Source organism: Mytilus edulis, chromosome 6 (assembly GCF_963676685.1).
Source record: "Mytilus edulis chromosome 6, xbMytEdul2.2, whole genome shotgun sequence".
Taxonomy (NCBI): Eukaryota; Metazoa; Mollusca; class Bivalvia; order Mytilida; family Mytilidae; genus Mytilus; species Mytilus edulis.
Genome location: NC_092349.1, coordinates 5,110,037 through 5,254,215, shown reverse-complemented (window position 1 = coordinate 5,254,215; position 144,179 = coordinate 5,110,037). Strand labels below are relative to the sequence as shown.

The window sequence follows — 144,179 nt, the reverse complement described above, 5'->3', positions numbered from 1 at the left end:
GTTCCTCTTCACGGTAATCTACTCTCAATTCACTAAACCATGTCCAAAAGTTCAACTACCATCTTTCCAATGTATCTACTTCCGGTTGACATCGCAGTAAATTTATTTTGTTTTCATTGACTCAGTTTCTTTCCCCTAATTCTGATACGTTTTTTACCTCCAAAATAAAAGATCGATGAAATTCTTTAGAGTTACCATATACATTCGGAATTCTCTAGTATTATCGAATTCATTCAAATTAGTTTCTGACTTTCTGATTTTTTTAATAACAACAATAAATGTACTTATTTCGGTGAAATTTCATCTTTAAAAATATATTGATAATGAAAATAATAAACTGGTAATTTTACAGAATCATTTCGTTTTTAAAAAGATAGCATTCTGCCCACAACCGGAAGTAGATACATTGGAAAGATGGTAGTTGAACTTTTGGACATGGTTTAGTGAATTGAGAGCAGATTACCGTGAAGAGGAACACTGTGGGGATTATGAAATTAGTTTAGTGTTAAAGGAAAATATTCACTGAATCGATTCATATAAGGTAGGGATTTTTAGCATTAAGTTGAAGGGTAGAAAAAGCGTCCCAAGCGGAGACTGTCGTGACCAAAAAAAATTCGTTAGCCACCTTCTTCTATTTATATGGATAGTCGACCTTCGTATGGATAGAAACAAGTGCCTGTGCTATATAATGAGGGGGGAAAGGACCTTTATCGGGACTCCGGGATCGGGTGTTTTTAAGCTCGGGATTTCGGGATTGACCCTTTCGGGATCCGGGAATCCTTTTTTTCGGATTTCGGGATGTCGGGATTTGCTTTATTTAAATTCGGGACCTCGGGATTTCGTTTTTTTAAATCCGGGATTTCGGGATCAAGACCCCTCCTATACCCCCTCTATAATGTAAAATAGGGGAAATCTGGAATCAGAATATATTTTTTTTTGTTATCTAGTTGACCACAATATTTTTTTCCTCAACAAATTGGGGAGCACAATATTTTTATTTTTAGGAATGAACCATACCCCCTTTTGAAGTTGATGGACGTGGTCCTAATGTGTGCAAAATGATATTGGTAACATATCCAGAAATCAACGCCACTTTGCTTATTTGAATATTATACTAAAGAAATCGGATACGGGTCACGGAAATTACATTAAAATGATAGGGAATTTTGAAAAAATGTCTGTTTTAATTTTAATTTAAGTGATAGACAGGTTGCCGGGGCAGAAAATGAATATACACAACAATATACACCATTTAAACGAAACATAATGACTGTTGTTGTAAAAATACAGGTTCCTGAGCTATTTTAAAAATCGAAGCGAGAGGCTTTTAACATTGCAGTGTAAAATACAGGCTAAAATGGCTGAAACGTCAAATTTGCAAACTTCGTGTTGAAAATTGGCTTACAAGGTCATTACAAAAACAGGTTGCCGGGGTGAAATATGAAACTTGAATTCCCAAAGAATAAGCAAGTCCAAACCTTGTATTTGTAGTCGTTGAACTCTAGGTTCCCACGTAAAATTAAAATGTCACTATTTCAAGAAGAATAAACTCACGAAAGCACGAAAAATTCACAAAATTCGCGTTCATTGTTTTGATTTTGACCGCCTGACAACTTTACGGAAATATCAAAGTGATTGTAAATAAGGACTCTGTGACGGACAACTTATAATATCCGTGTTTTAAAGATTTTAATGATATCAAGCCTATCAAGCCAGTCCAGTTCAAAGTACTATCACGTGGTACAATTCTCATTTACATATTATGAATATTAATTAGCAAAACCACTACTAATTTCGGGCTATGAAGTTGCTTCAACCGTGCTTTAATGAATGAATATCAAAAGGGGAATTCATGATATATAGGGGTTGAGTAAAAGAATGATCTCGAAAAGAGAACAGAAAGAGAGCAGTGATAAGAATAAAAAAAAATCCCAGTGGTTAGGGAAATGAACACCGCTAATTTACACCCCGCGAAAATAACCCGCTATACGGGATCATACGGTATAAGTCTTAGTTTAGAGAAGAAGAAAAAAGCAAGTTATACAGCAAAATTTAGATAATGGTTATAAGGATTTGGCATTAGAAATTGTACTGACGTCGCGTACGGTGTTGGTGTTAGTTTTGGTAACGTTATTTTGACGTTATTTTTCATGCATTGTATAAATAACGTCGTACTTTTTTTTATTTCGTGCAGCTTAATCATACAGCATAATTCATATGAGCGGTTTGCTTGACTTGCTTACGTATAGAACCGAAATGCAAAAGCGGCACATATTTTTTAAGTACAGTTAAATTAAAACGGAAAAATAATATTCATTTACATTAGTATCCCCTTGGACAGATATTTTCTCTTTCTTTTGATTGAAACAGGATAGTTAAAAAAAGTTTAAACCACTGTCTATTCTGCTGTTTTTCTTTTAGTTTAAACGTATTTATTTATAGTGGATTGGGAAACAAGTTATTACAACTTAAATTAATCCGTTTCCACTTTGATGGTGCGAGTGCTTCCTTGTAGCCTTAGCCTGCTCTTTTCGAAATCTAAAAGGGTGACTTTTATGTGCAAGAGATATTGCTCTCTCTTAATAAAACACGGGTCAGTCATTTATCGCCCCCTTCCGACGGACTATCATTGTTTTACAAGACCATCATACTCGCAAATAGTGTCAAGGGCTTATTTTTTTTTATCCGCTTTTGATAATTTCCGAATAAAATTTTTATTAGTTGAATGGTTTGTTTCATCGCCTGTATTAAATGTTAAAAGAATCAACAGTTGAAAGCAGCAGACATTAGAGCCCATTTCAGCGCAGGATTAATCCGTTCAGCTGTATTTTCGATAGCCCAGTTTAGCGAAAACTTTCCTAGTTGAATAATACTAAAACCACGAGCATCAATTTATGCTGGTTTTAATATTAAAGTTGTATGTATATATATGTTCACTTGGGTTCATCATGGAAATAAAAGAAATTCAATAGTTGTCACTCAGCTATTTACGTTTTTCATGATACTATCATCAAATTGCAAACAATAACATATATAAAAATACAATGTATAGGCGAATGTGCACCACAATCTAGACAAGATAAAAAGAAAAATCAATTTCTACTGCAACTTTATCAACAGTGTTGTACTGATTGTGCATGGGTTTTCTCTTTTAGATCTCGCGCATGGGTCTTTGTTTTTTTTTAAGAAAAAGTGTGCAAACAAAATAAATATTGAAACAAATATATAAAGAAAAATGCAAGGATTAAATTAAGGATGTTTCATTAATCCATGTATGTGCCAATCGAAATTGATAAAGAAACATGCCAGCATTTTTTATCCTTGCATGTTCGTATGTCCCTAGAAACACACTATCCATTCTTTCTGATTTGAAAATGTGCAATATAAATTGATCCTTTTTCTATTATAATCGTTCGTACTTAGACACCAGGTCCCATGTACTGAATATAGAACATTCAAACTAGTCCCCCAAACTGCCTCAAATAATAGATAAAAGGGGATGGAGAGGGTTTCAGAAACATTAAACATGTTAAGAAAGTTTTGAATAAGCATTCAATGACATATTTGTCGCTGGACGTCAGATAAACAATGAATCAATACACAAAAATATGCGCCAATTTGGGTTACGCAATGTTTCAACCAATCTAATTATTATAATTAAATCATACTATTGGTAGAGAAATTCACAATTACTTATATCAAATTGACAATTTGGTATTTCTAATTGATAATTTGTTGTATCAAATTGATAATCTGTTATATCAAATTGATAATTTGTTATACCAAATTGATAATCTGTTATATGAAATTGATAATTTGTTATATCAAATTGATAATTTGTTATATCAAATTGATAATTTGTTATATCAAATTCATAATTTGTTATATCAAATTCATAATTTGTTATATCAAATTCATAATTTGTTATATCAAATTCATAATTTGTTATATCAAATTCATAATTTGTTATATCAAATTCATAATTTGTTATATCAAATTCATAATCTGTTATATCAAATTCATAATTCGTTATATCAAATTTGAAAAAGTTAATTAGCATGGCAGGTAAAGGCTTCCGCAATTTTCGACGTTAGGCACTACATGTCAAGTTTTACAGAACGTAACGTCAAAACAAGTAAAAAAGCATGGTGTGACATTATGACTAGACAAAAGTAGTCGCTGACTGTGTCGTTAATACTTCCGACATGTGATCGAAAATGGATTTAAAAAAATCCCTGAACAGTAGATTTTAATGTTATATAGTATTTTTTGTGCTATTATAATTTCAAATTTTTCATCCTCCAAAACTGTATAATATGACTTATCATACTTGTATCAAAAATGTAAAAAACGGCGTTTTGTGACATTTTGACTAGAAAAAAACAAAAAGATCGCGTTTACTTTTTTTCAATATTTTCTCTTAAAACTTCGACACAATTTTTTTTTCATACACTTAAAAAAAAAGTTTTCACGTTTGAATAAAATTTCATATCGTAGAAAAGACTGCAACTGCCTATCACTTTTCATAAGACACTAAACAAATACGCCAAAACGTCAGAAAACGGCGAGTGTGACATTTCAACGGATTTAATAAAATGAACAATTTAGGACATAATTTTAACAATACTTACTAATTGAAGACATAGAAAGTTGTATATTTATTGTATAATTTTGACATAGGAAGGGTGGATATGTAAATTGTGGTTTGGATCTGCAGCATTCGTTCGAATTTTGAAGACCTCCGAAAAATATGCGAGATTTGGGTTTTGTGACAGAAATACAAATTTCAAAAAATTATTAATTCTGCCACGATCTTTTGAAATGTTGTAACACAACTTTTTATTCTTTTTTCCTTATTATATACGGAATAAAAAGATATATCATTTTCGGAATAATCTATTTGAATTACCTTTAAAAATCACTCTTAACTTCACCCCTATCCATATTTTTTTCAATTTTCGGCTTGACCACAAAACAAAGTGAACTTTTCGTCCTGGTCAGACGCGTCCAGTTAACGATGACGTCATAAATAAAACAAACACCATTAACACCAAAGACTACTCTTGCTAGGAGTACAACTTTTTTTTAATAAGTTTAAAAAATGACAAGAATAACTTCAAAGCAACGCTGATCATATGTCGCGGTGTTACTTGTTTACACGCTCAAAATCAGTGTTATTAGGGATCATTCGAGTAACAAAATGAATACAAGTATTGATTTTAAGGCATATTCCATTTCTACTTTTAATTACGCACATTTTGATATATACATTTATATAGTTATCAATTCCGAAACTTCTAACAAATGCAATAAAGGCGAACTGGAAAGAAAAACCCGTATTATCACCAACACCGTACGCGACGTCACTACAGTTACTATAAATATACAAATAGGACAATGACCATTCTGTCAAGTTATTTTCGTCTTACCTTTCTCAGAGAATGCAAAAGGTTAAACATGGGAAACCTATGAACTCATAAAATTATAAAATTATAAAATTATACAACTTTGCCTTTGATAAATTGTCATCACGCTATGTGAGTTTTTCTCGTTGTTGAAGGCCTTACAGTTAATCATCCGGCTATAATATCTTACATCCACTCTGTTTGAAGTTTGGTGATATTTGTCTCATTGGCAATCCTACCACATCTCCTTATTCTAATGTTCGAAAATGTTGTAAAATTATTAACCATGAAAGAGTATGTATGGTTGTCGTTTGTTGCTGTTTAATTATTATATTTTATTGTTGTTTGTCAATTGTTGTTGTTTTCTTTCCAATTAATCAATCTTTTTCTTTTCAATTGTTTTACATTTGTCATATCGGTACCTATTACAGTTAACTATATAGTTTACGAAGCGGTATGTCTTTTGCTCATGGTGATGCGTTAAGCTTCTATAGCTTCTACGTCATTTGGTTTATAGCTGCATAAGAGTTGTCTCATTGGCAAGCATATACATTGTACCACAGTGACATCTTATATGTTTTGCAGGTTGTGTTGAAAAGTTTGGCTACACAACGAATGTACAAAATGAATATTAGTCTAACAAATAAAGTAAAAAAGATCTGCAGTGATATGACTAACGATTTAGAAATTTGAAATCTGTCGGCATTTTTTTCATAGCTTCATCAGGAACACTCAAGGCAAATATTATAAAGTCAAGAATATATGAAACCCGAAACTTGAGAAGTTAGCGTTATATGACAAAATATAACCTATAATAAATAAGGGCCAAATCCACCAAAGAAAAGGTTCTCCTGAGAACCAGGTGAAGAGGGATAACAAACTTAAACAATGCCAATTTGAAAAAAAAACCAACCACAATCTTCAGCTTTTAACCACAGAGCATGCATTTCATTACAAAATTGCTTTGTCTCCACCAGGGCTCGAACCAGGGAACTCTGTGTTAGAAGTCATCGCATTAACTGACTGAGCTAAAGAAGTACTTCCTTAAGCATTACCGCTTACGGCTGACTAAATATCTACCACATTTTCTAAGGGAAGCAATCCCGTCACAAGGTAATACGTATACACAATAACAACAATGTACTACAGTCTCAGTAAGGTATAAATATTGAAGGCGGCAGCGAAGATACCTACAATAAAAAATCAAAGAAAAAGACCTTTAAAAAAAAAAGCATTTCAATCAAAGCTGGTTCTAGATTGACTACTACACTTTGTTCATAGATTCCAGTTTAACAACACTGTAACAGATATAAAACTCGGGGTGAGAATTTATAGAACGGACAATGACTAGTGGCAAATATTTTATGAATATAATGAACACGGAGAAGATTACCCCGGCACCCTTTGCCAAAACAATCCATTTTTTTCTTTCATGTGTCTTCATGTGGCTTCGGACTTAATGTTATGAAATCCACTAATCTCCACGTTGAAAAAATCACGTGATGCAGGAATATTGTATCTTGGAGTTAGGCTATGATTTCTTTCTTTTTGGGCGGGCACTCAAAGCAGACACAATACATGTTTTATAACGCAACTGTGTATTTTCTTATTAAATGACGAAAATGGCTAGTCCGGTACAGGCATAAACTGGATAGATAGCAACCAAGGTTTAAATTTTGATTAGATTCGAAAGCTTAATTTAAAGGTTGAAATCGGAGAGCACGAAAAAAAAAGGCGCAGGAAATATTTATATCTAATGGACTTTAGTTTCGAAAGGTTTTGTTTTTTATTTGATTTTTTTTAAATACAAATGTAGGGCATATTGTTAATTGTCTTTCTTTCTAAAGTTTCTCCCCTGATGGAATCTCGCATATCTGGTTTACCGTCAAACCGAGCACATGTCTTTTTGGCGTTTCTGTCACTAGGTGGTTGTATCATTGACGTTTACCTCGTATTTTTATATTGAAGCACAATACACACGTAAATATTGTTTTAGAACATGAAGTTAAAGTTTTATGTCTTCATATAAATAAAGTAAAGAAAAGCAAAGAAGTCAACTTCAAGAGACTCAAAGAGCTAAATAAGAAAGACGAAATGATCTGATTTTCTGTACCTCATTTTTTTTAGCTGAAAAAAATGTCTTTACTGGGAACTCTCGAGCTGATACCTACACTCCTCCGATTAGCAGGGGAAATACTCTGTTTTTAATTTTGTCATTTTTTAGCATGGGACCGTTAAAGACCCTGTCAGTGGTTCAAAGTATTGCTTGTCAAAGACATGTCTACTAAGTTACCGAATGCTGCATTCGAATAGTGACTACTATATTCATTCTAAGAAATTTTGAAATCTTTTGAAATACTGAGATATTCTACATCATATAAGATGTCGCTTTTAAGTTAGTAATGGAACTTAAATAACTTTGAAAAGATTAATTTGTTATAAGACTTAAACAAAAGGTTAATTGGCACAAATGTATGATGATAGACACACCAATCTTTAAAAACAGTGCCCTTGTACAATGTATATTGCCTTATCTTTGAAAATCTTAAATATCTTCTCACTAATAAATGATGTCCTCTAAAATATATGTCAAAATTTTAGATAGTTATGCCTAAAAATTCATCTTTCCCTCTAGTTATTCAAAATTATTAAAGGTTAAGTTTTGTTTTTTTTATGTCTAGCGACACATGGTACAAATGTACAGTGCTATACGGATTCATCGTTATCTATATACGATGTGGGGAAAACTGCTATTTTCACAAAACTATGATCTGTGTGTGAAACATAAGATGTACAATGACTGATTTATTCTTTGTTGGTATTTAATGCCACTTTGATCATTAATTACTATTTCATGCCGTCCAGCTTTTTTTTTGTGTAGAAAACTGGAACGCTCGGAGAGAACCACTGACCTTCGGCAAGGAAACTGACAATCCTAGTCAATTAAGATTGGAGTCGAATCAAGTTACCACTTGCAGGGTTCGAACTCTGAAATTAGCAATGAAGCAATATGTTTTAACTTATGAAAGAAACTTGTTTCTAACTTTATCCAGTTTTCGTTTGATATATATAGTTTTGTTTTTTATTATTCAAATTGAAGAAACCAAGACGAACGTTTTAAAAACGAATTGAAAAAAAATGTAACCGAGTGCATAGTTCTTTCAAACATATTCTCTTATAGAGAGGATTCCTTGGAATGTTTACCAGCTATAAAATAACATATGATAAGGATATTCTAAAATTGAGAATGGAAATAGGGAATGTGTCAAAGAGACAACAAGCCGACCAAGTAGCAGACAACAGCCGAAGGCCACCAATGGGTCGTCAATGCAGCGAGAAACTCCCACACCCGACGGGTGCTTAAGCTGCACGGCCCCTTAACAAAAATGTATGTAAGGCGAGTGTTGTGTATTGGCTTTGTTAAGAGAAGCAGTCGTGACTAATTATATTTATAAGTACATGTACATTGTGTTGATATATCAAAACATTCGATTTCACAGCCGTATACTTTAAATGACTGAACATGATATGTCATTAGAATGTATATGTTAGCGGCAATAAGTGAAATTAGGCATTAAGCTTAAATCCTAGGCAATAAGCTAACGCCTAGGCAGTAAGTCTATTGCCTAAATGGTGTTAGGCATTAGTCTTAAATCCTAGGATTTAAGCTTAAATCCTGAAAAATACGTGCAGGCATTAATGCCTAAAATGTAAATGCAAGTAAATAAAAGAAATTTCTTCATTTAAATTAAAATACATTTGTTACATTATAACATTATGATAACTGTGGCCTGTTTATCGACACTGTCCTTAGATTTGTCCTATAAGATATTCTTAGGACAGAAAATATGATATAGTTAGGATCGACTTACGACATTTCTCAGCATGCTGCACATCGAAGCTATCTGAGGATTATATTAGCTGGGATGTCCTAAGTATTGACGTAAAAGAAAATAGCAAATGAAAAAAATGAAATATTGTATCAAATTCAACCAAAAACTTTAATTCATAAATCGATTAATTATTAGAAAATAATTAGTTTTAAATGAAAGGTTAAAAATAATTTTTATATATTATAATTGTAGATCTAAACTCTTTGAAACAAAATATAAGTCAAATAATATAACGTTACGTTTTATATTAGAATTGAACAAAATAATTGTAAATAGTAAAACTTAAATATTTAATCGGTAAATTATGTTCGGCAATAGGATGAATAATCATCATCAGATTTCAGGCAATAAGCTTAATGCCTGAAAATTTCAGGCACTAACTTAATGCCTAGGCGTTAGCTTATTGTCTAGGATTTAAGCTTAATGCCTAATTTTACTTATTGCCGCTAACATATACACTAAAATTTCAAATGCTATATTGAAAATTCAATACTTTCCATTACTGATCATTATATTAAGTTCCCCAAGAGAAAACGTGATTTATTTATTTATTAATGATCATAAGGGTATTGAACTTGATTCCTTGCTGTAAATATATTCAAAATAATTACATTACATGTATGGTTAAAAACAAATCCATACCTTTAATTGGATGACAACAATCGAGAGGCATTATAGAATTAAAATTCATCATTCTAGTCATTTATGCCGTGAAAGCAGCCGTTGTGGAGAATCTGTCAACTGTAAAGAAACATCAGAATAGTAAAAAAACAAAACAACTCAACATAACATAACCAAGATGGCGGCCTACCAAAAATGGCGTCTTCTACGTGTTCTTGACCCACTGCAGAAAATATTTTTAAATGCTCATCAAACGCCTCCAGGCACAGTGAGAACCGACAGTGCGAGGGCTGTACAGCCAGTTAAGGTTAAACACTTCTATCAGCATAGTCATTTATGAGAGCACGTGCTTCCTGTGACAAGGTTACAACATTGTATAGGAAAACAATGAAAAAAATGATAATTTATTTCATGGTTATAAATGTAGAATAGAAATGTACGTTATTACACAAATTGAATGCTTCTTTTTGTAATGTTATAGGGTTGTTAAAGCATTGATCGATTTTAACCCAACTAAAGTAAAATGACGAAAAGAAATGTTCGAGTCTTAAATGAATTATTATAGTTCATTTTTATGCTACCGGCTATAAGTTTTCAATTTAAAAATTTTGTGGCAGAATGAAGTTCTAGAAACATCACCAATGATTTAAGAACTGCAACCCTGTCTGTACAGAGTAAGTAGAGCAAGGCATGTGTACTGCGCAGGACCTGAGAGCCGACAGGATTTTTACTTGGTAAGTGCACTGCTCATTTATTTGGGGGAAAAACCTGATTAATTATAATTAAGGTGATTACGCACTTACAATTTACAAGAGTTTAAACACACCAAAAACAATTTAAACTCGTTTTTTTCTTATATTTTTTTTAATATGTGCAGAGATTTTATAACAGGTACAGTACTTTGAGATAGGACAATAATATGCCCTGCCCTTTTTTTTTCCAAAAATTCGTAATTTTGTTTTATTTTTTCATGTTTTGCTGTATATGAGTATACTAGTTAGTTATAACATGTGCTCCATACAAATTATAATGTTTTGTTCCTATGCCAACAATTTCAAGAGAGGTGAAACGAAAACCAAAGGTATATTTAAATCAACACGTATTTCTGCAGTCATTACCATGCCATGGGAAAAAAGAAAAACGCCGAAAAGCCAATTGAAACAGCAGTACTAAAACAATAAGCATACAAAATATAGACTAGCTAACAAGAACCCCACAGAAAACTTGGGATGAAAAAGGTTCGGTTATTGGACCGAGTCTATAGGACAAGAGACACCCGTATGATTCCACCTGGGGAACAAGCAACCCTAAATGATTAATCATGTTATGGTTCATTTATGATGAGCTTTGTAAGTAACGAACGGTATAATTCTATAGTCAAACGTGATATAATATTAAGATTTTTACTTATTTGATTGCATATTGATTGGTCAGTTTTATAAAGGAGTATCTGGATTGGGCCCTTTATTTCTGTATTCTTCTGTTTTTGTTGATTGTTTTTCTGTTCTTATTGTTTTTGGTCCATTTTTCTCTATTTTTAATTTTTCGGTACATCTGTTGTAGTGGTCCATTATTCTCTATATATTATGTATAAAAACCCTGCACGACTTTCATGTTCTCACTTTCTAGGTCACTTGCATTACATTACATTGACAAAACAAGCTTACAAGTAAGAAAGAAAGAAAAGGACCCAATAATTATGGATAGGTTTGAATATTCATAACTTTGTATTGCCGTTAGATGATATTTGTCTTACTAATATAAAAGCACGACTAAAATTTTATACAGAAGGCAATTAATTACAATTAAAAGATTGTTTGAACACGATAAACATGATAAACGTGATGAACGATGAATTTTGTAGTTAAACAGCTGATATTTGTAGTTGAAAAGTTAATTCAAAGCCCCATCAATGTAATAGTTTCATCGTTTTTCGTTAGAAGTAACTTAAAAGTCAATAAATAACTGACAGTCATTGTTTACATATTTCTACTAAATTGCTTCGGCTTAGATTTATGAACACGTGCAATTTATTTTTTGCTGTTTATCTTTCAGAAGTAATATAAATACCCATTTCGCACCTGAGATTTTCCCCTCTCTTATCGCTTGCCAGATCGTGAAAAATATTGAAATTACGATACACTGTGATCAGTATACGATATATTCTTAGAAGATTGAACTTAATAGCTGCGTCATGAGTTCATGATAAGCCAAAACGATTTCATTTCCAACATATAAGCCTTACAAATCCAAGTAATAATCTCCTGAAAAAATTCAATAGCAAGTCTTAGATTAAATTGCATTATCAATGCATATAGCAGTGCAAATATTGGACGTAACAGTTAATGTTGATGAACTTAGATTACCTAGTTTTGAATACTACTATTTATTTCAGGGTCCCTCGCGTTTCTGTGCTGTGTAGCATTATTTCGTTTTATTATAGTTAATACTACTATAGTGTACGAATTGCTGGACATGAAAACTTTATGTCTAAGTTTGTTCTGATACTTTCAAAAAAAGCGTTGTGATAAAGAGACTTTCTTCAAGAACCATCTTTAAAGCCCCGGTCGAATCCGTTAATATATTGCTCCAGGGACTTGCACAAACTTCAATAACTATTTATCATTCCTCGATCCGAAGAACGGGGTGCACTGCTTACTTACATCTGTCTGTTCGTCTGTATTCATCCGTGCGTCTGATATGATCGTGTCGCTAAACTTTCAGTAACTGCAAAACAGAACTTCACGAGATTTGGTTGCAAGATTTATGTGACAATGCCATATCGTGTAACCGGTTATCGTGTACTACGATTTCGATTTCAAATTCATTTTAAGTGGGTACTTACATTCTTATAGTTATATATTTGTATATGCTTCATGTAATCGCGTGCGTCAACATTTGTAGTGTTCTAAAAAGATTTTGCTGAAGAGTCCGTAAATTGTTGTATCATTACTGACATTATGTGTGAATATTTAGCGAATTTTATGAAGAAACCACCAGCATCTACAAACTTTTCGTAACTGTTAATTTTACTTTAAAAAAAAGAATAATTGAAGATTGATTGACTTCTTGATTGACAGTTTCCAAATGGAGTGGATAAAATCAGTAGTTAGTTCTACTATATACGCATCGGAAATGAACTGAATGTGAAGGGCATTTTTTTTAAGTAGATATAGAAAGATGTGGTATGAGTGCCAATGAGACAACTCTCCATTCAAGTCACAATTTATAAAAGACACCATGATAGATCAAGGTACGGTATTCAACACAGAGCCTTGGCTCACACCGAACAGCAAGCTATAAAGCCCCCCCTTTCCCCCCAAAAAAAATAAAAAAAATACTAGGGTAAACTCCCATTCAAACGGGAAACCTAAACCAACGGTCACAGGTAAATGCAAATAATTTTGTTGTTAAGTATACTTCTTCTTCTGTTTGTATAATCTTCTGTTTAGGAAAACCAAGAAATTTCTTGTATGTCAATAAAATTATTCTAAAACTACAAGGAAAAGCTGACCGTTGTTCGTCCTGTACGTGTTTGTTTGTTTGTTCGTTCATTTATGGTTTAGTTGTTTTTTCCTCATTAATTTGTCATTGCAAATGCAACACATTTAATACATGTTGCACATCGTGTTAAATGGAATAGAAATAAACTTTTAGTATAAGCGTGAAAATGTTAAAAGCCAATTCCCGTTAGATTTCTTTATAAACTCGACCAAGCCAAAATTTCAATGAACCAATCGAACATTTGTATACATTTTTGCAGCTGAGTATGTTCTCGTGGTAATTTGCTACAAGGAAATATAAATCATTACAACGGTAGTTTATGCGTGTAATACAACCTTCTGAAATTGATGTCTGAAATTGATTTAATAATTACAGAAGATTTGTTTATCTTCTATAGCTATTTGCCGTTCCCTATCCGGATCGATGTAGTCGTGGATGGAAGCTGTATTAATATAGAGAATATATTCCCTAAAGTAAGTAACAGAAATTAGTTTGCATTCAGTTTTCGTATAGTACCGTTGATGTTTTTATTTAATCAAGTAAAAGTCTTCGGACTTGTTTACAAATTTTCATTCCATTTCAAAATTAAAAGCTATGCATGAAATATAATTGTAGGTGTACAAAGAAAACAAAATATAAAGTCGTTAACGTGATTTTTTCATTATACATTCTTGAGAATAAAATGTGATGTGGAGTCTTTGAAGAGACGAGTCAGCATCTCATTAACGCAGAAATGATAACTATATTTCACACTGGTTTTGTGTAAAACATATATTCATGATATTTTACATATAGTTGTAAAAATACTTTAACTACATTCTAAGCAATTCTTCACAGAATGTCAAATTTATATATTCCTCTCAGCTAACTATATATATATATATATGTGTCAGAGCTATGTGTTTGACTTATCTGAGTTATATAGTGCAAGTAGATACACTTCCGACTGGTATAGTAGGACCAGTGGATTTTTAAGAGGGGTCTGATGGCGGAGGGGGGGGGGTCTCATCACGATTCACGAGTTAATTTTTTTGTCAATCACGATTCACAGAAAATTATTTTCCATGATCACGGATCACGAAAATATATATATAAAAAAAATCTGTAAAAAAACGGACCAGTCACGATAGCGAAAATGCGCCGATCACGAAGAACGAAAATAACCCATCGGGCCCCTCTTTAAACAATGATAAAATTTGTATAACAAACACAAATATTCAATAACTTCATCTTTATTTTTATCGTTATGCTTGTTGTGTACCGACAATTGTATCATTTCACATTAAACTTTAAATTTAGAAACCGACGTGAAGGCCAGTATATTATAACCACTTTGCGAAAAATTTCAATTGCAATTTTAGCCCATTATATTTATCAAATGTAATGTAGATTAGATAGAGACGAGACAGCATCCCATCAACACAAATAAAACCAGATATGATTACTATATTTCACGCCGGTTTTGTATACTACATATTGTACTGTATAAAGTCGTTGACTACATTCTGTTGCGGATCAAGGGGGAAAGGGTTGGAACCCCCCTTTTTTGGACGATCAATTCATTTGAATTGGTACATATGGTTGGACCTCCCCTGTTTTTAAAACGGCTGGATTCACCCCTGACTACATTGTAAGCTGCAATTATCCAACTTTATTTAAATAACTATAACGTTAGAGTAGACATACAATCAATTGTTTACTAATATAACTTCACAGTCTATATACATATAAAAAAAGAAGATGTGGCATGATTGTAAATGAGACAACTCTCCACAAGAGAACAAAAAGACACAGAAATTAACAACTGTAGGTCACCGTACGGCCTTCAACAATGAGCGATGCCCGTACCGCATAGTCAGCTATAAAAGGCCTTGAAATGAGTTTACTTAACTATATGTGTTTGACTTAATATCTGAATTATATAAAAACAAGTTGAACCCTTTCCAAACCCTCATTTATGTAATATCTATTTTAGGAGATAATTTTGCAGTTGCATCACGACGTTAAATTTACCTAAGCTGCATCATAGGCTAAATACCATAAATATCTGTTTATGATTAACAATTATAAGTAATTGGGTAATGAAGATTTCTATGAGTCACTGATTTGTAAACTGACAGTGTAATATATTAAATAACATGTATAATGACAAACAAAACAATTTTATGTTATTTACAATATTATTAAGAATAACAAAGAGTTATCACATATCCTGGATTAGATAAAGTTTACTTAACATGGGCGGATTCTTGTTTTCATGTAAATTTGTAAATAAAAATCAGTAAAAATCGCCAGAATGGCATTGCGTGTGTTGGGGGGGGGGGGGGGGGGGGGGGGTCATGGTTATTGTTAATCATTGCCAATGAGACCTGAGAATGAGACAGCCCGTGAAAATTTATGACGTAGAAGCTAGCAACTTTCTGTCAATGTGTGGCCTTCGACAATGAACAAAACACGTACCGCATAGAAAGGGCCACAAACTGTCCACCATGCAGTTAAATACTCAAAAATGAAATTCAAGTTTGGCTATATATTATTTATCTTCTCAAAATGATTTGAACCTACGAATAAACAATAGAGAAACCAACTATAACTTACACATGCATCATAAAGGTTAATCTGTTATTTCCGTGACTTTGACCTCAATACACTGACGTAGCGGTTGTACATTCGATTAGATTAGTTGCTGTATGTGTGATTTTTTTTTCTATTCATATAGAATATTCTTTGTCTAAAAGTGTCGAAAACTTTCTCTTTCTGATCAATTTAACAAAATATTCTAAATATGACAATCAGTTTAAAATAATACAATAACATCTACTGAAACACATCAAAAATATTGATTCCAATCGCAAAGATATCCACATATGCTTGCTATATGGATTTAAGCATCCTGACCTCAGATATCATAGATATAGGAAGATGTGGTATGAGTGCCAATGAGACAACTCTCCATCCAAGTAACAATTTATAAAAGTAAACCATCATGTCTTTTTTTGGAAAAAAAAGATTAATGGCATCAGCTTTCAACCTAATTATTCTGCTTCAAGGAGATTAATTCTTTTCTGACAAGTGTTATATCATACAGAAAATTGCAATAAAAACGTTTTGACTATTGAATAATGAACATGCACATAACAAAAGCATTGCTGTTCACAAAATAAACCACGTGGAAAACAAAATTGATAGCTTTGCAGTTGCACTTTCATATGACATTTTGAAATCTATCTTTTTCACGTATAATTGACTCGTTGTATTAAATGCGTTACATCAAATTCAGGTGATTAGGTTTCTGAGAAAAGTTGAGGGTCTGAATGGCGGTTCTTCATTTCTGTATTCTTGAATTTTTAGGCAATATCTCTCCATTATTTTTACTTTTCGTCCATTATTCTCTTTTTATTATATTCTAGCACATCATAATTCTTTTTAAGCTTCATTTATATGCATTATGTTTTCTGGTCTGTGCGTCCATTTGTCCGTCTGCCTGTTCGTCCGTTCGTCTGTCCCGCTTCAGGTTAAACTTTTTGGACGAGGTAGTTTTTGATGAAGTTGAAGTCCTATCAACTTGAAACTTAGTACATATGTTACTTATGATATGATCTTCATAATTTCAATGCCAAATTAGATATCCCCCCTCATTTTCACGGTCCATTGAACATAGAAAATGATAATGCGGATGGGGCATCCGTGTACAGGGACACATTCTTGTTTCTGTATCTTTTGGGTCCATGTTTGCTTAAATACCCTTTACTATGTTTTGCCTATTGAAAAAGACGTGAATAATATATGTCCATAGTTCTTGAAATCGTCTGAAGCAGATAAATTACAATCACTTCTATCTTCATTTGTTATTATAAGCAGCTTAATTACTGTTCCTTCATTATAAAGTCATTTGCACTGAGGGAAGTGGACACAACACCTGGCAGTGCATAACTATTGTTGTACTGTTTTACAACTCTATATAATTTATGATATTTAATACTTAATAATGTTTTTGCATTGTGTCTATACTCGTACTGTATTGTTTATATGTGCCTTCAACCCCCAGGGGTATAAAAGTGCATGTCATTAATAAATAAATGCTTCTTTTTGTAAATTCATTGGGGTGTAAAAGCGTTGATCGAAGTACATTTTGTATGAAGCGCGGAAGCGCTTCGTTCTAAAAATGTGCGCACGGTCAACGCTTTTACAACCCTATGAAGTTACAAAAAGAAGCATTCAATACTTATAATTACATTTTCAGCTATGATCATGAAAACACGAATTTTATATTTTTTTTATTTTATTCACCTGTGCACTTTATTGTGGGACCACGTGTTAACATGAATGAAAAGTTTTATTGAGTGATGCAATTGCTTACGGAATAACACGTGATGTGCAGTTAGCCAATCAGAATAAAGCATTATAATGAAACATACATCTAATGTTATTATTAGTAAATAATTTATTCTCTATTCTAACCCCCACCCACACCCTCATGCAGGTGATTTGGTTTCTGAGAATACGTCATTGTATAGGCTTCAAATACCGTATGGATACTGTGTCAACTATTACTATGTCCTCTTTTCAATCAAGACCATATAAAGTAGGAAATTAAAATATTGTTGTGAAAGGAGGGTACATGTACTAATATATTATGTTGGGAATTTAAAGTTTATATATATACAAATGCAATCGGTTTAGATGAGAAAAATGATTTAATACATAAGAGCAATTGCGAAAAGTAATATCTATGCCTGCATGATAATAGAGGGTAATGGGTTCTTATGATCTTTTATTACTTATTTCTGTAATATTTTTTCTGAATCTTCGTCATCATACGAAATATACAGCAACAAGTTGCATACTCGTCGAGTACCTATTATATTTTGGAATACCGGAAATATAATATATAGATATAATGAAAAAAATAATGATGACACTAATGATAAACGAAAAGAAAAATAATGAACTTAATATTCTATTTTCCTTTTTTTTTTTTAAATACTAGGAGAAGATTTTTAAGATATTGATCATTGCAGATATGTTAAACATATATTTCCAACATGTACTGTCATAAAACAACGTTACTTTTTTAATCACAAAAATGTCACTATCATTACATAATCTTTACGCACAAAATAAGTCTGTCAAATCTATGATTAAGATGCGTTATCTGAATAAAGATATGTGATGTATGCAGAGTTATAATGAAGTACTGTCATTCAACCAGAATTACGTCACAGGTTTTGTCAATGAAACCGTAAAGTTAGAGGTTGACAAAAGGCGATTCTTCAACGCCAAATCTGATTAAACACAGATCTTTCAGTTTATAATTAAAGGCAACAGTAGTATACCGCTGTTCAAAACTCATAAATCCATGGACAAAAAACAAAATCGGGGTAACAAACTAAAACCGAGGGAAACGCATTAAATATAAGAGGAGAACAACGACACAACACCGAAAAGCAACACACAAAACACCACGAGAATAACAAATATAACATCAAAACCAAATACAAGAATTTGGGATAGATAATTACCGTGCCACGTCTTATCTAAAAAATAAGAGAAAACACAAACGACTCAACGTTAAAATGCAACACACACAGAAACGAACAATATTATAACAATGGCCATCATCCCTTTATGCTTTGATTTACAAGGTTAAACGAGGACTCAGTATCTGTATTTGAATCAGATTGTTCCGCGCCAATTATATTGTTATTCCTATATATATGCGGGCTCAAAACGTTCGAAAACGTCAGCTATTAATATTAAAACAAGGATTATTTTCATTGAAATGTCATCATTGTTTGAAACTGAAAACCCTATTATTTGAGACTGAATGTCTTCGTTGAATTTCTATTCCATAGCATTGAACTATTTTTAAGTGTGGATCATTAAATCTTAGCTTCGTCTGAAATTAAACTTTAATTGAAGAAATCCTCCTCGCAGATGAAAATAAAATAAAATTACTTTACTTACAAATCGTGGTATTTAATTTACTAAGATCCATTAAAACATAAAATTTGATTTCAGTAAGAGCAATTTCTCTATAGAAAGCAATTATTACAATTAGTTATAACGTCAGTTTTCATTTACAGTTATCTGCTAATCTCTGCATCTGTGTATTGCAATAAACGCACGATAGATATTGATTAATTTCAGTTTGTGATAAGATAAGTAATAATGGCAATGTACGAGGAAACATAATTGTAATACGCTTAGATCATTGGTTAAACGCTGGTGTGTATATGCATGGCTCTACAGCTTTACGTTAAAGCTTTAGCAATGATTAGCTTTTTGAAAACCGTACTAAATGAACTTCGACCTATCTTTCAGTAACTACAAGTACTGTTTTAGATTGGTTGATCTTGTCTCTTGCTATTTCTGTATCTTCTCAACATGATTTGTACCTACGAAAAAAACAGTAGATAAACCAAATATAACTTACATATGTATCATAAAGGTTAATCTGTTATTTCTGTGACTTTGAGCTCAATACACTGACGTAGCGGTTAGATGAGTTGCTGTATGTAAACCCCCACCCAATTCATAAAGTATCTGTTATGGTTTTTTAATATAATAATAAAGGAATTAAGTCATTTTACAAAGATAGCACCTTTAGTGATGTCACATTTATGCGTCAAATTAAATTTTTATTATAAGTTTATACAAAATATCAATACAAACGAATATTTGTTCTATTGATATTATCTAAAGTATTGTCATAAATCTTCTAAATGTTTTAAAAATATTGCAACTTATCTACCGAAATACATTTTAAGTATTGCATACAATTTACAAAAATTTAGTCTAAAATCTTACAGCCAATCTACCGAAATATATAAATAAGATAAACCGATTTAAAATAACAGACATCTATATGTCGAAAATATTGCCATGAATCGACCAATATATATGAATACAACGTTTACAATAAGGACTTAAAGCTACCGACGTACTTCTGCAATAATGCACTCAATTTACCTTTGTAATTCACTATAAACGGATAAAATCTGACAACCAATCTACCGATTCGGAAATACATCTAAAATATGACAAACAATCTACAGAAATGCGTCTAAAATAATACAATGAATCTACAGAAATGCGTCTAAAATAATACAATGAATCTACAGAAATGCGTCTAAAATAATACAATGAATCTACTTTTACATCACTAACAAATGACGTCTAAAATGCTGCCCAAAATCTACAAAGGAAGCGTCTACAGTTTACCTATTTGGAAATATATCAGAAATAAAACAAACACTTCAGAAAAACGCATAAAATGATGCACCAAATTTACCAATATTTTTCTGATCAATTTAACAAAAAATTCTAAATATGACAATCAGTTTAAAATAATGCAATAACATCTACTGAAACTCATCAAAAATATTGATTTCAATCGTAAAGATATCCACATATGCATGCTTTATGGATATAAGCATCCTGACCTCAGATATCATACATTTTTAGATATAAGAAGCTGTGGTATAAGCTCAAAGTGCCAATGAGACAACTCTCCATCCAAGTAACAATTTATAAAAGTAAACCATCATGTCATTTTTTTGGAAAAAAAAAGATTAATGGCATCAGCTTTCAACCTAATTATTCTGCTTCAAGGAGATTAATTCTTTTCTGACAAGTGTTATATCATACAGAAAATTGCAATAAAAACGTTTTGACTATTGAATAATGAACATGCACATAACAAAAGCATTGCTGTTCACAAAATGAAACCACGTGGAAAACAAAATTGATAGCTTTGCAGTTGCACTTTCATATGACATTTTGAAATCTATCTTTTTCACGTATAATTGACTCGTTGTATTAAATGCGTTACATCAAATTCAGGTGATTAGGTTTCTGAGAAAAGTTGAGGGTCTGAATGGCGGTCCTTCATTTCTGTATTCTTGAACTTTTAGGCAATTGGTCTCTATTATTTACACTTTTTGTCCATTCAGAGGCGGATTTAGGGGGGGGGGAGCAGGGGGCCCGCCCCCCCCCCCTTTTGGGAAAAAAATTGGTTGCTCATATAGGGAATCACTGAAGCGTGACTGGAGCGGGCCCCCTCTTAGGTCAGTCAGTGGGCCCCCACTTATGAAAATTTCTGGATTCGCCACTGCCATTATTCTTTATTCATTATATGCTCGCACCATAGTATTCTCTTTTCTTTATCTTTTGGGTCCATTTTTCCTTAAATACCGTTTAATATGTTTTGCCTATTGAAAAAGACGTGAATAATATATGTCCATAGTTCTTGAAATCGTCTGAAGCAGATAAATTATAATCACTTCTATCTTCATTTGATATTATATGCAGCTTAATTACCGTTCCTTCATTATAAAGTCATTTGCACTGAGGGAAGTGGACAAAACACCTGCATAAATATTGTTTTACTGTTTTACAACTCTATATAATATTTATGATATTTAATACTTAATAATGTTTTTGCATTGTTTCTATACTCGTATTGTATTGTTTATATATGCCTTCAACCCCCAGGGGTATAAAAGTGCATTTCATTAATAAATAAATTATTCTATATTGTGTAAACCCCCACCCACACCCTCATGCAGGTGATTAGGTTTCTGAGAATACGTCATTGTGTAGGCTTCAAATACCGTATGGACACTGTGTCAACTATTACTATTTCCTCTTTTCAATCAAGACCATATAAAGTAGGAAACTAAAATATTTTTGTGAAATGAATATTTAATAGTACATGTACCAATATATTATGTTGGGAATTTAAAGTTTATATACAAATGTGCAATCGGTTTAGATTAGAAAAATGATTTAATACATAAGAACAATTGCGAAAAGTAATATCTATGCCTGCATGTTTCAAAGAGGGTTATGGGTTCTTATGATCTTTTATTACTTATTTCTGTAATATTTTTCCTGAATCTTCGTCATCATACGAAATATACAGCAAAACATTGTATACTCGTCGAATACCTATATATTTTGGAATACCGGAAATATAATATATAAATATAATGAAAAAAATAATGATGACACTAATGATAAACGAAAAGAAAAATAATGAACTTAATATTTTATTTTCCTTTTTTTTTAAATACCGGGAGAAGATTTTTAAGATATTGATCATTTCAGATATGTTTAACATATATTTCAAATATGTACTGTCATAAAACAACGTTACTTTTTTAATCACAAAATGTCACTATCATAACATAATCTTTACGCACAAAATAATTCTGTCAAATCTATGATTAAGATGCGTTATCTGAATAAAGATATGTGATGTATGCACAGTTATAATGAAGTACTGTCATTCAACCAGAATTACGTCATAGGTTTTGTCAATGAAGCCGTAAAGTTAGAGGTTGACAAAAGGCGATTCTTCAACGCCAAATCTGATTAAATACAGATCTTTCATTTTATGCTTTGATTTACAAGGTTAAGCGAGGACTCAGTATCTGTATTTGAATCAGATTGTTCCGCGCCAGTTATATTGTTATTCCTATATATATGCGGGCTCAAAACGTTCGAAAACGTCAGCTATTAATATTAAAACAAGGATTATTTTCATTGAAATGTCATCATTGTTTGAAACTGAAAACTCTATTAATTGAGACTGAATACCTTCGTTGAATTTCTATTCCATAGCATTGAACTATTTTTAAGTGTGGATCATTTAATCGTAGTTTCGTCTGAAATTAAATTTTAATTGAAGAAATCCTCCTCGCAGATGAAAATAAAATCAGATTACTTTATTTAGAAATCGTGGTTTCTGATTTACTAAGATCCATTAAAACATAAAATTTAATTTCAGTAAGAGCAATTTCTATATAGAAAGCACTTATTACAATTAGTTATAACGTCAGTTTTCATTTATAGTTATCTGCTAATCGCTGCATCTGTGTATTGCAATAAACGCACGATAGATATTGATTAATTTCAGCTTGTGATAAGATAAGTAATAATGGCAATGTACGAGGAAACATATCCCGCTAACATGGTTAACCCCGCCACATTATTTATGTATGTGCCTGTCCCAAGTCAGGAGCCTGTAATTCAGTGGTTGTCGTTTGTTTAAATGTGTTGCATATTTGTTTTTCGTTCATTTTTTAAAATAAATAAGGCCGTTAGTTTTCTCGTTTGAATTGTTTTACATTGTCTTATCGGAGCCTATTATAGCTGACTATGCGGTATGGGCTTTGCTCATTGTTGAAGGCCGTACATTGACCTATAGTTGTTAATGTCTGTGTCATTTTGGTCTTTTGTGGATAGTTGTCTCATTGGCAATCATACCACATCTTTTTTATATTGTAATACGCCCAGATCATTGGTTAAACGCTGATATGTATATGCATAGCTCTACAGCTTCACTTTTAAGCTTTAGCAATAGTTAGCTTTTTGAAAACCGTACTAAATGAACTTCGACCTATCTTTCAGTAACTACAAGTACTGTTTTTGATTGGTTGATCTTGTCTCTTGCTATTTCTGTAGATGCGGTCTTTAATTTCGATACCACGAATCTCTTTTGATTAATTAGTTTAATTATCTTCTTACAGCGTAGCATAGGTAAGTTTATATGACATTTCTCATATAAATACTCATTTACGAAACCAACATTTTATGGTATTTTGCAATTTTATGTAAAGCAATGAATAGTATACATGTTATATAAATATGAATAGTTTAATTCAAAACAACCAAAGACACTTAGAAACCTCTGCAATTTTATACGATGTATTAATACTAAGCTTACTCCTTCTTTAAAACCCATAATTTATTTATCATACTTATACACAAAAGGTATTTCTTTATACAATTTTAGCTTTCACATTTGACTGTATAAGTATATACAGTGTATATAATTATTCTTATATATGTTATCTCATCCGAAATTTTATGCATTTTTAATGCATTTTTATTTTTGTTGTTATGTATAGTATTTTTTTAACTTCTCTGTAACCTTTGTACTTGCATGGTTTTATGAGAATAAACTATCTATAATAGTGCATTCTACTAACGGTCAATCCATTTGTCTTTGTTTGAAGAAGTTTAATATTTTATGAACGTCTTAAAAACTTTTATATTGTATTTGTTAAGATGACTTAAAATAGATGCGGTAGGGGTTTAAAGGAAAGAGAATAATGGATAACAACTGTAGACTAAAGACCATAAGATATAAGAACAGAGAAATATTGGCCGAAAAATAAAAAAATAGAGATTAATGGAGTGCTTAAATATGAACTATAGAGAACAATGACCCAAAAAAATATAGAGAATAAGGAAAAATTATTTGAATAACAAATGAATACGTGACAAAATTAAAGGACCCCCATTCAGTCCCTCGATCATACACCATGAACACACACTTTAACTGTGTTGTTGTCAGTTGCACTAGTACTATAGATGTATGCTTATTGTGTTGTCTCATTGGCGTGTATCACAACTCTCCTTTTATTCCGATACCACAAAGGCACTGTAAAATGAATAAAACACGAACAACAACGCACTGCTCTTCGTTGCTAATATAATTAAAACAAACGTAAATTTACAAAACAAAACAACCCTAAACCATTGGAAATCTTTAATTCAACGACAGCTATTGAGCTTATCTAAATCGAACCGGGCGAAACAATTGATCAATATTTATTTTTCATGCCGGTCGTTCATTATTCCAACATGTAATTTTCTACGGTCTGGCATTAGATTCACTAGACTCATAAAATGATGAAAATGTACGTACAGACTTCTTTGACAAGGTTAGACGGCTTTACAGTCAAATATATATTTTATAGAGTTTTTAGCCATTTGCTGTTAAAAGATAAAAGAATACAAAATTTGATAGATGACCCACATTCAGTCCCTCAAACACAAGACAAATTGTCACTGTGTTGTTTAAGAATGTCAGTTGCACAGTCTAGAACTAAACATAGCTTTTTATTGCTTGTCACATGTGACGTGTATCATAACTCTCCTTTTATTCCTATACCACAATAGAATGTATAAAATTTGAACAGTAACGCACTGCTCTCCTGTGATGATATAATTAAGATATCTTTAATTTACAAAACAAAAAAATCCTTATACAATTGGCAATCTGTACTTTTCAATAAAAGTGACAGCTAATCCATATCGAGCGAAACGTTGTTCGATATTCATTTTTAATGCTGGACGTTTATTATTCCAACATATAATTTTCTGTCTGACATTTGACTCATTAAACTAATGTACATGCACAATAAGACTTCTTTGACAAGGTAACACGGCCTTTCAGTCAAATATATTTTCTGGAGATTTTACCAACTCGCTGTTACAACAAAACTTAATGAAGAACGTGTTTTTTTACTTTGAAACCAGCCGAAGTCTCTACATTAAAGGAAAACGGTACTATAACATTTTCCCAGCATTATGTTAGCCTTAATTTTGTGTACCCAAGGCAGGTGAAGGAAGGCAAAGTAGGAGCGCTGTAATTGGATGTTATGGTACAATATATTTTATTATTTATCTATGAATAACTGCAGAGTGTATATTTACAATATAAATTTAGAAAATATTTTCGAGAGACATATTCTAAAAGACTTCCAAAATTTCATAAATTTGATGTAAAATGACGATGGGCATGGATAACATAAACAATCTCCGTTAAAAGTTGGTCATGATACCATTTGGCTTCAATTTTTAAAACAGAATAATAAAGTACTAACACAACACATAACTGTTTTATGCAGGTTTTATTATAAAAAGTGGTAAAGGAGTAGGTCTGGTATAAGGGCGGATTTTGGCCTCAAATTTCAGGTTCATCTAACGAAGGATTTTGGACACTTTTCAAACACTTTTTAAAAGTGTCTATTTCAATTGATTCAATTGGTTTATTTGAAAGATGTTAACTGATTAAGTCATCAAAAACGCTCCGATTCAAGCTTAAATATGAAAAATCTGCCAAATATGCCAAAAAAACGTCACTTTTCAGATGGTTTTGGTCAAAAATGAAAGTGGCCGCATCCGTGTTCATCTTCAACCTTTATATATGTTATGTATTATCATGCAATCCAACTTACCTTTCAATATTATTAATGAACACTTTCATATAAGATGGAAACCGTCTAAAATTTAACTAAAATGCAAAAAGTTTGAAGATTTCAGTAATTTAGCATGACTTAATGATGCTAAGGCCCGATACATCTGCATTGTATTGTTAAAAAAAAAAAGCCCATATCTATGTAGCAGAAGCATACTTCTTCCCAGTAAATAGCTAAAAGATTACATTTTCACAATTTTGAAAAACTGCTATACTTTGAGGCCAAAAAGGGGTCTTACTGAACCTACTCCTTTAGAAAATGTATTGTCGCCTATGGCATAATAAATAGTACCGTTTTTCCTATTATAGTCAGCAGCGTATCACGCAGAAATTTCCGAAACAAGATCATATGCTTTTCGAACAACAACAAAAAGGGATGCATTGCGTAAAAAAAGACAACCGTTTCCACTGTTTCTGAGTTTGTAGATAAAAATAGAGCTAGCAGGTCTCATTTAGAAGTGACAGCAAAATGTTAAGACCGGTCGGCCTGGAGTGCTGATAGTGTGTACTGTTACTTGTAAACTTACATCCAGATCAGCGTGTCCGTCTTGTACCATACACTTTTAATAATCACACCATGTCGTCCAGATATGCATATTATAAGTTTTACGGACGCCATATCGAGTTGGTTGACCGTTATGAAATAACTGTTACACAAATGATCTCGAATAGATTCCCCTAGTCGTAACTGCAATCCCCTTCCTTTTCATGAATGTCATCTACCGAATTAGACTTGTACCGGATATGTTATAACATGAGCAACACGATGAGTGCCACATGTGGACCAGGATCTGCCTACCCTTCCGGAGCACCTGAGATCATCCCTAGTTTTTGGTGGGGTTCGTGTTGCTTATTCTTTAGTTTTCTATGTTGCGTCATGTGTACTATTGTTTGTCTGTTTGTCTTTTTCATTTTCAGCCATGGCGTTTTCAGTTTATTTTCGAGTTATGAGTTTGACTGTCCCTCTTTTATATTTGTCACTGGACGTTAAAAACTATCTTCAACTTCTATATTTATTGCACGTAACTTTTTGACACACTGCCTTTCTTGCTAGATTTTAACGTGGTTTAAAAAACATTACGGCCAAACGACATATTTGAGATCTACAATGACTCGTGTGAACAAATGATCACATCGTGTACGAGAACAAGTTTGTGTTATAATCCCTAATCGGATACAGACATTTCAATGGTATTCATATAATATTTCATTGCGAGAAAATTGTTGCCAATATTTATGTTGAGTTCAATTCTTTGTCTATAGTTTTAAAATTTAATGCATTCTGCGTAAAATTTTCAAAAGAGTTCACCAAACGTTGTGACTTGCCAACAATGTCATTATCAAATTTATTACTTGTTACATGTATATCAAATTGTAAAAAGTAGACTAGCATGGCCCTAAAAGGCTTCCGTAGTACGTACTTACTCCAAGGAATTTAACCAATGAGTAAACTTGGTGTTATTTACAATGCAGATACGACCAATGGATTTACCATGATAGTATTTCAAGATCCATAAACGGCGAATTAGATGATAGAATGTAATGTTGATTTATTGTATTTGAATTGCACCGTCAATTTGTTGTTTTAATATTTTTATATGAATTTATTGCACTTTTCTTATCCGACACAAGTTGATCAATTTATTATAAAAAAATTTTTTTTTTTTTTTTTTATCTTTGCAGGATAATTTTTTTTATTCTTCAATGGATTGATAGGCAGCTGGTGTGACATGATCTGAATAAATATTTCAAATAACCTAATTAAAGGATGAAAGATGTATAATGTCGGAATGATTTAGATACAATGTAATAGAACCAACAGTTGATTTTTATGAACAACACACGTTTTATTTGATCATCTGCCGTTTTTAACATGAAATATGTATGATTGGACAGAAAATCAATGGCGCCGGAAATGTTATCGTTAAAACAGCATAGGAATTTACTGAGGATTACACAAGACACTAGTTTAAGTCATGACGAATTTGAAAGATTGAAAGATGATAGGATTTAATCATTTTAGCAGAAGACACGTGCTGAATTTTAAGTACCGTCTATTCCCGTGTGGACACGAGAATCCCGTCTACTTCGGTTTGAAAGATTGAATAAAAAACGTATAAATTGATCTTCTTGATGGAAATATGGAAATTATAAAGAAAGGATATTTTAAAATGTAAAAAATAAAAATTGAGAATAGTAATCAATGGTTTTTTTTTAGATTTATCTTCTTGATGGAAATATGGAAACTATAAAGAAAGGATATTTAAAAAAAAATTGAGAATAGTAATCAATTTTTCTTTAACTTTCAAGCAATTAGTTTGAAACAGAAACCGTTATAAAGCGGAAAATCCCGTTCTGTGTACTTAATTGCGATCACATCGAGCCAAGTTGGATATAATCAATGTTTGAAATAGTTGAGAAGCTCTTATCGTCAAAAATGTAATTAATATACAGAGTACAATATTTAATGAAAACAGATATTGTTTGTTTTAATACTGAGCAAGATGTACGAACAAAGAATAATAAAACAGAACGACTTATTTACAGAAACTATGATCTTGTTTGTAGTTTTACAAATTATTGATTAGCGTTATACATGTTATAAGCACTTAATTTTGCACGAGGAAGAATACACGCGCTTGCTTGTGCCAGAGAAGTACGTTATATCTACAAAATTAGTTCCACATGCTAACGTACTTCATGTGCCGTAATAAGCAATAATTATCAATAAAGGTGACATATTAATCGTAGTGCTTTAATCTTCGATTGACCAGCATGGATGATATACATAAAACATCGAACGAAAAGGTACATGTTCTAAGCGTATCGTCTGCGCCCAGTCATCACGTGCATCATGCGGTTATGACCCACGTGGGAGGGATTGAATACGACAAGACTAGGAGACGAAGTACGATCCATTCGTATACTCTATCTAACTATCACGCTCTTTCGCATGATCCGCAGACCATGAGAGCCGTTCACGAAATGACTCGGGCGAAAGCTTACAAAAATGTAATAGCCCTTGGATTGGCATTCATGTTTGTTTTCACAGCATTTGTATCAATTCAGGGATTACAAAGTACGATGAACTGGGAAGGTGGTGTAGGAGTTACGTCCCTTAGCAGCATATATGTGACTACTATTATATCATGTTTATTGGCGCCATGGATAATTCAGAAACTTACGACCAAATGGACAATGATTATTGCCTTTGTGCTTTGTACGGGATATTTCGCAGGAAACTTCCATCCGGAACACTATATGCTTGTACCGTTGGGTGCATTACTCGGACTTTTAGGAGGTCCGTTGTGGAGTGCGCAAGCAACATCTATCACTTCGATATCTTTAGCATATTCCGAACATATTCATGCCGAGGAACAAGAAATTGTCGTGAACAAAATGATGGGAATATTCTGTGGTTTATATAGAACCAGCAATATATGGGGGAACTTAATAACAACGCTAGTTTTAGGCAAAAACGAAACCCTTCACGTACCCCAATATCATAACTTCTCAACAAACTCCACGTGCGGTGCTGGATACTGTCTAACAGTAGAAGATGAACTAAATCATGGAATTTACTTTTCCCAGAATGCAATGCGAACCATCAGTTCGAAAACGAAAATTATGTTATTAAGTATATACCTCGGATGTGGCATGATGGGGATCGTAATCCTCATATCTTTATTTGACCAACATAAAAACTCTAAATTGAAGTGTAGAGATGATGTATTGTCATCAAAAGAAACATTCCTAGCAACAATAAAAATGTTTAAAGACACGAAATGTTTACTCTTGCTGGTGATTGTTGTGTTCATCGGCCTAGAACAAGGGTTCATGTTCAGCGACTTTACAAAGGTAACTATGATTGGTTTTTATGTTTCTGTATTTATAATTCCTTTTGATTTTAACCACTTAAAATAATACGCTTGAAAAGGGGTGTGGATTAGTGTTTACAATATACAGAATAATTGGCAAAAAATATAAAAAATACATATAAATGGACCAAAAAAATAATAAAGAGGATATCATACATTGTATATGAAGAATAGACAATTTTCAGCCTAAAGTATAAAGAATAGAGAAAAATGGCATACCAATCTTAAAAAGAATACAGAAATGACGGACCCTATCCTGACCTTCTTGTAAATTAGCAAACACAATACAACGGTTGAATTGAAGACTAAGAATAAAAAAAAAAGTAATCGAATTGTCAAAAACTTTGGCACCTGAAAGTTAGCAGTTTACATGTATAAATATATTATTAATGCAATTGTTAATTTTTGCCTGTTGTCTAAATTAGCTTACCAGAGTTAAACCTTTTCGCACTATCCGAAATTTTAAATTTTGTATCATTGATTGTACCTATATGGGTCCAATAACTTTTATTCGCAATCACATATTTTGATATATCATTGATAAGGTAACTAAAACACTGTGAAAGTATGGGCAGTATTTCACTTTCTTGAGTCATATTGAACTTGCGAAAATTGGCCTATTCCAACTTAAAATTGTCATTCTACCCATCTATTTGAGCAAAGGTCTTACCCCTAAAAGACACGCAATTTAGCCTAAACACGGATTACTTTCTGATTTCTAAGCTAATATCGTTAATTGGTTTTCCTGTTTGAATGGTTTTATATTAGTCATTTTAGGGGCCATTTGAAGCTTGCTGTTCGTTGTGAGCCAACTCATTGAAAGCCCCGTGTTGGAGACCGTACTCTGACCTATAATGGTTTACTTTCACAAATTGAGATATTGATGGGGAGTTGTCTCATTGGCACTCATACCAAATCTTCTTGTATTTAAATTCTTAACTTTCTTTCAATGCACATGCATTTATTTACTAACTGTATATAATTATGTGCGTTAATCCAAAGAATTCGAAGAAGTTAATATAATACATGTATACCATGGTAACAAGTACAAATGTTTATATTTCACTAATTATTAAAATGGTTTAGGTATACAAATGTAGATGTACAAGTATACAATATCACACCAACAATTTCCGATGCAAATATTTATGAGGATATGGAAGGAGGTCTTTCATTTCTGTAGTCTTCAATTTTCTATGCCATTTTTCATTATTCTTTGATTTTTAGCACTTCATTATACTCTCTCTAAAGATATATTCCTTCGTTTTAGAAACATAAAATACTATGTTGGATTCTCTTTTCCATGTTCTCAAATTTTCAGTGTTATGCCGTATTCAGCTTTGAAAAAAAAGGTTCTTAGATTATTAAATAAATTATTTATAAAAATGAAATGGGGACTGAACTTTTGAAGAAAACAAGAAATAGGTATTTCAGTGAAACTGATGTCGATCGATATTCTGTACAGCTAGAACAAGTTGAACAATCTTATAGACATTGTTTACTCTTCGAATATCACAAAGTTAGACAATTATATCATTAGTGTGAACATAATTTATTAATTGAATTTAAGTTAAATAATACACACAATCTGGCATAAAACATATATATATATATATATATATATATATTAACTCGTCTAAACATCAACCCAACAATGTTAGATCTGTAAATTTGCTTTCGCAAATTTTTTTAGTTCTTCCCTCGCCGGGATTCGAACCCATGCTACTGTGATATCGTGACACCAAATCGCCTGCACTGCAGCCGTCCCGCTAGACCACACGACCACCTGGGCTCTCATAAAAGAGATTTCGCTGGCCGTGTGTTACCTTTCCTCGTCAGTTTTAATCTAGCGGCGTACTACAGTACATGATATATAAGGCATGAAGATGTTATTGTTACATACAATTGAATAACTAATAGGGTGGATCATGCGGAAACAAGCTGTTAAATTATTACATATTTATCTGTTTCCTAACGTTTCCTAATTAGACATTTTTTTTAATGTAGATTGTCTTAAATGTACGAAAAGTACGTTTTAAATTAATCATTTAAAACACGTTAGAAAATTATAATATAATTGTTCTGGAATAGTGTCATCTGCATAGCTACTTGTATTCAGTTCAAATAAAAAAAAATATATACCATTAACGAATGCGAAATGGATAAACCAATAATAAGATATTAATAATTTGATATACAAAAAACAAAATAAGACCCCGTGTCCTCAATAAAGGACAAATACATCCTGTTAATGACAGTTATTAAACAAGCATAAAGCCACCCGAATCTAGACAACTCAATTATTATAAATGAATAAACATGCAGGGACAATAACCGATTTTCTATAAATTGCTGGGCATTGAACTTTCGAGATAACAATAAATATAGCATTGAAGGATCATAATAAAATGTAAAATCTACAGTGAGAAAAAAACATTTTAATCAAGGAGATAATGATTCATTAAATATGATAATATAGCTAATATAGCATTATCATTACCTCGTATGTATTGAATACAATTTATCGATTTTTTTGCGGTCAGTGTTAACAGGTTAATATATTGATTTTATTAGAACACATTTTCATGTTTTGCATTATATTCAATTATCAAATTGAAATTTTTTTCAAGGCTGTTTTCTTTGCTCTGTGATTTTTATGAATCTTAATTTAGAAGTTAATAACCGAGGGTTGCTGCATTTTAAAATTAAATTTCAGAATAATAGCAACGCCCTCGGGAAAAGATGCATGACTTATTTTAGGATATTGAATAAGTAAGACTTAGTTTTAGATATCTCATCCAATCAGCGTAATAGCTAAGCGCCTTTATTTCTTCTCTGACTATTATTAGTAAAATTAATGATTCTTCCGATCAAGTTAACCGCATATATAACACTTAAGTGGACGCCTGTTTATTTACTCATCGCTATTTTTTCTCTCTCTGAAAGTACACGTCATAAGAACGATCTTCTCAGGGTTTTTTTTTTTTTTTTTTTTTATTCAATCGTTTAGTTGATTTCAAATCAAGCACTGTTACTCTATGTGTAATCTTTACAAAATTTGTCTATTTATCACAACCCGTAGTTTTTAAAAGCTCAAAGAACAGTATTTTTTATTATGTTTGAATAGCGTAATATAAACTGCCATTTTGTCAAGTATTGGAAATATCATTCTTTTTATTGGAATTTAATCGTAAATGCCGATGCAAGTTCATCTAGTTGATGATTCCGTATCACTGCCCTATCATATTTAATATCTATACCTGTACATATGTAAATAATTTAAATTATTAATGAGGGATGTAAAATGCTAACATCAAAAGAACATGGAAACATAAAATATACAGCTATAAGATTTGCGATTTAACGATTACGTTTTTGATATACAGCTACTAAACACGTGTTTTGATCGTGGCAGAATTGCAGCGAAAAATATTATAGTTTATAGAAAAAAAATCGTTTCAATCACATGTTACTCATAAAAGTTTCTTCAAAAGATTTTTGATCCTCTTTTTCGAAAATTATTTATCTTGACTCTTTACATTTTTAGGAATGGTAATAAAAATTGGAACACGAAGAAATGAAAGTCAGGAGCCTCTGTCCTTTTTTTTTCAGTCTTGTATGATTTTTTAAATTTTAGTTCATTCATATCTAACTGGAGTTTAGTATGACTAGTACTGACGTCCATTATCAATGAACCAGTACACTCTTTTGTTTAGGGGCCGGTTGAAATACGGCACTGTGTGCGGTATTTTTTCATTGTATTGAAGATCCATTGGTGGCCTTCGGCTGTGTTCTGCTCTTTGGTCGGGTTGTTGTCTCTTTGATACATTGACCATTTTTATTCTCAATTTATTCTGTTTTAAATATTAAGTAATACAGACATGTATACCCCTAAATCTAAACTCTGATATTAGAAATCCAAAACGGTCAAATAATAATTAAATAATATCATATTGCAAAATATATTTAATAATAACAGCAGAAAAGTAATGCATTTATTGAATCCCATGTAATTCCGCACATTTTAATTATATTTTATTATTCATGACGCTGTATCTCTATGGAGAGGTGGTGGCGGATTTGCAAATGAGTGTTTTGCAAATTAAAAGTGTCCAGTGTTAATTGTTCCCATTTACATCTATGCAAATAATTGAAGAAGACTAATTGCCTATATAATTGGAAGCATCATATAACAAATGTACATACATATAGTTATCTAGGACGTTCACATTGACTAATGAGATCCCACCTCTTAAACGTTTACATTGCCAACTGGTTAGGTAAAGTACCGTTCAACTACTTCTAAAGAGTAGTATACAGCTGCGTCCAACAATTGAGTAAAAATGCTGAAATCTTCCAGTAATAACCCAGACAATCTCAGTAGATACCAAACACGCAATGCAATATTCAACAGAAGTGGATAATTTTCACGAATAACATTATTTCCCCTGGCCATGACCAAAAGATAATGTTCATGGCCATGGGAATTAATGTTATTCGTGAAAGTTATCCTAGTTGTTTGTTTAACTGCCAGTGGTAAACCCAAATGACATATTTAAGATGATAAAATTCCCCATGACAAAGTAACGTTTTCATTAATTTTGTTTTGGTGAGGTTAATTTAAAAAGTAAGTTCAGTGTGCAAAAAAATTCTTGTTTACATCTCAGCGTTACTGGTTAGTTCTCAAATAATTCTAAATGTTCGGTCTGGACAGAACAAATTGTTTCCTTCTTGGCGTATAATAATTTCCGACTTCCTGTTTTGGTTATGTACAACACATCAACTTATTATGTGTCTGAACAATATGTTTATACGAATATAAGGATATACGAGTTACTCGTCAATGATACAATAACCAAAACAGCAGGACATCTATTGGGACCTCGGGACCACACTTTTTCTCTAGCGCCTGTTTTGGATTCGATTTCTTTTGTGTAACAAAAAGTGAAGTCATAGAAATACTGTGAATCGCTATACAAACATAACAAGTAACAAAAATACCAAACTTTGAGGAAAATTAAAAAAGGAAAGTCCCTAATCATATGGCAAAATCAAAAGCTCAAACACATAAATCATTGTAAATCAAACGGATAACAATTGTCATACTCATGACTTGGTACAGACATTTTCTTGTGTAGAAAATATTGGATTAAACCTGGTTTGATAGCTATCTAGCTAAACCTCTCACTTGTATGACAGTCGATTCAAATACCATAATATGAACAATGGACATAATAGGTAAAAAGGTAAAATAAATAGGGGTACAGCAGTTAACATTGTGTTATAATCTTAATCACTACAAAACAAACAAATATATATCAAAGAAGCATAAAGGCATATAGACAAAGCTCATAAGCAAAAATGAAAGACATGAATACAAAAATTTACAATAACACAATGACGGGATATATAAGTACAGAGCCACGCCAGCTAGCTGTATCATAGAAACAAAACAAGTCAAAAATGAAAGCTTGAATGACTATGGCGTTCATGTAAATTGCGCTTTTTCAACTGAAATATACGAAATACATTTGTTCTTCTACAGAACCTGCACACTGTATCATTACATGCTTATTTATTATTTATATAAGTTCTAATTATGGTAAAATAAACACGATATGAACTTATCGCCTTTTCCACATCTGCAGGAATGTTGTTTCGTTGTTACCTTTATCCGTTTCACTCACTCAATGGACGCAAGTCTTTTTCAGACAGAAGTGCCGTATGAAATAAAATCCGAAATTAAATCCCTATTGGATTAAAGTTAATGTCTCATCTTCTCCCATTTACACACTTAATAGCTATTTTCACGTAGTTTATATCTGACACGAACGTTGCTCTAATCATCTATGTCTCTGGTGTAATTATATGAATTATGTGATGTTTATTGCATGCGACTATTACACCTCTTCATATTGATGAAACTAATTGTTCAGTTCCGAGGAGATACCATTTGCCTTCCACTCAACTTTGCATTCGATGACACTTTTCTATTCATCAAATTTCTTGGCGCCATCAACATATAAATTGTTTCGAATGTAATCAGCAATACTTGCAGACGACAAGTCAATGAACACGAAGTCAGAGTAATGAAATTGCGGTAAATGATTACTTGGGATTCGATTGGTTGAAATCATTTGCTGATCTGAATGCAGTGTTCTGTATGTCTGCTTACATTATAAGATCTTAATAGTTTTTCTTTCAGAGTTATAGTAAGATGTTTCCACTATGTTCTACAGGAAATTCAATAAGCCAAACCGTAATTGTCTTTCACAGTTGTAGATGCTACTAATATTATTGCTTGTAAATTGGAGCCAAATCATTATTATTGAATAGTTCTCCTAGGCTGATATTGACTTGCTAAAAGTCACTTCCTTTATTTTCTTTTAACTTTAACAACTTTACTGCTATAAGTAAGAGATTACCACTATAATGACATCTGCAGGAACAATCATTATACTGACAGTTTTCAGTTAACATTTAAATTTGTAAGAAAGAAATAGAAGAAAGGGAATTGTAGCAAGTCTACTAATATTGCAATATTATTCTGATTCAAAATTTGATATTTTCGTATTTTTATAACTTGGGTACAAGCAACAAAGAAAGAAATTCATCATATTAACGATTTCATTGTAAGCCTACCGCTATCTTGATTGCTTGAAAGTACATGTCAATGTTGATTTAATAAACCCATAGGATAGTGTTTTGTACTGTTAGAGTATCTTAATATCGAAGTTAAAGCTTAATGTCTAAGTCAAAGCCAAAGATTTCATTGATATATATAAAAGAGGGACGAAAGATACCAAAGGGACAGTCAAACTCATAAATCTAAAACAAACTGACAACGCGATGGCTAAAAATGAAAAAGACAAACAGAAAAACAATAGTACACATGACACAACATAGAAAACTAAAGAATAAACAACACGAACCCCACCAAAAACTAGGGGCGAACTCAGGTGCTCCGGAAGGGTAAGCAGATCCTGCTCCACATGTGGCACCCGTCGTGTTGCTTATGTGATTACAAATCCGGTAAATAGTCTAATTCGGTAGGTCACATTCATGAAAGGGAAGGGGATTGTAGTTACGACGTAAGGAACATATCCGATATCATTTGTGAAACATGATATAACATGTATTATTGTACAGATGTGATATCCTTAATATTGATGCCTCTTTAAATTTCAGTCGACAAAACTTTCAAAAAAGAAAGTAAATAAAGGTTATTCTCCCGAGGATAACGATTAAATAGCAATTTCTCAGAATTTAATACTTTTGTTTATCTTGATATTCTTGTACTATTGGATTCTAAAGTGTTTTAAACTTCCGGGTTTCGAAAGTGACAAATATATATTTCGAATGCACACATTGTATCCCCTAATTTGTATTATTTATTCACCTCATATGTGTTCTGGATTATATATCATTGTTTTCCATTTGAAGTTTGATAGTTATCTCAGCTTCCTCAAATGAATGACAACCGATATTTATGAAATAACTAACCTGTTCTGTCACAGATTCATGAAAATGGTACTAAAGCGTTGGTTCAAAAATTTCCAGCGGTGACATGATTGGATATCTTGATTTGTTTTGGGAATTATTCAAAACAAATTGCAATAAATGTCTAGCATGCAAAGCAAGAGACTCTTACCCTGTCTCGCTTTTTTCCACGGACGGCCGGGAGTTAAGGAGATTCGCTCCTCATGTATTTGAATTTTAGTCATATATTCAAAATCCTCAGGGTTTATCCATCTAATGCCCATTAAAAATTTTGTCCACTGAGACCTGCTTTTTTTATGATTTTATCACATATAGTATTAAAAGTCATATTTACAAATATTACAAAATCCTTGTTATTTTCTCATTTTTTGAAAGAAAAATGCTGTTAATGTTAATTGAAAGAAAAATCTAAAGAGAATCATTTCCCGCCAAATGTTAAATGGCTTATATTTAAAAAAAAAAAAAAAGCACACAGACCCACCATTTGTTTCTTCTTTTTAAGTTCCATTATTTATATACTTTCAATGTATAACAGTCGTTTAAAAAGCTTGTTATTTTAAAACAAAGCAGCAAACATCCTTAATGCAATTACCACTGTGACAGTTATTTGGTTTGTTCCTTTGTTGTCTCTTCCTATAGTCGGTGAACGAGATTTTAATATCGGTTAATTATTGTCGTCTGAATTTTTGACTTTAGTAATATTGTCAATCGTAAAACTCTTTGCTGGATTGTCAACTATTAGATCTCGGATGTAAATATAATAAAATAATTGCAGATCGCTTTACTGAGCAAATATCATACCGTAAATTAAGCTATACAAACGGGATACAATAATTTTAAAGGTCACCATCCAGGTTTCCACAGATTAAATTACGGATGATTATACACACAGTTCTTAGAGTCAATCTTTCTGATTGACACTCAGTTTGCATAGTTCTTTTTACTAAGGGTTATCAACGGATGTCCTTTTAGTAATGTTTTAAGCACTTTGAGCAACACGCTTTTATATCGGACACTTGTTTAGATCACGAACCTTAATATTTCCTTTACAATAGAACCCGATTAAAACGTTCAGCTGATTTTAACACTGTTAAATCTCTGTAATGTTACGTTCCATTTTATACGAATAGTCATCTGATGCGTCCATTGAGTATCCTTATGCATGCATAGGAAGATTCGGTACTCTGTGGATTAATCCAGTTCGCTCAATTATCATTCGCTATTGAATTTTTGGTCCTCAATGCTCTTAAACGTTGTACTGTGGAATATACCGTTTTCAACTTTACTATTCGAACGTAACTTATAAGTCTTTTGTAGTTGAAACACGCGTCTGGATTACAAATTGCTAATCCTGATATCTATGATGAATCTTTATTGATTAAATTTGATTTCCATAGATACATTTGTTTGGTTTGTATATTCATAATATTTAAAGATATTGGAACATCGGAGACTACTATTGCCTTGTGAATACGACATATAATTTTATTGATAAATGAACAAAACACATACATTAATTCATTTGTGGCGTCAGTTGATTTGTCGCAACTCAGTGGACATGTTTGGCTCAAATGACATACGTGTTTTATAAACCATGAGTCTCAACGAACAAATCAAAAAGATACTAGAATATATGTACGGCGTCATTGTTATAGGCCGCACGGTGACCTATAATAGTTGACACCTTCGTTCTTATGTTGTACTGTCATTCCACTGTCCCAGGTCAGGGGGAGAGTTGGGATCCTGCTTAAATGTTAACCCCGCCACATTCTGTATGTATGTACCTGTTCTTAGTCAGGAGCCTGTTATTCTGTGGTTATCGTTTGTTTATGTGTTACATATTTTTTTTCGTAATTTTTTTTTACATAAATTAGGCCGTTAGTTTTCTCGTTTGAATTGTTTTACATTGTCATTTCGAGGCCTTTTATAGCTGACTATGCGGTATGGGCTGTGCTCATTGTTAACGACCGTACGGTGATCTATAGTTGTTAATTTTGTATCATTTTGGTCTCTTGTGAAGAGTTGTCTCATTGGAAATTATACCAAATCTTCTTATGTTATATCTACATCATTTTTTCTATATGTAGAATTGTCTAATTGGCACATCTTTTTATTTATATACAACTTTTTAACCGTTTGATTAGTTTCATTGAAGAAATGTTGAATATACAAACACAAAACTGCATGTGCCACCATAACAAACGTCTAACGAACATGAACTCACACTGGTAATGGTAATTGCCATTATTACTTGAGCTGGAATACATGACAATGCATTATGGTCTTAACTGTTTATTTGATTCATTAAATACATTAGGAATAGTTGATAAAGGCTATTACACCAATCGATAGTTATTTACTATTCACACACGAATAGCTTTTTTTAGCACATTCAGTAATTGTCTTATTGATGGAATTAGTCACCGCAGTATCTGTTAACCCATACAGTAAATATTCTATCGACGATTATGAACGCGCTACACATAATGATTGGGATGGGCAAACATGAAAAAGATAAACATTTTTACAGAACAATGGTCAATAACGTCCCATGTTTGAGGTCACATTTAGCTGACATTTTAATATAAGTCCTTTCTTGACATGAATTATCATTGATATGGTTATATTTATAAATTAACTGTTTACAAAATTATTAGAATTTTTGAAATACTAAGGCTTTTGAAAAATCTTCTGCACTTCTAATAATTTCCTTTTCAATAATATACTTTGCAAAAAAAACCAATAAATTGGACGTGCAAAAAGTTAAATAATAAAAACTCCGAGGAAAATTCGACAGAGAAAATACCTACCAAATGGTAAGATCAAAAGCTCGAATACATCAAACGAATGAATAACAACCATCAAATTGTGGGCTTGGTACAGGCAAAGAAACTGTAAAAATATTTTCATGTCCCTTTTTGCAGATACTGTAAACCGACATTTAATTGGCATTTCGAAAGGAACTAACTGTGTCTCTTTTATTACCGTTTTTATCATTACTGTTATATTTTCAATTTAAAGATAAACCAATTACATAGAAAAGAGCTTTAGCACATTGAATTTATAAAGTGGTGTTTCGTTTTTTTTTATATAGACATAAACGAAACACTACTTAATTCAGAGATATTTTCACTAATATTAAGAATGAAAATGGGGAATGTGTCAAAAAGACAACAACCCGACCATAGAGAAGACAACATCTGAAGGTCACCAACAGGTCTTCAATGCAGCGAGAAATTCCCGCACCCGGAGGTGTTCTTCAGCTGGCCCCTAAACAAATATATATACTAGTTCAGTGATAATGAACGCCATACTAAACTCCAAATTGTACACAAGAAACCAAAATTAAAAATAATACAAGACTAAGAAAGGCCAGAGGCTCCAGACTTGGGACCGGCGCAAAAATGCGGCGGGGTTAAACATGTTTATGAGATCTCAACCCCCCCATAATACCTCTAGCCAATGCAGAAAAGTAAACGCACAACAATACGCACATTAAAATTCAGTTCAAGAGAAATCCGAGTTTGATGTCAGAAGATGTAACCAAAGAAAATAAACAAAATGACAGTAATACATAAACAACAACAGACTACTAGCAGTTAACTGACATGCCAGCTCCAGACTTCAACTAAACTGATTGAAAGATTATATCTTCATCATATGAATATCAGGCACATTCCTTCCCGTGAGGGGTTTAGTATCATACCATCATAACATATATGAGAAGAAAATAACCCGTGACATGCCACCAACTGGTTTTTAAATAAATGTGTTTAGTTCCGATGCAAAAACCCGATCAGTGAATCAATATTAACGCCAAAATAAGCAATTTTTAATGACCTGACAACAGTATCGTAACTATATCCCTTCTTAATAAGTCTATTTAAAGGTTTTGTTAGCTTCTGAGGTGAATACTGACATTTGTGTGCTTTATAAAGAATATTTCCATAAAATATTGGATGTGAAATACCTGAACGTATAAGAAGTCTGCATGTTGAGCTATATTTACGAATGATGTCCTTATACCGATAATAAAATTTAATAAATGTTTTGACTAGTTTATGATATCGAAAACCCTGGTGTAATAATTTTTCATTAATACATAAATTTCTCTCGTTAGAATCTAAAAATTATCGCTGTACTAATATACATATTTTTAGGGGCCAGCTGAAGGACACCTACGGGTACGGGAATTCTTGCTACATTGAAGACCAATTGGTGGCCTTCGGCTGTTGTCTGCTCTATGGTCGGGTTGTTGTCGCTTTGACACATTCCCCATTTCCTTTCTCAATTTTATTACATACACGAGCGAATCGTACAAGTTGAGATACATAAACACAGTAAGATGGTGACAAGGGAACGTCACCATCTAAAAATGGATAATTAACGTTAGGAAATGAGAAATCATCTCTTTTATCATAAATTTTAGTATTAAGCTTTCCGTTAATGATATAGATATCAAGATCGAGGAAAAGCAGTAGTCATTGTTAGTATTAGCTTTATTTAAAGTAAGTTCAACAGGATACATTTCTTTAGTATAAATACTGAAGTCGTCATTATTGAAAACCAAACTATCATCCAAATATCTAAAAGTATTATTAAATTTGTGTATCAGATGTTGTTTCGATGGGTCTTTGCTGATTTTTGTCATAAATTGTAACTCATAGCAATACAAAAACTGGTCCGCAATAAGTGGTGCATAGTAAGTCACCATTGGAATTCCGATAACCGGACGATATAAGGAATCTCCAAAGCGAAGAAAAATGTTATCTAGTAAAAATTCAAGGGCAGATAGAGTATCAAAGCATGTCCAATTGGCATAGTCAACAATGCTTATTTATTATAAAGATGATACATTTTCTGTAAATCCAAGCAGCTTTGTCCAGCTATTCAGATCAACATTTTGTGAAATATCCAACAAAATGCGATTTGTATTTAGTGAATACATGATTTATTAACACGCACATTGGAAGAGGAAGGCTAAAGACTCATTAGATATTCTTCATATCATTAAATCCTGAGAGCATGCAACATCGCTTTAACAATTGTTAATTTTTTACTATGAACATGATGAATGCAACCATTCTAACTATATATTTCTCAGATATTAAATAATAAAAAAACTTAACCGCTCTTTTATATATTTCAGGCATACATTTCTTGCACGTTGGGAGTAACAAGTATTGGACCTGTTATGATATGTTTTGGTGCAGTCAGTTCTGTTAGCTGTATTTTGATTGGTTGCATAGCCAGCCGCCATATTAAAAGATTTGCTTTCATCAGCGCAGGCGCAACGTTTAATATTGGTCTTCTTATAGTATTATGGTTATGGAAACCGTCTACATTAGATATTCCAAACTTTTTCGTGGTAGCAGCATGTTTAGGATTATGTGATGCTATCTGGCAAACACAAACTTACAGTAAGTTATGTTATCATAACAATTAGAACATGATCCTACAAATTTAGTACTAACTTAAGAGGCATTGTCAAAATAAGGAAAACGATAACAAAGGAACAATTAAAAGTCTAGTCTACAAACTAAGAGATCGCAAAAACACCAACACACCAACACAAAACGACAAAAGAAAACAATGGTTTACAAAACACTACACAGAAAATTAAAGACTGAGCAACACAAACCAACTAAAAATCGAGGTGACGCGCTTTGTTCACTATAAGAACACTTATTCATATAATTTAACGTTAACACTGCGAGTGCCACTAGTGGAACCGGACCAGCTTACCCTTCTTGAGAACATGAAATAATCCTAGTTTTTGGTAGGGTTGGCGTTGCTCATTCTTTAGGTTTTCATGTTGTGTTTTATTTACTGTTGTTTTTGGCGGTTGCCGTTTTTCCCAAGGTTTTGTCAGTTTGCGTTTTACTAACGAGTTTAAATATCCCTTTGATATCTATCGTCTCTCTTTATTAGAACTGTAGAGGGGAAATGTACTTTCTTAAATAAATTACTTACGAGTTTAAATATTCCTTTGATATCTATCGTCTATCTTTATTAGAACTGTAGAAGGGCAATGTACTTTCTTAAATAAATTACTTACGAGTTTAAATATCCCTTTGATATCTATCGTCTCTCTTTATCAGAACTGTAGAGGGGAAATGTACTTTCTTAAATAAATTACTTACGAGTTTAAATATCCCTTTGATATCTATCGTCTATCTTTATTAGAACTGTAGAAGGGAAATGTACTTTCTTAAATAAATTACTTACGAGTTTAAATATCCCTTTGATATCTATCGTCTCTCTTTATTAGAACTGTAGAGGGGAAATGTACTTTCTTAAATACATTACTTACGAGTTTAAATATCCCTCTGATTTCTATCGTCTCTCTTTATTAGAACTGTAGAGGGGAAATGTATTTTCTTAAATAAATTACTTACGAGTTTAAATATCCCTTTGATATCTATCGTCTCTCTTTATTAGAACTGTAGAGGGGAAATGTACTTTCTTAAATACATTACTTACGAGTTTAAATATCCCTCTGATTTCTATCGTCTATCTTTATCAGAATTGTAGAAGGGCAATGTACTTTCTTAAATAAATTAAATTGAGTGGAAGCATTACCATCTCATCGGGGGTTTCTTACTACTAACAATATAAGTCAGGTGACTGAACTTGCATAATTATCTTACCCTTTCAATCAATGTCTTATGCAAACAGTATTATCAACATTTGAGGGAAACATATTAAATCCACTTTGATAAAAATCAAAACCTAATTCTATTCTCAGCTTAAAGATTGAGAAAAAGGAAATGGATTAAGCGTAAAGGTCATGCATTAAGTTCTATTTAACATTACAAGAAAAGAATTAAAGAGAGTGGTTTATATGTATTTAATGAAATTGAACTCACTGATTTACTACTAGTATGCAATATCTTTTCATGATGAGGATAAACCATGCTTCTAATCTATTAAATGAATTGACATGTTGTATGCGCATTAATGTCCTATAATTCTGCATAAATATATGTATCTATGCCATGAAGTATCTTTTTACTATCTGTGTCCCTAAAGTTCATATGAAAGGAGATATGAAAAAGTCACTCTGTTGGACCCTTAAGTTAAAAAAATCAAAATATTTTAAATATACAAAAGGGTGTATATATAAAAAAGAAGATGTGGTATGATTGCCAATGATATTTATACAAAAAAAAATATCAACCTGTCTTCACATAACGTCTTTGGAACGCATTGTTCAGCGTGACATGGTTTATGGTAACAAAGCTAGGAAAAGGACAAGATATTACAAAAATGAGTTTTACAAACATATTTGTCTGTTATTATAGTGATACTTACACAATGTTGACTGCTGTATCCCCATTTTTTTTTTACATTTTAACAGGATTATAATTTAGTATACCAGACGCGTACCCATTATGCCTGGTTTGTTTTTGTTTTCACATTGTTGTCGTTGATAATAATAGAGTTTTATGCGAATGTCATACAAGTGATAGGTTAAGCATCTATAAAACCATGTTTCATCCACCATTTTTTACATAATGAGATGCATGTATCAAGTCAGTTATATGACACTTGTTTTCTATTCGTTTGATGTGTTTGAGCTTTGGGTTTCCGATTTGAATTTTTCTTGGAATACGGTATTTTTGTTATTTTACTACATATATTTGTAAAAGCATCAAGTGATCATTCTATTTATTTTACAAATTGAAAAATACTGATAATAGTCTAAGATTAATAAGACCATCCAGCGGAGAACATAGTTTGCATCATATTCATCAATAAAATCAATCCATGTTTTAAATGCCAATATTTGAGGGAGTTGTTAAACCCTAGTGTGCTTTGATCAATACTTTTGTATGCACACGCAATGACAAATTAAGTATTTTTATTTTTTATTTCAGCTTTATTCGGAATAATTTTCATGCATAAACAAGAAGCAGCTTTTGCCTCCTACCGGATGTTTTACGCAACCGGATGTGCAATTGCGTATGGATACAGTTACTTCCTGTGTGTTGAAACAAAAGTACTAATTTTAGCCGTAGTATTAATTATTGGACTTATATGCTACTGCGTTATCGAAATGAAAGTTCAGTTACAAAGTCAACACATAAAAGATATTGTTGCGTTATAACATGTTAACTAACTTTATACCTTTAATCTGCATTATATTGATGCTATATTGTACACCATTTTTGAGATGAGCCAGAAATCAAAACAATTTATTAGAACACAATTAAACACCGTGTATAGATAACCTCTGATAATGAAAACTAAAACCAAAGAACTATCCATCAGACACTTCAAGGTTGTACAACGTTATTTGTCAACGTTGAAATGATGCAGAATGAACTGTTAATTTAGAAGTTGGAATGACGTTGAAAATGTGATGTTGAAACACTGCTATTATTAGCAAGTTTAGAAAATTTATTGAATTGAATGTTGAAGCAACTTCACAATTCAACATTCAAATAGCGATATGTTATGTCAATTGAAATTGAATCTCATGACTAACTAGTATGTCTTATAATTTGCCACTATATAGAAATTTCATAAAAAAGAACATCAGATGTAAAGAAGAGCGAAATAAACCTAGTTTTGACACTAGTACGCATGGCTAATGGATGATCTAATACGTTAACAGTGTTCAACTCCTTAAATTCACCATATTTTGAATACATTTATTATATTCCCTGTCTCATACCTCCTGCATTAATTTCTTAATCCTTAAATTCGGTGTTCTTTTTATCTAGTTAGGTATCAATAACAAAGATAAAATAAAAACACATAGTTTCAGTCAAGGCAATAGAAGTCTACTGGTGGTCAAATATCGCATACAGAATTTCTCAATTGACTTTTATAGTTCGTTCTTATGTTGTACTGTGACATCTCTGTCCGGGTTAGAGGGGTTGGGATCCCGCTAACATGTTAAATCCCTCCACATTCTGTATGCATGTGCCTGTCTCAAGTCAGGAGCCTGTGATTCAGTGGTTATCGTTTGTTAATGTGGTACATATTTGTTTTTCGTGAATTTTTGTACATAAATTAGGCCGTTAGTTTTCTCGTTTGAAATGTTTTACAATGTTATTTCGGGATCTTTAATAGCTAACTATGCGGTATGGGCTTTATTCATTGATGAAGGCCAAACGGTGACCTATAGTTGTTAATTTCTGTGTCATTTTGGTCTCTTGTGGAGAGTTGTCTAATTGACAATCATACCATATCTTCTTTTATATATGTTGTGTACAAATTGTAATGTTGTACAAATTATAATTTGTACAGAATTTTGTACAAGTGGGGTTCGTGTTGTTTATTCTTTAGTTTTCTATGTTGTGTCATGTGTACTATTGTTTTTCTGTTTGTCTTTTTCATTTTTAGCCATGGCGTTGTCAGTTTGTTTTAGATTTATGAGTTTGACTGTCCCTTTGGTATCTTTCGTCCCTCTTTTATCAGTGTTTTATGACCTGCTGAACAAAAATGGATGATGCAAACACACAGTCGTTTGCTCCGCATATTTCTGTCAATTTTTCACAACTTCATGATACAGTCTAATACTGAGCATTGATACAAAAACATTATAAGACCTCACAAAAATTTTGTATAGATATGAATATGGTATAAGCAAAAAAATAAAATTAGAATTTAAACCATTCATGTATCCTCATTTTCAGTTTGAAGGCAAGGAGAATAGCACTAAATGTTAGGTTGACGTATATTTGTTTGAATTTAAAACATTACACTGGTACATTTTATAAGTTAAACCTGTATCACCTGTTGCAAGAAGGTAGGTGTCAAAAAACTTATAACTTGTACAAAAACCCTGTACAAATTATAATTTGTACAAACTTACATCTTGTACACAACATATATACAAACTAAGATAATTGCATTAACGGATATTAGAAGGATTGTAATTAGGGTCTTCCAATGTGAGTCACGGCTACTTTTGATTGGTGGAAGTGAACAAAATGTCACTTATTTCTATACGCAGAACACATGTTCTTAAACAGTCATCATGTTTGAACGACACTTCTATCTTTGAAAACTATAAAAGTTAGACGACATAAAAAAAGACTGGCATATAAAGTGCAACCATAACTTTCTGCTTTCAACATTACCGATCAGATTAAGAGATTGGAACTTTAGTTTTAGCATAATGATATAATTTTAAGAATGTGAAACTTACACATGATGCACCACCTAAAGCATCATGTATTGTGGTAAGAACACTACACATGGATTGAAGTTAAAACTTATGTAGTGTACAGATGATATTGTAAGAACATTTTTGATTGGAATGAAGGGAAGTGGAGTGAAATCCCCTAAATAGTGAACTCAGAAGAAAATCCAAAAAACTTAAATCCCTAAAAACAACCAACAGTGTTGCAATTACGAGGAACACATTTAAATATCATAACCATGATACTACCAAATAACATGTGACACAAATAATGATACACATATACAACATGGGGTAATCACTCATGTTATGGACATGATTAAATTGATATATTTTAATCATATACTCATCAAAGATACTGGGATTGAAATGTTGTGCTCAAGACATGCGTTTCTATTTACTGAAATTTAAGACTCACTAGCGTTGCTCGAATCAAAAAGTAAAAAATACCAAACAAAGAACATAGTTGTAGGGCACTGAGGACCTACAATTCCAAACAATTTTACAAAATATAGCTCATGTAATATCTTCCTAGGATATAAAATCCGCAGTAATAATATTCCAAAATAGTAGTACATGTATAATATGTTGCAAAGCTCTGATTCCTTTCACGGATTTGGCTATACTTTTTGGAACTTTTGGATTATAGCTCTTCATCTTTTATATAATCTTTGGATTTTACATATTTTGGCCACGAGCATCACTAAAGAGACATGTATTGTCGAAATGCGCATCTGGTGCAGGCAGAAAAATTGGTACCGTTAATGTTATTACTACCACTGGGTCGATGCCTCTGCTGGTGGACTGTTAGTCCCCGAGGGTATCACCAGCCCAGTAGCCAGTACTCCGGTACTGGCATGAAAATACGGATTTTTTTGTGTTATTAAATTTGCTGTTACAAAATATTAAAAATTATTATAAATTAAGGAATGTATCTCCCTCATGCAAAGCTCTGATTCCTTTCACGGATTTGGCTATACTTTTTGGAACTTTTTGATTATAGCTCTTCATCTTTTATATAAGCTTTGAATTTTACATATTTTGGCCACGAGCATCACTTAAGAGACATGTATTGTCGAAATGCGCATCTGGTGCAGGCAGAAAAATTGGTACCGTTAATATTATTACTACAACTGGGTCAATGCCTCTGTTGGTGGACTGTTAGTCCCCGAGGGTATCACCAGCCCAGTAGCCAGTACTCCGGTACTGGCATGAAAATACGGATTTTTTTGTGTTATTAAATTTGCTGTTACAAAATATTAAAAATTATAATAAATTAAGGAATGTATTTCCCTCATGCAAAGCTCTGATTCCTTTCACGGATTTGGCTATACTTTTTGGAACTTTTGGATTATAGCTCTTCATCTTTTATATAAGCTTAGAATTTTACATATTTTGGCCACGAGCATCACTGAAGAGACATGTATTGTCGAAATGCGCATCTGGTGCAGGCAGAAAAATTGGTACCGTTAATGTTATTCCTATGTTTATTGTGTAGACAAAAGTGGGTCTGTAATGTGCCCGATATGGTTGTGTGTTTTCTGTCCATGGAGTTGTAAAGTTGTGTTGCTCTTGAATTGACTTGCAGTCAATTTCTCCCTTCATTCAATAATTAGAACGTAAAAAAATAAAATAAATACAACGATCGTTCTTCGTTGTCGAACATGACGTTTCGGAAACTTCAATATAACGTATCTTGTCAAACATTCTATAAAAAGGAAATTAAATCAGCTGTCGAAACCATTAAAACCTAAAGCGCCTGCCACTGGTATCTTTTGTCCCTCGTAGATAGACTTAACAAAAGCATTTCAGGACCAAGTTCAAGAAGGGTAAAAATTGGCCCTTAAGATTTTGATGTTCTTTTTAATGAGGCCAAAATACTACACATTTCAAAACGAACAAGATGTGATGTTGCTATTAATACAACATAACTTCATGTTTGAACATCACATCAAAAATGACACTTAAAGTATGCATTATTTTGTGTTGTGACGTCAGTTTGGGACAAATTGTCCGTAATCAGTTTTAGTATATCTTTTCTTTGGCACCACCCAAGATCCAAGAAGTATTTGTCTCAAGCGCTTCAATATAATCATTGGCAACTGTATGTTACAGAACACGTTGAATTCTACGTTGCGGTCAAGGGTTTCCTAAAGCTGTTTGGTCCGATTAATGCACAAAATCATCACATTGTGACAATAGATCCAACATGTGCTGATTTTAAAACCAAGCATGTACTCTTACGAAGATATTTATTTCAACAAAAAGTAAGTATTTTTTGAAAGCGATCCAGTTAAAACCCAATTATGTCCATTTTGCAACTTTATGATAAAAGTGAAATCCAATGCCTGAAGACAACCTCGTCTTTTGCAAGAGAATTTTTCCAACTCCGTTTTGGCTGAATGACATGAGCTGGAAATTTACAAAAGAAAAACTAACACGCTTAATAATTTCAAGTGTCCGAAGCGCTTTCCTGGTTTTACCTTCATCAGGAACTCTTAAAGCAGAATACAATTTTTGTATCGCAAATTGACAAATTACGAATTTTCATTCCTTTGTGAAGTAAATATTTTGCTTTTCAAAATCAAATAACAAAACATCATGGTATTATTATCTTAAGCATTTAAGTGTCATTGATTTCCTAATGAAATTCTTGAATACAAAGAACCAATATGTTTTGTTTACTTAATCATGGCTTTACGTGAAATAAATTATTGAATAACATTAGATTTAATAGAAACCAGAATTTCCTCGAAGACGATTCTCATTCTTATAACGAGAATTCTAAACAACAAAATTAGATAAACAATTTCTAAAATTGAATATCAATGCTTTAGACATTCATTCGGTCATATCTTTGTACATTTTAGAGCTGTTCTAGTATTATCGAGAGGCAGATGAATAGTATCAATGAAAGTATGCCCAATTCGTTACAATACTGAATCGTGTTGATAAAAAAAAGTAAACTAAAAAAAATACCAAACTCCAAGGAAAATTCAAAACGGAAAGTCCTTGATAACTCGGCACAATCAAAAGCTTAAAGACATAAAACTAACGAAAAACGACTGCCATATGCATGATAGTCATTACTTCGTTGATAAATTAATAGTGGATTACATCTGATTTGATTGAATGAAAGTTTTTGTTTTATATATTTGCTAGGGTTGTTTGCGGTACTTATCACATATGATCTAAAGGGGTCGTTACTATAGATAACCCTATACAATAGAAAAAGGCAATATGATTATACCGCTGTTCGAAAGTCATGAATCGATTAAGGGAAACAAATTCCGGGTAACAAACTAAAACCGAGGGAAATACGTCAAATATAAGAGGAAAACAGCGAAATGACGGAAACACTGAGGTGCAACAAAAAACAAACGACAATGCAACACAGAAACTATTAGATAAAAACTGGCATTTCCTGACTTGGTACAGGACATTGTAAGAAATGTTTAGGGAAACTTAATAACAACGGTTGTTTTAGGCAAAAACGAAATCCTTCATGTTTCCCAATATCATAACTTCTCAACAAACTCCACGTGCAGAGCTGGATACTGTCTCACAGTAGAGGATGAACTAAATCATGGAATTTACTTTTCCCAGAATGCAATGAGAACCATCAGTTCGGAAACAAAAATTATGCTATTAATTATATACCTCGGATGTGGCTCACAATTTCCAATGCAAATATTTATGAGGATATGGAAGAAAATCCTTCATTTCTGTAGTCTGTAATTTTGTATGCCATTTTTCTCTATCCTTTAAACTTTATTTTTTAACACCTCATTTTTCTCTCTCTAAAGATATAATTTAATTTTGGATGAAACGCGTCTTCTGATTGGTCGACTTTATTTTGTTATCAGCCCATATATATAATTTAGTCATGTGACCGTGACGTCATCAACGTTTTTTCATGGTTTTCTACGGTTTAAAATGGAATTTAGAATTAAATTATAAGAAATGAATGTAATATGTTTTCTGTCTATTCGAAATAACATAAAAAAAAATGTGATGTACACTGTTAAATAACTTGCTACGCGCGTTATTCGGTGTTCACCATTTTTTTTATGTTATTTCTTCATAGACAGACAAAACTATTACAGTCATTCCTTAAATATTCCGTTTTCATTTTTAGAAACATAAAATGCAATGTTTGATTCTCTGTTCCAAGTTCTCAAATTTGCAGTGTTATGCCGTACCAGTTGTGAAAAAAAGGTTCTTAGATTTCTAAATAAATAACTGATAAATATAAAATGGGCACTGAACTTTTTGAGAAAACAATAAATAGGTACTGCGGTTAAACTGATGTCGATCTATATTCTTTACAGAACAAGTTGAACAATCTAATAGTTCACATATTATTTACACTTAGAATGTTATCACACATTGTAATTTAAGACCAATAAGCCATTAATGTACACCTACTTGATTAATTGAACTTAACTACGATTGAATAATTAATAGGATGCATATTAGCGGAAACAAGCTGTTAACTTATTGTATATTTATCTGTGTTCTTACGTTTCCTAATTAAGCATTTTTTTCATGTAGATTGTCTTAAAGTATGAAAAGTACCTTTTGAATGCATCATTTAAAGCATGAAAGCTCCCACAGTTGGATTATTATTAAAGGATTGTTCTGAAATAGTGTCAGTTGCATAGCTGCTTGAATTTAATTCAAATAAAAAATATATATCAATTTACGAAATGGGGAAACCGACGATCAGATATTGTAAACACATTTAAAACAAAAACACCCAGAGTCATCAATAAAAGACAAGTATATCTATATCTATGTCACAGATCAAACATTTCGCCACCCCGAATCTAGACAGTTTAATTATAAATCATGAATAAGCATGCAGGGACAATAACCGATTTTCTATAAATTGCTTGGGCATTGAACTTTCGAGGATAACAATAAAATGTAGCATTGAAGGATCATAATAAAATATAAAATCGACAGTGAGAAAAAAAGACATACATAATCAAAGAGTTAATGATTCATCACATATGATAACATAGCAGTTGTCATTAACTCGTATGTATTGAATAACATATTTTAATTGCATTAACAGAGAAAGTAATTTATATGCTAATCTCACTGACAATGACAAAGGTATATATATATATATACTTAACCCACCAACAATAACACAAGTGAATAAACTAGGATCCTTTATAAAAAAAAAGTCAATGGAACTGAGGACAGGGGACCCTTTATTATTTACCTGAATTTGTATATATATATTGAGTTACTTAGTTATTGTCTTTATTTGTTTTTGTTGTTGTTATATGTCACAAACTGTAAAGTTTATATGGCAATAAAACTGTGAATTGAATTGAATGGTTAATATATTGATTTTATTAGAACACGTTCTCATGTTTTGCATAATATTCAAATATCAAATTGCTATTTTTTCAAGGCAGTTGTCTTTGCTCTGTGATTTTTATGAATCTTAATTTAGAAGTTAATAACCTAGGGTTGCTGCATTTTAAAATTAAATTTCATTTAAAGAATTATAGCAACGCCCTCGGGAAAAGCTGCAATTTTGCGCCTGTCCCAAGTCAGGAGCCTCTGGCCTTTGTTAGTCTTGTATGATTTTTAATTTAAGTTTCTTGTGTATAATTCGGAGTTTAGTATGACGTCCATTATCACTGTACTAGTATACATATTTGTAGGGGCCAGCTGAAGGACACCTACGGGTGCGGGAATTCTCGCTACATTGAAGACCCATTGTTGGCCTTCGGCTTTTGTCTGCTCTATGGTCGGGTTGTTGTCGCTTTGACACATTCCCCATTTCCGTTCTCAATTTTATGACTTATTTTAGGATATTGAATAAGTTAGTTTTAGATGTCCGAATTAGCATAATAATTAAGCGCCTTTAGTTTATACTTTTCTGACTTCTCTTAGTAAAGTTAATATGCATGGGTCTTCCGATGTAGTTAAACGCATTATACTATAAAGTGGACGCCTGTTGTGGTTAATCATCGCTTATACTTTCTGAAAGTACATGCCATAAGAGCTATCTTCTCAGATTTTATTTTGATATTCTATCGTTTAGTTTATTTCAAGTCATGCACTATGTTTTTTCCATGTTATCAACCCTTGCAAACCTGATAATTTTCGACAATATGTAACTTGTAAAAAGCTCCATAAACAGTTTTTTTTATTATTATTTTTGAATAACATGATAAAATAAACTCGTTTGATATTTAGTCAAGTATTGAAAAACAAATATAAGGTTATCATTTTTGTCTTTCTTTTTATTGGAATTTACTCGTAAATGCCGATGCAAGTTCATTTAGTTGATGATTCCGTATCGCTGGACTATCATATCTAATGTCTATACCTGTACATATGTTAATAATTCAAATTATTAATGAGGGTTGTAAAATGCTTACATCAAAAGAACATGGAAACATTAAATATACAGCTATGAAATTTGCGATAACGATAACGTTCTCGATATACAGCTATTGAACACGTGTTTTAATCGTGGAGGAACTACAGTGAAAAATATTTAAAATTTGCAGAATAAATCGATTCAATCACATGTTACTCATAAAAGTTTATTCAAAAGATTTTTCATCGCTTTTTCGAAAATGATCAATCTTGACTCTTGCCATTATTTCTGAAACGGTAACAAGAATTGGAACACGAAGGATTGGAACTCGAAGGTCTAAAAGTCAGGAGCCATTGCCCGTTTATAGTCTTGTATGATTTTTAATTTTAATTCATTCATATATAACTGGAGTTTAGTATGACGTCCATTATCACTGAACTAGTACACTCTTTTGTTTAGGATCCAGTAGAAATGCGCCTCTGTGTGTGGTATTTTCTCGTTCTATTGAAGACCCATTAATGGCCTTCTGCTGTGTTCTGCTCTTTGGTCGGGTTGTTGTCTCTTTGACACATTTCCCATTTTTATTCTTAATTTTATTCTTATTTAAATAATACAGAAATGAAGACCCCATATCTAAACCCTCATATTAGATATCCCAAAACGGCCAAATAATAATTAAATAAACTCATATTGCAAAATATATCTAATAATAAAAGCACTAAAGCAATGAATTTATTAAATCCAATATGATTCCTCACATTTTGGTTATATATGACACTGTAGCTCTCTAACGAGAGACGGAGGCGGATTTGCAAATGAGTGTTTTGCAAATTAAAAGTGTCCAGTGTTAATTGTTCCCATTTACATCTAAGTAAATAATTGGAGAAATAATCCGTACCTAATGGAAGTATCATATACATACATATAGATATCTACAACGTTCACATCGACTAATGAGATTCCACCTCTTTAATATTAACATTACCAACTGGTTAGGTAAATTACCGTTCAACAACTTCTAAAGAGTAGGATACAGCTGCGTCCAATAATTGTGTAAGAATGCTAAAATGTTCCAGTAATAACCCAGACAATCTCACAAGATACCTACCACGCAATGAAATACTCAGCAGAATAGGATAACTTTCACGAATAACATTAATTCCCATGGCCATGACCAAAAGATAAATGTTGCTTAACTGCCAGTGGTAAACCTAAATGACATATCCAAAATGGTAAAATTCCTCATGAATCAGTAACGTTTTCGTTAATTTTCTGTTGGTGAGGTTTTAAAAAATTATGTACAAGTAGAATGTTCAGTGTGCACAACATGCTTGTTTATATTTCAACGTTACTGGTTAGTTTTTAAAGAATTCAAAATGGTCGGTCTGGTCAAAACAAAGTGTTACCTTTTCGGCGTATGAAAATTTCCGACTTCCTGTTTTGGTTACGTACAATGCATCAACTTACGATGTTTCTGAACATAATGTTTATACGAATATAAGGATATATGAGTTCCTAGTCAATGATACAATAACCAAAACAACAGAACATCTATTGGTACCTCGTAACCACGCTTTTACTCAAACGGTTGTTTTGTTTTCGATTTCTATTATGTATCAAAAAGTAAAGTAAAAAAAGATACTGAATTCTGAGGAAAATTCAAAACAGAAAGTCCATTATCAAATGGCAAAATCAAAAGCTCAAACTCATCAAACAAATGGATAACAACTGTCAATTTCCTGACTTGTTACAGGCATTTTCACGGCAAAAGACTATGGTGTTGTTGTAAATTGGGCGTATTTATTTGAAACACATTGCTTTATACGTACGACAGACCTGTACTAGCACTTTTCTATTATATCATATATACAGATTCTGCGCACTGTATCATTCTTTCTTTTTTTTCACATGCTTATTTATTATTTATATATTTTAAGTACTAATTATGGTCAAATAAACGCGATAGGAACTTTTCAACATCTGCAGGAATGTTGCTCGTTGTTACATATATTCGTTTCACCCTTTTAATGGACGCAAGTTCTTTTTCAGACACAAGTGCTGTATGAAATAAAATCCGAAATAAAATCCGAAATAAAATCCCTATGTCCCATCTTCTCCCATTTACACTCTTTATAGCTATTTTCGCGTAGTTTATATCTGACACGACATTGCTCTAATCATATATGTCTCTGGTGCAATTATGCAAATTATGTGATGTTTATTGCATGCGACTATTGCACCTCTCCATATTGATGAAAATAATTGTTCAGTTCCGAGTAGATACCATTTGCCTTCCACTCAATTTTTTATTCCTTAAAATTTTTCTATTCATCAAATTTCTTGGCGCCATCAAAATATAAAGTGTTTCGAAGTCAATGAAGACGAAGTCAGAGTAATAAAATTGCGGTAAATGATTACTTTGTATTCGATTGGTTGAAATCATTTGCTGATCTGAATGTAGTGTTCTGTATGTCTGGTTACATTATAAGATCTTAATAGTTTTTCTTACAGAGTTATGGTAGGATGTTTCCCCAATGTTCTACAGGAAATTCAATAAGCCAAACCGTAATTGTCTCTAACAGCTATTGATGCTACTAATGTTATTGCTTGTAATTTGGAGCCAAAGCATTATTATTGAATAGATCTCATAGGCTGGGATTGCAATATTATTCTTTTTCTAAAATTAAAAATTTTCGTATTTAGTAAATTTTGGTTCAATCACAACAGAAGAAAATGCATCATATTAATGATTTCATTGTAATTCTACCGTTATTTTGACTGCTTCAAAGTTTTATGTCAATGTTCATGTTCATCTAATAAACCCACAGGATAGTGTTTTGTACTGTAAGAGTATCTTAAATGTCAAAGTTAAAGCCTTATGTCAAAGTAAAAGCCTAATATTTTATTGATATAACATTTGTTATTGTACAGTTGTCATATCCTTGATATTGATGCCTCTTAAAATTTCAGTCGGCAAAAGTTTGTAAAATGAAGGTACATGAACAAGGTTATTCTCCCGAGGATAACGTTGAATCGCAATTTCTCAGAATTTAATACGTTTGTATATCTTTATATTCGTGTACTATTGGATTCTAAAGGGTTTGATACTTCCAGGTTTCACAAGTAACACATGTATATTTCGAATGAACATATTGTATACCCTAATTTGGATTATTTATTCACCTCCTATATGTTCTGAGTTATGTATCATTGCTTTGCATTTGAAGTTTGATAGTTCTCTCACCTTCCTCCAAAACAATAAAATGACAACAGGTATTCATCATCTAAATGATCTGTGACGTCACACATTCTAAATTGTACCAAAGCGTTCGTTTGAGAATTTCCAGCATTTTATATTATAGTTCGTTTCTGTGTGTGTTGCATTGATGTTGTGTCGTTGTTCTCCTCCTATATTTGATGTGTTTCCCTCAGTTTATGTTTGTAATTCGGATTTGATTGTTTATCAATCGATTAATGAATTTTGAACAGTTTTATACTACTGTTGCCTTTATTTACATGAGTAGATATCTTGATTTGTTTTGAGAATCATTCAAAACGAATTGCAACAAAAGCATGCAAAGCAAGAGACGCTTACCCTGTTCAAACCAATGGTATCGCTTCTTCTCGCGGGAGTTCATGCAATTACCCACATTTTTTTTTGTTTCTTTGTTTGTCTCTTCCTTAAGTCGGTGAGAGAAATTTTAAATATCGGTTAATTATTGTCGTCTGCAGTTTTTACTTTAGTAATAAAGTCAATCATAAAACTCGTTCGTGTCTGTATTAAAGAACATATAAATTTGTATCACTTGAGAGTAATTATATTTTCAAATTGTCAATTATTAGTTCAGAGGTGTAAATATAATGAAATAACTGCAGATAGGCTTAATGAGCAAATATCACACCGTAAAGTAAGCTATAAAACGAACGGGACACAATTGCAAAGGTCACGATAATGGTTTCAATATATTGAATTATTGATGATTGTAAAGTCAGCTCTTAGATTCAATATTTCTGTTTGACACTCAGTTTGAATAGTTATTTTGTTTACTAAGGGTTATCAACGGATGTCATTTTCTATATGTTTTTACCACATTTCAACAACACGTTTGTATATCGGACACTAGTTTGATCATGTGAGGCTTAGTAAATCCTTTTAAAAAGCGATTTAAACATGTAAAACGTTCGACAGAGTTGTCTCCCTGAAGTGTTACGTTCCACTTTGATACGAATAGTCATTTGATTCATCCATTGAGTACCATTATGCATGTATAATAAAAGTCAGTTACTCTGTTGATTCATCCAGTTCGCTCAATTTTCGTTCGCTATTGAATTTTGGATCCTCAATGCTCATAAACTTTGAACCTTCTTTGGCCGTTTACACGTTTTCGATTCAAGCGTAACTTGAAGGTCTTTTGTAGTTGAAACGTGCGTATGGTTTACAAATTAATAATCCTAATATCTATGATGAGTCTGTATTTGGTAAATTGGATTTTCATAGATATTACCAATGTTATTTCAACTGATTGGGCGGAGCTTACGTTTTAATTTGCATCAAGACAGTCTATTTGAAGATGTTTGTGATAAGGATGATTGCCGTTATAATAATAAATGATTTCTAATCATCAATCAGTGTCATCAAAGGAATTTACAAAAGAATGACTGGACATGTCATTGACGAGTGTATTCTAAAACACCTATCTATAGATGGACTGGTTTATTATGAGCGAACCGGCTAAACTCCACCCAGTCAAGTGAAATAAATTGAGTAATACATAATGTAAAGAGATTAGAATACCGGCTAAGTTATATTGCCTTGTGCATACGACATATGTTAATTTTATTGATAAAGGAACAAAGCACTTAAAATTCAAAACTAGCATTTGTGATGCCAGTTAATTTGTCGTAACTGGACATGTTTGACTTCAAATGACATATTTTGATAAACCTTGAGTCTCAACAAACATATCACAAAGATAATTGAGTATATGTACGGCGTCATAATATTGTCGTAGACTGTACAGTACCCTATAATAATTGATAAGTTCTACATCATTTGTTCTAAATGTAGAATTGTTCAATTGTCACATCTTTTTATTTATATACAATTTTTTAACCGTTTGATTCGTTATATTGAAGAAGTATTGAAAATACAAACATAAAACTGCATGTGCCACCAATAACAAATGTCTAATGATCATGAACTCACACTGGTAATGATACTTGCCATTATTACTCGAGCTGGAATGCATGACAATGCATTATGGTCTAAACTGTTTATCTGATTCATTAAATACATTAGGAAATGTTGATAAAGGCTATTACACCAATCGATAGTTATTTACTATTCACACACGACAAGCTATTTTTTAGCACATTCAGTAATTGTCTTATTGATGGAGTTAGTCACCGCAGTATCTGTTAACCCATACAGTAATTATTCTATCGACTATTACGAACAACGCGATACACATAATGATAGGGATGGTCATACAGAACAAAGATAAACAAATTTTACAAAACGAAGGTCAATCACGTCCAATGCTTAAGGTCAAATTTATCTGACAATTTAAAGTAAGTCCTTTCTAAAATTGAACATAACAAAATAAATCGAAAAGTGCTCGATTTTTCCACTTTTCCATTTTGTTAAATATGGAAAGGACCGTGTATCTTCTGCACTACTTTTAATTTACTTTTCAGTAATGAACGTTGCCAAAAAAAAAAAATTGGAAGTGCAAAAAGTTAAATAATAAAAATACCAAAGTCGTAGGAAAATTCAAAAGGGAATGCCCTCAGTTCTAATGGTAAAATCAACAGCTCGAATACATCAAACGAATGGATAACAACCGTCATATGCCTGCCTTGGTACAGGCAAAGAAACTATAAAACATGCTTATATTCATGTTCAATTTTGGAAACACATTAAGCCGATAGTCAATTGGTTTTCTGAAAGGAGCTAACAATGTCCCTCTTATTGCCGTTATTATCATTGTAGTTATATTTTTAATTTAATTAGCGCCTTGGACACATGGAATTTATAAAGTTTTGATTTTATTACTTTTATAAATACATTAACGAAACACCACCTCATAGATATTTGCAACAATGCAAATATATATTGGGATGATACATTTTCTGTAAATCAAAGCAGAGTTGTCCAGCTATTCAGAAAAAAAACTATCAAACTTTTGTACTATTTATATTTAGTGGATACATGATTTATTAACACGTACATTGGTAGAGCAAGGCTTAAGACTCATTAGATATTCTTGAAACAATTAAATATTGAGATCATGCAACATCGCTCTAAGAATTGTTAATTTTGTACTATGAATGCAACCATTATAACTAAAATATTTCTCAGATATCAAATAAAAAAGAAATAACAGTTCTTTTATATATTTCAAGCAAACATTTCTTGCACGTTGGGAGTAACAAGTATTGGACCTGTTATGATATGTTTTGGTGCAGTCAGTTCTGTTAGCTGTATTTTGATTGGTTGCATAGCCAGCCGCCATATTAAAATATTTGCTTTCATCAGATCAGGCGCAACGTTTAATATTGGTCTACTTATAGTATTATGGTTATTGAAACCGTCTACCTTAAATATTCCAAACTTTTTCGTGGTAGCAGCATGTTTAGGATTATTTGATGCTATCTGGCAAACACAAACTTACAGTAGGTAAGGCTATCGAAACAATTAGGACATGATGATAAATTTAGTACTGACTTAAGAGGTATTGTCAAAATAAGGCATACGATATCAAAGGGACAATTAGGACATGATGATAAATTTAGTACTGACTTAAGAGGTATTGTCAAAATAAGAGGTATTGTCAAAATAAGGCATACGATACCAAAGTGACAATAAGGACATGATGATAAATTTAGTACTGACTTAAGAGGTATTGTCAAAATAAGAGGTATTGTCAAAATAAGGCATATGATACCAAAGGGACAATTAGGAAATGATGATAAATTTAGTACTGACTTAAGAGGTATTGTCAAAATAAGGCATACGATATCAAAGGGACAATTAGGACATGATGATAAAGGGGTAGGTCCGGTAAGGGCTGATTTTGGCCTCAAATTTCAGGTTCATCTAACGAAAGATTTTGGACGCTTTTTAAACACTTAAATGTCTATTTCAATTGATTTGATTAGTTTTTGTGAAAGATTTTAACTGGTTTTGTCATTAAAAACGCTCCGATTCAAGCTTTAATATGAAAAATCTATCAAATATGCCAAAAAACGTCACTTTTGAGATGGTTTTTGTCAAAAATGAAAGTGGCCGCATCCGTGTTCATCCTCAACCTTTATATATGCTATGTATTATCATCAAATACAACTTATATTTAAATATTATGGATGAACACGAATGCGGCCACTTTCATTTAAGTCGAAAACCGTCTCAAATTTAACTAAAATGCTAAAATTGTGAAGATTTCAGTAATTTAGCACGACTTTATGATGTTAGTACACGATATATGTACATGGTTTCGTCAAAAACAGCCTATATTTATGTAGCAAAAGCATTCTACTTTCCAATAAATAGCTTAAAGATTACAGTTTCACAACTTTGTAAAACTGCTATATTTTGGGGCCAAAAAGGGGTCTTACTGAACCTTCTCCTTTAGTACTGACTTAAGAGGTATTGTCAAAATAAGAGGTATTGTCAAAATAAGGCATACGATACCAAAGTGACAATAAGGACATGATGATAAATTTAGTACTGACATAAGAGGTATTGTCAAAATAAGAGGTATTGTCAAAATAAGGCATATGATACAAAAGGGACAATTAGGAAATGATGATAAATTTAGTACTGACTTAAGAGGTATTGTCAAAATAAGAGGTATTGTCAAAATAAGGCATACGATATCAAAGGGACAATTAGGACATGATGATAAATTTAGTACTGACTTAAGAGGTATTGTCAAAATAAGAGGTATTGTCAAAATAAGGCATACGATATCAAAGGGACAATTAGGACATGATGATAAATTTAGTACTGACTTAAGAGGTATTGTCAAAATAAGAGGTATTGTCAAAATAAGGCATACGATACCAAAGTGACAATAAGGACATGATGATAAATTTAGTACTGACTTAAGAGGTTTTGTCAAAATAAGAGGTATTGTCAAAATAAGGCATATGATACCAAAGGGACAATTAGGAAATGATGATAAATTTAGTACTGACTTAAGAGGTATTGTCAAAATAAGAGGTATTGTCAAAATAAGGCATACGATATCATAGGGACAATTAGGACATGATGATAAATTTAGTACTGACTTAAGAGGTATTGTCAAAATAAGAGGTATTGTCAAAATAAGGCATACGATATCAAAGGGACAATTAGGACATGATGATAAATTTAGTACTGACTTAAGAGGTATTGTCAAAATAAGAGGTATTGTCAAAATAAGGCATACGATACCAAAGGGACAATTAAAAGTTGTGTCTACAAGAGTCGAAAAACACTACGACACAAACTAAAAAACGACAAAAGGAAACAATGGTTTACAAAACACTTCACAGAAAACTAGAGACTCAGCAAAACGGACCCAACAAAAATCGAGGTGACGGGCGTTGTTCACTGTAAGAACACTTAATCATATAGTTTAACGTAAACACTGCGAGTGCCACTAGTGGAACAGGATCAGCTTATCCTTCTTGAGAAGTTGAAATCATCCTAGTTTCTGGTAGGGTTTGTGTTGCTCAGTCTTTAGGTTTTCATGTTGTGTTTTATTAACTGTTTTTTTGGGGTTTGCCATTTTTCCCAAGGCATTGTCAGTTTGCGTTTTACTAACGCGTTTTAATATCCCTTTGATATCTATCGTCTCTCTTTATTAGAATTGTACAGGGCAATGTACTTTCTTAAATAAATTACTTACGAGTTTAAATATCCCTTTGACTTCTATCTTCTATCTTTATCAGAATGGTTGCGGGGCAATGAACCTTATTAAATACATCAGATTGAATAGAACCATTACCATCTCATCGGGGGTTTCTTACTACTAACAGTATAAGTCAGGCCATTGAACTTGCATAGTTATCTTACCCTTTCAATCAATGTCTTATGCAAACAGTATTTATCAACATTTGAAGGAAACATATTAAATCCACTTTGATAAAAATCTAAAATTCTCAGCTTAGAGATTTAAAAAAGAAAATTGATTAAGTGTAAAGGTCATGCATTAAGTTCTATTTAACATTACAAGAAAAGAATTAAAGAGAGTGGTTTTTATGCATTTAATGAAATTGAACTCACTGATTTACTACTAGTATGCAATATCTTTTCATGGTGAGGATAAACTAATCTAATAAATAAATTGACATGTTGTATGCGCATCAATGTCCTATAACTCTGCATAAATACAAATGTATATGTAGCTATGCAATGAAGTATCTTTTTACTATCTGTGTCCCTAAAGTTCACATGAAAGGGGATATGAAAAAGTCACTTTGTTGGACCCTTAAGTTAAAAAATGTTAAAAAGTGGCATAGACCCAGTGGTGTAAATAGTTATCGAAGGTACCAGGATTATAATTTAGTACGCAAGACGCGCGTTTCATCTACATAAGACTCATTAGTGACGCTCATATCAAAATATTTATAAAGCCAAACAAGTAAAAAGTTGAAGAGCATTGAGGATCCAAAATTCCAAAAAGTTGTGCCAAATGCGGCTTAGGTAATCTATGCCTGGAATAAGAAAATCCTTAGTTTTTCCAAAAAATCAAAGTTTTGTAAACAGGAAATTTATAAAAATGACCACATTATTGATATTAATGTCAAAACCGAAGTGTTGACTACTTGGCTGGTGATACCCTCGGGGACGAAAAGTCCACCAGCAGTGGCATCGACCAAAGCAAGGAAAAGACTGTTGTATCCCCCTTTTTTGCATTTTGATAGTTATCAAAGGTCCCAGGATTATGATTTAGTACACCAGACGCGTACCCATTATGCCTGGTTTGTTTTTGTTTACACATTGTTGTCATTGATTATAATAGAGTTTTATGCGAACGTCATACAAGTGATAGGTTTAACATCTATAAAACCATGTTTAATCCACCATACTCTAAATAATGAGATGCATGTATCAAGTAGATTATATGACAGTTGTTTTCTATTCGTTTGATGTGTTTGAGCTTTGGGTTTCCGATTTTAATTTTTCTTGGAGTACGGTATTTTGGTTATTTTACAATATATATTTGTAAAAGCATCAAGTGATCATTCTATTTATTTTACAAATTGAAAAATATTGATAATAGTCAAAGATTAATAAGACCATCCAGCGGAGAACATAGTTTTGCATCATATTAATCAATAAAATCAATACATGTTTTAAATGTCAATATTTGAGGGAGTTGTTAAACCCTAGTGTGCTTTGATCAATACTTTTGTATTTTCTTTTTCAGCTTTATTCGGAATAACTGTCATGCATAAACAGGAAGCAGCTATTGCCTTTTACCGGATGTTCTACGCCACCGGATGTGCAATTGCGTTTGGACATAGTTACTTCATTTTAGCCGTAGTATTAATTATTGGACTTATATGCTACTGCGTCATCGAAATGAAAGTTCAGTTACAAAGTCAACATATAAAAGATATTGTTGCGTTATAACATGTTTAACTAACATTTTTCCTTCAATCTGCATTATGTTGATGCTATATTGTACTTCATTATTGTGATGGAACCAGAAGTAAAACAATTTATAAGAACTACAAGTACACAATTAAACTTCGTATATAGATTACCTCTAATAACGAAAACAAAATCAAAGAACTACCCAGCAGACACTTAAAAGGTGTACAACGTTATTTTGCAACGTTGGAATGACGTACAATAAACAGTTGATTTAGAATTTGGAATGGCGTTGATAATATGATCTTTATTATTACGCATGTCCAATGAGTGATCTAATAAATTAATACAGTTTGAATCTTACAAAACTCTTTATATTGAATCGATTTTTTCCCTCATACAGTCCTTTTTGTGCCGTTTTTTTATAATTTTAAAAACTTCCTCTGTTAATTGTGTAAGATATGTCTGGATAGGTATCAATAATGCCGTTAAGAAAAACCACACTGCATTGATGCTGAAAAGGCAACATAAGTTGACTGGTGTTCAAATCTCTTAAACCGATATAAAAGAGACAATTCAAGGTAACACAAACTAACTTAAAGGTAATTGCATAGAAGGATACGAGAATGATTGAAATTAATGTATTTGAAAATCAGCCACTTTTACTAATGATCAATGGTACCAAACATAATGTAACTTATTTGCATACGAATAACTCATATGTTTATGAAAAATTCCCAAGTGTAATCGATACTTAAAGTATTGAAAACCCAAATACATTAACAGCTTAACGACATAAAACAAATAATGATATAATAAGTGTAACCATAACTATCAAATGTCAACATTACGGATTTGATTTAAAGATTACAATTTTAGTTTTAGCACATTCATATAATTGTTAAAATTGTCATTCCTTTGGGGAGTAACTATTTTACTTTTCAAAATCAAATATCTAAACATCATGGTATCATTACCTTAATAGTACTGCAACTGACATCGAAAAGGATGCTTAGTTAACGAGTTTAATGGTCCGGAATATCACACGGCTGCAAATTGTTTTAAATGATAGAATAATATCTATATTTTAATTTCCGTCGGGTCGTAAAAAGTTTCTATGGTCACATTTTTGTATTTTATCCCTTTAATTGGGGTACCCCTCAATTTACGGTTTTGGTAGTTACCTTAAAATCCAAAAATATATTTTTTGGTTAAATTTCCCGCTATTTTCGTAAATATTTTCTATGCACATATCATCAAGGATCATTCGAATGATGAAGACATAAATATAATACCATCTCCAAGTAAAACGTTCAAACTTAAAGTTGGCTGTTTTTTAAATAAAAATGTAACGCGTTTTTCTTTGAAAACGAGAAAACATATGATTCAAAAACAGTATTTGACATTTGAGAGGACAAAACAAATTATTGCGATACTGCATGCAAATTTTGTTGGGCAAATTCCAAACAATTTTGTCAAAAACTCAAAAATAAAAACATCATTTGTACCTTTTTTAATTACTGCAATTTCCTATCCGTCAATCAGCTCCACCATTTATTATTTCCTTCACAATTAATTTGATAGTTTCGATGTGATTATGCAGATTTTGTAGGAGAAGTTAATTTATTTTTGAGTGATTTGAATATATATAGTAGTTCTTTCGTGTATTTTCTGTAAATAAGTATTTTTGTTAATAAAATTTTGACTTTTTATAAAAGTTAACCAAATCCTTCGGATAAAAGGTTTTCCGGATTATGACTTTAGTTGATATTGTTTGAAAATACATTGTATGTCAATGTTTAACCTCAGAGAAATTACTTGCATGCAAGTGGTCGGGGGGAAAGTACTATTGTTTCTAAGTTTCGCAGATAATTGATGTGTGACAAGGTGATGCTAAAACCAACTTCTCTTGATATTCTGCTTTCCTTGGGCGAATCATCAGTGATATTATGAGACTTGCACCAGAAGGCAAAAATGTGGCGCCTTTAAATTAGATTGATTGATTGATTGTTGGTTACTTACCGTCCAGTGGCAAATATTGCATGCATGTTCAGGACGAGAAAAAGTTAACAATAAAAACAATGGGTAGGTTTTGTCATAATAAAGGCCATTCGGGATTATGGTCGGGAAAATTTGGACTGCCAATGGAAAATGATGGCATATTGGATTGGGACAGAAATTTTCCAAAGCAACAGGCCACCTACGAACCCCTCAAAGAGTTGTTGCAAGGGTGTTTAACGTGCAAAGAACGTGGCGCTCCCTTTACACGAGGCATCGGATTTAACGTCCCCATTCTGACATGACGTGACTGTGCACTTGATACATCCCGCACAGCCAAACGGACACCCCACTTCGTTTTACTGCCGGTCGGGAGAAGACCAAGTGACCATATTTCGTTTCCCCAGTCACCCTTGGGGAACTTTAAATAAGAAACAACAGAAATCCATATATGCGATCAAACTGATCGACATGTATCCTCACAACCTGACACTTTTATACAATCTCGCGCTCAGTTTCTTCCTTGTAGTTTGGATATGAAAACAGGGTTTTTGTGTAAAAGAAAAACCTTTAAAAACAAACTAGAAAACTACACAAAACTGAGTCCTTTAAACGTGTTGACAGTCTTTTAAGTTGTGCTAATTAATGTGAGTAGTCATTTATCCATGCATATAACCAAGTTCTTATTGAAGTCAACACCTGTGCAATTAGGTAAAACAGTTACTGAAAAATTAGAATTTGAACTTGCTGTCAGTTCATTTATAACGATTAATAGTGATGTGATCTGTTCTTCCATAAAAGAAAGCCTTTCTCATGTAGCACATCCCCTACATATACCGATCACTTTTACCTCAAACTTTTACCCAAGATTGTCTCTGATGTTTACCAAACTTCCAAACTCCAGAACTAACTAGACACAGTGGGGCCAAGGAATATGAAATATAGAGTTTAGCTCTGAACTCAATATAGGGGATGCCATATCTGCTGCAGGAAATTGAAGTCTATGTTAAGACTTTCAGAATTACAGCAAGGTGTGTCAGAAAATATCAAGGATACATTAAAAGAAGAACAATTACTTCACCCTGCCACCAGTGCTCTTATGAGCTATGTGCTCGCTTAGGTATTTATATGAAAATGATTCCCGCATAACTTCTTAATAGATATAGGAAGATGTGGTATGGAACCAATGATACAACACACCATCCAAGTCGCAATTTATAAAAGTAAACCATTATAAGTCACGGTTTGGTCTTCAACACGGAGCCTAGGCTCTTAAGTTCATTTGTTAGTTAATTAATGAAAAATAACACAAAGGCGCTTCTGAACCGTATATTGTCCCTAAAGATAACAAAAATTAGTTAATGTATTGCTATCACAAAAACAATCGTTTCTGTAGCAACATTCGCCCCATTACATTTGGAATTGGCAGTGCAGATATATCATGCATATGCATATGGGAATATGGGTCACGAATATTGATCGAAACTTTGTACTCACATTGCTTTTGTGTTTCCTATGCCAAGGCAAGACTATATCTGACGAGTTTGACCGAATCATGACGGTATTTACGCTCCAGGTAGCATTTGTACTCAAAAACTGTGTTTGCCTTGAACAAACTATGTCCTGCGGCGAACTTGCTCTTGTAAAAAAAAAGGGAAATGTGTTGTAATGCTAATACGCGTACTAAATCCGCATATGATGACTAAGAGATTGATTCATGTCCCTATTTAATGAATACTTGAGCTATTGTGTGTCGCTTTTAAAAGTTATATAAGGATCATGACTGATTTTGAATTAAACATTAGACAATTGGCATTGCATTGTATAATTTTTCATCCTTCCCTTAAAAAATTAATGGGTTATCTTTTTTACCAGAAATATCCAACTAAGAAAATGTTCATGCACCAAACTGACTTTGTTTTACACTCATTTTTTTTAAACCTCGCATTCGCCTCGGGTGACTTTAGTATATTTTGTATTATAACTGATCTGTCCAGACTTTTCACATACACAATATGTATTTATTTATAACTAGATACTAATTATCACAAAAAACACAACCTTTAAGATGCAAAATTAAAAACACTGTTTCAGCGCTTGAATTTGGTTTTTTCAAAGATAGAAAAAATATTGAAATAATTTGATAAACTGGTGTTTTTTTAGTTTAAAAAATAATTCTGTAATATACTATAGTGAAACACTATACACAATATTAAAGTTTATGGATGTGAAAAGGTCAAGGCCACTTCTTCTTTTGCTATGTCATAAATGGAAAAAAAGCAGAAGGTTCCAAATCAACTCCATTTTGTAATTGCAGCTCTTCATATAAGTAGTCAAATTTTTCGTTTTAACATCGTTTATAGCATATGCTTATGATTGCATCGTTTCTGTAGCATTTTATTTTATAAATATCAGAACATTTCTCCTTTTTGTCCTTGAAGTTGAAATATTGATATTTTTAGATCTGACCTTTGACCTGAATTTCACAAAATTGTGACCACTCTGGATTTTTACGACCCAACTTTTCTTATTGCACATGTTTTCCTCTTTCCATCGATATATGATTTAGGTGTGTGTTCTTCCGGAGCATTACAGTTTTCAAAAATGAACTCTGGATGCAGTACTATAAACATTTAAGTGTCATTGATTTCGTTATAAAATCCTTGAATGCAAAGAACAAATATGTTGTGTTTACTTAATCATGGCTTTTCGTGAAATAAAGGATGGAATAACATTGTATTTCATAGAAACCAGAATTTCCCGGAATACGATTTCAATTGCTAATCATGAGAATTTTAAAGAACGAAATTAAATAAACAATTTCTAAGGTTGAATATCAATAGATTCAATAGGCATTCATTCGATTTATTCTTTGTACATTGTAAAAGCTGGAACAGTATTAGAGAGAGGCAAATACATATTATCGTTGAACGCTTGTCAAATTATTTACAAAGCTCAGTATTATTGATTCACATTTTAAGTTCGATATGTTTGCTAGGGTTTATGCAAACTCCCCGGCATTTCCAGCTTAGATTCGCATACTAGAACTACTTATCAATGATTGAGTTAACGAAAACAGTCGAAATTCAAGGACAATCACTATACGGAATTTGGTTTTTATGTTGAACTTTTTACATATGGTCGGACATGATCGTTAATATTGTCAACCATGTCTTAAACTTTACGCAGATCGCAACATGCCACAAAATAATGTGAAAAAGCAATTCTTGTGATAAAACACACACAAGATCATACCCTGTTTATATATAAACCCTGTTAAATAATAGTGGGTTATATATACGTTACTCGAGAAAGCAACATACAACGTCTGTAACAAAATGGCAAGCCCTCAAGTTCTTTCACCACACAGCGCTAGCTCTAGAAGTCTTTGGATTGTTTGTGTAGTTGCTCTCTCATTAGCATATGCACTTTCCAAGGAAAAAATACTCGCAGGCGACATTAAATAATAGATTTTACCTTTCTTAAAGACTATGTTACACGTACGTAAGGATAAACAAAAATGTACATACACATAGAGTTGTCTTTCTTCTCACAAAGACAAAAGATTTTTTGGTTTGAATAGAAATCTAAATGCAAGTATAAAACATATAACAGGTATTATGCTCTTTGGATTGTCATGTGACCAATGCTGAGGCGGATTTAGGGGGGGCCCAGGAGGCCCGGGCCCCCCCTTTTTGGAAAAAAAATTGGTTGCTTATATAGGGAATCATTGAAGCGTGACTGGAGCGGGCCCCCTCTTAGGTCAGTCAGTGGGCCCCCACTTATGAAAATTTCTGGATCCGCGACTGCAATGTTATACAAAACTAAAGTTTTTTACAGAGTGATACATTGGCCTTCTTTGTCGAACCACCTTGTCTTATTCGTGTTTGGACTGACCTTTTGTTTCAGACCGATATTTGATTCTCATCACCTAAACTGTTCTGCATGGAAGTGACTTTAGAATATGCATATGCATGTATGGAATATTTACACAGAAGTATGTAAATAACAGATATACTACATCATACGAGCTCCATTGGTATACGGAACAAATATGAGAAACATCTAGTTGTATATGTCTAAATACACAAAATAATGACATTTCGATTTAAGACATTAAAATTATGTTATCTATCTTTAATTGATATCGCTAATACATCTGTGCAATAAGTCATATTATTTCACTAAACAAAAATATGTAATAAAAATCTTTGAAAAAATGGTTAAAGATAAAAACATTATAAATCAGATAATAAATCTATATTTTTTGTAGTTGTTGTTTTACCGCGAGGGTGTCATTTCTGAATTTTTAAAATTGTAGCTTTTCAAAATTATACAAAAATCCCTGATAGTCGTCCAATTCAATTGAATTTAACAACGTGCTACCCTACGTTACATCTGATTCAAACTGTATATTAACCTTTCTCAACCAATAACGAATCTATTATCTAACCATCAGATAATGTATTACACCCAGACGCTCGTTTCGGCTCCACTAGATTTATCAGAAGCGTTCATATCAGCTTTAAGTTAAAGGAAGGTAAAAAAAAAAAGAAGACGAAGTTGAAGCTTTTAAAACCAAAAAGTCCAAAATCTGGTTAAAAAGGGTCTTCAATAAAGCGATTCCAATTAACATTGCACAGAAATGTTTCACTTGGCTATGCTCAGTATCTGTCGTTCATATGCAGTGGACACGTACTTATATAAACGTCCATTCAGAATAACTGTTGTTACATGTATGTGTGAAAGCAGATAAGTATCATTGGTTTGCCTATATTTCGTTGTCTATACAAGAAATAGGAACGTGACAATGTTACATTCATCTCATTCTACTTGGTCATAAATAAGATTGTCAATCGAAATGGGGAATAATTAATAGAGACAGACACCCAAGCAAAGGACAGAAAACAGCCGAAGGACACCAATATGTATTCAACACATTGAAAAAGATCCCTCGCCTGATTCAGTCGGCCCCTAAACAAAATGTGTACTAGTTCAGTAAAAAAAACTCCACACTTAACTCCAAAACATATTAATGAACTAATATTAAAAAAAAATACAAGACTAACAAAGGTCAGAGGCTTCTGACTTTGGTCAGCCTAAAAAAATGCATGGATTCAGAATAACTGTAGTTATGTTTGGAGGCAGATTGGCATATATCATGTGTTTGTCTATATTTCAAGAAATAAATATAACAGTCATCTTATTTCCCTTTGTCTTAAATGTTAATTTCACATAAGACGTTTGCTACGTAATCAGGATTAACATTAGACCAGTGACCACCACCCTCTAATATATCCATCACTATGTGACCATTCTCTGGATCGTTGACAGGTTGACCTTGGTTCCAGTTGCTGAATTCCAGCTGCTCGTTCTCATCGTCATAAAACCACAAATCTTCAACATGCTCAAGTCCTCTGTACCCCTGTATATGGACGAATTCGGCTGGAAACCAATCTATAATGTATAATTGTTTACATTTAATAAACAATGTTCACTTTACAAACCAGTTATCGCCTTCTTTGTATGAACTTTCATCATTTAACGCACATTTTCTATTAATCACAAGCATATCCAAAATTTAGTCTTTGCAATTTAATTTCAATATCTATACTTAGAAAACGAATGGTCGTAAAGCTTGTTTTTTACATCAACCAATCGAAGGAACGACTTTTGAATGGGTATTGTTTTCATTTATGATTATACATCTACAATTGCAAAATATTTCGTATGTTATGAAAATTGCTTCATGTATTATATCATGTACATGGATTTGTATTCTAGATGTTGATTGTCCCATCAAATCAGATAATCAGTTATTGAATATATCTGTATTTGCAAACTTTTATGTACGTATGAATGAGTGAATCATATACCAATCAATCAATCAATCAATTAATCAATAAATCAACAAATTACCAAAATATATCCCAGTAACAGGAATACATCCAAGGGCAGCGATCGAAACACAATTAGCCAATAGCTCTTGTTATATGAACACTTGTACTTTCTTTCCAAGGCAGAAAGTAATGTGCTAATTGATTACAATAAACATACCTAAATACTGATTTACATGTTCTTGTTTGTCATTACTATCAATCTTGATCAAGGTAGTATTTAGCTTCTGACAAAATTGTACTGCTGTACCGTGATTTACCAATGTGTCAAAGAATCTAAAACAGGAAACATTTCTGTAATAATGGTAATCATCTGGACATTCATCTGTGTCAGCTGAAAATAGAGAAACAAATAAATAATGTAGGAAAACAAACGATATAGGTCAAATGTCAAAAACAAACACTTTATTTTAAGGTGACCACCATCTGATTTGCATGGGTAATGGACGAAATATACATTATTACATTGATTACTATTTTTATATGACCGGCAATTGTTTTTTTATAAGACAAATCTCGAAAAGAAAAGAGTTCTTTTGTTCATAATTATGTTCTGCATTTTGTGTGACTGAATGTTTATTTTCTTCCCACGTTGGACATTATATTTTTTCCCTGTTCTTACCAGGCCAGCATGTTCATTTCAAAATTTCTCCTGGCTCTTCCCTATAAAAATTTAATGTAATTCATTAATTATTTTTATCTATTAATTACACAGGTTGATAGAACATTAGAACTTTAGTTTTCCCAGCTATTAGGTCTATTACTGTAGTAATAATCATCGACAGTTGAAAGGCTGTTGAACCCAGTATTTTTTTTTTATTTATTCTGAATAACTTTCTCAACCACGTGCAATTACCTTCAATGTAAGTGACAGGTTTAATGTAAACAGCACCGATTATCAAATCCGCATCGTCTTTACTGGTAAAAACATTCGAGTGACAAAAGCAATCTCCATCATAGTATGATGCACTTCCGGTCTGGTTTTGCCCTATACATTCACGGGCACATTGGATAACAGTTGATGACGTCAATGTTCTCGTCAAGTTCAAGATAAATTTGTAGTCATACTGGAGTTGTAACTTTAGGTCTTTGGTATCTAAAATAACAAAATAATGAATATGCAAAGAATTTTGTTTTAAGTACTTGCAAGTATTTTTATTTTGAAATGCCAAAATATTACTATTATGGTCGCAAAAATACAACTGGGGCTTTTAGGTGTTATACCACCATTGATTTTCCCCTATTAGTCTTTGTTAAATTTGCACTTTTCAAAAAAATGTGCAGAATTTATCTTTGTTTCAAATAAAGAAATACTTGTAAAGTTTTATCCTGTCCAGTACTATAGAAAAAATTCACATAACATTTCATTGCATATAAGAAAATAAACATCATTGGAAGTTAACCAATCAAATGTCTCCCCTTATTTTATCTGTATACAAGGTTTAGTCACCATGTAACCTCAAGTTTACAAAATGTTCTATAGAAATCCCAACTAAAAGATAATGGTGTTTTGAAATACCCAAGACATATGTTTATGACACAGAACTGTTTTTACTGCAATAAAATGTAGGATTAATCACCTACAACTGTCAAATTCAAGGGAATATTTTTTTAGAACTACTTTCGTATACAACCGGATGTGACGTACCATGATTTGGTTGTATTTCACCTTTAAAAGCATTGAAATAACTCTCAGAAAACACAACAAATATGATATTTATATTGAATGATGTAACATCTCCCCTCAAACAATATCCGACGGTATAGAATCAAGTTACTGGAGATCAATCATTATTCGTTGGATACCCGTTTTGGGGAATTTCGTTGATACAAATGAACTACGAATTTACATTTTGTAAATGGTTAACGAATTATAAGTATTATATGCAGACTTTGTGAATCCACGAAATAAATCAAATATCCATGAAAATGCAAGTTTACTTGCATCCACACAAGAAAAAGGCATTTACAGTATTAGGCCTATTTTCTAAATATGATGTGATCATTGCACACGGTAGTGTCTTTCTTTGCTGTTTATAAATTTGATGATTGGAATCTTCAGTGAAGAACTGACACTGATTTGGAGAACAGCATACATTTGTTAAACAGGGGCAAATACTTAGAACCTGATTTAAGTAATTACGAATTTTTTTTTCATACACTAAAATATTGTTTCAACAATTCAATATGAAAACGATACTCCTGAAATTCAATGTTGTGGAATATTTCTTACATATTACAGCATACCACAAAATTAAGTAATGAAAAGCAATGAATGTATGAATATATTGATTGATTGTTGGTTGCTTAACGTCCAGTGAAAAATATGACATGCATGCTCAGGACGATGTATAACTGTGAAGGAACGTTAGAAATAAAGGCAGCAGTAGTATACCGCTGTTCAAAATTCATAGATCTATAGAGAACAAACAAATCCGGGGTAACAAACTAAAACTGAGGGAAACGTATCAAATATAAGAGAACTACGACACAACAGAGACACAACACCGAAATGTAAATCACACAGAAACGAACTATAATTTAAAAATGACCTTTTTTCTGATTTGGTACAGGGCATTTTATGAAAAAATGGTGGGTTGAACCTGGTTTTATGGCATGCCAAACCTCCCGCTTTAATGGCAGTGTTAATAATAACATTAAAATGAAAATATTACACGACAGGGTTACAATAAATAAACAGATAAATGGGAGAAAATATAAGACAGAGAAACAAACGCATAATAGCCATCAAAAGGTTACAGGTTAAAAAATATGTTTATACGCCAGACGCGCGCTACGTCCACACAAAACTATGCTCAGATGTAAAAAGTTTGAAAGCCATAACAACTACAAAGTTGAAGATCACCGAGGACCAAAAGTTCCAAAAAGTTGTGAGGCCAGGGTTATTCGCCTGGGACAAAAACATAATTATTATCAAGATTACTACATAGTTTTGCTAACAGTAAATGTTATAAAATGACTTTATAATAGACATCAACCATCAACAATATAACTGTTATACTTTAGTACTTTTGTTATTGATATAATGACATTTGTAAACTTATGGATTTTCTAACTATGCTTCAAAATACTAAGCTTTTTGAAAGTGATAGTTTTAAATAACAAAACTAAAAAAGCAGACAAAAAGAAGGGTTCGTGATATTAGCCATTAAAAATTTAGAGGTAAATGATTAACTTTGATTTTTCATAATTTTTTAATTTGAACCTTTTTTCTTTTTCAAAACAATGAGACATTTACGAGGATTTTTTTTAGATTGTCATCTGTTGCTTTTTAATCATACGTAAGACATTTAAGAAAAAGAAAAGTAGGGATTAGCAGGAAAATATTTTTAAATGGCACTTCATAGATAACACCAGAGGATTTTGAATACCTGTCAACAAGTAAAAAAACTAAGAGAAGCACATTTGCTTTACAACGTTTTGATAATCCATTGATCGAGATGAAATACTAAGAGGCGTACTAAAAAAGTAATTTACAAATGTATGCTCGTTAGTGTTGATGGTATATCTTTGACTGTTTCTGTTTAATACATTTATTTTGTGGACATTTGCAGGACTATTAAGAGCAGCATCGTATTGAACTTTACTATAACACTTTGTTTTAGTCATATAGTATATGAACATTTTTAAAACCTCAAAACAAAACAAAAGTACTGACTGATGAATACAAACATGTATCATCTTTCATGCAAGTAGTTAATGAAGACAAACTGCCTCTAATTATATAATTTAATATATGTGATTCATGGTTTTAAAGGTATTTAGTGAACAAAAGTATTCCGCAAGCGCCTATGGTGCTTAGGTGGGGTTTCGTTTATTTATTTCCGATCTAAGGTATGCTGTTGGCCTATTTGAAGGAAGGAGTGTCTCCTGGTCTTGTTTAACTGAGGCTATTTGATTGTCGTGTTTGTATTTTTTAAATGTTTTGTAGATATTTCAAGACATCAACGGCAAATGAATCACTAGTTTAAAACTAATCATCGACAACCTCCAGTTTACTGTAAAGATAAAAAAAGAAAATGTGGTATGATTGCCAACTGTCCACAAGAGACCAAAATAACACAGGCATAAACAACTATAGGTCACCGTACGGTCTTCAATAATGAGCAGGTCCCATACCGCATAGTCAGCTATAAAAGACCCCGATATGACAATGTAAAACAATTCAAACGAGAAAAATAACGGCCTTATAGGAACATTTGAAAAAAAAACACAGTAAAAAGCATACCTGTTTTATGTATAAATAATAACATCATAATTATTCCTGATTGTAAACAAACTACTAAAACACTACTTTTAATTTCCATATTTCATTAAGATTTACTATCCATAAAGTTTTTGATAGTATTAAACGTTTAGTAATGAAATCAAATATAAATTAATGATACTAAGCAGTAAACAAAAAATAAATTACTCAAATAAATTAATGCTATGAAAGGAAAGCAATTAAGTAAAACCTATTCATAAGAGATTTCTTCATTTACTAGAAAATAGATAGCAATTGATTTCTTTTATTCAATTTCTGTTTAATATCAACGCATCCATCAATTTATTTTTTGTTACTTTCTGTATCTAACATTTCTAAGTAGAATACGAACAGTTAACTTAGTTATTCAAACTGTTCCTGTCAAGAGTACGAAAAATGAACATTCAATTACATGTTTATAAAGAAAAAGTAATTCTGGTAAATACATGAGACAGGTTATTGATCAAAATTGTGATATCAAATGTCAATCACTGTTCAATTAGTTCCGAAAGTTATGTAATCGAAAGATATTTCGGATGTCAATAAGGATACCTTATAAAATGTCTTACAGCTTTAAATGCAATATGTCCCAACAAAATATTGCAGCCAAGTACGTTCAAATGAAATGCGTTTTGGAAAGAAAACGGGACACTTAAATATCGTTATAACAGACTACTGGTTGAGGGAGGATTCGCGCCATAAACCAATTTCCCCGCAACATTCTATACGTGCCGGTTTAAAGTCAGAAGCATGTAATTGAGAATTAGTTGTTTCTGTTGTTACTGTGATGTGCTGTTACTCAACTGCCATGGGTTAAGGGAGAATTGGCACCTTCAAGCATTGCCTTCCTTTTATGTGTGCATGTCTTAAGTCAGAAGACTGTGATTGAGTGGTTGTTGGTTTTTTGCTGTTCATATGTTGTGCCGTTACTGGTCTGGCCTGTATTAGGAGAGAGTTGGCCCCTTCAAACATTTAAACACCGAAACTTGTTTTATGGGACTGTTCAGTCAGGAGCCTGCAGATCATTACGGTTGTTGTTGGTTCATGTCTGTCATTGTTTTTTATGCAAATTGCTATTACTAAAACCGTAAGTTTTCTCTACAAAATTGTTTTAATATTCATTTCCTGTCAATTTACAACCAGCTGTACAGTATAGGATTTTTTCATTGTTGAAGTCCGTGTGGTTGCTTATTAATGCTCAACTTTGAAATGATAAGTATTTGCTTCATATTACGTTTATCAAACTTTAAAGGGGCACTAGCTACGAGGTATATAAAAAATCTACAAAGTCTGATATTTTTTTATTCAATCATTAATGAAAGTAAAATAGTGAAATAATAATTCGCTGTTATCATTTAAAATGGTTCAATTTTGTTAAGTAAAGCTAATAAACATTGATAATGATTTATTCACTTGCAAGTGAAAAATTCGACCTCATTAAATCTGTATTCATGTGAACTCCAATTTAACCCCGTAGAAAGAGATAGAATATGCATGCATTGCCCGTGTATGGTTATTTAAAGGAAAAGAGAATGTCAACATTGAAAGTGAAACAAAGGTAAATAATTTGATGGACTAATTCGATCCACAAAAAATCTTTCTTATAAAGGCAAAAACGACGATAAACATAAATTTATAATTGATAAAACAAAATTCAACAGACCTATAAAAGTCTAATTGCACGGTTTGCTTAATCTATTTATATCTGTTATGTTTACATCGTTTATATGGTCATAGAAGGTCAACTCGATAGTTAATTAGATGGCGTCTTGGCTAAAATTCTTACGAAACGAAGCTACATCTTATTGAGACCATGTCTTGTTAATTGTTTGTTTTATACTTTTGATAGTTTGGAAAAATGTTTTACGTAAACAATATATTAGAATTTGAGTCAAATCGGTGAACATGAATTTGGCAGCTAGTGCCCCTTTAACGAAAGGATTTGCAGATTTAAACTTATTTGCCCCTTAAGAAGATAACAAGAAAAATTTGATGCGTTTTCATTTTTTTTTTTTTATAAAAAGAATACTAGTAGATGACGGTAATTCAATAGAACTATATTTTGAAAGAAATATCAATAGCCAAGTTTAAATCTGATATCTCTAGAAATACCCATAATAAAGTATGCATTAACGAGATAATTTCTTATATTAATTAGACTTTTATATCTCTACCGACTCTTTTATGGGTGAATTAAAAAATTATTCAAGAACTATTTACGACCAAAAGGAATAGATAAATCAACGGTTTTTTAATATAAAAACTAACAGAAATAAAATATTCAACCCTATATGAAATTGATATGATCTAAGTGATGATAAATCATGCAAGAATTTCAAGCAAATATATATACATGGTTTCTCGATCTGAATCATCATTATCGACATCAGGAAATGACTGTAACAAGTGGGTTCCGTTCATTTGAATTGTTTCAGCTTTTAATTTTGCTATCTGATAAAGGGCTCCCCGTTTTTAATTTTCCTAGGTGTTCGTTATTTTTGTTATTTTAAATCTTTCAATACATACCGAAAACGGTTTTATTTAAAACGACAACATTTGTAAATGCAATTCTAATATGGCTTATATCTGAAGTAAATGTCAACATGTGAATGATCTTAATACAAACTTGTTACTAAAGTTCAACAGATCAAGCACGAAGTTTTGATAAGACAAGGAAGTCTCGTCAGAAACAACAACTGCGCAGTGTGATCAACATGTTAATAGGCATATTAGTTTTTGTAACGTTATATAACGTAGTATTTTCAGCAACAAATCTTATAGATAATGGAGACTTTGAGAACCCTAATACTATAGATCCTTGGGAATGTTTGGGTTGTAAACCCTATGGATTGAGGAATAGTTATAGTGGAGATTGGAGTGTGATGGTAACAAAGAGGTAAGACCGTGACTAGTTTTTTTCAAAGTCCCCTTATCAAACCTACCGTCAAAACGACAGGTACACGAAATTAAACTGTCTATGTTAACGTTCCCGGACACGCTCGTTTTGAAACCATTTTTTTTTTATCTTAGTTTCTATTTTTAACCTTAATTTGGCTCTTCGGTATTGTAGATTTGAAATAGATAAACTACTGTCCTTGAAATATAGAGTGCGCATCATCGTTTCAACATTTGGTCTTTGATAATTTAAATTGAATTAGTGAAAATTTAGCTTTTTTAATTTTTCGAAAGCATGAAACCTTCGCAGCATACTTTCTCAATGTAAACTAGTGTTTGTGTATGTGATGTTTGTAAAATAAATCGCATGTAATACATATCAATCTGTAATCAGAGTCAAAGTTTAAATTTTGTCTCTATTTTGAAAATTCATACAAAGAAAATTATACGGCATGCATCTTAAAATGACATTTAACAGAACAAATCCATTTATTCAATTTTAAGGGATCAAAGCTTCTCTGCGTTGACGCAACGAATTCGAAGTACTGGAGGAGAAAACTATGTCTTCAAGAGCTACATCAAACTGTTGAAGCTAGTAAGGGGGACTATGTACACAGATGTTCACGTGTATGTGAAGTACACAGACCGTTATGGTAAGCTGTTTCTGGATTTATAAATAACACCAATATTAGAATTGTGTTTATTGATGAGTAACAGCAGGCAACAACCGATGTACTGACGTCGACAAACATTCGGCTTTTACTACGGTGACGTAATAACAAACGGGATGTGCACGAATTTGCAGATTGTATGTACACCTGTTAGGTCGAGACTGACAAAAGGAGTATTCTTATAATAAAATATCACATATCAACAACCAGCACAGACAAAGGTTGTATGGTTAACAGTTTTACATTACATGTCGCATTTATTGTTATTTACTTTGCATATTGCATGGCAAATCAAATATTATGATGCTTACTGTAATTAAGGGTTCATTTGCTTTAAGATAACTTTGAATTTCATAGACATTGAAAGTGCAGGATAAATTCAATATTTTGAAAAATACAAAAAAGAAGGTTAAAATTAGAACCTAGTTGAATATTTTTTTTTAACAAATCTTAACTTTAAGGCAAAACACAAAGTTTGTCAATTTTGTAAATTTTCAATTATAAAATAAAATGTTTTAAGAAATCTTCATTTTCTTTAATATTTTTAAAGCTAATTAGATATCAAAATAACATGTCTCAGTATTTACTGTATATTTGAAGTAGATTGCAATCTGTCAACCACATGGGTAGTAAATATACTTTAAACGTTGTCATGAACTCAAAGCAGAAGAAATCTCATTATCATATTATCATTATCAAATTTTTTTGGGGCATTTTTTTATGGTTTTCTCAAAGATATCAATTTGTAAAAGCGTTTAAACAATAGAGATATTAATTATTTACAGTTAAAATATTGTTTTTGGTTTGTTTGAATCGATTTTAATAAAGACACGATTGTAACTATGTAGTATGCATGTTTTGTCTGTGTATTTTTTTGTGTACTGTTTTTGCATACCTCATGTCTATTGTATCATGCATGATGTTTTTGAAAACTATAGTTTCTGCGATTTTTCCTTTTGCACATTTGTTCCTGATAATCTATCTTGACATTATATTTTATCAAACATACAGATCTCACAAAACAAACAAAAAAACCGCTGCATGTTCTTGTTGTAGACCCATTGGGCTGTTAACTGCACTTTTGTCGAGTTGTTGTCTTCGATAAATTTCTTATATAAATCCTGAAACGTAGGTTTAAATATGTTAATCTCCCCTTTACCAGTACACTTTCTTCTCAGATAAATTGTTATTTACAATCAGGCGATGAAGATTTAGGGCATGGACACATAAAATGTTATTTATGTCAAATGTGAATATGAAATAAAAAAATGAGGACGAAATCATTTGTTTTAGGAACATATATTAAACAGAGGTTTGTGGATTATCCCAAAGTACAGATAGGCTTTGGATGGACAGAGCTTGGTGGAGATGTATTTATACCAATTGGTAAATACTGAATATACAACATTAAACATTATGATACAATGGTTATCAATTAATTAAATGAATACTTCTTTAACTATGATTAATTAGATTATAAGATATCTGTTCTACGAAACTCTACACATATTCTATTAAACTAATCCGGTTTCTCTAATTAATTTCCTTCTGATCGCTATTCTTTTCTCATACTTAAAAATTGAAATATAACATGTGAACTACTAATAATTGTTTACTTTTTACAAACTATTATGAACGATACTTTAGTAAATCATAATTTGTAATTGATTGATTGTACTCTAAAAAAGATTTTTTTCCATTTGCTTTATTGTTTCCAAGATGTACTGTTGTATTTCCTATTTAGGGTTTTAAATACTACTGATTAGACGAATTTCTGATTATTCGGAGATGCACAAAAAATAATTTAATTTCCGAATTTAATTCTTATAAATATCATATGCTCATTTTTAGCATTTACTTCTTCTCAATTCAATGTATGCAGTTAACGGAATTTCATTTGGCTTAATGTATCGACTTTCGTCTGGCTATTTTTTTACTAGTACATGTACTTAATAGTTTTGGTGGTACTCTTATGTTAAATATGTACCGATAGTTCATCAATATCGATGTTTCTAAGCCAGTTATATCCTGTACATGATTACATTAGTTGTCTTGAATATTGGTAATATTTAATTGTACTGTAACTATATTGCAGGTATTCAGTCAAACAATTTTAACGTGTCTATTGAAATACCAGAGCATGAAGTGGATTTTATGCTGGATGAAGCATCGCTTACTGTTATACCAAGGAACACCAACTGGAAATCACAGGCTGACTCTGAAATTGATCGCCTTCGAAAGGCCACACTAACATTAACGTAAGTATAATTTTGAAATTTATTAATTTTCGAAAGGTTTATCATTTCCTACGTCTATATGATTCTGATAGTGTTAAGCTACGAAAGGTTTCTTTATTTGTCACATTTGTTTGTTTTATAGTGAAGAAGATTGTAACACAACGTTGACTGCCTCACCCCTATTTTTGACATTTTACCCATTTATCTCTTTGTTTTGTTATCGCTAATATAGTGGAATTTTATGCGACGGTCATACAAGTGAGAAAGTTTAGATAGCCATAAAACCAGGTTTAATCCACCATTTCTACAGGAAAATGCCCCAACCAAGTCAGAAATATAACATATGTTATCCATTCGTTTCATGTGTTGATATTGTTTGCTTTCACGATGATAATCTTTTTTGCAAAATCTAACCTTTAACAGGAAAAAAAGCCGCTATATTTCAAATTACGGAATAATTAAAAGAGAGAAAACTATTGACCTCATTCTGGGTGAAAACGTCGAATTGAATTGAATACAGCGACTAAAGAAAATTCCCAACTAGAGAGTTATTGTACATAAAGAATGAAACCGGGTTAAACTTATTTGGGAGTTATCCACCCTCCTATAGCCCGGGACATTGGTGTCACTTACAGAATTAAAACATACTACAAAACAAGTTTTTGGAACGTGCTGATATATATAATATTTATTATTCAGTTAATAATAAAATTAATATAGTAACGTTGAAGCAGATGTACTCCGAAAGTAGTCTAAGCATGTAAAATGTATGCTACATATATCCAATATTGTCTCGAAAAATACAAAACCAGGGAAAAACCTCATTTGTTATTATAACGTAGCAATGAATAAATAAAAAAAACAAAAAAAACAAAAATAATTTAATTGACAAATTGGCATTTCGTTCCAAAGGACAGAGTAGTGACCAAAAGATAACATTTGTAATTGCATAATTTACCAAAATTAATTCCACAAGTTTTTGCAACAGGAAATGCCTGTACCTAGTCAGGAATATCACAGTTTTTTTCTATTCGCTAGGTGTGTTGAGATTTTGACCTTGCCATTTTGTAAAGGACTTTTTGTTTTGAATTTCCTCTCTTGGAAATCGGTTATTTTGCTATTTTACATTTTTACTGAAGACAAAAAATGAAGCAACACTCATAGCCGAATATTAAAAATTTAAACTGATCATTAGTGTAATCTCTACAACTTTGTTTCAATCCTTGAACTAAACGTCGATATACGTTTTGCGACGTTATTGTTCTGAATAGTTTTACATTCATTTCTTTATTTTTAGGCCCGTTGCTCACCATACCAGTCAATTCTATTGTAACACAAATCATGGTTCTTATTGTATAGATATCAGCTATATGCACGTCGAGGTAATATAAACTATTGTGTTGCTATATATACATTATATCACTGCATCGAGTGTGATACGATATTTATCCACTCGAGACAGTTAAATTTTCAAATTTTAAACGCGAGGCTTGCCCCACCGTTTTAAATATTTAAAATTTAACTTTCGAGAGTGGATAAATATCGTATTACACGAGATTTGGTGGTGGTAACAGTTTCTCTAATGTTTTTTTTAATGGAATATGCAGGCAAACTTCTTTCTTCTTCTAAAAAGATGTGTTTTTTTCTATGTGACGTAATCAGTCATGGTCACCCTTTTTCATGACGTCACAATAGGAAGATTCAGAATAAAACAAGAAAAAATGACGTCATAATCGAATTTCGACCAGTGAATAGCTGAGATCAAACGAACCACACGTTGATTAAATAAAAATAATCAACAGGTTAGGAAAACGGTAAATCAGCTAAGAATAAGAGAAATTAGTTTTAATGTTTGAAATAATATAATGTTTAATGAACAGTTTGCATTTCGACAGAATATTATTAGTCAATAATTAAAAATTGCTAATTGTTAATGCATTCAAGTTAAGGTATATTTTATAAAACAGCAAAATAAGTCTAAATAAACACAAGTTATTACAATTATTTCATATATATTTCAAACTTTGATATCTTATATATACACTATTCTCGTAGACATAAAATAAGATATCGGATACATCTCACCCTATGCTATTGGCTATCAAATTATGATGTACTGTGCATGATTACAAAAAAAACTGTTTTGCAATGGCTATCAGAACAGTCTAAAACAAATCTACTATAAATGAAAGAAAAACCCCGGGAGTCAGCATCTATGTAATATGTAACTGATAGAGTGTGAACATGGTATATCTGATAGTTGCTTAAATACTCCAAATTGATGTCTTCTTTTTTTTCATTTTAAGAAAAACGTATTCAAGAATTTTATCCTCGCCTTACCTTACGGGTATTCTGATTAAATTATTTTTGTTTTGAACCTAACTGTTACATGACCGTTCTTTAGATTTTGAGTAATTCTCGTCCATCGATATTATGTTATTACTTCACTAAAGTATTTAGTTTCTTTTCTCTTTTCCCACTCCTGCATTTATATGTCATATATTCTTACTAATTGAAATTAAACGATTTTAAACTGTTTAAGAATATTCTTATTTTTTTTTAGATATGATATTGCAAGATCTATTCAGTATCAACTTTACAAATAATACACAATATTCTTGAAGTTTGAATTCTAAGTACCGACGACATTTGTCTTCTTAATACCGTTGTATAATAGTCTATGTATTTCTTTTTGTAAAACAAATACTTTAACTATTCAGGTTTTTTGTCGAAATCTATTTGACGCGATCGGTAATTGTGCATCTACCATGTCTACATAAAGATACTTCAAATCTTAAATCATTTTAACCCATAATAAGGAGGCAGGATAAAAAAAACATCCTGTTTAATGTAACGTTGAACAAATGCATTGAAGGGGGGGGGGTATGATAAAGAACAAAATTCCAAAGTGTTGCCATGCTGCACATCGTATAGAATATTACGAAGTTAACTTTCTCTATATCGATTCATTACCAAATAAGAACAATAATTCAATTGCAAATACTGTTACTAAAACATGACGACATTACATCAAGGGAATCCTCAAAATATTGACCGTACTAATTTGATGAGTTCTACGTTGACACACAATATTTTCTTGTTCTGTTAAAAGTCGCTTCGCCGATTTGTATTCTTCTTTGCAAATAAGAAGACGCATAGATTCCTAAAAAATACATGTATGAGTGTTTTAGCCCTATTTAGACCACTGTGAAAATCAGTCTAGTTATAAGGGGGATTGGCTCCTTAAACCCTTAAGTGTTTCAAATACAATCTCATGTGAATGCTGATTATTAAATAAATGTAGACAACAATAACTATGTATAGTACAAGGGTGGAATATAATTAAACAATCAAAATAATAGATAAAATAAAGATAGAAAAATTCAATGTTCATAAGAAGTAAAAACAAACAAAATGCACAGAACGGCATTTCAGATTCAACACCATGAAATTCACAAAACCTGGTAATAAAGTCAGATTTCAAAAAGGGAAGAAATTTTGGCTCCGCGTGTAGAACAATTGTGGTGTTTGTCATAATAGAAAGTCGCTCATGAGCCGCGTCGAATAATTTTAATGAAAATTAGGCTAAATACAAAAAAAACTATTAGTACGCTAAAAACGTATATATATATTGGTGTTGTTGTTCACAGAATAGGCAAAACCAGAACATAATACAACTACATTTCAGATTAAACAAACAAGGAGTCAGTATGCCTTTGGTTCAACCATACAACCCGAATTGTTAGTAAACGACTCTCTTTCTAACTATGGTCAGTTCGTGTACAATAATTTCGAGTGGGGAGAAGTAGACAATGGAATACAATGGATAGACATGGAATCTGATCAGGTATACTACAAACTACTTCTTCTGCGGTTGTTATAATAATGGCTTGTGCATGTGAAGAAATCACTAAAAAGATATTCAATTACAAGTATGTTTTCCTCGTCACTACCGTTCAATTGTCGGTAGTTTTGATTTTTTTCTGTTTATGATTTATAAAGGTGTCATAAATGACATTCACAAAGAGTGGTGATCTGAGTGTGATTTTAATTCCCTCGAAAACACAGTCGTCTGAAAATGTAGTTGATAATCTCTACCAGTTTTTGCAACAATATTTTGTATGGTTCTGAAGTAACAATAGCAAACACTCTATACATCTACAATTGCAATATGATTTTGAAGTTTACAACCTTATTTCTAGACATGAACTGAATATTTGTACAAAGTTGTTGGAAGATTTTTCAAGTATGTTTTTGCTAAACGACTACAGAAATTATATTTTAGGATACCAGACCTTGTTTGCACCTTAATATTTCTTCTTCAGTGAACGTATAATCGTGGTCACAAACCTTTGCATAAAGTAAAATAAATAAAAGAAACTATGAACATAAGTTTTATGTGACCACAACTTCATGGTAAACTGCAATAATCCAAAACTTTAACATGAATATGATCTCATCGCGTCTGGTTTTTTTTCTCTCTCTCAGTGAACCATAAAGAGTGGATTCAAAACAATAATTTGTGAAAGTTCACATTGAAAAAAAAGTGATAGACGTCAAGTTGATGTGTCTACAACTTCATGCTCAACTACATTAATGAAACAAATTAAGGGGACGGACGAACTTAGCAAAATTCAGAAGGGCCAGCGTCCCAATAGACCAGAAAAGACAATGTATCACTTTTATCGTAGACGGGGAGTATTACGATTGACAAATAACTTTTTTTAATATCCATACATTAGAACTTATAGCATACCGTTATGTATTTTGCAGAGACAGTTAGATAATGAAACATTAGTTCAAGCAATGCAACGTCTTCGAAGTCATGGGTAAGGAGTTTTAGATCTTACATCGTCCTTTTTTAAAAAGCAATCTTAATAAATGCAAAAATATGTCTTGAAACTGATAACAAGTTTTCCTCGAAATTTATAAATAGAGAAAACATAATTGGGATATGACTTATCAAACTGGTAATTATAAATGATAAATAATAAAATTTTATCGATATCCGATCGGATATCAAAATAAAACCCTCCTTTTTGTAACTTCATTTAGTATACAAAAATACTTAATGATATTTCATTGAAGGTTAAAAAGATGGGGGAGTGGTTTATTTTCGGCGTTGAGCAAAAGAAATCCAGACTGGATATCAAAGCTGCCACTCAGAGATATAAACCTGGCTATTCAAGATAGAATTAATTATATGGCTGCTTTGTTTAATGATAGGTACGTGTATAATATCTTAATTCAGGACTTATTTATTACTGACTTATATTTTCAATAAATGTTCCCACTTACATATTTTGACGGCAGTATGTGATTTTGCAATATTTGAATTTTGAAGTAATATATACACTTTTTTTACACAAAACTTAGGTTTCTGTGTTACATATAAGAATAAGAAATGTTTAATGGTTTCCTATGAGACAACTATCAACCAAAGTAAGGGAGGTTGGCAATCAAAAGCCACTGTACGACATTCAAAAATGATAGAAAAAACATAACATGTATTCGGCTATGTAAGGCCCCGACATGAAAAAATATGAAAACAATTCAAATGAAAAAACTAGCGGCCTCAATTATAACAAAACCAGCTTATAAAAAAACATATATGACAGACATGAACTAACTCCATCTTTGAACCCTTTGGGGGCTTGTATCAGCAAGACGTCAAATACATTCATCATATATAAATTGTGTACCACAAACGCGAAGACTTAATAATGACGCTCGAATTAAAAAAAAGTCAAAAAGGTCAAATAAATTGCGACGATATACTCAGATAAACCTTAGTTTTCATATGCTAGCTTTACACAAAATGATCGGATATCAACGTATTCGGATGGGCCTTTGATGCTAGTTCTTACATTTTTTTTGTATGATATTTTGTGGATTGTAAGAGTCCTGTATTTTTGTCTTTTCATTCGGCCATGGCATTTTCTGTATTTTGTTTACTAATGTTGTATGCTCTCTGACACTATACCGACGTTCTTTTTGACAATATAGATACACTATTGCGACTTATTATTGGGCAATCATCCTCTCTATTCTTTGACTAATGGTTTATGACTACCCTCTTTTTCTATTAATTTGTACCCACTTTACTTCCTAGAATATCATATAAAGGTAAATAGGTGTTTTGTTCTTCAACAATGTACTTGTTTGGCTTTCAAGTATAACTATTTTTATCTGAGTCACTGATTAGTCTTATGTAGACGAAACGCGCGTTTGGAGTATCAAATTATAATTCTGGTACCTTTGATAACTATTGTTGAATCATTAACTGTTTAACTATTTACACCACTGGGTCGATGCCACTGCTGGTATCACCAGCCCAGTATTCAACACTTCTGTGTTGACATGAATATCAACTCTGTGGTCGATTTTTTCAAATTTCCTGTTTACAAAACTTTGAATTTGTTCGAAATTCGAGGATTTACTTATCCCAGGCATATATAACCTTAGCCGTATTTGGCACAACGTTTTAGGAATTTTGGGTCCTCGAAACATTTCAACTATGTACCTGTTTGATCTGAGCGTCACTGATGTCACTTATGTAGACGAAACGCGCGTCTAGTGTATTAAATTATAATCCTGGTACCTTTAATAACTATTTTTGAATCATTAACTTCTTAATTATTATTTCAATAAGGGAGTAATACTAATATAAAACAAATATTAATAAAATACTCTATTTTAAAATTTTGTTTTGTTTTTTTAGTTTTGAAAATTTAGATGTGTACAGTGATGTACTACACGATGAATTCCTTGAGATCTACACACAATCACCAAATATTACACAAGAATTATTCCTAAAAGCTAGACAAGGATTTCCACGTGCCAGATTGTTTTTAGATGAAAGAAATGTTCTTAATAGTAGTTTACACACAACAGTAAGTGTTTACTGTTTTTTTAATATTAAGATAACTTGACGACCATGAGAATTTAAAATATAAAAAGGGATCAGTTAGAAACTTAGTAACTGCTTAAAATAAAGGGTTGGTCCGATTTCCTGCAAGCGGTGAAATCAAATGAACATGTTTTCGTAAAATATGAACTGAATCGGGGTTTTTTTTCGTCCCAAATATTCAATATTTTTTTAACGAGCTCTGCATTAAACATTTATTTATCTAGGCATATGCAGATATGGCTAAGCGATTGAAGAGCATACATACTCCATACTATGGGCTTGGTATAAAAGCACATTTTAACTCCAGCCAAATAGACATGGATGTTTTAAAGGTAAGTCTGTCTTACGCAGCAGCGTAACTAAAGTTAAAAATAAAGTGAAAAAAGGGTATGTAGGTAGCACGAATTTAGCAGTCGTTCGATTTGGGATAAATTTTAGCTTTTTTAGTTTAGTTTTGTTTTTCATTGTAAAAGGTAAACTTACAAAAATACCGAACTCCGAGGAAATTGATTTCAACTTTTCTATCTGGAGATAATTCGAAACTGTGTCTTTTTACGGCAGTAAACGGGAAAGTATTTTTACATCGACGTTAACTTTGGTTGTTATCTGAAAGACTAGCCATTACCAATTTTTTAATAGTGTGTAAAGCGCTAATTTTTGGATGATTGAGGGTTTGTTTTACCCAGTTTAGTTTATGTTTGAAATTACCAGAATTGGGAGTTAAAATTACTTTAAAAACATATTGAAAAATTGTAAATCAGTAACGAAACATGACCAAATAAAACTGAGAATAGAAATGGTGAATATCTCAAATGGCAACAACCTGACTAAAGAGCAGATACCAGCCAAAGGTCCCCAATGGGTCTTCGAAGGAGCGAAAAAATCCCGCAACCGAAAGTCAACATGCGCACTATCGGTTGTAGAATAAACTCATCACAGATACCAAGACCAAACTTTTATATTCACGCCAGACGCGCGTTTCGTCTACAAAAGACTTATCAGTGACGCTCGAATAAAAAAATGTTTAAAAGGTCAAGTAAAGTATGAAGTTGAAGAGCATTGAAGACCACACATTTTTGTCAAATACAGCTAAGGTAATCTATTCCTGAGGTAGAAAAGCCGTAGTATTTAAAAAATTTAAAGTTTTGTTAACAGTTTATTTAGAAAATCTCACAATCAGCATTGGCAGAGGACGGCAAACAATGTTCCACTTGTCACTCGGTAACAAACAAACATTCTGACCCTCGTTTTCTTTTATATATAGCATGGGTGACGCTGTTTAAAAAAGAAAGAATATATATACGCGTCATTCACGTTAACGTCCTAGATGACATAATTATCTATAACATACATCTACTACATTATTACTATTTAGTACAGAATTGATAAATTGGCTGAGGCAAGGTCACCATTGTGGATATCAAGTCTTGCATTTCATATAGACCGTGTTTCCTTACGGGCCAAAATGTTAGATGACGTAATGACGCTTTTATACTCACGACCGGAAGTAGAAGGTATAATTTTAGACGACGTTTGGGATCAGGAACTTAACAGTCAAGATGCAGCATTGGCAAATGGACAAAATTTACAGGTTTATCTTTTGATTTATCCGTTAATTTCTGGATAGTTTCCCCAGTGTCAATTGTTATAAAATACATCAAATACATTAATTAGAAACCTGATCGTAATGTGCATTTTACACGTGACGTTACTTGTTGTGGCGTTGATACATTTGTATGACAGACACACCGTTCATAATTCTATTAAGCGTTTTTTGTATACTGTTCTCAATGAATTTAATTATTTGTTGTTATTCTGTGGTTAACGTGTCGAAATGTACTATTATATTATTTGTCATGTATTGCTATGTCCTTGATGTTCTAGCATTTATTTGTACTTTATCTCCGTCATTTTAAGTTGTCATTTTAGCGGTATATTTGACATTGCCATAAAGCGCGAGGTTTAACTAGTCACAAAACCAGGTTCAACCCACCAATTTTTCTTAGAATGTCATGTACCATGTCAGGAATATGGCAGTTGTTATCTTATATTTCGTTTCTATGTATGGTGCATTGTCCTGGATTTTTGTTGCATTTAAATTAAGTTTTCTGTTGTTTCGTTGTTTTACTCTTATACTTGATGTGTCTCCCTCGGTTTTATTTTGTAACCTGGTTTAGTTTTCTCTCAACCGATTTATGACTTTTGAACAGTGGTATACTAATGTTTACTCTATTTATTCATGCTTGCAATTTGTCACCCATTTAATATAAAAAAAAATTATTAAGAAATATGTATATATTTTGGTATGTAATTGGAAAAAAGTAAATAAAGGCAACAGTAGTATAACGCTGTTCGAAATTCATAAATCGATAAAGGAAAAAACAAATCCGGGTTACAAACTAAAACTGAGTAAATCGTATCAAATATAAGAGAAGTACGACACAACAGAAACACAACCGTTAAAATGAAGCACACACAGAAACGAACTATAATATAACAATGGCAATTTTCCTGAAAAAAATACTGAACTCTGAGGAATATTCAAGACGGAAAGTCCCTAATCAAATGGCAAAATCAAATGACAAAACACAACAAACGAATGGACAACAACTGTCATATTCCTGACTTGGTACAGGCATTTTCAAATGTAGAAAATGGTGGATTGAACCTGGGTTTATAGCGAATTATAACATTACAAATCCTTGATATCAGGGTTATGATCAATAGCATCAATTGCAATACCATTTTATCGGTTTGATACGTCAAATATTATAACATGTTATAGGCGAGCGCCCTCAGAGAGCTCAAAACATACTAACGTCTTATTTCATCTTTTCTTTGCAACAAAACCAACCAAAAAGGACATGAAATACCATTTCATCAACACTTCTAGACAAGTTGACTTTGTCCTAGCTTCCTTATAGATTCTGTTAAAACATCATTGACAAGTACAATAAAAAGACATAGCATCAAATTATCTTGATGTGATATGTCATATTTAAACCAAGCTCTTTGTCATTGGCGTGTTTTCAAATGAGATGTAATGTTGGCTATGGGTCTAAGAAAAGTAATATCATAATATCTTTTATATCTTGTTTTAATGACAATAGTTTAACCAAGCTGGACTCGTCTATCAAAACCGCTGGCATACCCACGAAACTCATCCTTTCACCAGTACAGTAAGTGTACGTGCATACAAGGGGGAATATGATATAATTGTAAGACGAGGACGAAATGGTCCAGTTGTTGGAACAAAGCACGTGACACTTGGAAATGGTGGACTTTCTCTGACAATACATGTCACAGGACAAGGTATGTAAACAAATCATAGATACCAGGCTTGAAATTGTGTTTGCCATTGTGTATACCAGACGCGATTTTCGTCTACAAAATACTAAAAAGTGTCGCTCAAATCACACAAGTTAAAAAGGCAAATTAAAGTACGCAGTTGAAAATAAAATTGAGAATGGAAATAGGGAACATATCAAAGAGACAACAACCGACCAAGGAGTAGACAACAGCCGAGGGCCACCAATGGGTCCTCAGCGAGAAAATACCACACCCGGAGATGGTCTCCAGCTGGCCCCTAAATACAATTATGTACTAGGTCATTGAAAATGGACCTCACACTAAACTAAAAAAACACACAAATAAACCAAAAGTAAAAAAAACATACAAGACCAACAAAAGCCAGAGGCTCCTAACTTGGGACAGGCTAAAAAATGCGGCGGGGTTTAACATGTTTTGTGAGATCTCAACCGTCTGCATATACCTCTAGTAAACGTAGAACAAAGAAAACACGTAGCAGTACACACAGTTAAACTCAGTTTAAAAGAAGTCCGAGTCCGATGTCAGAACAGGTAACAAAAGAAAATAAGCAAAATGACCATATATACAAATAACAAAAGACTACTAGCCGCCACTGACACGCCAGCCCCAGTCCCAAATCAAACCAAACGAAAGAAAGCACTGGGAATCTTCAATTCCGAAAGGTTAGGCTTTATATAAGTTTTTCCAAAGTAATCGTGTGCAACTTTTAAACTACGATTTTTAACTTATTGTATATTATGTAAGAGATTTAGTAGCTTGCACAGAGAGGTAGATCGGAGGTCCTTGAATTTATATGACCGTTATTTTTTAATTGAATTTTACAAACTACTTGTTAGATATAATAATGCACTTTCTAAACGAAATAGTTATCAAAAGTACCATAATTTAGTACGCCAGACGCGTGTTTCGTCTACATAAGACTCATCAGTGACGCTCAAATCGAAAGATGTATAAAGCCAAACAACAACAAAGTTGAAGAGCATTGAGGATCCAAAATTCAAAAAGTTGTGTTAAATACGGCTAAGGTAATCTATGCCTGGAATAAGAAAATCCTTAGTTTTTCGAAAAATTCAAAGTTTTGTAAACAGGAAATTTATAAAAATGACCACATGATTGATATTCATGTCAACACCGAAATGTTGACTACTGGGCTGGTGATACCCGCGGGGACGAAACGTCCACCAGCAGTGGCATCGACCCATTGGTTTAAATAGTTATCAAAAGTACCAGGATTATAAAACGAGACGATTATGACAAAAAAATATATCCCCTTTTGTTTCCAAGTAATTGGCATTAGTTTACGGAGTCGCCTTTGCATTTAATACACGAAATTGAAAGAGGACAGTTACAGAAAGTACACTGAGGGAAAGTATTTACAGCTGTGATAGAGTTTTCTGTTAGAATATACTTTAAAACACCCGTGATATCGCGGGTCCGTGACTGAATTAAAGTATATAACTATGCGTAAGCCTTATTTTAGTATCGGTTTTGTCATCTGATAAAGTCATGCCGATTATATAAGATACACAGTTTTCTCTGCTTTCAAATTTTTCTGTTTGTACCAGTCGAGCTGGAACTTATCAATTGTTGGTAATATTAATTATTTGGAGAACAAAAGGTTCTGAAATGGAGTATCTTTTAATCAACAGCATTGTCATATATTAGTTATAAATACAGTTGAATTCTTTGATTCGCTGTTTTACATCATGTCCGCTAACAAATTGAAAACTGTACGCCTTATTTTTAGTCCAGATTTTTAGTATTCGTATTGTTATCTTAGAAAGTCTTACTGATTCAAATACTACAATAGGGAAAAATTTGACAATGATTGAATTTAGTAGTGTCAACCCTGTGATTATGACCCGGGTATATAACAAAATCCTAAATATACCGTTTGGTGGTGCGGAACTTACAGAAAAAGTAATAGGTAACAAGTGAATATACTATTGGTATCGGTATCGGATTCGACCCGGAAATTGATAATTATTGGCAATATTAGTTATGTGGAAAACAAAAGGGGCTGGAGTGGTGTCATTTTTAATCTACACCATTGTCCTATATTAGCTATATACAAAGTTGAATTCTGTGATTTGTCGTTTTTACCTGATAACGGCTGACAAATTGGACCTCGTTATTTTAGTATTAAAGATTTTACAATGCAAAAATGAAAACTGCAAATTTATCTTCCTTTCGTTTTACATGTATGACATCGACGGAAATAGAGTTCACGCATATGTTATTTGACTTACAAATGTCCTGACGAGAAGAATGAAATGATATTAAAACGAATTTTTTTTTTTCAGGGCAAAATTACGCGGTTTCGAATTATGTATTTGGATGAAAACAGCATCATTGTAGATACAAAGGAGAGAAAGAACATTGAATTCTCTGAAATAAAAATGAAAATTTCGCTATGCAAATGTTTGATAAAAAAATGAGAAGAGATACTACACGCAGAACAACAGACCAAAATAAAATTGAGAAAGGAAATGGGGGATGTGTCAAAACGACAAAAACTCGACCATAGAGCAGAAAACAGCCGAAGGCAACCAATGGGTCTTCGATGTAGCGGGAATTTCCCGCACCCGTAGGCGTCCTTCAGCTGGCCCCTTAAAAAATATGTATACTAGTACAGTGATAATGGACGTAATACTAAACTCCGAATTATACACAAGAAAATCAAATTAAAAATCATACAAGACTAACAAAGGCCAGAGGCTACGGACTTTGAATAGGCGAAAAATTGCGGCGGGGTTAGAATTTCTGTCCATTGGGGTATCCGAATATGCTATTGAAAATGAATACAGTAAATATAGGGATGTATATTTCGATGAGACTGCAACCGAACGTCAATAAAGATCTACAGGTCAATACAATACGAAATTTAATTGGTCGAGTGCATGGTCTAAACGTATCTACAACTGGGTCAGTACTGCTGAGAAGTATATATGTCTCCGGTGGCACCGCCAGCCCATAAAGTAGCTACGCAAAGGTTCGATATTGGTATCCTGGTACACTCTGTGTACATGCGCAAAAGCGATTAAAGATAGCATGGGGAAGCCGAGATCTTACCTACTTTGAACTTACAAAAATGGTAAACGATGAACTGATATTTTTCCTTACATTTGCGTTTTCGGTTTTCACTTTACATCGAAGTGTGAGTCTTTTATTCGTCCTGACTGTTTTTTTTCTATTTTTAAAATGTGATAACGTTTTTATCAAATAAAACGCTTACCATATGTAGGGTAAAATAATATCATATACTTAGTATTACAAGACGCCGTATAGAAAAAAACAACGCTAGCTATGCAATTTGTCGTACAATACACAAAAACAGTTTTGGTCTATATAATGTAGAAAGCGTAATACTACTAGCCAATTTCAGTAAATATAGAAGTCAAACCGTTGTAATTTAAAATCATTTGTCTGGAAAAAGAATGAAAACTGTGGAATACGAGGCCTTCAGGGCGACGGAGGGTGATCGACCTCAAACTTTTCTGGCACCAAGTGCAGTTTTAAATTATAACACATAAGCTTGCATCTGTTTGCTGTTGGCATAAACAAAAATCTAGGAAACGCTGTATATCAGAAAAACGTTTCATTACCGGAAACTGCATCAAAAATGGTAGAAATAGTTCGAATTAAAGGAATACTTACTTTGTTCACTTAGTTTTCCTTTCGCCTTGCTTTTTTGTACCTATTTTCCGGTAGCAATTACAATACTGGTCGTTTATTATCCACTAGTGCACTTGAACCGTTTGGCTGAATTTATACATCGTTAAGTTAGTAACCGGTCGTAAGCGCAACAGAAAGAGGTAAAGTCAAAAATTTAATCGATGCAATTTAGGGGGGGGGGGGGGATTCTGATGATTGTATCTTGTATAAATAGAGACTTGTGCGTTGTGAGCGCATGTTAATAATGGGATATTATTTTGACAGATGTAAACCAGTCTGCAACATATGAAAACTGCTCAAATAAAATTGAGAATGGAAATGGGGAATGTGTCAAAGAGACAACAACTCGAACAAACAGCAGATATCAGCCGACGGCCACCAATTGGTCTTCAATGCAGCGAGAAAATCCCGCACCTGGAAACTTACTTAATAGATATAAGAAGATGTGGTGTGAGTGACAATGAGACATCCAAATAACAATTTATAAAAGTAAATTATTATAGGTCAATGTACGGTCTTCAACACGGAGCATGGCTCCGGCACACCGAACAACAAGCTATAACGGGCCCCAAAATTACTAGTGAAAACCATTCAAACGGGAAAACCAACGGTATAATCTATATAAAAACGAAAAACGAAGGACACGTATAAATTACATAAACAAACGACAACTACTGTACATCCTTACTTAGGATAGGTGCAAACATTTGCAGCGGGATTAAAGTTATAATGGTACCAAACCTTCTGCCTTTTTCTGAAAAAATAGCATAACATCACAACATCGAACAACACACGATAAAATATCAATTGGTAGGCTTACCTCAATCAAAAAACGTAAATTAAGACACTATGAACGAATACATTTGATCTGCGATATCTAAATGCAAATGCACAGTTAATACAATATAAGGGACAAACATTCAAGGCCAAAAAGCAAACAAACAAGTCCAAACAAAGCCATGGCAAGACACAACTGCGAAATATTAAACCCTTCGAAAAAAATCACTTTTGAAAAAACTTTTAATAATATATACAGGTAAATGAAAAATAACTTTGTCGTTTTAGATATACTACTTATCTGTATAAAATTCTTCCAATAATTAGGAATACCAAGAAAGTTCTGTCACATAAATACATAATTTAACACTAGATACAAATTGGGGTGAATATCAACAATAAAACTATACAATTAGAGCTGGCTAAGACTTCCCTGTACAGATTTAAGGAGAATAATCTTGGAGTTCATACAAATGTAGAACGAAGAAGTGAAAAAGATATTCCAAATAATCAAAGCTGGTATATAGACAAGATCCATATTATCATAAACTAACAAAAAAGCATTATAAACAGTAACAACAGGTCGAATTAATAAGAAAATACGATTTGAGAGTACTTGCAGTTACTGACAGATAGTTAAAAGCCAAAAACAATTAGTAATAAAAAATCATGCATCAGAGCCTAAAATCAACTAAAACACATCCCAGGGATTTAGTATTTTTATCGTTATGAACAGTCAGAGAAGACATGACTTGTGCAATGCCAAAAATAAATGTATCGACAGGTAGTAGAATAGTGAGGAGCGACTTCTATAGAGATAAAAATTAACGTGTTTGTGTCTCTATACATCCCGCCTCAAAAGAAGATACAATTTATATATGTTTTAATTTGCTAATGACAACATCGATATTAGTGCCAATGTAAACTATATTCAGAGATCTAATAACAATATTGGTACGATAACCCTTACTTATAAGTTTGTTTAAAGGTTCATTGAGTTTACACGGATCACATAGTGATTTCCTCGCTTTAAGTACAATATTACCGTAAAATTTAGGATGTGAAATACAGGTACAGCCAAATTTACTAATCAAATCTTTGTATCTATGAAAGAATTTAGTAAAAGTTTTAAATAATTGTTGGTATCGAAATCCCTGTCACAATAATTTCCCAGTGATGCATTGATTACGTTCGTTATAATCTATGACATTAGAACACACACGGGCATACCGAACGAGTTGGGATATTAAGCACCGTATGATGGAGCCAAAGGCACATAGCCGTCTAAAAAAGGAAAATTAACAATAGGAAATGAAAAATCGTCTCTTTTGTCGTTAATTTTAGTATGTAGTTTCCCGTTTGAAATTGAAATGTCTAAATCTAGAAAAGGACAACTGCTGCTGTTTATGTTAGATTTAGATAAAGTAAGTTCTTTTGAGTAAATTTCGGAAGTATATTAGAGAACTCTGGATTATTCAACGAAAAAACATCACCCAGATAACGGTAGGTATTTTTGAATGTATCAACCTATCAACCAAATATAACAATGATGGGTCTTTACTGAGTTTGGTCATTAACTGGGATTCATTGCAATATAGAAATAAATCTGCCATTAAAAAGGCACAGTTAGCGCCCATAGGAATACCTACTACCTGACGATGCACTTTATCGCCGAAACGTACATTAATGTTATCTAGCAGAAAATTTAAAGCAACAATCATATCCTCACATTTCCAGTAAGTGTATCTAGCATACTTTCCTTTTTTCGTTACAGAAAAAGGCTTTATCAAATGTATTCGTTCATTGTTTAATCATACGTTTTTTGATTGAGTTAAGTCTGCCAATTGATATTTTATCGTATGTTTTTCTTTGTTGTGATGTTATGCTATTGTTTCAGAAAAAGGGAGAAGGTTTGGATCCATTAAAACGTTTAATCCCGCTGCAAATGTTTGCACCTGTCCTAAGTCAGGAATCTGATGTACAGTAGTTGTCGTTTGTTTATGTAATATATACGTGTTTCTAGTTTCTCGTTTTGTTTATATAGATTGGACCGTTGGTTTTCCCGTTTGAATGGTTTTACACTAGTAATTTTGGGGCCCTTTATAGCTTGTTGTTCGGTGTGAGCTAAGGCTCCGTGTTGAAGGCCGTACTTTAACCTATAATGGTTTACTTTTTAAATTGTTATTTGTATGGAGAGTTGTCTCATTGGCACTCACACCACATCTTCCTATATCTATTTAAACGAATAACAGCAAATAAAATTACAATGAGATTTTTCGAAAGACCATTTTATCAAATATAAAAACTTTTTCTTTATAAGATTGTGTGGAAGTGTAGTGTACAGAGTAGAAAAATCATAACTGTCAACATAATTATAAGGACCATCAAAAGCATGTGTTTTATCTAAAACCTCTAAAGAATGTTTAACTCTCCAAAAATAATTAATTCCATTATTTTCATAAGCTTTATTACAAAAGTTAATAACCAGTTCTTTAATAACAGTACGGGAGGTAGTTTGAAGCACGGATAGATTAGTAATAGAACACTTACTCGAAGGGGAGATGAAACGGAATTTAAATGTTTTTTTGTGTAATTTCGGTAACCAGTACATGGTAGGGACTTTCAAATGTTCGGAAGATGCTTTAAGTTGGGTAGTGGCAGTGTTATGCTTGTAAACGATTTCACTCTCTGTGGTGCGCACGGACCTGAATGCAGAGGAATTGATCATTTCGTTTTGAAGAACTTCCGTGTAGTATATGTGTCACACCACCACTACATTATTGGCTGCCTTGTCTGCCGATACGAATACAAACCGCTCTGGGAGTACGTTGAGTTTATTTTTTATTCCAGAAATGGGAATATCATGGTTCCTATACCATTTCAGAACTGTTTTCTAAGCACGGTTGTGTTATTGTCAGAAAAGTGGAAAATCAACCATTTTAATAAACAAAATCTCAAAATACGGAAATGTAAATTCTTAAATTTATAAAAATCGAAATCCGGGAGCTCACGTCAAAAGATATTAAAAATTTACGTAAGTTTCTTTTTTTTTTTTTTTTAGCATTTGTGGTTGTTGCCCAACACGGTTACGACGGACGGACAGACGGACAGCCAGAATTACGTATGGAATGAAGGACGGTGGACGGACGAACAATGGTTTATCGCATTACGGTCAATTTCCCCTCGAAACTGTTTGAGATTTTTTAGCCTTTTCCTATATAACATTTTATTTTGGTATCACTAAAGTTGAACAAAGGTATATAGAAAATAAAATACTATTTTACATTATATTGCGTTGAACACTTGTTCAGGAAGCATAAATATGAGTCATTATTGGAAACTTGGATATCAATGATGACTTTTTCACGTATGTGGTTGATTATTTTCGGAGTACGAAGTGATATTAGTTTTTTGCATTCATTTATCAACTTCATATAGTCTGTACACTTTATTCCATGTCCTCTGCCCTTCATATCTGGACAGACTGGTAAGTTAAGTTTCTTGTTATAAATTAAAAAAACATGTTTACACTATTGTTTCAGATAAGGGTGAAGGTTTGGTACCATTTAAACTTTTAACCCGCTGAAATTGTTTGCACCTGTCCTAAGTCAGATATCTAATGTTCAGTAGTTGTCGTGTGTTGATGTGGTTCATGAGTGTTTCTCGTTTCTCGTTTTTTTTAGCTCACCTGGCTCTAAGGGCCAAGTGAGCTTTTCCCATCACTTTGCGTCCGGCGTCCGTCGTCGTCCGTCGTCGTCGTTAACTTTTACAAAAATCTTCTCCTCTGAAACTACTGGGCCAAATTAAACCAAACTTGGCCACAATCATCATTGGGGTATCTAGTTTAAAAAATGTGTGGCTTGACCCAGCCAACCAACCAAGATGGCCGCCATGGCTAAAAATAGACCATAGGGGTAAAATGCAGTTTTTGGCTTATAACTCAAAAACCAAAGCATTTAGAGCAAATCTGACAGGGGTACAATTGTTTATCAGGTCAAGATATATCTGCCCTGAAATTTTCAGATGAATCGGACAACCCCTTGTTGGATTGCTGCCCCTGAATTGGTAATTTTAAGGAAATTTTGCTGTTTTTGGTTATTATCTTGAATATTATTAAAGATAGAGATAAACTGTAAACTGCAATAATGTTCAGCAAAGTACGATTTACAAATAAGTCAATTTGACCGAAATGGTCAGTTGACCCCTTTAGGAGTTATTGTCCTTTATAGTCAATTTTTAACCATTTTTCGTAAATCTTAGTAATCTTTTACAAAAATCTTCTCCTCTAAAACTACAGGGCCAAATTAATCAAAACTTGGCCACAATCATCTTTAGGGTATCTAGTTTAAAAAATGTGTGGCGTGTCCCGGCCAACCAACCAAGATGGCCGCCATGGCTAAAAATAGAACATAGGGGTAAAATGCAGTTTTTGGCTTATAACTCAAAAACCAAAGCATTTAGAGCAAATCTGACAAGGGTAAAATTGTTTATCAGGTCAAGATCTATCTGCCCTGAAATTGTCAGATGAATCGGACAACCCGTTGTTGGGTTGCTGCCCCTATATTGGTAATTTAAGGAAATTTTGCTGTTTTTGGTTATTACCTTGAATATTATTATAGATAGAGATAAACTGTACACTGCAATAATGTTCAGCATAGTAAGATTTACAAATAAGTCAACATGACCGAAATGGTCAGTTGACCCCTTTAGGAGTTATTGCCCTTTATAGTCAATTTTTAACAATTTTCATAAAACTTGTAAATTTTTACTAACATTTTCCACTGAAACTTCTGGGCCAAGTTCAATATAGATAGAAATAATTGTTAGCCGCAAGAATGTTCAGTAAAGTAAGATGTACATACACATCACCATCAACAAAACAAAATTTTGTCATGAATCCATCTGTGTCCTTTTTTTAATATTCACATAGACCAAGGTGATCGACACAGGCTCTTTAGAGCCTCTAGTTTTTATATAGATTAGACCGTTAGTTTTCCCATTTGAATAGTTTTTCACTTGTAATTTTTTGGGACCCTTTATAGCTTGTTATTCGGCGTCACTGGGAGCCAAGGATCCATGTTGAAGACCGTACCTTGACCTATAATCATGATTAGGGTTTACTTTTAGAAATTTTGACTTGGATGGAGAGTTATTTCATTGGCACTCATACCATATCTTCTTATATCTATCAACATCACTGCACAATTAATTCTTTGCTGACGCACTATTTTTGTGTTCCTAAATTTGTGGTGCATTATTGATATTGATCCGCTTGTTGTGCCCGTCATGTTGTCCTTGTGAAGTACAAAATTAATCCAGTATTTATTTTCATTTTTAATATCAAAACCTTTATCAAATAATACAACATAATGAATATCAATAAAAAGATAAATATGTACAAATTCGACTAGTAATTAATAATGAATGAAATATAAACAAATATGAATTATCATCTGGGAAATAAATGAAAAAGACTAGCAATAACAATCAATTATTATACAAATATAAAAAAATATTATTCAATCAACAAACCTAAACAATGTTTACCCATCCCAATTCCGTATCATTTACTGGTTCTACTAGAAGAGGGTCTACATGAGGGCTTCATTTCTGTATTTTTTAATTATTTAAGCCATTTTTCACTATTTTTTATCAGTTTTACCCTTTATTGTCTATTCTTTATCTTTAAACATCCCATTTTTCCTTATTGTTTTTTACGTTGTTTTTTTTTTTTGTGCTTTTTTCTCAAATTTGTATTTGTTGGTCAATTATTCAGTATTTGTTGGTTCGCCATTATCATCCAGACCCCATTTTAAAGTGATAAGTACAAGTTATCGATACATTGTTTGACTTACGCGAAGTATTTCCCAGAGCTGATTGGAGTGAAATATGTAATAACAATGATGGACAAAAACGTTTTCTTTTGATATATTAAATCGTAGAACAATAATTAACAAAATAATTTGATATCATGTACAATAAAAATAAGTTGTTCCTTCCAATATCGTTCTATTACTTTAAATAATATCAACGTCATACCAATTACATTCCTAACACGCGAAAACTCCATCGGCAAAACAATTGTTCGTGTTCTATATAGTTTTCCTTTCAAAGATTAAACTACAAAAACGTATAACTCTTTCGGGAATCAATTTCTTTTCCTTTTCTTTCGAGAATTTCGTCGTTTAACGCGGTTTGCACCTACTTGAAACGGGTAATACGATTTAGAAGATACAGAATAAACTTCGACACGACCATGATTCCAAGCATAAAGCTTCTTCTGAATTGGATTGTAGTCCAACATGTAGTTCTTAGCAAATTTATCGTCAATGGTGTTTGGAAATATTATTTGATTGTCTTTAAGAACCTTGCTACCGCCGTTATTTGTATTAAATGAATATTTGATAAAAGTCGGGATGTTTTCGTACGAATCTGTTGCATACATAACTCCACAAATCATGAATGCATTTCCAACTTTTGTTTTCGGTATATTCGTAACCCACGTCTCCAAAATCTCAAGTGTGTCGTCATTTAGTTTTACAATAACTATATTCCCGTTGGAATATGTCGTAGCGTAAATTACCCATAATCCTTTTTCGTCTACAGCAAAATCTATGTCTGAAAATTTCCCACTCTGGTATGGGTATTTGTTATGGACACCTGCGTTGTCCAGAGCTACTTCTTTCTCCCATTTTTTCTGAAGTAAGTTATACTTCACAATTTTGTTACTCATTCCCTTATGACAATACAAAGAGTTTTTATAAACAACATGTCCTGTTCCTTCACAAAAGAACGGGAGTTTGTGCGTACCTTTTTCGACGTCATATTTAAGTAATTCCAAAGATTTGTACTGGAAGATTTCGTTGATGTCACTGTAACCATAGGTTACCCATATTTGACCACCTGGTATCGGGTCTACTGCAAAGCTGCCTTGTGCTATCCCAACAGGAATTTCTATGTTATCGCTTCTGATTGATACCAGTTCTTGTGGACAGAAATCTACGAAAATAAATTTGATACATTACGCCATATCATATCAGATATTCAGGGGAAAATGTTGGGAGGTTATCTTAATAAATCAGTAACCATAGTGTCTTGGTAATTGCTTTAAACGGTGTTCCAAAAACTTGAAAATCTCCTCTTTTAGATAAATAAAATCGCATATTAACTCCGAAATGTAAAATCTAAAATTAAACAAAATTCAAGGGGAGCTTACGTTAGCACAATTCACTAAAGCTTCATGAAAACTGCAGAAAGCATTTTTGAATTATTGTCGGAAAACTGACAAATCCCACGTTTTTCAATTAATTACACCCAATAACTCGGAAATACAAAATCTAAAATTTATTAAAATCAAAAGGGAGCTCATGTCAATTCACCAAAGTTTAAGGCCAATTGGGTCAAGCGTGTTAAGGTTATTTTCCGACTTGTTGACGACGGATAAACAGACGGACGGACGGATGGACGGAAGACAACGGTTTACCACAATACGTCCCGTAAACAGGCGTATTACACAAATTAATATCGAGCTTTCTACCAAATCTACTACAGAAATTGAGGCCAGGGAAATTAAGTTACATGGAGTATTAACATTGAATATAACGTATAATTACCACCATGACCTAAGAACAGAGATTGGTCATTTTGTTTTTATTTGCGGTGGGGAAAAAATCTGGGCGAGGGTCACTGTAAAGTATTTCAACTTTTTGAGATTTCACATTTAATAAGAAAAATAATCAAAAGATTTTTATTGTAGTATTTCTCTGTTTTCAGTTCTCATGAGTAAATGAATAGCTCTCTTGATAAACATACATGTATGTCTGTAATGTTCGATAACGCAGATTTAAAGTATGTAAAGCGGGGGAAAGAATTAGTGAGAATACCTAACCGAGACAGCAACACACCGACACAAACAATGAAAATATATCTATAGGGGTAAATTCAGGAAATAAATATATGTCATAAGGGACCGCCCATTTAGGGGAGAGCTTTCTGTATAACACTGAAGTCATATGCTCTTCTGATAGGTAGATAATGTTTGTAATAAATATTTTTTGCCAGATGGATCAAAACTAGAGTTGAAAAAAAATTAAAAAAATGCTGAATGTACTATTTTTTTTTACTACAGGGTTGACAAGTAATGGGAGTCAGTATAGGATTTCAGTGCGAATCTACATTGTTTGTAAACAAGGCCATGTGAATGCCCAAAAATGCCGCATGACCCTATGTTTTTATTGTTGCAAAAGATAGGGCTACATTTGTCCTTTCGTGAATGTTATATGAAATTTTCCAATTTCTAAAGGTAAATCAGGTAAATTTAATTCCATACATAGATTAGCATTAAAGTCAATGGGAGATGTTTTACTGAATTTACCCCTATAGGTCAATGTTTATGCATGTGAAACAAGAGCATTTCCCATAATGCATCCTGAATCCCAACAAGGCTAACACATTTTTGTCATTCTAGTTTGATTATTATTTATTTTAAAGTGTAGCTCATTTGAAACAGTTGATTAAATCAAGGTTCATACATTTTTATTCTGGATTGTTTACTTTACATTAAAATTTTGAATGAACAGCCAGTTTTATGGGGAAATTGATCGTTTTCAGTTTTATTTCAGTGAATGGTTGCTGAAATAAATGTTTCGCTCAATACCAAAGTTTAAACTTCATTTACACTGCGTTTAAAAATATCTTTGGTTTATTTTATCACTTAGCTCCTATGAACACCTGGTCTCTCGTAAATCAAGAGTCAAACTAGCATTTTAATGACTCTTTTTGAGTGAATAAATATCAAACAACTATTGTTCATCTGCACATTACATATGGACAATAATGTATAACATGTTGCCAGGCAATTAGCGAAAAACATAATAACTTCACAACGGTTTAATTTCCAAGTAGGCAATGAACTTTCAATGGTATTTCAAACGCGGTATAATAATGAGGTTGTAACTTACCAGTTTTGCGTTCAATTTTAGTGACATTTGCCTTTGCCAAGCTTGCCAATATAAGTAAAACATCCTCTTGAACTTTGTCATTCATAGCTAACTGACTACGGACTGATTTTTGCGCTGCTGTAGCAACGGATGACATCATCTCGACCATTTCTTTCATTTCGGCATTAAGCGCCAACATGGCGTGTTGGAGGTACGTGTACTGATTCTGTAAAGCTGCCACCATTGATTCTCTCATTAAAGTAGACGTCGGTGGATACTGTTTTATATTTGTAAGATCATTCCTTAAATCACTGTCCCCGGACGCTAACGTCGCCGTTATATTTTCTAATGTCCCCATACGTGTTCCTATAGTAGATTTCATACGCTTTAAAAGTCTCGCGGCATCTTTCAACTTTTTGGTAGATTTACTACTAAAACGATCCGGAAGTTGATTTTTCCCGTTATCGTCTGCTTCAAACCACAAATGGTCATCCGGGTCTTGAATGAGACTAATTGCACCATCTTTTTCTTTGATTGTTAGAGACACATTTTTTGAACATGATACGTAGATTAAATTATGTTCCATATCAAATTCGTACGTACAGTCGTCATTTTTCACAGGAACAACAGCAAAAACCGAACAAAATAGAGAAAATGTGAAAATTCGTCGCATTTTTAATATTTACAATATTCTCTGTTAACGAATTGGTGCTTACATTGTTCGTTCACTATCAGTACAATGATATTGCGTTGGTAACTTTGTAGAATTGATTTTACTTAGATATTGTGTCAGTTTCCACTTTTTGTTTGATTCTGACATTACCCAAAGTAAACCAAATTGTTTTTAGGCCACTTAATTTCATAACTGTTGAGGTAATTCACTTTAAGCGCCAGAACAATTACATAAATTGAAGCATATGGATTTATTGCAATTATGAATACAATTCTACTTGAAAATATCTGTCAGAGCGATTAATATCCAAATAAATTGTTCAGCCAAGAGAGTGCGACTGGGATTTAAATTATTCATTTATCTAATTAAGTTTACCAGTATGAGTATACTAGACAATAGAGAAGGTAAATACAATTGAGGAAAATCGATGTCTGCTTTCAACAAAGTACGCAGTTTTACGGTAGAGTTGAGATACAAACAGTACTAATATTTTCGAACGTAAAATTATGCCACTTTAAAAGCTATATAATGTAAACATATCCGGTCTGTATGGGATTGTACGCATATTGACGTAATGTATTTGATGTCTGATGTATGCATGGATGTTTAACGTCCAGTTGAAAATGTTACATGCATAATTAATGCTAAATATGATTTGTTTTGGTTTTTGTAAGGGGAGCTGTGTTTTAAGCAAATGTCTTAGTTTTTAAATTTCCTTTTCCCTTTTTTATAAGAAGGCGACGGCTGAATTTTTTTTTAACTTAAAACACTTTTGCCTCATTATTTTGTTACGTCACTATTTATCAAACCGTGATAGGTAGGAATTCCTAGCACTTAAGTGATGACATACAGTAAGCGTCGAATGAAATGTAATAAAAATATTAACACTGTTTTCACACAAAGATATATACTATGTGTTCACATGTTTGTTTAACCACTTTGGTTCGATGACAAATATATCCTTAACTCAATTTCTTTAGAAATGATTACAATAATTTGCGATTTCTTATTTCCCATTCAATTTTTGAAAATCATGTACTAATTTCGATTGATATTAAGTAATCCGAGAAGAACATACGTCTTTTAAATGTTAGCTTAAATTTTTGAAATTGGTTTATAAAATGTCTTCATTGGCAAAGAACCAAAAACGTAACAGACAGACAGACAGACAGACAGACAGACAGACAGACAGACAGACAGACAGACAGACAGACAGACAGACAGACAGACAGACAGACAGACAGACAGACAGACAGACAGACAGACCAGACCAGACCAGACCAGACAGACAGACAGACAGACAGACAATGTATTGAATTTATTAGTTATCTACCCCAATATAGTTAACTTCGACATATATAAGTTTCGTAAATTTCAATGAATAATTTGTAGGGTTCAGATGGTCTTCGGGAATACAACATGATCATGTATAAATATGCTTAGCTGTGTTATATATGAGAAGCTGGATGGGGTTTACGAATAGAAAATAATAATCCAATACTACAGAAAAATATTATGTGCAAACAAAATAAAGAAGAGAGAAAAATAAACCCAAAGAATGGAGAAAAATAGGGTGCTGATTAAAGGAAGAACAGAGAACGAACAATGAGCAAAAATATAAAGAATAGAGAAAAATTACCTAAAAAATGATAAATGTAAAGACTATAAATATGAAGAATCCAGACCCTCATATATTTGTTTTATAAATACATTTGACATTTAAGGAAGCTCGCTTGTCACGTTTTGGAATTTTGGTCAGATTTTCGGAATCCTCTGGTTTTATCCATTTGAATGCCTTAACAAATTTTGCCCGGTGACCCCCATGTTTCTTTTTCTTTTACATGTATAATGATAAGCTGTCTGTTAAAGTCTTATAAAATTCTAATTATTTTTAAATAGTTTTTGAGGATTTAAACTGGATAAATAAATGATAAAGCTATGAAAAGTCAAGAGAGAACATTTCCCACCAAAATGTCAATGGCTATTATCTCGAAAACAAGCACGGTGACTTATATATATTTTTTGCTCTTTTGATTCCTTTATTAATCCCCTATCAATATATGCTAGTGTTTTGAAAAGTTAATTATTTTGAAACTGAGAAACGAACTCCCTTAAACAAAATACAAAATAAATTGACCCGAGTAAATTATGAATTACATTATTAATGGTTTAAGTTTCTTTAGTCCTTAAATTATTCTCCCGGTTTTTTATTATATTTTAAATGTCAATTTGTTCATATTGATGCACAATAAAACCAGTATCACACGGATAGAGAAATTTTTAAAAGAAACAAATTAACAGAAAACCATAATTTAAAATAAAATTGATGATTTTTTTTTTTTTTTTTTTTTACATCTGATAGACAAAGAGATTGATCGTAGGTTACTTTACTTCCAGTGGCAAGTATTTCATGTATATTCAGGACAAATACAAATTGTAAATAAATCCAAAAATGTTCTGCAAAGTAGGAATGGAATGAAGGGCTGAAAAATGACGAATTCGCTTTTGTTCTCTTGATATGAAGCAGAAACTGAATTCATACACAATCTTCTCCATGAACGAATAATGAGCATTTTGAAGAGGTTGTTATTTTCACTTTATTATATATTGATGATGTCATTCAGCTCAGTGAGTGCCTGCATCTAATATTAAAAGTCAACTTAAGAATAAAGATGCTACCGAAACTAGAAGGTTTGCTTCATAGCTTGATCTTTTCCGTGGTATTGACACAGATGGACGACTTCAAACTAAAATTTATGGCTCACGTTATGACTTCAATTTTCATATTTTCAACTTCCAATTTAATTGACCATGTCGTCCCTTTTTTTATATATCATTTCACTCCCCAGTCTCATCTATCCCTCGATATTTGTCAAAGCTGAAACACCGTCACGTTGTTTATTCTATTTGAAGTTTAATCCACCACTAGAAGAGTAAGTTTACATTTTATATTTGTGCTCATTTTTTTATATCGTTGTGAATATTATTAGTTACATAGTGTGCTAGTGACCTAATACGGTATATATGGGGTCAGTAAATTCCATATGTATACCGTATTACGTCACTAGTAAGATTTATTCCTATGAAGAATAAATCCGGTTATCGGAGGAAAGTGGGCTTACGTTTTGGGAGTTGTCCCGCTTTGAACATCTGGTGGAACTTGTTATGTATTATGAGTCACGTTAATTATTTTAACCTTGATAACTGTGACGTCATCATTCTTTCTTTACCACGTACGATACAGCAGAGGGAAGACGCAAAAATTGGGTTCCGTATGAATTAACTAATGTTTGTTTCAAAAGTTAATAATATTTCTTTGATTTGGTATATGAAATGGATGTCTTTCAAAAAATCTTATTTTACTGAAAAGGTTCGGAAAGTTTGAAAGACAGGAAAAGCACATGGTTTTGATCCAGTATAAAATAGTGTTAAAGATTTTATATCTTTTGTTGTTTCTTCTGTAAAGAGTTTCTAAATATTTCATTGTAAATTTTTAATTGTTGGTTATCATGAATTATATTTCCAAAAATAGAAATTTTAACAGACCCGTAATTTCAGATAAAAACTGCGCACATGGTTTTAAAGACACGTGTCGCATGGACGTCTGCGATTTTAAAACTATCGTTATATGAAATGTTTCATCTGCTACACAGCAAGCAATTTAAAGAGAAACCAATAATGAATAAATGTATGAAGTTTATAAAATATACAGATCTAACATTGTTGGGTTGATGTTTAGACGAGTTGTATAGATATTATAACTTTTCAACGGTCGTTTCACTAATATTATTGTAGTAATTTTTCAGTTTTAAAAACCAAACATCTTATGGAAATCGGGAAAGCAGATCGTATGTCACAAAGGCCCTCTAAAAGTCCTTATAAATGCAGCCAAAGGCAAAGGGTACAGCAGAGGGGCGTACCAACACCGTTGGGAAACAGATCTAGCAATGTCGTTGGACAGCATACTTCCACGCAAGTTTTAGCTACATGTATGATGACTCCAGAACTTAGGAATGAAGTTGTTCAGATTGTCAATGACAATGCCCTTATTCACTCTCCAGCTACTGTTAGTGTTACATCTCTTGACTCGGTCAATGAAAGGCAACAATCGAATACAGGTATAACACAAAGTTCTAATATTTGCCAATAACTAGTGCAAATGATAATCTATGTTTAAATGTTTCACAAAACTCGGAACAAAATAATTAATGGTGAATATGTAAATTTAGGTATATATTGCTTTAATACAAATTCAGGCACAGAACAGTAGATACAAATGGACAGCTGATTATCCAAACTAAACTAAGTAAAAAGATTACTGATATTAACACATGAATAGATGCTTTCATTATTTACATAAGTATTTATGTTGGTGTACATTTAGAAGATGCACCTAACTTAACCGAATACATAGTCTACATGTTAAAATATTTTGTGTATCCGTGTTTCCAGTGCAAAATTTACAAAATCTCTCATTAGAGGGTATTGTTGGTCTTGCATACCTACCAGTTTCTATTGATAATGAGTGTGCACTTATTCTTAATTTAGTGATAAATAAAAAGTTAACCACAGTTTCCATCTTTTATCTTAGATAGTTCAAATTTAATTTAATTTTGTAGAAATCTTCTAGTTTCTGTTTGAAATTACTATTACAGTGCTTGTTAAAGGGTATTCCAATATATTTCATTAATTCAGATAATTTATTAGACCACAAATTTTCTCTGTACTAAGTTGATATTTTAAAAGGATTGATTGATTGTTGGTTGCTTAATGTCCAGTGGCAAATATTTCAGGCATATCTATCAGGACGAATATTTACAGTGTCTGTAAATTGTGTCATTTTAGGATAATTTAGTTTGTATCAAGCGGATACATTGTTATGACACAGTGTCTGTAAATTATGTCTTTTTAGAATAACTTAGTTTGTATCAAGGAGATATTCTGGTAGGACACAGTGTCTGTATATTGTGTCTTTTTATGATAATCTAGTTTGTATCAATTAGATCCATTGATAGGACAAAGTGTCTGTAAATTGTGTCTTTTAAGGATAATAAAGTTGTATCAAGTAGATACATTGATAAGACACAGTGTCTGTAAATTGTGTCTTTTAAGGATAATATAGTTTGTATCAAGTAGATATGTTGATAGGACAGTGTCTGTAAATTGTATCTTTTAAGGATATTATAGTTTGTATCAAGTAGATATGTTGATAGGACAGTGTCTGTAAATTGTGTCTTTTAAGGATAATATAGTTGTATCAAGTAGATATGTTGATAGAACACAGTGTCTGTAAATTGTGTCTTTTAAGGATAATATAGTTTGTATCAAGTAGATATGTTGATAGGAAACAGTGTCTGTAAATTGTGTCTTTTAAGGATAATACAGTTTGTATCAAGTAGATATGTTGATAGGACAGTGTCTGTAAATATCTGACGGCGTTACTTTATCTCATGTGGGCAATTGGTTTTTATTTCTTATTTCATTACAGGGTAATTTAAATATAAATATATGTGTGTGGTCATTTAAAAGTACGGTCACGGCAGGCGTGTTGTGTCGCTACCGCATTTGTGGCGGTGGTCGAACTCAGTGTCCAATAACTCTTGGCATAGCCACTGAATTCGACCATGTGGCGAAAATAGCGACACAACATCTACAAATATATTATGCTTCTTATAATGGAATTTTGTATCCGCTGAGCTTCTGTTTCCCAGGGCCAGCATCCGATATATTTTGGAAGCAATAATGTTAATAAGGATATTATATTGATATATAAGGAAATGACATTATAAGGAATAACAATAAGGTGGAAATAAGGAATAAGAATAATGTGGAAATAAGGAATAAGGAATGGACAATAATGTGGAAATAAGGAATAAGGAATGGACAATAATGTGGAAATAAGGAATAAGGAATGGACTATAAGGTTTAATTATATATACTAGGGACTTGCCAATTATGTTTCTCGGCAGTCCCATTCTTTGTCAAGCCGTGGCCGTACAATTTTGTACTTTTGCCAAATAAAATATTTCTTACTTTATATATTTGTATGTCATTTTGCCACACGTTGTCTCAGATAATAAGATTTATTCCTATGAAGAATAAATCCGGTTATCGGAGGAAAGTGGGCTTACGTTTTGGGAGTTGTCCCGCTTTGAACATGTGGTGGAACTTGTTATGTATTATGAGTCACGTTAATTATTTTAACCTTGATAACTGTGACGTCATCATTCTTTCTTTACCACGTACGATACAGCAGAGGGAAGACGCAAAAATTGGGTTCCGTATGAATTAACTAATGTTTGTTTCAAAAGTTACCCACCCACCCACCACTTAGATTAAAGACATACTCCTAAAATGTAGTTAATATACATGTGTTAAATGTTATATTATGTTTTATCTTACCTCCTATACATTTCTAGGAATATGATTGGTTAAAAGCGACCTCGTGGAGACCGTGAATAAGATAAGATAAGAAGATAAGAATTTTATTAATCTAATCAAGAACCCATATAAAAGGGCATCATTTTACAACACAATATGATTGGAAAAAGCAAAACAGAAAACTAATACATACTTTAACGTTATGATCAGGATCAGAGCCTAACACAACATGTGTTTTATATAACTATTATATTAAATCTTATAACAATAAAATACTAAATTACTTCATATATTTTGTTTATATCTGGATCTTATTTCTAATCCTTTAATAATGTAATTTCCTAGGCACATGAGAGTTGGTAAATGCTCATTTGTGAAGTTGAAATCATCCCTTCGTAAATTTTACGGACGCCATCACGAGTTGGTTGACCGTTATGGAATAACCATTTCACAAATGATATCGGATATGTTCCTAACGTCGTAACTACAATCCCCTTCCCTTTCATGAATTTGACCTACCGAATTAGACTATTTACCGGATTTGTAATCACATAAGCAACACGACGGGTGCCGCATGTGGAGCAGGATCTGCTTACCCTTCCGGAGCACCTGAGATCACCCCTAGTTTTTGGTGGGGTTCGTGTTGTTTATTCTTTAGTTTTCTATGTTGTGTCATGTGTACTATTGTTTTTCTGTTTGTCTTTTTCATTTTTAGCCATGGCGTTGTCAGTTTGTTTTAGATTTATGAGTTTGACTGTCCCTTTGGTATCTTTCGTCCCTCTTTTGTGAACAGCCAGGAATATAAAGGGACGTAACTCCACTACTAACCGTGTATGAGATAAGCCCCGCCTCCCTACTAACCTAATATCAAATATACACGGTTTGCACGCGGACGTTTTTAACCAATCATATTCCTGGAAATGTATAGGAGGTTAGACAATGTTGAATATACATTTTATGCATTTTCATATTTGAATATTGGTGTTCATATGATTTACACAAGCAATGAGTAAATATTGCCGCTGTGAATATACAGTACTATTTGTATGTTTATGTGCATATGCATTTACCCCTTAAATCCCATTCATAATTTGTCAATCCCACATTACTTTTGTGTTTTATTGATGAAAACGGGTCACGCTCGAATTATCTAGAAATACAGTCCCGCACAGTTTCAACGTGTGTATATTTTTTTTTATCGTGAACGGTATAAAAAGTACAGTCAATGACAAATGTAACCTTACATTTTTATTGCATATATAGATACGTGCGTGCAATCTTTTTTCTGATATATTTATGTTCAAGGTGTAGTGTACAAGAGTTACTTGTATTGAACTAAACAACTTTTCTTTGTGAATGTACTACTATTTGACATTTATTGTATATGTGTTGACTTAATAGTATGCTTATGATTGTTATTTTTTACTTTCAGTTTTTCGCCCTCTCCTGGGGTCGGTATAATTATACCAATAAACTGTTGATCTCTTAACGACTTATTAGTACACTTCACAAGTTTTACTGTCACCATGACAAAATTTTTGATAAACATGAAATGTTAATGACTCAACTCTCTTGTGAAACGTTTTCGCGCGGATCTTTAAATTTCAGAATTTTCGTCCAGTTCATTAGGGGACGAACATTTGATATTCGGGGAAAGGGGGGCAGGAGGATTTGTTTTTGATCGGTTATTTATTTTTATTTAAACTAAGAGGATAGATTATTCATTTTCTGCACTATTGAAGCAAGATTTTTCATTTTTATTAAAGCAAGAGACTGATTATTCATTTTCACAACTATATTTATGATTTTCGAAAGCATACAATTTTAAAATGATTTGTTTATTATAAATAATACATGTATAGTCATTTTATTATGTACCATTTAATCAGAATTTATCCTCATCCTCTGCAGAAATGAATCTTTTATATTCCCAACTGCATAAACATGTATTGCATACTTACATAGTATTTAAGTTTTTGTTGTAACTAGCCTCTTTTAACCCTCTTGCTGCCGACCGTTTTTCAAGGTTGCATTTCATATGCCGAAAAATACGACAGCTCAACGTCTGTGACGTAACATACCAAACAACAACGTCATTCGATATATGACGTCACGACAAAATGACCACTACATTTGGGACCAATTGGAGAAAAACATAACCCTGTTTATTCTTCCGTATTTTAATTGAAAGAGATACAGCATTGATAAGAAGCTTGCATCAATTTATCCATGGACATATGTGTCCCTCCAGCACTGCCGGTTTGGACATATGTGTCCCTCCGGCAGCAAGAGGGTTAAAAGTATTGGCAAACATATTTCGCCGAGCGGAGCGACGCAATTTTTTTAAGGGTTTTGGAGCTACTGAAGGTCCAAGAAGCTAAGTAGAACAAATGATGCAAAATCATGCTTTCTGGGTGTTCCGAAGACCCTTTCATAATCTGCAAATGCAAGTTTTGTTTAATATTTTTTTGACAATATTTTGGTCTCAAAGCAAAATGTATAAGACTGAAGTTTCAAGGAAACATCAAAAGACCAATGTGCATGATAAAGCAAAAATGGAACTCACATAGTTAAGTCTGTTGCTGCAGTTCTTTTTTAAACTCATGATCAAGTTCATAACAAAATTACTAGATTACAAAAGGAATGCACCACTAACAGAAAACAGAAGGGCAATCAATGAACAAAAGACAAATAAATAAGAAACATTGATGCCGACAAATCAGGGCTTCGTCTGCGGGAAATCAAAACGGGCCTCTTGCAAGGCACTTGCCATGACCACAATTTGATATTGAGACAAGCGTTTGGTTTTGAAATTACCTACATAAGGCATTTGCCTCAATGTAGTTACGGCCCTGTTAAAATAAAATCGAGGTAAGGTTTCCTGAGACGATATGCCTCCAATTTTCTGACATTTCAATTATATTTAAATAATATTTATACTTTTATTATTAAAAACATTGGGAAGTGTTTCCCGATTTTTTTGGCGAAAGAAGATGAATTTATGTAATAATCCTGACCTTCACATTTTCCAGAATATTTTCCATTGTAATTCCGCCATCTTCGTTTCTATGAGGATCATTTGTTTACATATGACATTCGTCACTGTACGCAGTTTCCTGAAATGTTCCTTTCATTGATGTGATAAGGTTTCCCGCGCTTTATGCAAATTTTATGAAATTGAACTCCACGGAAACACTTCCGGTCAAAACAATGGCTGATTCCACCATTTAAAATCGTCTATGAAAAAGTGAAGGTCAGGATTATTACAGTGCGATCACTTAAAAGGTAGGTCAGTAGTGGTTTTTCTTTTTGCGATTTATGAATGGAATGTGAAAAGCTATATCTCGAGTGAACGCGATTGATAGTTTAGATTATTTTTACTGATAACCGCTACGAATTTCAGCTGACGGCGACTATAGAATCTGGTGCCATCTCGTTCTTTCGATTAGACCTGCTAAGTTATTTATTTTCAATACATTGCAAGTCAAGTAATTTATTTTCAAACTACCAAAGAAAAAACCATTAATTTTTGTGATTATCAAGGCTGAGTTATTTATTTTCAAAATCCTCCTGCCTCCCACCTCCCCCCCCCCCCCCAACCCCGAATATCAAATAGTCGTCCCCATAGTTTACCGATTCCTGGTTGTGATATTTCTAGAGTATGGAATTGCATGGTGGTGATGCATGCATAACAAGACACGCTTTTATAGTCGACACCCGTTCCATGCAGCTCCTTTGGATGTTCTAATTAAAAAATGAAAACAATGAAACACAGCTATCTTGCTCTCATTATCGGTGGTCGTACCTCACAGCTGACTTCTTCATGTTTTCAATCTTAAATGCATCTTAACATACTGCGATATATAACAACTTGAGAAAGAGGCAACTGAACATCAATATCAAGAAAAGGGAAGGAAATTACGGTATAAAGATGACAGTAAGAAATTATTTTAGAATAAAAAGGACGCATGTCACAAATAACTTTGGATGAAAAGCAGTAATAGTATACGAAGATGTGGTATGAATGCTACTGAGACAACTATTAAGTGACATTATTGTTAGCGACTATGGCTCAACGTACAGCCGTCAACAATTAGCAAATGTCATAACGTATAGCAAGTTATACAGGGCTTCAACATGACAAAATTGGAAACAATTGAGGTAAAGTTCGAGTAGATAAATGTTATTAGCATATTGATGTCCAAATGGTAAAATGTTTATCAGTTTTTATTATAGAATAACGAAAAGTAAGACCTTAAGAATCAAAACCATACACGGTAATTCAGTAATGCGCAGTACACTAAAAACATCAATATTCAATAAGAGGGGCTGAATAAATCTACATCGTAATACCAATCACTAAGCGGTGTACTTGATCTTCAATACAAACCAAAATAAAACAAGCTTGCCACATTTTTCAAAATTAGTTTTTAATTTATCCTTGTCCATTCGTTTTTGATGCGTTTTGTTATTTGATTTTGCCATGTGATTATAGACTTTCTGATTTGATTTTCCTCTAAGTTCAGTATTTTTGTGATTTTACTTTTTGCTACTTTTATGTATTTTGTAAGTTTGATTTCTGTAGAGGAATAGCATGTATTACGACTAAATCATGTGTAGAAACGCAATTGTCTGAGCGTAATAACATCGAATATATCAGACTTCAAAACATTTTCATCTGTTTATTTCAAAAGAGCATGTTGTACCAAGTCAACAATTTGAAACATCATACAGAAATGCCTCATTTCTTCGGTTCGCAATTAGTAGCTTGTTATTTTCTCGGTTAAAGAACAAAGCTTCTGGGTAACTAAGACCATCTTTCTGTGAAAGCAGCACTCTGTGTTTTTGACCATTTGGTGAAATGACAACGACATTGCTAGACGGACCACCTGATACATACACGCGTCCGTAGTTGTCTACCGTAATACCCCGTGCAATTTTAAGAAATTCTGGAAGTTCAAATTTCCATTTTAGTTTCCCTTGTAGATCACAGCATGTTACAGAATTACCATTGTCTATATAATAAAGTTGGTCTGACCAAATTGCAATGCTGCTGTATTGCGACAAGGTAACATTAACTAGCTGTGTCACTGAGTCGTCATCTAAACTTACAACACATAATCCACTTGTACATCCATTATAGAATAATTTCCCATCTTTGTGAACTATTCCATAAATCCCTGAACCGACACTAATCAATTTTTCAGTTTTTCTGTTTTTCATATCGATTATCGTGATAGACTTTTCCGTGCCAGATGTAACAACAAGTTTTTGACTTTCCTCTATATAGTGTATATGAGATGTACGCCCTCTTCGCTTCAATTTAAAATCTAACGATCCGTCGGTTTTCATCAAATTTATTTGATTACTTACAAGGCAGGAAAATATCATTCTGCCATCAGGTAATATGGAGCAATTAATGATATATTTTTCAATTGTTTTTACGGTTTGTATTAAGGTAAGTTTAATGTCATCAATGGTAGGAACGTGTGTGATAGGCAGCATTATCTGTGCTTGTTTGTTCTTCCGTTTTGACAATGTTGTATCACTTGGCCTAGTATCCAAGGTAATGGTTCCCATCTTGTTTATAGCGGTAGGTAGATTTTCGAAAAATTTTCCTATTTCTAAAGAAAGGGTAACATTGTTTATATTTTTTTCAACCAACAAGGATTCTATGAATTGTTCGTTGTCCGTTATATCGTTTTGGTAGTGTTTCATAGCCAAGAATGTCTGCAAGTCTGAGGCATGTTGTTTTATTTTATCTAAATTGGTCTGGCATTCTGTAATCTCCCTTTCTTTTTCTTGTACGGATGATATTAAACAGCTGATTTTCTTGTTTTCCTTTTCCTCAGCGTCATACAGCTCTTTCATCAGACTTTCCTGCAATATATCGAGATGATCATTAATCAACATTCGTGTCTCCTTTATCTCTAATTCAATTCTGTTCTTGTTCACCATAAGACTTTTTAAGTTGTCTTGTAGATCTGTTCTTATTCTCTGTATATTTTCTAAAAGTTCAGCTAATACTTGTTCCATTTCCAAGAATACATTTGATGATTTAACATTTTTAATGACGTCATCTATCGCGTTTAACTCTCTGCAATCGTCGTGCGTTTCTACAACACATCGTCTACAACATGGACAATCGTGTTTCTTACAAAATATTTGGTATTTTTCATTGTGCTTTGAACAAGTTTGAGTAAATTCCAGTATATTGGAAGGAAGCTTTTGGTACTCGGATATTGAAACAATACTGTGTTCTCTGGTCCCCTTTGAAGCTGCATGATGCTCTTTACATCCCTCACACAGTCCTTCGTCGCATTCGGAACACCAGACCACCGAGGGTTTGTTAATGTTGCGATATTCGCATACTCCACATACGGTCAACTTACTCGACATGCTGCAAAATAGAAGAGTGATAAGTTTGATTTCACGTTAATAGTTTTCAATTTTTATTTTTATAATTACTCGATAGAGGTATATCGATTTCTCGTCAATAATTAGCCCTATATACAATTTTTTACCCAACTTCAAGCAAAATGTTGTTTAGATTGAGGGGGAGGGAATTTAAGACTTATTTTTCCAACTCATGTTGTTAAAATAATATATATGTTTGAAATATATATAAATGGTTTTTGCAGTCAGCAGGGTTAACGAACATCAGTTGTTCGACCTGCTAGTCAAAAGCGTTTTGTTAAAATATATTTTTTCACTCTTTTGGTCTTTTGGGAAATGTTGTTTGTACTGTATCATGATAATCATGTGTATTAAGATCCTTCTACAACTAAATTTGAAACATGCACTCGTATAATAATTGCGGTTTTTATCCAACGCAATCATAGGTTTGAACGTTGTTTTCAATTTAGGCCGTGTTCACACCAAAACCCATGTACAGTAAACATGTTTACAGTTAGTTTAAAATAATGTACACTGGTTTCACATTAAATTTGTTCACATTAATACACCTTGTATAATAACCTGTACATAAGGTTTGTTCACACTTGTAAACTATATGTCATTTTTAATGTTCATTACGTAGAACCTAATGCAAATTTTTCGGACAACCTTTCTAGCAGTTAGGAAACGACCTTCTGGCTTCAACTAGAGGCTCTCAAGAGCCTGTGTCGCTCACCTTGGTTTATGTGAATATTAAACAAAGGACACCGATTGATTTATGACAAAATTGTGTTTTGGTGATGATGTGTTTGTACATCTTACTTTACTGAACATTCTTGCTGCTTACAATTATCTCTATCTATAATGAACTTGGCCCAGTAGTTTCAGTGGAAAATGTTAGTAAAAATTTACAAATTTTATGAAAATTGTTAAAAGTTAAATATAAAGGGCAATAACTCCTAAAGGGGTCAACTGACCATATCGGTCGTGTTGACTTATTTGTAAATCTTACTTTGCTGAACATTTTTGCTGTTTACTTTTTATCTCTATCTATAATATTATTAAAGATAATAACCAAAAACAGCAAAATTTCCTTAAAATTACCAATTCAGGGGCATCAACCCAACAACGGGTTGTTCAATTCATCTGAAATTTTCAAGGCAGATAGATTTTGACCTGATAAACAATTTCACCCCCTATCTGATTTGCCCAAAATGCTTTGGTTTTTGAGTCATAAGCCAAAAACTGCATTTTACCCCTACTTTCTATTTTTAGCCATGGCGGCCATCTTGGTTGGTTGACCGGCTCATCAAACACAATTTTTAAAGAAGATACCCCAATGATGATTGTTGCCAAGTTTGGTTTAATTTGGCCCAGTAGTTTTAGAGGAGAAGATTTTTGTAAAAGATAACTAAGATTTATGAAAAACGGTTAAAAATTGACTATAAAGGGCAATTACTCCTAAAGGGGTCAACTGACCATTTCAGTGGTGTTGACTTATTTGTTAATCTTACTTTGCTGAACATTTTGCTGTTTACTGTTTATCTCTATCTATAATATTAATCAAGATAATAACCAAAAACAGCAAATTTCCTTAAAATTACCAATTCAGGGGCAGCAACCTAATAACAGGTTGTTAGATTCATCTAATGTTTGCAGTGAAGATAGATCTTGACCTGATAAACAATTTCACCCCCTGTCTGATTTGCTCAAAATGCTTTGGTTTTTGAGTTATAAGCCAAAAACTGCATTTTACCCCTACTTTCTATTTTTAGCCATGGCAGCCATCTTGTTTGGTTGACCGGGTCACCGGACACAATTTTAAAACTAGATACCCTAATGATGATTGTGGTCTAGTTTGGTTTAATTTGGCCCAGTAGTTTCAGAGGAGAAGATTTTTGTAAAAGATTACTAAAATTTACGAAAAATGGTTAAAAATTTACTATAAAGGGCAATAACTCCTAAAGGGGTCAACTGACCATTTCGGCGGTGTTGACTTATTTGTAAATCTTATTTTGCTGAACATTATTGCTGTTTACAGTTTATCTCTATCTATAATGTTATTCAAGATAATAACCAAAAACAGCAAAATTTCCTTAAAATTACCAATTTAAGGGCAGCAACCCAACAACAGGTTGTTCGAATCATCTGAAATTTTCAAGGCAGATAGATCTTGACCGGATAAATAATTTAATCCCTGTCAGATTTGCTTTAAATGCTTTGTTTTTGAGTTATAAGCCAAATACTGCATTTTACCCCTATGTTCTATTTTTAGCCATGGTGGCCATCTTGGTTGATTGACCGGATCACCGGACACAATTTTTAAACAAGATACCCTAATGATGATTGTGGCCAAGTTTGGTTTAATTTGGCCCAGTAGTTTCAGAGGAGAAGATTTTTGTAAAAGATTACTAAAATTTACGAAAAATGGTTAAAAGTTAACTATAAAGGGCAATTACTCCTAAAGTGGTCAACTGACCATTTCGGAGGTGTTGACTTATTTGTAAATCTTTTTTGCTGAACATTATTGCTGTTTACAGTTTATCTCTATCTATAATATTATTCAAGATAATAACCAAAAACATCAAAATTTCCTTAAAATTACCAATTCAGGGGCAGCAACCCAATAACAGGTTGTTAGATTCATCTAAAGTTTGCAGGGTAGATAGATCTTGACCTGATAAACAATTTCACCCCCTATCTGATTTGCTCAAAATGCTTTGGTTTTTGAGTTATAAGCCAAAAACTGCATTTTACCCCTACTTTTTATGTTTAGCCATGACAGCCATCTTGTTTTGTTGACCAGGTCACCGGACACAATTTTTAAACTAGATACCCTAATGATGATTGTGGCCAAGTTTGGTTTAATTTGGCCTAGTAGTTTCAGAGGAGAAGATTTTTGTGAAAGTTAACGACGACGGACGACGGACGCCGACGGACGACGACGGACACCGGACGCAAAGTGATGAGAAAAGCTCACTTGGCCATCTGGGCCAGGTGAGCTAAAAAGGTAAGGGGTTTTTCCTTCATAAAACAAACACCATATTATGGCCATACAGATGATAAATAGACAATAATAGTGCATTGACTTGACACATCAACGATATAAGGATGAGGCTTAGGCCGAATCCTTATATCGTTGATATGTCAAGTCAATGCACTATTATTGTCTTCATACTGCAATCTCAAAAAAACATTTTCAATTGTTGTTTAATGCGTTAAGGTTAGTTATTTGATTTAAATATTGGGGGAAATCCCCTTTAAAAAGGCCTCACATCATTCTCGCGCAGAAATATACAACACAATGAAATTTACATTTACCTGGTGAAACCAACACTCGATGGTGAACGAAATCGTTTGAGTATGGACTTAAATATCAACCGTAAGCATAAAACATAATGATTTATAGGTTGCAAATAAAAAATATTAACAAATTAGATATGTTTTTCCAATAATTGCGAAGAAAAAAACGAGGTTGAGTCGTTCCACGCATAGTTGTATGCATTGGAAACAAGAACAGGTCGAAGAGGACGTATGAATAATTCAATATTATTTCGGCAATTTCTATTTAAATATCCATGAGGAAAAGTGATATCGAGTCAGTGACTGTATATGACATAGAAATGTACAGTCAACGCATTTTGACTGCTCAAATAGAACGAGTGCAGTATCAAAGAAAATATTCTGAATACAGGGTTTCCCCATAAATTATAGGGCCTTTATCGGAACTCCGGGATCTGGTGTTTTTAAGCTCGGGATTTCAGATTGGTCCTTTCTGGATCCGGGATTTTTTTTTCGAATTTCGGGATTTTGGGATTTAAATTTCTGTAAGTTCGGTACCTCGTGATTTCATGTTTTAAGCCCGGGATTTTGGGATTAGGACCCCTCATTATCGTGTTATATATTATAAAAAAAAAAAAAATTTGATTGCTAGCATCGGAAAAAAACTTTACAAAAATATGACACAGAACAAAAACATTGTTTCAAATGGTGTTTCTTCTCCAAATAGTACTTTTCTTTCTAAGTGCATTTTAACGGATCTGATATACTAGACAAACAATACAATTTACCTCACATTTTTTTTAGAAATGTTTTTATCAGTTGAATCGTTGTTTGAGTAAAGACCAGTGGCAAATATCTCTATGTACGTCCAGTCGATTCGTAAAGATTTTTTTTAAATGAATTATGTGTTCTGCAATGATGATGCTTTAAGTCTTGATAAGGGGTTAATAAAGCTCGGTAAAGTTTTTTTTATAACAAATAAATATATCAAGTTTAGACAAATATTTCTGTAAAGAACTTTATTAATATTTGTTATAGATATAAATTTTATTTAAAAATCGTTTCTTCCTTAAATATACACGATAAAATTAATGGTCTAGTTTTGTGTACACTTAACCTACACAAGAACTACATTGACTATCGACTGTGTGTAGACAAAACATGATTAAAACTACATGTAAACATTGCGTTTTCTCAATAGGAACGTAATTCTGTTTAGTTTACGTGTGAGTTACACTTACACAACACCGAGTTAGGTCAATGTGAACACGACCTTAGACTTGTTTAAATGGTTCTATGTAAACATTCCTTGTTTACACGTGTTTAGATTTGGCCGTTCTAATGAAGGTACAAATTGTGCATGCGAAAAGAGATTCAGATGCACGAAATTTGTTATTTTCATTTTAAAACAAATCGTTCATGCAAATATATTAACACAGTACAAACTTCTTGTGACGATGAGGTGATTGACAAGTGTATCTTATATTAAAAACTACAACATTTTAGAAGACGTTCCTTACTTGTATGATACTTTGAAACATTAATTAAGACGTATACTTTGAAATATTAATAAAAATGTATACAATGAAACTATGATATTAAATAATGAAAAATCCCAAATTTCTATAGCAATAGATATCTTTCACAAACTGAAATTTTTCTAGAAAAATACTCTAAAAAGGCTACTGATTATGTTACAATAAATTTCTTTTCTAAAATACAAATTTGCAACCTTGATATTTAGGAGATAACTGTATTGTATTTGAAGCTCCGATGGCATCAATTGCATGGGGATTGGATGGTCGCAAATTAAGTTTACTGGCGACGCGTTAGCGGAGACAGTAAACGGGTATTTGCGACCATCAAATCCCAAATTGATGCTATCGGAGCTTCAAATACATTATATTTATCTCCATTCTAATGAAACTGACAGAAAACAACGTTAAAACATGTATTTAATATTTTTCATATACCGTCTGCGCTTGCGCGTATGTCCCATAGCATCAATTGTCAATTGATGCCATGTAAATAAGTGACGTTATTCAATCAAAATAAACGTTACAAACATTGTTGCATTAGAATGAAACATATGAGACAGTAAATCATCGCCCATTCGCCTTTTCTAAGGAAGTTCTAATTCACATGGATAATAGAGGGCGGTCATGAATCTACGATGTCACAACATCACCGCAACATTCCTTTAACAAATTCAGAAATGTATAAAAAAGAAGCTCTGACAAAAGAACTCGCTACAGTCGTCGGCTTAGGTAAAATTGATGATAAAATTGACTTAAAATTATCTACGCAATGTACATGCAATAAATAAAATCAAATAAGAAATTGGATGATTTCAGATGCAATAAATTTTCCATTTATTATAAGTCTAACTTAAGTACAGTTCATAAACTGAAATGATTATGAAATTGTGACATAAATCTTTTTTTCAACAAGTAAAGGAACGACCATCATCATGAAGGGATTGCGTTTTGAAGCTGTTGTATTCCAAATCGCGAATTTATTTGTCAAGGACTATGCATTTGCATTTCAATTGAATTGCAAAATCTCTTAATCAGAAAATACTTTTTTTCATCTGCATAATCCATGTAATCACAATCTTTTAACTTCTGAGACGTTGACTTTGTAAACAAATTGAAAATCATTAAAAAATTAAAAAAAAAGCTCTAATGCTCGCTCCGTTTGATTATGGATTGTAATTTCTCCGAGTTCATTGTTTTTGTGATTTCACTTTTACCATGTCTTTTGTGTCATTCCATGATTCTATGTTAACTAAAAAGTTTTATAAATATCATATCCGATTGAACACATAAAGATTATTGTAATGTAGATTGATGCATTGCATTCTCAATTTTATCATATTACATATTTAGTTTCGCATTCAATAGGTCAAACAGTAGCTTCATACTTCTACTTTATTTTTATTGATTTAATTTGATATACATCAAGACATTATTACTTTTATTAGGGCCCCGCCGACTAAGGCGGGTCGCCCTATAGTGATCAGTCTGTCCGTCCGTCCGTCCGTCTGTCCGTCCGTCCGTCTGTCCGTCCGTCCGTCCGTCCGTCCGTCCGTCCGTAACACTTTAACTTTGTGTCCGCTCTATATCTTAAAAACCGTTATGATTTCAAAGTTTATACTTGACATCCATTTTAACCAACACCAGAGGGTGTGTCATGATGTATGTAAAACTTCCTAGGTCAAAGGTCAAGGTCAAAAACTTTGGTTTCAGTTGACAACCCCGTGTCCTGTGGTGAAGATCGTGTCCGCTCTATATCTTGAGAACCGTTATGATTTCAAAGTTTAAACTTGACATCCATTTTAACCAACACCAGAGGGTGTGTCATGATGTATGTAAAACTTCCTAGGTCAAAGGTCAAGGTCAAAAACTTTAATTTCAGTTGACAACCATGTGTCCTGTGGTGAAGATCTTGTCCGCTCTATATCTTGAGAACCGTTATGATTTCAAAGTTTATACTTGACATGTATATGAACCAACACCAGAGGGTGTGTCATAATTTATGAACGACTGCCTAGGGCAAAGTTCAAGGTCAAAAACTTTGGTTTCAGTTGACAACCCCATGTCCTATGGTAAAGATTGTGTCCGCTCTATATCTTGAGAACCGTTATCATTTCAAAGTTTATACTTGACATGTATTTAAACCAACACCAAAGGGTGTGTCATAATTTATGTGCAACTTCCTAGGTCAAAGGTCAAGGTCAAAAACTTTGGTTTCAGTTGACAACCCCATGTCCTATGGTAAAGATTGTGTCCGCTCTATATCTTGAGAACCGTTATCATTTCAAAGTTTATACTTGACATGTTTATAAACCAACACCAAAGAGTGTGTCATAATTTATTTATAACTTCCTATGTCAAAGGTCAAGGTCAAAAACTTTGATTTCAGTTGACAAACCCATGTCCTATGGTAAAGATACAATTTTTTAATGCACATTATTCACAGCGGGGCCCACAGAGATGGCTCCCATCTCAATGATATCTAGTTATTCTTATTATGTTATTTTGTGTATGTAAAGCAGTGAAAGAAATTTACTGGAATATTAACTCCACTGCAAAAAAAAATATAGTAGTTCTACCTAAAGAAATAAAGCTTATAGTGGGTTTTTTTTCTAAAAGAATCAGCTATTATAGCAATTGTTATAACAGTTTCCACAAAGTGTCATTCTCAATTTTAAAAGTTTCTATATGATGTAGGCATACTTTGATGAGGGTCTACTTAACATAGAATATATCACTACTACAACATAATAATGGACCCACCCTTTAAAAATAAAAAAAGAATAGAGAAATTGGCTGGCAAAATATGAATGGAGAATAATGGGGTACACACATTCATCTAAAAAAAAAGACAACAGAGCTCCAAGCGTTAAAAATATTTTCATCTATCCAAGGTTCAACATGTACAAGGACAAAAACTAAAAAAGCATTTTTTTTTTTTTAATTTTATGAATATTGATGAAATTAAAGCTTCAGAGATTATGCAATGATATTTCCCCAAGTGGCATAACTCTATAAAAATATTTGATCAGAACTAAATTTTTTTAAATCATGAAAATGTCCAAGACCTTGCTGATATAAACCTATGATATCCATTTTAAAAAAACAGACAAGATTTGTACATGGAGAGCGCAAAAAAGACCGGACAGACAGACGAACTGACGCACAGATGAACGAACCAACGGACGGACAGACGGACGGATGCCCGGTATTTCTATGTTCCCCGCATCGCGCTGTGCGGGGAACAAAAAAGGAAAATAATGCGCACAAAAATATATATTTTAACTAACCGCGAAACCTTTAATTGGTCGGTACAATAATTTATTATGGGTGTATTATATATTACAATGTAAAACAGAACCAATATTACATCCAGAACTTCCTGAGCTTTAAATGCTTTCTTTTATTGTTTATTGAATTATTGTTGGTTGTTAAACGCCAAGAAGCAAGTATTTCCTTTTCAGAACGATAACATAGGGTTGAATATCTTTCTTATTATAATAAAACGTAATGAAACAAAAAAGGTTAAAAGCAAACAGAAAACGAAAGTAGAATGAGAAAATCAATGATTAACAATATTTCTGGTATTTCAAAACTCTTATTTTGATAAAATGTGATAAACTAGTGCCAATTATACATGAACAGTGTTATCTGTACGTGTTTTAAATGTTAGAAACAATGTTTTACCTGAGATTCACCAAATCAGTTCACCCAGCAGCTGTAGATAATTTGTCATGTGACCAACATGCGTCATAGATAATTTATAAAATTATTGCATATAAATTATTGCAGTTTATTTAAACGTACTATTTACTTAACAAAATAAGAGTGTTTTGAAATTCTTTGATGATCGAGGACAAAAACCCTTATGCTTATAGCAAAAGTTACATGGTTTCTATTGCTAAGCCACCGGCAATTTATACATGTAATATAAATAAAAAGAGATCTGGAGTAGACAAACATGATATAGGAGGGTCTGGATGGGGTGTTCGTTGTTTTTTGTCCTGTTCTTTATCTACTTTGTCATCTTTTTTTTTTCTTTTTGTTTTAAACACCCCATTAATCTTTTCTTTTTCTTTTTGTTGCTTTTCCTTATTTATAAGCCTTTAATTATGTACTATAATTTTATATTTTTCTGTACTTTATAACTTTTATTCTCTATTCCATAAACTGCGTCCCGATCCTCATTTAAAATTACCAATGCCACAAATAACCAAAATACATCTATGGCTACTACTAAACTGTTTTTATGTTCTCTTTCTATAGATCTCTAACTTTATCCTTATTTATTTTTTTTTTTTTGTCAGAACTATGATTAATGAAATGTTATGTTAAACTAACAACAGAGATGTCTTTGTACTTAACTAGTACATGTAGTATATGTTTGCTAATCTGACATCGGACTGGGACTTCTTTTACACCAAGTTTTACTGTGCGCATTGATTTGGATTTGTTTTTTCTACATAGGCTAGCTGTATAGGGAGACGGTTGATATCTTAAAAAAAACATGTTTAACCCCGCCGCATTTTTACACTTGTCCCAAGTCAGGAGCCTTTGTTAATCTTGCATGATTTTTAATTTTATCATGTTTATTGCATTTATATATTTCGTAGTTTAGTATGACGTCCATTATCACTGACCTAGTACACATTTTTTGTTTATGAGCTAGCTGAAGCACGCCTCTGTGTGTGAGGTTTTTACGCTGCGTTCAAGATCCATGTGTGGCCTTCGGCTGTTTTCTGAATTTTGGTAGGGTTGATGTCTCTTTGACATATTCCCTATTTCTATCCTCAATGTATGCTCTTATTCGTAGTTTTTGAGACAGATGCGATTAATATTTGATATGTGAGCATTTTGTGTGAAAATATACAATACGATGTGGTATGAGTGCCAATGAAACAACTATCCATCAAAGTCATAATTTGTAAAAAATAAATCCTTATAGGTCAAAGTATTGAACACAGAGCATTGGCTCATACCAAACTGCAAGCTACAAAAGGCCCCAAAATGTTCCTTTGCTTTTTATTGTGGGTATTCAGGTTGCATGTAATGATTTTGTGTCATGGATAGAAATACCATAACCTTTGTTTTTAGCTCACCTGGCCCGAAGGGCCAAGTGAGCTTTTCTCACCACTTGGCGTCCGTCGTCCGTCGTCGTCGTCCGGCGTCGTCGTCCGTCGTCGTCGTCGTTAACAATTTACATTTTGAACTTCTTCTAGAGAACCACTGAATGGAATGAAACCAAACATGGCATGAATGTTCCTTATGAGGTGCTAACCAAGTGTTGTTACTTTGTTGCCGATCCATCATCCAAGATGGCCGCCAGCCGGGGACTTAGTTTAACATAGGACCCTATGGGAAATGCATACAAATGACTTCTTTTAGAGAACCACTGAATGGAATAAAACCAAACATAGCATGAATGTTCCTTATGGGGTGCTGACCAAGTGTTGTTACTTTGTAGCCGATCCATCATCCAAGATTGCCGCCAGCGGGGGACTTAGTTTAACATAGGACCCTATGGGAAATGCATACAAATGACTTCTTCTAGAGAACCACTAAATGGAATGAAACCAAACATAGCATGATTGTTCCTTATGGAGTGCTGACCAAGTGTTGTTACTTTGTAGCCGATCCATCATCCAAGATGGCCGCCAGCGGGGGACTTAGTTTAACATAGGACCCTATGGGAAATGCATACAAATGACTTCTTTTAGAGAACCACTGAATGGAATGAAATCAAACATGGCATGAATGTTCCTTATGAGGTGCTGACCAAGTGTTGTTACTTTGTTGCTGATCCATCATCCAAGATGGCTGCCAGCCGTGGACTTAGTTTAACATAGGACCCTATGGGAAATGCATACAAATGACTTCTTTTAGAGAACCACTGAATGGAATAAAACCAAACATAGCATGAATGTTCCTTATAGGGTGCTGACCAAGTGTTGTTACTTTGTAGCCGATCCATCATCCAAGATGGCCGCCAGCATGGGACTTAGTTTAACATAGGACCCTATGGGAAATGCATACAAATGACTTCTTTTAGAGAACCACTGAATGGAATGAAATCAAACATGGCATGAATGTTCCTTATGTGGTGCTGACCAAGTGTTGTTACTTTGTAGCCGATCCATTATCCAAGATGGCCGCCAGCGGGGGACTTAGTTTAACATAGGACCCTATGGGAAATGCATACAAATGACTTCTTCTAGAGAACCACTGAATGGAATAAAACCAAACATTGCATGAATGTTCCTTATGAGTGCTGACCAAGTGTTGTTACTTTGTAGCCGATCCATCATCCAAGATGGCCGCCAGCAGGGGACTTAGTTTAACATAGGACCCTATGGGAAATGCATACAAATGACTTCTTTTAGAGAACCACTGAATGGAATAAAACCAAACATGGCATGAATGTTCCTTATGAGGTGCTGACCAAGTGTTGTTACTTTGTAGCCGATCCGTCATCCAAGATGGCCGCCAGTGGGGGACTTTTGAATGAAATTAAAGATGTTCCTTTCCTTATAATGAGGTTGTGTTGTCACTTTTAGCCAAATTTTATATTTTTTTATATGATTTCAAAAACCCAAGTAGAATCAGGTAAGCGATACAGGCTCTTGAGAGCCTCTAGTTTCTGTTATATTATATATCACATGATAGCCGATTTAATAATTTGGTGCGAGGATCTGGAGTAGACAAACATGATATTGGAGGGTCTGGATGGGGTGTTCGTTATTTTTTTCTGTTCTTTATCTATTTTGTCATCTTTTCTTTATTTTATTTTTATTTTAACACCCCATTATTCTCTTTTCTTTTCTTTTTTTTTTTTGCTTTTCCTTATATGTAAGCCTTTAATAATGTACCATAATTTTATAATTTTCTGTACTTTATAACTTTTATTCTCTATTTCATAAACTGCATCCCGATCCTCATTTAAAATTACTTATGCCACAAATAACCAAAATACATGTACATCTATGGCTACTAATACACTGTTTTTATGTTCTCTTTCTATAGTTCTCTATAATTTTATGCTTATTTGTTTTTTTTTATGTCAGAACTATGATTAATGAAATGTTATGTTAAACTAACAACAGAGATGTCTTTGTACTTAACTGGTACACGTAGTATATGTTAGCCCTTCTGACATCGGACTGGGACTTCTTTTAAACTGAGTTTTACTGTACAAATTGATTTGTGTTTGTTTTTTCTACATAGGCTAGCTGTATAGGGAGACAGTTGATATCTAAAAAAAAACATATTTAACTCCGCCGAATTTTTGCACTTGTCCCAAGTCAGGAGCCTTTGTTAATCTTGCATAATTTTTAATTTTATCATGTTTATTGCATTTATATATTTCGTAGTTTAGTATGACGTCCATTATCACTGACCTAGTACACATATTTGTTTATGAGCAAGCTGAAGCACGCCTCCGGTTGTGAGATTTTTACGCTGCGTTCAAGATCCATTTGTGGCCTTCGGCTGTTTTCTGAATTTTGGTAGGGTTGATGTCTCTTTGACATATTCCCTATTTCTATCCTCAATGTATGCTCTTATTCTTAGTTTTTGAGACAGATGCGATTAATATTTGATATGTGAGCATTTTGTGTGAAATTATACAATACGATGTGGTATGAGTGCCAATGAAACAACTATCCATAAAAGTCATAGTTTGTAAAAGTAAACTTTTATAGGTCAAAGTATTGAACACAGAGCATTGGCTCACACCAAACAGCAAGCTATAAAAGGCCCCAAAATGTTCCTTTGCTTTTTGTGTGGGTATTCAGGTTGCATGTAATGATTTTGTGTCATGGATAGAAATACCATAACCTTTGTTTTTTCTGTTATATTAATATTTCACATTATAGCCGATTTAATAATTTGGTACGAAGACGTAGATAACTTAAGGTGGTACCTAACAGTACAGGGAAATAATTTTGTAAAAATCAGCTGAACGTTTTAATCACGTTGTATTGTTAAGAAAATATTAAGCTTCTCAATGATCAAAATTAGTGTTTGTCAAACTGCTATATAACCAATGAAATTTTTCTAATAAAATGGTGGGTTCATTTATTTTTAGTTTTATATTTTTGTCAAAGGGTTAACAATTTTATGAAAATTAAACGAGCCAAATTATAATTAGTCAAGGTGTTGGGTACCACCTTAAAAATTGTTTTTTACTTTTTTATTTATCACAAGTTTATGAGTTTTGAACAGCGGTATACTACTGTTGCCTTTATTTATAAAATTCAAAATTTCCAATTTCTTATTTCCAATTCAAATTTTACAAATATAATATCGACGTAAATCCAAACAATTTCAAACACAAGTATTACCAATGATAACTATTGAACTCTAAAAACATATAATAATTTCGTTTCTTATTTTAAAATCACATTTAGTAATCCGGACAAATAACACATGTCGTCAATCTATGCTTTTATTGTGTAAAGTCTTTGGTAATAAAAAAAAAATGTAACACAACGGAAAACACTCTTAACAAAACAAACAAAAAAATATATTAGCGCAAAAGAAAGATAGACAGACGAATGGACAGACGACAAAAAATATTCAAACAAAGTTCGGAATTGATTTTTGCTGACCTGATGATATGAGGTATAACATATTGATTTATTATACTACATGTCAAAATGCCCGATTTTGATTGTCTAATACGATCATGGTGTTAATTTACTCTATTACTCTTCAATGAGACGCTTGATCAAGTGTGCGCTTTATTAAATACGACTCTATCCTATGGCAAATACTCCATTACCCTTCACGGAGACGTTTGATCAAGTGTGCGCTTTATTAAATACGACTCTATCCTATGTAAAATACTCTATTACCCTTCACGGAGACGCTTGATCAAGTGTGCGCTTTGTTAAATACGGATGGTTGTTATGTACAAGACGTCATAGTTTATTACTTATTTAAATTTAATCGACAGTAAAAACAGAACATTCAGTATAATAAATTAAATAACACATACCTGCGAGGGTGATAGAGCAGATTGGTCCCCCTCAAAAAGAGATTGTCAACCTTGGCTTTCGCCGCGGTTGACAATGTTTTCTCGGGGTGACAATCTGCTCTATCACCCTCTCAGCTATGTGTTATTTATATAGTGTAAGTATAGTAAATGTCAATGAGATCAGACTGGTAATTGTCTTCGGGAATACAATTATGTTTATCAGTGTTGTAAATGAGGGTCTTAATATGGTATAATATAGAAAAATATAATATGCAAACAAGACTAGACAAAATTAATCATAACAATAAGAAATAGAGAGCAATGGTAAAAAAATATAAAGGATAGAGAAAAATGACAACGATAATTAAATAAGTTATATATCTACAACAGATTTATTCATCGGATCACCAGCAGTGATGGTGATACATGGCTGTGTACATTATGTATATACAACTCGTCTAAACATCAACCCAACAATGTTAGATCTGCAAATTTTTTGTTCTTCCCTCGCCGGGATTCGAACCCATGCTACTGAGATATCGTGACACCAAATCACCTGCACTGTAGCCGTTCCGCTAGACCACACGACCACCTGGGCGTCATTAAAAATGAAGTTTTCGGTGGCCGGGTGTTACCTTTCCGCGTCAGTTTTAATCTAGCGTCGTACTACAGTACATGATATATGAGGCATGGAGATGTTATTACAGATCAGCTAAATTATCTATAGTAAAAGATCATACAAATTAATGTAAGATAGTCACAGAAAATAATTAAGTACGTCTGAGCCAGTGACAACTCTACAACTGATTTATCCATCGGATCACCAGCAGTGATGATGATACATGGCTGTGTAAATTATGTTTATGTCGTGTACAAGTTGCGATTTTGTACAGGTTATAAAATGTATAAAAATATTGTACATGTTATAACTTGTATAATGCAAAAATACAAGTTATAACATGTACAAAAGTACCTCGTACATGTTATAACCTGACAAAATATTGCTTAAAAATGGTTTTAACTTGTACAAAATTTAAGGTAAATCTTAATGAAGTAAAATATACATTTAAATTCACCAATGCATAAAGAACAACAATAAATAGGCCAGAACGTGTCTTTTTCTTTAGAGGACAATGATCACAAAGTATCAGAAATATATGTTTCATGACTTATGTTGGCAAAATGTGTTTTCATGTAATTGTATTTTTATGTAGTCCATCATGGCTTAAATAAGAGCCACTATTTACTAAAAGCTTGCATTTCCTCAATGACAATTACATTAAATACTAGTAACTAAATTCTTCCAAAAATTTTAAGACGATCTATAAAAATTTTGGGTAATACTCCTCCAAAATTAAAGCATGCAAAGACTAAAATAATGTCTTATCTGCTTACTCTGTAAAAGCAAGAGAGCGCTGAAATAGTTTTCATTGGACCACGCTTCATTATCAATATCTTTGGATATACTCTTCAACATTTTTGGCCTTCAGCATGACTTATGTAAATTTATAATTATTTTTTTTATATAAACTATAAGATCATTGCATGAGGAGGATGTCATTTTGATGTTTTAAATATATATTCTCTACTTTGAAAGCATGTATTTGTGTTCTTTGGATGTCGTCTGCTCCATGGTCTGGTTGTTGTCTTTAAGACACATACCCCATTTTGCATTCCCAATTTTATTTGTATACACATCTGTCATGGCTATCCTCTTATGTCTTTTAGTGTCAATTAGAATGAAAGTATTTTACTATTGCCTTCAAAGTGGACACTCACAATTATAATTCATTAAATAAAATTATGTCCATAGATAGTCATAAAAGGATCATAAGACATGTCCTAAGATACATGTATATCTTATGACAGGTCTTAGGAATGATTCGTAATACCGACCCCTTGACATTAACTGTATCAAAAAAGGACAAAAAACACTAACATGAAGGAATAATAAAAAAAGTTATGAAAATGTTATTGAGGTCAATATCATCTTATTTTTCGATTTTGTACAAGTTAAACCCATTTATAAGCAATATTTTGTACAGGTTATAACATGTATGAGGTACTTTTGTACATGTTATAACTTGTATTTTTGCATTATACAAGTTATATTTTTGTACATGATATAACATGTACAATATTTTTGTACATGTTATAACCTGTACAAAATCGCAACTTGTACACGACATATATACAACTCGTTTAAACATCAACCCAACAACTCTACAACAGATGTATCCATCGGATCGCCTAAATATATTGAAGCCCAGGTGGTCGTGTGGTCTAGCGGGACGGCTGCAGTGCAGGCGATTTGGTGTCACGATATCACAGTAGCATGGGTTCGAATCCCGGCGAGGGAAGAACCAAAAATTTGCGAAAGCAAAGTTACAGATCTAACATTGTTGGGTTGATGTTTAGACGAGTTGTATATACATTATGTACACAGCCATGTATCACCATCATTGATGGCGATCCGATGGATACATCTGTTGTAGAGTTGTCACTGACTCAGACGTATTTATAAATATAATTATTTTCTGTGACTGTATATTACATTAATTTGTAGGATCCTTTACTATAGATAATTTCGCTGATCTGTAACAATAACATCTTCATGCCTTATATATCATGTACTGTAGTACGCCGCTAGATTAAAACTGACGAGGAAAGGTAACACACGGCCAGCGAAAGCTTTTTTTTTTTTTTTGTAGAGCCCAGGTGGTCGTGTGATCTAGCGGGACGGCTGCAGTGCAGGCGATTTGGTGTCACGATATCACAGTAGCATGGGTTCGAATCCCGGCGAGGGAAGAACCAAAAATTTGCGAAAGCAAATTTACAGATCTAACATTGATGGGTTGTTGTTTAGACGAGTTGTATATACATTATGTACACAGCCATGTATCACCATCATTGATGGCGATCCGATGGATACATCTGTTGTAGAGTTGTCACTGACTCAGACGTATTTATAAATATAATTATTTTCTGTGACTGTATATTACATTAATTTGTAGGATCCTTTACTATAGATAATTTCGCTGATCTGTAACAATAACATCTTCATGCCTTATATATCATGTACTGTAGTACGCCGCTAGATTAAAACTGACGAGGGAAGGTAACACATGGCCAGCGAAAGCTTTTTTTTTTGTTTTTTGTAGAGCTCAGGTGGTCGTGTGGTCTAGCGGGACGGCTGCAGTGCAGGCGATTTGGTGTCACGATATCACAGTAGCATGGGTTCGAATCCCGGCGAGGGAAGAACCAAAAATTTGCGAAAGCAAATTTACAGATCTAACATTGTTGGGTTGATGTTTAGACGAGTTGTATATACATGATGTACACAGCCATGTATCACCATCATTGATGGCGATCCGATGGATACATCTGTTGTAGAGTTGTCACTGACTCAGACATACTTATAAATATAATTATTTTCTGTGACTGTATATTACATTAATTTGTAGGATCCTTTTCTATAGATAATTTAGCTGATTTGTAACAATTACATCTTCATGTCTTATATATCATGTACTGTAGTACGCCGCTAGATTAAAACTGACGAGGAAAGGTAACATACGACCAGCGAAAGCTCTTTTTTTGTAGAGCCAAGGTGGTCGTGTGGTCTAGCGGGACGGCTGCAGTGCAGGCAATTTGGTGTCACGATATCACAGTAGCATGGGTTCGAATCCCGGCGAGGGAAGAACCAAAAATTTGCGAAAGCAAATTTACAGATCTAACATTGTTAGGTTGATGTTTAGACGAGTTGTATATATATATATAGGCGTGAAAAATAATTTTCACATGTGCAGATATATATATTCATTAAATAAAATAATAAAATAAGTAAAAAGTTAACAGTTCCATTCTATCGATTTCATCCTTCCATTGGGACTCTTCAGGATAGCTGATGTAGTGTCGCTATAGGCGACTTCGTTAATGAGGTTTATGACGTTCCGTCATTGTTCGTTATTAAAAGTTCTCTGGATTTAATTTTGATCGGAACGTTGTTATGAAATAACGTTCCATCTCTTTTCTATATGCTTCATCCCGTCTACATTTAAATACAGGCATTATTTGAAAATGCTTTTTACAACAAATGTCAAGATGGGCACTAATTGGCGAATTTCTGTATTGTGGGTGTTTTATTTGTTCTTTGTGAACTCGCACCCGTTCACAGATGCTATTCCCGGTCTGTCCAATATAATTTTCGTGACAACCAGGACATGTGACGCAGTAAATAAGGTTTGTTGTCTTACAAGTCATATTGACGTTCACATGAAATTTTTTACCATCTTTAAATGATTTCATTTTACCCGTTTCTAAATATTTCGTATCTTGGCCACAAACACCGCATCTTGAATCTCCGCAAGACTTAATTTCAAAGTCATTAACCTTCGGTTCGAACCGAGCTCTGGTCGAGTGTTTCTTTAAGTTTTTAGATTGTCTTCGGCTGTAGATTAAGTTTTCTTCCGGTATCAATTTTTTCATAGTTTCACTTTCGTGTAGAATCGGAAATTTTGATTTAATTGTATTAAAAACGTTTGGTAAATACGGGTCATGTGTACTAACAAACGGTATTTTTTTTAAGGTTTCGTCCGTGTTTCACTTTCGGGGTTCGTAATTCTGGAAGTGTCAAGAGTTTAGATTTTCGAATTCCACTTTCGATTAAACCCTCTGGGTATAGGTGTTGTGTCAAATAGCCTTTTAATTCCTTCAAACGAACTTCTCGAATGTTATGGTCAGATACTATAGCACAAATCCGTCTGGCCATACAGTAAGGTATATTTCGTTTTGTATGGGACGGATGACACGAATGAAAATTTAAGTATTGATGGGTGTCTGTGGAAACAAACTCACACTAGAAGCTACCAAAATAGTTCTGGAAGAAAATACATTTTATTTCGACGGAAACAAATACAGACAAATTAAAGGTACAGCCATGGGAACTAAAGTTGCCCCCACATACGTAAATTTAGTGATGAGATATTTAGAGCAACAGATGTATCTACAAATATCTGTCCAATTCGATCAAAATTTCTGTGATTATGTCATTAAATTTTGGAAAAGATATTTAGATGACTGTATAATATTTTGGAGCAGATCAGAAAAAGATTTATATAAATTTAAAGATCTTATCAACTCCTTACATCCGTCGATTAATTCACCATGGAAACCAGTGACACAAAACTACCATTTTTGGATATCCTCATCTTAAAATCAGGCAGACATATAACAACGGATATTTATTATAAATCCACAGACACCCATCAATACTTAAATTTTAATTCGTGTCGTCCGTCCCATACAAAACGAAACATACCTTACTGTATGGCCAGACGGATTTGTGCTATAGTATCTGACCATAACATTCGAGAAGTACGTTTGAAGGAATTAAAAGGCTATTTGACACAACAGCTATACCCAGGGGGTTTAATCGAAAGTGGAATTCGAAAATCTAAACTCTTGACACTTCAAGAATAACGACCCCGAAATTGAAAGACACGGACGAAACCTTAAAAAAAATACCGTTTGTTAGTACACATGACCCGTATTTACCAAATGTTTTAAATACAATTAAATCAAAATTTCCGATTCTACACGAAAGTGAAACTATGAAAAAATTGATACCGGAAGAAAACTTAATCTACAGCCGAAGACAACCTAAAAACTTAAAGAAACACTTAACAAGATCTCGGTTCGAACCGAAGGTTAATGACTTTGAAATAAAGTCTTGCGGAGATTCAAGATACGGTGTTTGTGGCCAAGATACGAAATATTTAGAAACGGATAAAATGAAATCATTTAAAGATGGTAAAAAATTTCATGTGAACACCAATATGACTTGTAAGACAACAAACCTTATTTACTGCGTCACATGTCCTAGTTGTCACGAAAATTATATTGGACAGACCGGGAATAGCCTCTGTGAACGGGTGCAAGTTCACAAAGAACAAATAAAACACCCACAATACAGAAATTCGCCAATTAGTGCCCATCTTGACATTTGTGGTAAAAAGCATTTTCAAATAATGCCTTTTTTTAAATGTAGACGGGATGAAGCATATAGAAAAGAGATGGAACGTTATTTCATAACAACGTTCCGATCAAAATTAAATCCAGAGAACTTTTAATAACGAACAATGACGGAACGTCATAAACCTCATTAACGAAGTCGCCTATAGCGACACTACATCAGCTATCCTGAAGAGTCCCAATGGAAGGATGAAATCGATAGAATGGAACTGTTAACTTTTTACTTATTTTATTATTTTATTTAATGAATATATATATATATATTTATATAAATGACCTTCATCCAGACTTGTATCGAACACATTAAATAGTTTTTAAAAGAAAAATATTCTGGAGAACGGTATTTCAAAATATTTTAAAATAATTATTGACATCGGATAGACAAGAACACTACCAACAAGACAAATTCCAAAACTACAAAAGCCCAAAAATAACAAGAGAAGAAAGGCAAATGTAACAAAGACCTCTGTTTAAAAATGGAAATATAAAGGGGGTAATAAAACATAACTACTTAAAAAAAAAAAATCAAAAACTTCTTCAAGAAAAGACAAACAGTCCGAAAATATTAAACAGAAACCTAAAGATTGAGCAACATGAAGCCCGCTAAGATCCGTGAACTACCTTGGATGTTACTGAAGAGTAAAATAAGTACTGTTACTATTATACGCATTCATATAATAGTTTACTTTTACAATTTGTGACTAGGATGGAGAGTTGTCTTATTAGCATTCATACCACATCTTCTTATATCTATATAACAATTAAAGGAACGTGATAAGTTTTTAAATAAATTTCCTTGTTGACATCATTATCAGCGGTAATCTGATCATGAAAATCATCGTTGATAATTTTGTATCTTAATTTATTTCGTTTACTTTAGAAACAGTTGGTAGAAGCCTTATCTTATGTATTTGTAGATACTTGCCATGTCAGGTTAATGACAGTTATTATCCATTCGTTTGATGTGTTTGGGCTTTTGATTTTTCTATTTGATTAGGACTTCCCTTTTGAATCTCCTCGGAGTTAAGTATTTTCGTGATTTTACTTTTTGGAAGAACTGCTCTCCTTCAATAATGGAATGGTCTACAATTGTGGTATATAAGCAGGAGCGATTTCATGACTGCGGATGGCTGTACAGCCAGTCAAGGTCGTGAAACACTTCCATCATCATCCCTCTTTGTAAGATCGGCTGAAGTCTACGAAGACTATGACCATGATACGTACGGTACGCGATAGTTTGTGATTGTATTTTCTAATATGGAATGGCATTCAAGTTTGTCAAATATAAATTCCACCACATAACATAAGTCGATGCTTGTAGGGAACCAAAATTTACCTTTAGGATAAGTCGTATCTTGTGAAGGGTACCAAAATATTTGTTTCGGAAAAGTCGAAGCTTGTAGAGTACTGGGTTGTACCATGGAGACAAGTTTGTTATGACCAAGGACACATTGCTATTGGTAGATATGTTAAAGGGGAATGATTAATGTATAGAAAACGTTCACTGTTGACGCAAGACCAGTTGTATATATTTCACTTCGTTGATATCAATTTATGAATAAAGATTGCTTGTTTGGTACTTTGTAAATTGAACATTTCGGATCCAGTATCAGAATGACCTCGAAGCATGTTCAATAATAAAAATAGACTTGCATACCCTGTGTAGTTTAGCCGAATAAAAACAAACATCACTTATGATTTGTCACTTATGGAAATCATGATAGAAAACGTCAGTCCTACAATTTATACTGTGAAATTGAGACTCAATTTGCAAGTACAGAGGGAATGTTGCTCCACAGAATGGACAATTTACAAAGGTCAAATTGAGTTTTTTTTTTTGTAGATGTTTAGTTCTCAATTGATCAAACCGATACTAGAGTTAAGTCAAGATATGAAAAATATGAAACTGTGACACCTTGGCAACACAGCCTCCATTGTGATATAAAACATCAGACCAACTAGGCAATATAGAAATAAAGCTTTTGTAAGTCGGGTTATGACTTTCCTTGTCGGCTTTATATAGCTGATGTGCAACTTTTATAATTGTCATATCAATCAAGATTAAAATAAAGTAAAATCAAAATAAGGATATATTCACGGTATGATTCCCAAAGAGACAACTAAAATGTAAAACCAGAATATTTTTTTTCTTGTGTCCAAATACAGTTGATGTTAGGGACTATATGTGTCGCCTTAAGACCTACAACAATGAGCAAAGCCACACTCTAATTATAGGCTATTAAAGGTAATATATAAATGATACATATTCTTATTGCATACTTAGGTTATTTAATAGTAGACCTATTGACTAGATTTTAAACTTATTAATATTTTGTTTTACATCTTACAGAGAATCTGTCGTCTAAATATTAAAACGTCCATCAATCAGTTCCCATTATAATAATAGTACGAAATAAGACCAATATGGCATACAGGCACACAATCTTAATCCTTTATATAAATCAATATGCCATAAGAGGACTAATTAATCTACATGGTATTACCAATGATGAATCTCCAAAATAACAACTCAAAGCTTTAACACCTTGTTTTATCATTATTTCTTTATTATATATCGCTATAAATAAAAAACAGAACTGCCTAAGGCCATATATCGGTCTTAACACAGCGATAAAATCCCGTACCCAGAGGCCGACAACAACTGGCAACTTAACAATAATGTATACTTTTTCAGCAAAATATAAGCCAAACTAAATTCCGATACTTACAAACAAACCAAAATTCAAATCATCAATTGGTTTTCCCGTTTGAATGGTTTTACACTAGTAATTTTGGGACCCTCTATAGTTTGTTGTTCGGTGTGAACCAAGACTCTGTGTTGAAGGCCGTACATTGACCTATAATGGTTTACTTTTTTCAAATTGTTATTTGGATGGAGAGTTGTCTCATTGGCACTCACACCACATCTTCCTATATCTATAAACAAGTATATACTATTGAGTATAATTTTAATATATGAATGTTAATGACTACATCAGGTGCTTTTACACAAAAAACGGAGTGTAAAATCTTTGAATGCACCATATTTCGAATTCAAAAGCATTTGTAGATGTTTCATTAAGAAATCGTATTTTGTTTTATTTTAAACTAATTTATTACAGAAAGCTATTTTGAACTTTTTATTACAGAAAGCTATTTTGAAATTGTGAACCAATTCATTATGAAACATCATAAAAAAATGCCTGTTTTGTTTGGTTCGAAATCAGTATATTGTTATTTTTGCAATCAAAAAACAAAGATTTTGGCCCTTGAAGACCATCTTTCTTTGACAGCAACAATCTGTGTTTGTTTCCGTCTGGTGAAATAACAACGACATTGTCAGAATGAAAGCCTGATACGTAAATACGTCCTTGATTGTCTACCGTAATACCTCGTGCACCTCTAAGAAACGGTTTGAGTTCTGATTTCCATTTGAATGCTCCTCGAAGATCACAGCATACTACTGAATCATCGATTATATAATAAAGTTGATCTGACCATGTTGCGATGCTGCAATATGAAGGCAAGGTATCAGTAACAAGATGTGTCACTGAGTCGTCATCTAAACATACAACACATAAACCCTTACTATATCCATTATAGAACAATTTACCATCTTTGTGAACTATTCCATAAATCCATGACCCGACTTTAATAGATTTTTCAGTTGTTCTGTTTTTCATATCGATTATCGTGATAGACATGTCCATGCCAGATGTTACGATAAGTTTTCGACTTTCTTCTATATAGTGTATACAACATGTTTTCGACCCTGTTTGTAATGTGTAATCTAACGACCCGTCGGTTTTAACTATGTATATTTTGTTTGTAAAGTAGCAGGAAAAAATCATTTTGCCATCAGGTAGTAAGGAGCAACCAGCGATATTTGTTCCAATTGTTTTCACAGTCTGTCTTAGAGTTAGTTTAAGATCATCATTGGTAGGAACAGGTATAATTGGCAGCATTATCTGTGCTTGTTTGTTCTTCCTTTTTGTCAATGTTGCATTTGTTGACCTGGTGTCCAAGATAATGGATCCCATCTTGTTAAGAGCAGTAGGGAGATTTTCAAAACATTTGTCTTTTTCAAGAGAAATAACAACCTGGTTCATATTGTCTTCTTTCAACAAGGATTCTAGGAATTGTTCGCTTTTCGTTACATCTTGTTGGATGTGTTTCATAGCCAAGAATGTCTGGAGGTCTGAGGCATGTTGTTTTATTTTACCTAAATTAGCCTGGCATTCTGTAATCTCCCTTTCTTTCTCTTGTATGGATGATATTAAACAGCTGATTTTCTTGTTTTCTTTTTCCTCAGCGGCATACAACTCTTTCATTAGAATTTCCTGCAATTTATCGAGATGATCGTT

The 144,179-nt window shown here is 32.8% G+C and overlaps 6 protein-coding genes across 7 annotated transcripts in view; 2 read left to right on the top strand and 4 right to left on the bottom strand.

Moving 5' to 3' along the window:
• Positions 1-13,612: 13,612 nt before the first annotated feature.
• LOC139526997 (protein unc-93 homolog A-like) lies at positions 13,613-46,348 on the top strand. Of its 2 annotated transcripts, none has more exons than XM_071322200.1 (4): positions 13,613-13,900; positions 28,161-30,335; positions 43,005-43,275; positions 45,736-46,348. In XM_071322200.1, exons 2-4 carry the CDS (start codon positions 29,253-29,255, stop codon positions 45,963-45,965), a joined length of 1,584 nt encoding a protein of 527 aa, XP_071178301.1. In that variant the 5' UTR covers positions 13,613-13,900; positions 28,161-29,252; the 3' UTR covers positions 45,966-46,348. The 2 variants fall into 2 exon arrangements, with proteins under 2 accessions (XP_071178301.1, XP_071178302.1); XM_071322201.1 differs by having other exon boundaries at positions 13,799-13,896.
• A 25,744-nt stretch (positions 46,349-72,092) lies between these two features.
• On the bottom strand, positions 72,093-77,440 carry LOC139529015 (uncharacterized). Its single transcript, XM_071325249.1, has 4 exons — positions 77,425-77,440; positions 73,697-73,936; positions 73,001-73,174; positions 72,093-72,400 (listed from the first exon to the last, which is right to left on the bottom strand). The coding sequence occupies exons 1-4, from the start codon at positions 77,438-77,440 to the stop codon at positions 72,162-72,164; spliced, it is 669 nt and encodes a 222-aa protein (XP_071181350.1). The 3' UTR covers positions 72,093-72,161.
• A 2,324-nt stretch (positions 77,441-79,764) lies between these two features.
• On the top strand, positions 79,765-95,564 carry LOC139526996 (anti-sigma-I factor RsgI6-like). Its single transcript, XM_071322199.1, has 13 exons — positions 79,765-80,003; positions 80,507-80,655; positions 81,967-82,059; positions 82,769-82,931; positions 84,208-84,292; positions 86,599-86,757; positions 87,684-87,739; positions 87,999-88,136; positions 89,632-89,803; positions 90,045-90,152; positions 91,196-91,411; positions 92,931-93,132; positions 95,454-95,564. Exons 1-13 carry the CDS (start codon positions 79,822-79,824, stop codon positions 95,489-95,491), a joined length of 1,761 nt encoding a protein of 586 aa, XP_071178300.1. The 5' UTR covers positions 79,765-79,821; the 3' UTR covers positions 95,492-95,564.
• A 7,359-nt stretch (positions 95,565-102,923) lies between these two features.
• Positions 102,924-107,499, bottom strand: LOC139526995 (noelin-like). Its single transcript, XM_071322197.1, has 2 exons — positions 106,563-107,499; positions 102,924-104,601 (listed from the first exon to the last, which is right to left on the bottom strand). Exons 1-2 carry the CDS (start codon positions 107,212-107,214, stop codon positions 103,751-103,753), a joined length of 1,503 nt encoding a protein of 500 aa, XP_071178298.1. The 5' UTR covers positions 107,215-107,499; the 3' UTR covers positions 102,924-103,750.
• Positions 107,500-118,262: 10,763 nt separating this feature from the next.
• LOC139526994 (uncharacterized) lies at positions 118,263-128,540 on the bottom strand. The gene is made up of 2 exons (XM_071322196.1): positions 128,496-128,540; positions 118,263-119,995 (listed from the first exon to the last, which is right to left on the bottom strand). Exon 2 carries the CDS (start codon positions 119,992-119,994, stop codon positions 118,306-118,308), a length of 1,689 nt encoding a protein of 562 aa, XP_071178297.1. The 5' UTR covers position 119,995; positions 128,496-128,540; the 3' UTR covers positions 118,263-118,305.
• A 14,280-nt stretch (positions 128,541-142,820) lies between these two features.
• Positions 142,821-144,179, bottom strand: part of LOC139526993 (uncharacterized) — a 2,774-nt gene continuing 1,415 nt past the window's right edge. Inside the window, exon 2 of the mRNA XM_071322195.1 lies at positions 142,821-144,179. This exon is cut by the window's right edge and continues 496 nt beyond it. Coding sequence (XP_071178296.1) covers positions 142,995-144,179 — 1,185 coding nt within the window. The 3' untranslated portion in view covers positions 142,821-142,994.

What these genes read in the sequence shown, in the direction of transcription:
- LOC139526997 (XM_071322200.1), top strand. Translation starts at nt 29,253, where the DNA reads ATGGATGATATACATAAAACATCGAACGAAAAGGTACATGTTCTAAGC. An exon ending in TGTTCAGCGACTTTACAAAG is followed by an intron (nt 30,336 to 43,004) that starts GTAACTATGATT and finishes TATATATTTCAG; the next exon opens with GCATACATTTCTTGCACGTT. An exon ending in CTGGCAAACACAAACTTACA is followed by an intron (nt 43,276 to 45,735) that starts GTAAGTTATGTT and finishes TTTTTATTTCAG; the next exon opens with CTTTATTCGGAATAATTTTC.
- LOC139529015 (XM_071325249.1), bottom strand. An exon ending in ACCTGTCACTTACATTGAAG is followed by an intron (nt 73,175 to 73,696) that starts GTAATTGCACGT and finishes CTCTATTTTCAG; the next exon opens with CTGACACAGATGAATGTCCA. An exon ending in ACATGTAAATCAGTATTTAG is followed by an intron (nt 72,401 to 73,000) that starts GTATGTTTATTG and finishes TATACATTATAG; the next exon opens with ATTGGTTTCCAGCCGAATTC.
- LOC139526996 (XM_071322199.1), top strand. Translation starts at nt 79,822, where the DNA reads ATGTTAATAGGCATATTAGTTTTTGTAACGTTATATAACGTAGTATTT. An exon ending in GAAGTACACAGACCGTTATG is followed by an intron (nt 80,656 to 81,966) that starts GTAAGCTGTTTC and finishes CATTTGTTTTAG; the next exon opens with GAACATATATTAAACAGAGG. An exon ending in ATAGTAGTTTACACACAACA is followed by an intron (nt 89,804 to 90,044) that starts GTAAGTGTTTAC and finishes TTATTTATCTAG; the next exon opens with GCATATGCAGATATGGCTAA.
- LOC139526995 (XM_071322197.1), bottom strand. Translation starts at nt 107,214, where the DNA reads ATGCGACGAATTTTCACATTTTCTCTATTTTGTTCGGTTTTTGCTGTT. An exon ending in TAAAATTGAACGCAAAACTG is followed by an intron (nt 104,602 to 106,562) that starts GTAAGTTACAAC and finishes TTATTTTCGTAG; the next exon opens with ATTTCTGTCCACAAGAACTG.
- LOC139526994 (XM_071322196.1), bottom strand. Translation starts at nt 119,994, where the DNA reads ATGTCGAGTAAGTTGACCGTATGTGGAGTATGCGAATATCGCAACATT.